Source organism: Protomyctophum parallelum, assembly GCF_964188405.1.
Source record: "Protomyctophum parallelum genome assembly, chromosome: 1".
Taxonomy (NCBI): domain Eukaryota; kingdom Metazoa; phylum Chordata; class Actinopteri; order Myctophiformes; family Myctophidae; genus Protomyctophum; species Protomyctophum parallelum.
The window spans coordinates 21,122,482-21,266,660 of record NC_139697.1 but is presented as its reverse complement, the minus strand read 5'-3'; the positions used below and the strand labels follow the sequence as shown (position 1 = coordinate 21,266,660).

Genomic DNA, 144,179 nt, shown 5'->3' with positions numbered 1-144,179 from the left:
GGGTTTCTTCGAGAGCATCTTCTCCGCGTGGCCCGTCTCCAAGCTCTTTGAGCTCAACGGAAGCATCCATGAGTGGTGGTTCAGATGGAAGCTGGACCGATTTGTAAGTGACAATGTGACACTTCAACCCATTTTGACCTGAGATCAGATTCTAAAAATGTCTTCTACATCCTGGGATACTGCCGAATGTGTATGGGATACAAAAATACAAAGAGGATCATATAAGTTTAGTTTACAACATTTTTAATTGAAGTCCTAGATTTGAATAATGGCAGAATTGTTTGACGCATTATTGTAATTGATTTTGCCGTGTGACTAGAATCCAGCCTTGTAGCTATGGCAGGCCCTGAAGCGTATATAAGTCATTACGATTGGAAACGATGGTGTCAGTGTTGATTTTGTCGACTGAAACTATGGCAAAACATTTTCAGCATCTTACAAAGTCTCAAATCAGCCTATTTGACGACGTCAAGACCCGGCAAAATACACTTTAGTCGACAAAATAGAAAGAAACTAGACTTAACACTAAAGCATTTCAGATGACTAAAATATGACAAGACTCTTAACTAAAACTAAATCAATCATGATAGTATAATTTGTCAGTGTTCCTTGTTCCTTGTATTTGTTTTTTACCTTGCTTTTATGGTTACATTTGGTAATGTGACATATGGCTGAAAAAAAACATTGATATTAAATATTGATGACGATAGTTAAATAGAATCGTTTAAATGTGATGCATATGTATAGTCCGACGGTACATTATTTTAGGAGATGTAGTTGGCCCTTGGGTGTTTTAATATTTTCTAATATGGCCCCCTTTAAAAAAAGTTTGGACACCCCTGAGCAACAGAAGCTCTATCATGAGTAAGCGATAAAGCGAAAGTGGAGCCTCCTCCCTACTTCCGTTTCGTCTTTACAGCCGCACACATTTATCCTAATATAAATAGAAATCATCTAACCATAATATAGCTTGTTGCAGTTACAGTTTGACGGCCGCTAATTGTTAACGGGTTCCACCGTGCGTAATATGACATTCCCGCCTTTTGTTTTATGTGTTTAATTCGCCGTATTTTAATAATTATTTGCCGCGGAGCTGGAGACGAGACCTTCACCTTATGATGACGAAACCGTAAATCAACACATGCTGTGGGCTGCCAGGGCTTCTGGGGTTTGCCTCTTAGAGGCGGATCTTGTGCCTCACCATCATGGCCGCTGGTGCCGATTATCATAACAAACGGACGGATCATTTTTCGCCGGATTTTCACGGATCAAAAGCCCAAATACTTCAGCATATGCTCTCTAAAGGTAATAAAATGCGGGTTACGCGTTTTATGGAGTTAAAATATGTTTTTGTGAACGGAAATGACAGATTGTGGAGATTGTGGAACAGTTCTAAGGTCTAAGAGGTCTAAGTGTGACTGTGATCCTGCTGTGGTTGCAGGCGGTGATCCACGGCATGCTGTTTGCCTTCATCTACCTGGTGCTTCAGAAATGCCAGGTGTTGTCGGAGAGCAAAGGAGAGAATCTGTTCTCCGCCAAGATCTCCAACTTGCTCCTATTCCTGTCCATCGTGTCCTTCATGGTAAGTTACGGGCTACATCAAGATACATGTTGGTCGGTATTCAAATCTGTGCGGCTTTGGACAAACTATTCTTTGTAACAGTGTTTTTTTATGATTAACCCATTTAGGCCTGAAAAAAATGTCTTCTAAATCCAGTTTTCTGAAATACCTATGTTTCTAGGCCTATATCACTCAATATTTCATGTCAAGGACCCCAAAAATGATCTGTAATTGGCCTCCGAGACACCCCCCATCTGAAAATATGTCGTTCCAGGGACCCCTCCCCAGAAGCAAAGATTTGAGTTAAAAACATTCATTCTGAAAAAAAGAAAATCCAAATTTGAGGCACATTTTCACGATTAAAAAAAAAATAGCAGACCTACAAGCTCGTAGCGCGCCACTCGGTGGCGCGCTATGAGCTTGTAGATCTGTTATTTTTCAATAGCTAAAGCATAACATGATGCTAACACCAAAAGGGGTTGATCCCGCCCAGAATGGGTTAATATTCTTTATTTTCAATCACACAGGGTACAGACATTTTTTTCCGCAACAGTGCGGAAACAGACAAAGCAGAAAAAAAAGAAAAACAGACTGCAAAAGTGAACAATAAAAAAACAAAAAAGAAGAAATAATAGGATTGTTTTCATGGATATTCAGGGAAATTCTGGTCAGTTTACAATTAGACCGTGCCTCCAGTGTGCGCCTGCTCCCACTTATCCCATTTCAACGGTTGTCGACTTTGTTAAGAAGTCTGAAAGACAGTTTTTCCAACGCTGCCACTTGACCAAGTTGATCTTTGTAACCGTGTTGATTTCATCGACTAATACTATGACAAAAGAAATGTCCGTCGACTAACTTTTTTTTCACTGTCGCAACGCGTTGTGAGCTTGTAGATCGGCTATTTTCAGCAAGTGTAAAATCAGTCATTACGATGGCATCGAGGCCCGCACAAACTAAAATCGCATGACATTTAGTGGACTAAAACTAGGCTAACACTAAAACATTTCAGATGACTAAAACTAGACTAACACTAAAACATTTCAGATGACTAAAACTAGACTAACACTAAAACATTTCAGATGACTAAAATATGACTTAACACTAAAACATTTCAGATGACTAAAACATGACTAAAGCTAAATGAAGTTTCATTCCAAAGACTATGGACTAAACAAAAATAGTTTTGTTGCCAAAAACAACACTTTTGTAAGATTAGTCTAAAGGTGAGCCTCATTTATTGGATAGTTAAGTGGAGAGGCCTTGAGCGGGATTCCAACTCGGGACCTAGTGAAATCCATGGATTACACACACTTAACTAAGCCTTAAGCCACCAGGGGTTAGACTTATTTTTGTTATAATTGTGATACATTTTCGCTTTTGTTTAACAACGTCTTAATAGTTGTGTTTATAACAGGCAAAAGAAAGCCCATATTTCTATTTAGTTTCACGGGCTTCTTTTGCTATGTTGACTAAAATATATATTTACTTACCATGCCAGTGCAATCATATTATCGTATAATAGTCACTGGCCATTTATAATAAATAAATAATAAAACAAAGCAACATATATTTTTCAATAAATAGCCAATTCATCAAGCCAGAAGATGCCCGTTTTCTCTGCTTGGGGAGATTGTACAAGTGTTGTATTGTTAAAGCGGTGTGTTTTTGAACCAATCAGAATGTGCGCGACGCGTGCGCTGAGTTTGTTTTTACAGAGACGGGCAGCAAAGCAAACCTATAATGTTGTCTCGGATACATATCTTAGCGTGCTGATTAAGTTTAAAACGAGTAACACTGGATGTCATCTTGAATGAGATTAAAAACGGAGTAGTTCTGTAATTAAAACCAGCTGATGACGTGCAGCAATGGGAATAAACCAGGTGAATGAAATCGAGATTCATTTTTATTCATGCAGGACTTGACATGTCATCACGCAGCGTTCAAAGGAAGTAATTAAAATTTGATTATTATGGACTATTGATATAGAAATACACACATTTTCTTTTGCTCTAAATGTGTGAAAAACGTATTTTTAATTTCCCTATGTCTTTAACATAGGTCTATGTCTTTAACACGAGTTGCTCGAGTTAATTAATTGTAGAACACTTTCCCTGCGATTCGCGAGTTGCCCCGAGTTATGTTTTCATTGTTTAATCCACGTTTTTAATCAGTTTTAAGTCATACGGGCAATCCACCGGACAGAACAAGTCCCCCAGTGCAACTCTCCAACGTTGAAGCGCTGGGCCCTAGTGGTAAGAGGTAGGACCGCAGGCGGACCCGTGGAGTTATGACCAGGAAACCCCGTGCAGCTGGGCTTTAACATTGAGCGCCTGTTTGCACTTCCGCAAATTTGGTGTCCAAAAGAACGCGGAAGTAGACACTTCTTCCAGGTGCTTCAAAACGCCACTGAGCGTTTTCAGCTCTGACACTTATTTCAGACATGCTCTAGTTTATGTGAAGAGTCTGCCTGTGCCATTAACTCATTTTGGGAAGAAAGAAAATTAGTTTTTCTCCTGTTTGCGGGATTGCAAGGTGACCTGCTTTCTGATCTCTCCTTCCTCGTCTCTGTAGACGTACTCGGTGTGGGCCAGCAGCTGTAAGAACAAAACGGAGTGCAACGAGATGCATCCCTACATCTCCGTGGTCCAGGTACGTTCTTAACCCATTCTGACCTGAGATCAGATTCTAAAAAATGTCTTCTACATCCTGACAGTTTTCTGGAAAAGCTATGTTTCTGTGTCAGTCGTTCTTCGATTTTTCAAAAAAATAGCAGACCTACAAGCTTGTAGATCTTCTATTTTTCAATAGCTAAAGCATAACATAATGCTAACACCAAAAGGGGTTCCCGCCCAAAATGGGTTCATTCATTTAGGACTGAGATTCTACAAAATGTCTTCTAAATCCTGACGGTATTCAAAAAAAAAAAAAAAACTGTTTCTATGTCAGTGGTGCTCAAACTATTTCACGTCAAGGACTCCCATATTTATCTGTATTTGGCCGCGGACCCCCCCATCTGAAAATATATTGTTCCAGGGACCCCCCCGCAGAAGCAAAGATTTTGACTTCAAAACATTCACTGTGAATGAATATATATATTCAAAGACATGCACACGTTTTTACGATAAAAGCTCGTAGCGCGTCATTTTTGGTGCCGCGCTATGAGCTGTAGATCTGCTATTTTTCAACAGCTAAAGTTTAAAATAATGATAGTATATTATTATTATCTGTCTGTCTCTTTCAATGTACTCTTATTACCACCAGTTTTATTGTAAACATTTACTGTGTGTGTGTGTGTGTGTGTGTGTGTGTGTGTGTGTGTGTGTGTGTGTTCATACGTTTATAATTCCCTGGTATTTATCTTAAGCTGTCATTATCCTAATTATAAGTTTGGTTGTAATAACAAGGGAGTTGCCCTCTTCCATGGCAGAAGATAATTACTATCTAGATTAAAGTCACCACGGTGGGGGAAACGGTTGTTGTTGAAGTAGTGCAATAACCCGGGAGCTTTTGGCAACGGGGCAGGCTGTGTTTCTCCTCCCATTGCTCACAACCAAACAAGTGCTGGTCCTTGTACTCAATTCATCTGATCCTAAAATGACTTGACGTCGTCCTAAAATGTCCAATGACTTGACATCGTATTGCAATATATATGTGATGATGTTGCTGGTAAATCAAATGTAAGAATACATGTGAACACCACTCGTTCCATCTATGGTTCATTGTTTTCCTCCGTGAAAATATTCGGAAAATGTAGGATAAAGTCTTAAGGATTGTTCTGAAATGCAGCTTGTTCTGTAAGCCTGATAATCTGCTAAAAGTATAAATACTGTCTACAAAGCTCTTTAAAGCATTTGCCCTATTATATATAATATATATTACAAAAATTGCAATCTCTTGCAAGACTGATGTTGCATTCCATCAGTACTGCAATCTCATTCCGTTTTGTCTGTTGTGTACTTGCTCTCTCCTCCTGCACAGATCTTGGCCTTCATTCTAATCAGGAACATTCCCGGCTATGCTCGCTCTGTGTATAGCACGTTCTTTGCCTGGTTTGGAAAGATCTCCTTGGAGGTAAGATGGTGCTGGTGCCTGGCAGCACAGGAACCAACATCTTCTCATAATAACTTTAAGCATTGATGATATTGGTCCCTATGTCAGCTATGTGGATGACGGGTGATGCACAATGTGTTAGATGCCTTGCATGCTTCAGTACACACACACACACACACACACACACACACACACACACACACACACACACACACACACACACACACACTGCTACTTAATCCCAGCACCCTGCATTTCTTGTCTATTCATTATCCAGTCTCCCTTTTATACCACAAATCTATTGCTGTGCAATAACCTCAAATCCACATCACTACAGTATTTATTTGGTATCTGAACATAAGTTGATAGCTTCTTCATACTGTCTGTGAACTTCATCACATAATTCAACGATGTTACCACCATGTCCTATTGTTCACAGAATGAGTTCAAAGGAGGTTTCCCTTGATTTTAGTATTTAGATACTGTACATTGATACTACTATATGTTAGTAAATACAAAGATGACAATTTGAACTCAAATCACCAATTAATTCACCAATTTTATAAATGTATGGAATTCACTATAAGTGGCCATTGGGTGCTTTTTAACTAAAGTAAAAGAAATAGCATTACGTTTGTGCCAGAGCAACACAACTTTCTGCCTACAAATACACCTTCAAGAATGTAATAATTTTACTTTACCAAATGGCACAATAATGCATTATAACAATTATGACATATTACTTTGCAAAAGAAGAAATGCCCAGCAATTATGAAATATTATAATTGTTTGACCGTATATAAGTCATTATAAAATGCAATATGTGTTTAGCCTGATTATGTGGCTGAAGCTAGAACTCCACTCAGTGAGGGAGTCTAGGGTTACGCCAGGTGTTATGATTATTGTTATAAAGCATTATAATTTATTCAACCTGATAAATGTAATTATACTGTTATAAGCAGATGCCTCATTAGTATGTTTATAATTCATTATGGGATGCATAGCAAGTATTGTCAACCACTATTGCAGGACTCGCATCCAGTGTCGATTTCGTCGACTAAAACTATGACGAAGGATGTCCATCGGCTAACTTTTCACTGACAAACTAAATGAAAACTAAGCTATGTTGACTAAAACTAAGACTAACTGTAGTCACAATTTCGTCAAAACAAATAAAAACTAGACTAAAATGTTAGGGACTAGTGGAGAAGAGATCCACTCAAAGTCATTTTACACTTGGTTGCGTCCTGCTGTAAATAGCAGATCTACAAGCTTGCGAAGCGTCGTGAGCTTGTAGATCTGCTATATTCATTATGTGTAAAAATCGGCCATTACGACGACGGCATCAAGGCCCGCCAAAATACATTTGTAGTCGACTAAATCAAATCGCACGATAGTTGGTCGACTAAAACTAGTCCCTCCCCCCCCCCCCCCCGCTCTCCCCCACCCAGAAAAATAGCAGATCTACAAGCTCATAGCGCGCCACCGAGTGGCGCGCTACGAGCTTGTAGGTCTGCTATTTTTGAAAAATCGTAAAAATGTGGCACAAATCTTTGAATATGTATTCTTTCAAAGTGTAAAATGTGTCAAATCGGCCATTACGACGGCATCAAGGCCCGCCAAAATACATTTTTAGTCGACTAAATCAAATCGCACGATAGTTAGTCGACTAAAACCAGCCCCCCCCTCTCTCTCCCCCCCCGCCCCCGCCCCCACCCAGCTGTTTATCTGCCAGTACCACATCTGGCTGGCGGCGGACACCAAGGGCATCCTGGTGCTCATCCCGGGGCACCCCTCCCTCAACATCCTGGTCAGCACCTTCATCTTCGTGTGTGTGGCCCACGAGATCTCGCTCATCACCAACGACCTGGCCCAGGTGGTCATCCCCAAGGACAACGCGGCCTTGCTCAAGCGCCTGGCGGCCATGGGCGTCCTCAGCCTGGCCGTCCTGCTGCTGACCAGAGGCGACCACCGGCCTACCGCTACGCCCGACGCCTGAATGGGGCAGGGAGGAGGAGGAGGAGGGCGCCCCCCCGCCGCCTGGGGAGTATAGAGCGAGCTGCCCGGCCAGACGTTTTTTTAGAAAGACGTACCAGGGGGTCCCAAGCCGGGAGGCGCGCAGGGCCTGGATTTTTTGGTAGGGGGGGGGGGGGGGGGGGGGGCGGCGTCGGTGGGAGTCCCACCAACGGTTATGTTTGGTGACAACATGGCAGGCCCCTCTCCCATTTTTCAAAAATAGCAGACCTACAAGCTCGTAGAGCTTGTAGATCTGCTATTTTTCAATTGCTAAAGCACGACATGATGGCATGTTGGCGCCCAGCTGCATCGACTCTGCAACCGATCGCTCGGTTTAGGAGGAAAGAAAAGTCGTACACTGAAGAAGAGGAGCCCGCTCCCCAGATGTTGGGGGAGGGCCTGTTCCTTTCGTTTCCTTTAGGAGAATAGTGTATAAAAACAGGGTGTAGGGAGGGGGGGGTCTCATACTCTTAGAGCAGCGGTCCTCAAACGTTTGTTTGGGCCGTGCACCCCCTGTTACCTCATGACCTATAAGCTGATGCACCCTCCCCCCACACAAACGCTCGGTCTCGTTCGTATTTGGCTGAAAATGATACATTTTTATACGGCAAATGATTATGGCAAATAATCACAGAATGTCACTGCACTGAGAGACGTGCAGCTGCTTTATACTCCCGCAGCTGCTCTATACATCTCCTTACAACAGTGGTTTACCGGATTTTCGCCGTTTGTGCTAAACGACACCATGAAACTGCCATTACCCTTTTTATGTCACGCACCCCCCACTAGAGGGCGTTCGTTCGTTCGTTCGCGCGCCACAAGGGGTGCACGGCGTCACAGTTTGGGAACCCCTGCTCTAGAGGATTACAAGTTAAGAAGGGGTTAGGGAGGGAGTGTGGATTTCTTTTTCTTTTTAAACGCAAAGGAAAAACTAAAAACGGAGGTCCTCATTTCACGTCGTCGGATGACCTCACAGCGCTTTGCCGTGTGAATTCTCTTTGCAGCACTGCTTTCTGCTTTTTGGCCACAGCCCCAAAATGATTCTGTTTCCTTTTCAAAGCCGTACTTCGTTGTTGTCGTCGTCGCGTCGTCACACACCACGTCGGTCTGTTAACACCCTCTGTCTGTATGAGGGGAGCGGTTAAAAGGTGTATTCCACTAATCCAGATTGTTGACTTTCTTATTTTATTTCATTGACCCTCAATTTTACACTCCCATCACAGTTTACGCACACGGGTGCTCAATCTACAGTTTACCTAATTCACGTTGTGTCGTCGTATTGCTGGATTTTTTTCCGTCACGCCACATACCAAATGTACAAATGCCACTTGATTTGCTCTTTACAGTATTTTTTTTTATAGTGTTAAAATATTTAAAATGTGGACCATCAAGTGTGGGTGATCAAAATACGTGGAGTGCAATTGATAAAATTATTGGAATATCCCATAACTGATTTTTTTTTCTCTTCTTCTTCCTATTTTTTGATTTTTAGAACAAAAGAACATTTGCCTTGTGCGAAAAGGTGCATTTGACCACCTATTGTAGCTCAGAAATTATGTGATATGTACAGTATTTAATGATTTAAATTAAGCTTATATATTTTATACAGATTTTGTTTTTCTTCTTTTTTTTTCTTTACTATTTTTCATACAGTATAGTACGCCAACAACTGCTGTTTGTGAAGGACATTAGTTAATATAGGTAGGAATTTCTGTATTCCCCAGCAACATTTTACATGACCTTTCTGGTAGACATCAAAGACTCTTTTCAGAGGCAGGTTTTTGCCTCCTGATGTCAGGCTATCCTACTCGGGATACTGTGTGTGTGTGTGTGTGTGTGTGTGTGTGTGTGTGTGTGTGTGTGTGTGTGTGTGTGTGTGTGTGTGTGTGTGTGTGTGTGTGTGTGTGTGTGTGTGTGTGTGTGTGTGTGTGTGTGTGTGTGTGTGTGTGTGTGTGTGTGTGTGTGTGTGTGTGTGTGTGTGTGTGTGTGTGTGTGTGTGTGTGTGTGTGTGTGTGTGTGTGTGTGTGTGTGTGTGTGTGTGTGTGTGTGTGTGTGTGTGAGAAAAGAGTGTAGCTAGTAATGTTTTATTTTGTATATTCTAGCAGTGTTCTTGTCCTCTTCTTTACGACCGGCCTCATGGAACTGGCAGAAAATGCACTGGTTTGTACATATTGTACAGTAGGACATCATGGCTAACTAATACATCATCGCGTCAGTCGGTATAGCCAAACCACCTTTTTAGTTTTTTTGTTGATGAGTGAATGAATGTCATGGTATTGATTAAGTGGACGTGCAATCTCTCAACCTGACTGAAAGACTTTTTGATCATGGACTTTTCTCAGTGGCTTTACATTTCCTTCTGGTCATCATGCACTCGGAAACATTATCATAATGTAATGTGGTAATTATGTCAACTCGCTGAGTACTGGACATGAGTACTCGGGTGACTCCTTTCTCATGAGAAATGTAAACCGATTTTTTTTTTTTTTTTTTGGCTTCTTGACAAAACATTTGATTTGAGGTGAGAGCTATAGCTCACAGAAAGATGTCAGTATTTCTTAAAGGACCACTTTTCAACCTATCTTCATATAATAGGTCCTCACTAATAATCGTGAAAAAATGGCGCATTTTAGGTCTGTCTCATAGGAGGGCTGTGGGAAGTTCAGAAACCGTCTTCCAGTGACATCATCGATGGGGAATACAAGCTAATAGAAACTGCAGGCTTTCTAGTCCTGAAAAGTTGCAATGCGAAAATGGAAGCCATCGTTCTCATGGTAATGAAAATCTAAACATTTTTGTAAAAAAATCTTGTTTAAAAAGAAATCTGCCTAATGATGATGTCACTGGAAGACGGTTTCTAAACTGCCCACAGCCCTCCTATGAGACACGGACTGAGTAGAAAAAAATCATGCCATTTTATCATGATTATTAGTGAGGACCTATTATATTATTATTATGAAGATGGGTTGAAAAGTGGTGAAGTGGTCCTTTAAGTCTGTCAAGTTAGCAAAAGTCGAATCAGTCGGCACTTGTATTTTCGACACAGAATTACATAATTGTAAAATACAATAGCAAAAATACTAATGGACTAACATTGCTGCAGTTTAAGTACTGTCTCAGCACATTTATAGTGTCAACCCAATGCTTTAGCTAGATGTCAAGAAAACTGCAGATGTAACAATATTCATACAAACAAAACTGTACAGTAAGTTAAAGGTTTTTTTTTATCACATGAGTTGTCTATTTCCTGTGCCATAAGGAAAGTTAACAGATTTGGGGTGAGGTTTCTTTCTACATGTTTATGTAGATATTATGGGTCCACAAGCCAGCTTTTTATCAGTTTTCCTACAGAGTGGAACAATTTGTCAAAATAATTTTAATGCTGGCAGTACTCTCCCTTGAGGCTCCCCAAGTTGAATAAAAGCCAATTTGAAATGTAACTTCAATCAACCAGCTTCACCTCATTGTACTGAAATTGGCAAGTCTAAGCTGCCATTTCCTTCTGATGTGAAAAGTTTACCGTTTTTCTCCCCTTGTCAATTATCAGAATTCTATACATTTGGTAATTATTTCAGGCATTGTGTTTTATTTTAGGTCGCAATGTAAAGAGAAAGCAACTATTATAACCCAGTCTCTTTGAAAGAAGTTTGTGTATATTTTATTATTTTGTGATGTCTTAAAAATAATGTGAAATGTATTCATTTTATTTATAAATGCCTTTATTCCGTTTTGCATTGTTAATAATACATACCTTCATAAAATCATGTTTTGACTTGTATTTGTGGACGAAAGAAAATCACACCCGTGTGAAGTGAGTGGTGCAACTCTATGTGGGGGTCCCCGGGGGGGGGGGGGGGGGTTCCAGACCCACAGGAACGCACCCAGGGGGCCGGGCCGGTTCCGGCGTTCTGCCCCGCATCCGAAACAGTTGAGAAATGACAGTTACCTTGTGGGGGTCCCTCTACTGTACTGGCACACCCAAATGCATCATATATACACAGTTAATACGTATGTGTTTGTGTGCGCGTTAGGTTGCCCACCGGTGGTGAAAAACAACCATGCTGTTTTCATTCTCAGACCCACCCAGCCAGCCACCCACCCACACAAACAGACACACACAGCTCCGTAAGGGAGTGGTTGCACCACTCAAAAAATATGGTTCAGGTGAGTTGATGGGACATAATTGGTTTCTTTGAATTCAATAAGACATGTACTTTTTGACTTTACTGTTATATGACATGGGTACACCAAACGTTCACGAGACAGTTAAAGCAGTGCCATGTCAAACTCTTACTGGCCTTCAAACGGAACCGTTGTGCAAGACCAGCCAAGTAAAATAATTACATCTTCAATTTTGGAATCATGCAGATTGGCACAAAATGTGATGGATAAAAAGCGATACAAAATGGGCACTCGAATCATCTCCCAACACTGGCGATTCTGGTCACAAGTTGAGCGCCTCGGCCACCTTTCTTTCCTCAGGAATACCATTTACCTAAAACAAATGTTAAATCAGAGTAAGAGTAAGTAAAATTAAAATCAGAGTAAGAAAACATTTGAATTGTTGCCGAGATTCTGGATGAACAGCAGGTTTTTTAATCCATTTAGGACTGAACAGATTCTACAAAGGTCTTCTAAATCAGTTTTCTGAAAAACCTATGTTTCTATATCATTGGAGCTCAAACTATTTCATGTCAAGGGCTCCAAAAATGATGTGATTGGCTGCCAACCCCCATCTGAAAATGTTATTCCAGATCTACAAGCTCGTAGATCTGCTATTTTTCAAAAGCTAAAGTATAAAATAATGTTTGAACACTAAAGCGACACGGATGCGTTCCCGTCCTAAATGGGTTAAATCCAGGACGTGCAGGAAAATGAGCCGGAAAAAAATGAAAGAGAGAAATCATAAATTGGAAAAATAATAATGGAAAAGAAATATATATATATATATATATTTTTTTAAATTAGGTTAAATTCCCTCTCCTGCTGTCCAATCATGGATGAGGTTGATGGGCAGGCTTATTCTTATATGCTTATATTGGTACACCTCTTTTGTAATAATCCACAATAAAATGAAAACGAGAAGCAGACTTAAAAATACCCACCTCCAATCTTCGAAATGTTGACATGACATAATTATCTCCTTTTTGTTCGCAGTGAATGGACAGAAACGATCAAGATTAATACTGGCATTCTCATGCAGTTCTACACCATGGACACTAGAGGGCACTTTAACACTAAAAGTGGCCCGAAAAGTGAAGAGCTCTCATGCTTTATCCTCTGTCTGGTGAATTAGTGGAATACTCAAAATATGGTTAGTTGCAGTTCCAGAAATGTCCAATTTCCAGTACTTTTACTTCTACTCCACTACATCTCGGAGCCTAAATTCGACTACTGCAACTAAGAATGGTTTCTCAGCTATAGATTGTTCAGAGTGCAGGCGCATGCATTTCAGCCAGATTCATGCTTTTAGTTAAACAAGTTGAATGAGGAAAGAGAGGAGAAACTCAGAACGCCGCACTATCCATTCTGTCACTAAGACATTTGCCAACATTAATTACATTCATTAATTACAATAATTACTCAGTGGTGGAAAGTACCTAAGCAGATTTACTTAAGTACAATTTTGAGGTATTTGTACTTTACTTGTATTTCCAATACTTGTCTACTCCACTACATCTCAGAGGCAAATATTGTACTTTTACTCCACTACATGAATTTGAAAACTTTAGTTATATTACAAAACATAGATTAACCACAGATCTACAAGTTCACAATGCATCCCAATGCGACACATCAGCTTGTAGATTTGAAATGATTTATTTTGTATACATTTTGAACTTGTGAAATGGGACATTCTGCACAGTGAGTACTTTTACTTTTGGTACTTTTTTGATATTTTCATGCCGTTACTTTTACTCAAGTAAATTTTGAATTCCGAACTTTTAAAGGGACACTTCACCCTTTTTGCTAAAGAATATATGTTAATGACGTTTAGAAGCTTTAGATCACTTTCCTTGGGGTATTTATGTGTGTAATATGTGGTTTTAGTTATTTTAGATTGTAGCAGTGAGCCTGTTGTCTCTGATGTCATGGACACTGGTCTCACTACCTTCCTGGACTACAATTCCCATAATTCTTTGGTGCACTGCTCCTCCTTGCGGATAGGGGGAGAGCTGTCTTACTGAGACAACATGTAGTCCAGGAAGTAAGTGAGCCCAGTGTCCATGACATCAGAGACAACAGGCTCACTGCTACAATCTAAAATATCTAAAACCACATATTACACACAAAAAGACCCCCAGGAAAGTGTTCTAAAGCTTCTAAACGTCATTAACATATATTGTTTTGCAAAAAGGGTGAAGTGTCCCTTTAAAGTATTTCAATATTGCAGTATTTGTACTTTTACTTAAGTAAAAAAAAGGTGAGTACTTTTTCCACCACTGGAATTACTTCCAGTCAGTCTTATCATGTATAGCTATAGCTGGCATTGCTGGTAATGCTCTTAAAGGGTTAGTTCAGAGTTTTGGACTTGTTAAAGCTGTATTATAGGAAATATAGTGCTTGCAAAGGTATTATTCGATTGCCTGAGTCCCGTGGTTAGAGTTCTGGTCTGGTTTAGGTGAATATTAAGTAGTTCCGGTCATAAGGTGGGGGTCAGAATTAAAAATAAATAAATCCACAATTCTAGCATAGTTTGTATTGTTCACCTATTTCTACCAATGTAGAGCAACGTAACATGTGACCCTCTGTCACATGGGGACTGCTCTGCCAATGTAGAGCAACGTACCATGTGACCCATGTGACCCTATGGTGTTGTGCTGCTGCTGGCGTAGTGATACTGGACACAAAAAAATAGTTCCATGTGACAGAGGGGTCAAAGTTGAACGAAAGTTGCTCTACTGTACAGTATATGGTAGAAATGGGTCAACAATACAAATGACCCTATATTTCTGTGGGTTAATTTATTTGTAATGCGTTGCCCCCAGACCCCCACGAAATGACCGGAACTATACTTAATATTCACCAAAACCAGACCAGTACTCCCATCACGGGACTCGGGCAATCAATGCATACATGTCCAACCACTATATTAATGGCAAATATTTCCTACAGCTTTAAAGTAAAAAAACCCTGAACTAACCCTTTAACTCCCCCCAAGTTCATATTGAAGTGAAAAGGCGGATACGCTTTTGCCCATCAAGTCTCATTAACTAAAACACGTTAATAATTAATTATGACCGTCCTACAACGTAGTTTTGTTTTACTTTCAACTTGCTCTTTTGTTTGATTTTGTATATGGGATATCATTTATATAAACACCCGAATGCACTTTCACCATTGCTTTCATTCTGTGGTTCAAATGTTGTCTATTTTACACAATGATAACTGAAATAGCATGCCTACATAGTACATACAGTACTTACACGACTGCATACTGTTAATACTTACAATGTATTAATTCACGCACAGTAAAGCAGATTAATGGTGTCAATATTATACGTAGGCTTTAGCCAACACTAACCTGATGGCTGTTGCTGTGGTATAGTAATCTGGTTTTGCAGGTTCCTGGAAAAGAAGAATATTAAGCTGTAGCTTAGGGCAGGGGTTCTCAACCTTTTCAACCCCTCACCCTGACAAGGAGTTGCTCAAGGCATTCAATTTGGTTTCAGTTTAGTTTACATTTAATTGTGATTTATTTTTTAAATAGCCAATCTACAAGCTCACAACGCAGCTGTGAGCTTGTAGACGGCTATTTTCGATTACTTTTTGACGCAGCAATGGCCTTTTTTCTTCTTTTTGTTTAGGCATTAAAAGTCCTTAAATTGTCACTCCACTGTCATCTGGGGACCCCCCTCAAAATCACGAGGGGACCCCTCTGGGGGTCCCGACCCACAGGTTAAGAACCTCTGGCTTAAGGCACACACACACACACACACACACACAAGGGGTCTGATATGATGTGAAAGTATATTGCACTTGGCATTAGCAAAATCAACAATATATTTTTCTGAGCTTCAAGCCCTTTACTAAACATCATGGGACAGCCCGAATCCCCCTAAGCCCCTAGCTCTTATTTGTAAATACTGCATTTGTGAGCCGCCTAATGAGGGCAGTGGTTTTCAACCAGTGGTCCTTGAGGGATTTCCAGGTGGTGCCCCTTTTGGTGTTTTAAACATGTTATAATTTAGCTATTGAAATAACAGCAGATCTACAAGCTCATAGCGCGCCACCGAGTGGCGCGCTACGAGCCTGTAGGTCTGCTATTTTTTTTTAATGGTGAAAATATTTATTTCAGAATACTGGAGGATTTAGGCCTGACTCACATCTTCGCAACAGATTGATGTATGCTTGTTGTATGAGATGTATATAGCTGATGCAAGCTCGCAATGCATTTCCAATTGGAGTCACATGGTTTGACACAACATTTGTGTTGTATGAGGGGGTGGGGGGCACTGGGCAGTCGAAACACAGCCAGAAAGCCGTACAACACAAATGTGTCAAAACCATGAGACTTCCATTGGAAATGCATTGGGGGCAAGATGTATGACACCCTTTGTATACAACTAGCATGCATCAATTATGTTGTATGCTAGATCGGAAGGTGTGAGTCGGGCCTTAGAAGATTTTTTTTTAATTTCGAGGTCAGGCCTAAATGGGTTGGAAACTTGGAGTAGTAGACCATCGACTCACGTCTGCGCCTGCATGAGGGGCATGCTGGTGGCCTCGTAACTGTCGGGGTGGATGGGCGGCACCACCTCGCCGCTGACGGGGTTGAAGATGGGCAGCGTGGAGAGGGGCCAGGAGATCTCGCGGTTCTTGGACATGCTCCTCAGCTCCTTGGTGGACTTCTGGATGGAGCTGTGGTGAACGAGCTGAATGCTGTCGTGGGATTAGAGAGAGCCCAAGTGAGTTGGAGACAGTGTTGTTTTTGGCAGCAAATTTCTATTATAGTATAGTAACTATTATAGTTTTAGTCATAGTCTCTTGAATAGTTTTCACTTAGTTTTAGTCACATTTTAGTCGCCTGGAATGTTCTAGTGTTTAGTCTAGTTTTAGTCGACTAAATGTCATACGATTTTAGTCGACTAAATCTACAGTTGATTTAGTCGACTAAAATGTGTTTTGACAGGCCTTGATGTCGTTGTAATGACATATTTTACAATTTGGTTGCATGCTGAAAATAGCAGATATACAATCTCACGTGAGATTGTATATCTGCTATTTTCAGCATGCAACCCAGCATAAAACTGGATCTCTTGTCCACTAGTCCCTTCCTAACATTTTAGTCTACGAAACATGTTGACGAAATTGTCAGTATATTTAGTCTTAGTTTTAGTCATCATAGATTCGTTTTTATTTAGTTTTAGTCAGTGAAAAAAGGTAGTCGACGAACATTCTTCGTCTTAGTTTTAGTCGACGAAAACAACACTGGTTGGAGATGACGTGCGTGTGAGAGACTTCTTTTCATTGCAGTTCTCTGTTGTTGGTTCCTTTTGAAATTAAGTATTTGTTTTTGGTATTTATTGAAACAACTCCGTCGTGGAGCATTTCAACATAAAAACTAACTGCTGTGGAGTTACGCTGCACATGCACACACGGTATAACTCATCCGTAAACAACAAATATATTAGTTATGCACTAAACAAACAAGCCTATACTTGTCACACTGATTTATTTGCGTATCTGCTTTACAGCGCACACTACAGTATGTATTGTATGTAGTGTATATATCAGCAATTCACCAGTGTAAGAAATAACAGTAATTACCTAATCTTATCCATCAACCTTTTTGAGCAGCTCATTGGATGGAGGAATGCCAGCACACACGTGAGTGTATATGAATGAATATGAGAATGTCGCCAATGATCACAAAGATGGAAAGAAACTGCAAATCAAAGAGAAGGGGCAAAAAAAAAAAAACTAAAACTGAAACTAAAGGAGTTATAGAACAAGAATAAACCAGAGAAGAAGAGAAAGGCAAAACACAGGAGAGGTAAAACACTTACTCTGGTGTTTGCATGTTTCTTTTTTCCCTAGGAACAAAACAAAATGGATGAATTAAAATTCTAATATTAATAGTCTGAGAGACATCCACACAGAAGTGAATGGAGTGTTGGAGGAGGGTGGTGGAAGTGGGAGGGAAGGGAGAGGTGGGGGCACAATCTCTCCCAGCCTGTATTATGAAGGAGAATAATGGTGGCCGATCGGGCAGTGAGTGAATGACCGTCGATGTCACAGCTATGTTTTTAGAAACATCAAGAGAGTGCATGAAAATGCAAAAAAACCAATAAAGTATATGGATAGTGTATGAATCATAATATTGCGGATGGTAAATGACAAGCTGCAATTCCAATTCAAAATATAATTAAACACGCATGATCTTACGCTTTTTCTCGGGAGAAAATATTTGCAACTGATGAAAGTGAGCTTGCGGCGTCGTCAGCAATAGCCCTGCGCTAGTTAGCACACGTTAAATGTCCTCTACTTATTCATGTCCAATACTTATTATACTACAATTAGCTTAATGCCTCCATTTACCCAAAATGAGGAAAAAAGTAATTTCACGTGTCCTGTGTTTACATTCTAGGTTTCCTCCATTTGTTTGTACTGCTTTGTTTGAAGTGCTTTGTACACGTGCACGCACACATAAAAATACAGACGGAGCCAGAACTTACACCCCTTCTCGACGGCAGCACATGGAGTATCCCAGGATGACGAAGAGGACCAGAGCCACCGCCGAGGGAACGGCCAGCGTCACCAGGAAATCGGAGAAGTAGTCCCTGCCTTTCAGAGACTCGGACGGGGGGTTGTACTCGCCGAAGTCCGGCAGGACCCCGGTGCCCGGGTCCGGCCTGTTGTTGTGTATCGTGACTACCTTGGTGATGTCGACCTGAAGAAATGAAAAGCATAATAAACCCTATTGATCAGTATCCAGATATGTGACTAAATTTGACTGAGAGGGACTGCCATAGGATTTATTAAAAAAAAATCGTTTAGGGAATCATAGCTTCAAATTGACATTGGTGGTTCAGTTTGACCTGTTTTCTCAACAGCGAGTTGAGAAAACAGGCTTGAAAGGTTCACTTCTGTGGACTCTAACATTACACCTATAGCTACATGTTTGGGCATTGGGAGAACATGCAAGCTTCACACAGAAAGACGGAGGAGAGAACGCGCCCACAGCGTCCTGAACCCAGGACCTTCTAGCTGTGAGGCGACTGCGCCACCGCGCGCCCCCGCTATCTAGAGACAACTTGTGACGCCGAATCCTCACCAGGGAGATCTTGCACCAGTCGATCTGGAACTGCGCTTTGAACTTCTTGTCGCAGCTGATGACGGGCTCCATCTCCTGGCTGCAGCGGAGCTGGTTGTGGGGACTCTCCACCTCGCGCAGGCACGACGAGAAGGGGACGTCGGCGCCCACCATCACATACACCCTATGGAGACAGGAGGAAGACCAGGGTATGATATTAAACTCATTTTGGGCCGGGAACAACCCCTTTTGGTGCTAGCCTTATCTTACGCTTTAGCTATTGAAAAATAGCAGATCTACAAGCTCGAAGAACGACTGACGTAGAAACGTAGCTTTTTCGGAAAACTGTCAGGATGTAGAAGACATTTTTTTTAATCTGATCTCGGGACAAAATGTGTTAAAGAGACACCACATAGGTCTGTACGGTATGTGGTCTCAATAAAACACCTCCTGTGCAAGAGTGGAACGCAATTCAAAATACAAGAAACTTATTTAATGTCAAGTACACAAAACACCATTATAATTACTAGAGCGGTGCCCGTTGGGCACTGGCCTACTTGGAAACGGCGCAAGAATTGGAAATGCATGCCCCACCCAGATATTATGTCTTGTTTCCATTTTATGCCCATATATGGAGTTATTTGTCAGGCGTGCCCACATAGGGAGTCTGTGCAGACGTCAGAATGATGTCAGAACAGGCCAGCTCCATACATGGACCCCGGGCAGGGGCCCTGCATGTCCAGAGCCCCGGGCCTGGAGGCCTTTTTGGGGAGGTTCTGGTCAACCGTAGGGCCCGACAGTCTCAACAGCGGGGCACCTGTAGTGGTGCGGAACGCGCGTGTCAAATTTGAAGTCGGTGGGGCGAACGGTTCTCGAGTTACATGGATTACAACAGACATTACACACACACACACACAGACAGAGAGACTTGGTGTTTAATTGGGTTTAACGTGGCACACCTGGCAACAACCAAACATCAAACAACAAATCCTCACCCTTCTTTGAGGTCGTTGATGGGCAGGGGCACGCGCCCGCCGCGGTCCAGCGCCGACGTGATGTTGATGGCGTTGAGGCGCTCCGGCTGCCACACGTTCTTCACGGCGCCCAGGAAGTCCCCCAGCACCTCACTGGCCAGCATCTCCTCCACATTCATGTTCCGGATGTAGAACTCCGCCTGGAAGGGCAGCGGGAACTCTGCGCGTGGAGGAGGTATAGGTATACGCATGGATTAACCCATTCTGACCTGAGATCAGATTCATACGAGGTTTCCACTGGACACACACTGGTCTGATGAACCCATTCTGACCTGAGATCAGATTCATACGAGGTTTCCACTGGACACACACTGGTCTGATGAACCCATTCTGACCTGAGATCAGATTCTAAAAATGTCAGTCGTTCTTCGATTTTTCAAAAATAGCAGACCTACAAGCTCATATGCTCTATGAGCTTGTAGATCTGCTATTTTTCAATAGCTAAAGCATAACATGATGCGAACACCAAAATGGGTTCCCGTTCAGAATGGGTTAACCCATTCAGGCCTGACATCGAAATTTATTCTGAAAACCTTGTCAGTGGTTCTCAATATTTCATGTCAAGGACCCCCAAAAATATATGTGACGATGCGTTGTTGTGAGCTTGTAGATCTGCTATTTTCGTAATCACGACTCTATAGCACAGCCTCTCCAGCGCCTAGAACAGTGGTTCCCGAACGTTTTCAGGTCAAGGACCCCCAAATTGACACTAAATATGCCTAGGATCACATTAGATAATTGACACGGGTGAAAGATGGGTTATAAAATCACGGGATACAAAAATATATTTAAAGGACCCCCCAGTTTGACATGCATATTATTCTACAGACCCCCATTTAATTTCTATCTCTGGGACCCCCATTTATATTGTATAATCAATGTTAATAAATGGACCATTTGTACACTCTCAAAGTTACAGACCCATAAGTCTTCATTTGGTTCCAAACTATCATTTATCTGGGGTACCCCCTTGGAACTCCCTCAAGGACCCCTGGGGGGTCTCCGGACCCCACTTTGGGAACCACTGGCCTAGAAGATGAAACCGGCTGTGTCTGTCTATACTGTACACTCTACTGTACACACACGCGCCGCCGCTGTTTACCACTTGGCCTCCTTTTCTCAGGGTGGACCAGATGGCTGATGACATCACAGCGCAGGCAGAGTGATGTATGTATACCGTAACTGGTGGACAGAACACAGTGCACAGTCATACATACAGATGGTCTATATGTAGCACTGTCTACGCTGTCTATGATAGGACACAGTGCACAGTCATACATACAGATGGTCTATATGTAGCACTGTCTACGCTGTCTATGATAGGACACAGTGCACAGTCATACAGACAGATGCTCTATATGTAGCACTGTCTACGCTGTCTATGATTGGCAGTGGTGTGTGCAGAAAGAGGTATGATGAGATTGGCTGCACCTGTGAGCTTGTGGCTCTTTTGACACATAATAAAAACGTGTGTGTGTGTGTGTGTGTGTGTGTATATATATATATATATATATATATGCAAATTAGGGATGTTAATAGACAATAGTTAATCGTTAATCGATTAATCGCTGTTAAGAAATTAAGAAATTAAACGTAACAGTTAATAATTTAATCCGAAATTCTGCAGTTCTGTCATTGGGTGGTTTTCTGTGAATATCAAGCTGTCTGCGCGCGTGCACGCAGCCGAGGAACGCACATGTGGTCCGGTAAAAAAGTTGTAGGTCTGCTATTTTTGAAAAATCGTTAAAATGTGCCTCAAATCTTTCCGAAAATTGTCATGATTTAGAAAACATTTTTTAGGCTGCATACAACACATCCAAGGCACCGGTGAGAGGTGCACCACATTGCTTCCCATACACACACGCATGCCTGCATTACTCATCACTCAGGTTGCAAATATCGTTATCTTCTTAGCAATTACCTTTTTCAATTTACTTTTTTACGATCGACTCACTGAAGCGATTACTCTATAATGCATAGCACTCTTTCATGTCCCACAAATGATCCCAAAAGCTTGTGCCGTGTTGCATCACGATACGTTGTGAGCTTGCAGATCTGCTATAATGATTTATTGATTGATTTTTTTTTTATAATGAATTAAATCGATTAGTTTGATTAACTGTTACTCATCATTCTCAAACAGCGACACCATCAATGCTATAGAATATACAATATATGTCAAACATTTATTTGTCAGGTGATACAGGACCGTATTTATTAGCGACCTAGTCATGATTGACTGCCCCCTAAGCCAATGGTATATAGTCTGAAACGCCGCCTAAGCCAATGGGAGGTCTGCACCACTCGTGTAGCCAATCACGTAGTAGTGACCTAGTCATGATTGAGCAACAAGGGCAACTACCAGAGGAGACTGTGAAGTGCCAACCAGACGTAGTGTGTTTGGTAAAACAGTCTTAAGAGAGTCCTCCAACTATTTGACCTTCAAATTCAACCCTGAAGAGGTGGCTAAAAACAAATCAAATCTGTAAATCATGAGTAATTATCAGCTCTCGGATCACTGGTGTCATTTCTCAATTCACATTTCTCACACACACTTTATTGGTCTTGTATTGTATTGTATTGTATTGTATTGTATTGTACTTATGTGTTTTTGTATGTATAGTTTCACTACCCTTTTTAAGAGCCTGCTCAGGGACTACAGATGTAAATTAGTTTATGGCTAAACTCTGCTCCATTTACATGGATGTGAAAACTGACATGTTGATTAATGAGCATTGTCCCTGTCAAATAAATAAATAAAAGAGCGAAAACAGCTCGAAGCAACAGCAGCTGCTAATGTTATGAGCTAACTGCATATGGACAGCTGGAAAGCCACAACAACTATTGTGTAACACTCTCATTCAACACTTCCTTTTACCAGGTTTGCACGCATCATTCACTTGCTTATCCTTAAGAAGGAAGAAGAGACATTATCCGGTTGCAAACATCGGATGCGTCCTGCAGATTTTAATCACATCGTTTTTAATCGCTGCTGATGTTCTGATCTCCGTTTGACCTAAAGCTCTTACCTTCGGTAGACATGATGTTTATGATCAAGTTGTTCTGCGCCGTCTCAAATGTGCGTCTGTTGTAGGCGGTAATCTGCAACACACGGGTGAAAGTTTAAGCCCTAGATCAGAGCAGCTTATACGGCAAAGGGCTCCCTGGACGAGGCTGAGATGGACACGGCCCATAGGCTCCGATCCTGACTGGGGTACCCAGGAGACTAGTGGAGCTGCACATGCTGGGAGAGCTTAAGCTTTTTGGGAGAATATTTTTTGCTACAGTAGCTTAAGGGGAGGGAAGAAGCTGGGAAAATGCATACTGGAATTCAGCCACTTAAACCCTATATACTTAGTTGACCAAAGTCCCTGAAGGGTCTATACTAGGTGCCGGCCTTTTTTATCTCCTCTACACCAAATATCTTGAGAAAAGACATTTGTGTTGTGTGCTCTCACAAAAAACATGCAGTAATCCTGGTCTCTAAACTGCCTCCCCCTGGCCAGCCGGGGCGCCTGATGGAGGGGAAAGGAACTGGTTGGAATAAAGTGTTCCTACGTCCAACCAGGGAAACTCCCCCCTGTCAGGTGTAAAGGAGCAACTTGGACACTCAGGCATGAAGGAAGCATGAGTTCAAGTCCGTTGCTCAGACTCACACACACACCTTTATGATGGTGGGCTTGGCTCAGTGCAGACTCACACACACACACACACCTTTATGACGGTGGGCTTGCCGATGTGCTCGGCCGTGGGGGAGCCATAGAGCACTCCGTCGCCGTGGGGGGTCCTCTGGATGTAGCGCAGCCACCCCGGCCGGTCGGGGAAGCCCATCAGGTTGGTGTTGAACGTGATGGGGTCCTTACTGGAGTCACCTATATACAGAGAGGACACTGGTTCTTAACCCATTCTGACCTGAGATCAGATTCTAAAAATGTCTTTTTACATCCTGACAGTTTCATTATTAACCCATTCTGACCTGAGATCAGATTCTAAAAAAATGTCTTCGATTTTTCAAAAATAGCAGACCTACAAGCTCGTAGCGCGCCACTCGGTGGCGCGCTATGAGCTCGTAGAACTGCTATTTTTCAATAGCTAAAGCACACCAAAAGGGGTTCCCGTACAGAATGGGTTTTAACCAGTGGTTCCTTGAGGGGATTCTATAGGTGGTCCCCAGCTACATGAATGATGGAGAGTTGCTATAGATCTTGCTCTCAAGAGTCAAATTATTGTTAAATATCTGCATTACTTCATTTACAAGACGTCTACACAGTTAGAGAATGTATAGAAGAATTGTTATTTTGATCAACGTTTGCCTGTTCTCTCTCCTAACGGTACCGACATCAAAAATCGCATTTAGCACATAGTTTGGGGTGTGAGAGGCTAAGGGCTGATTCATACTCCTATTTTAGAGCCGAATAAAAGTCGGTTCGGCGCTGTAGAGTCTACAATGTGACGTCATTTGAGGTTCGGGGGTTGGGTACCGTCCTAAAGTCGGCTCTTCGGTGCTACTGAAAATTTCTGAGGAGCCTAAATCATTTCGGCACTACAGCTCCGAAACAGCGGTAAAATAGGAGTATGAATCGGCCCAAAATCTCATCAAATGGTGGTCTGTGGCTCAAATGCCCGATAAATAATGGGCATTGATGTGAAAAAGGGTTGAAAACCACTGGGGTGCCCCAAGGACCCAAGTTTTCAGTCCGGTCCTCTTTACTTGCCCAAGCAGTGTGCGTGCGTGCGTGCTTTTGAGGCACGGTCTACAGCAATGTCACTTGCCTACCTGACTTTGGGTAGGCAGGGAACTCTCCTTTGAAGTGCTCCCTCTCCAGCACATGGACGAACAGAACGCCGGCAGAAGGGTAGACATTCCGCTCCGCATGCGACCTCGACAAGATGGTGACCACTGGAGCAGACAGGAGGACACGCGAGTCATTACTTCTTGGCGACTCGAGTAATTCTCCATTATTAATGACTTTGCTGCCAGCAAAACTGACTGGTAAGGGTTATAGAGGGGCAGCCAAACACACCTAACCCTCAGGTTTAATGGGACCAGCTAACCTGTTACACTTCTCAGGACTTATTTGTTGACTCAATCTAGCCTGCCTCCACAAGCGATCTTGTCCCGCAGCTATATGAAAAACTAAAAAAAAAAGCAAACGGCCGAGGCAAAGCCTCTATTTCCCAGTTATTAGCTTCTACAAAAACAACGATATGCTTTAGAGAAGCAGAGAACCACGGCCTATTTCAAATCACCTGAGGTGAGGAGAGCAACAGACAGTAGCACTAAACGTCGCTGATATTGTAGGGCTTCACTGAGGATATGATGGATATTTAACGTGATATCAGAATAATTATGATCCACACATCAATGTTTTTTATAGTGTATTTATGTACACATCTTTATTTACTGAAATTAGACTATAAATTAACGTACAGTAAGTAGGAGATGGGTGCAAAGGTGATTTTTGGCAGGCTGTCTCACCATTTGAAAGGCCTTCACATGTTTTAATTACACACTCATGCACGCACGCACGCACATATTAGACATAAGAGTATACTGTTTAGCACAGCAGTAGCTGAAACGTGTACCACAAACGACCGCTTGGCTTAGTGGGGTCCATTCATCTCTGTCTCCTACTACTCTATGCCTCCATTAAGCTTAGTCCCACTCCATTTCAAACACAAACACAAGTCTTTTTGTGTATATTGCTTGGCAAATGGCAGCCCCTTAACCGAGGTTTATGCAACAGAGAGCTGGAGGTGTTGTTGTGTGCCATTTATATTTGTCTCTCTCTTCTGCATCATGCATCTCCTCCGTCCTCTTTCGAGCCGTCTACATTTTTGTATACCATTTTTCCATACCATTTTTCCAGTTCTCGTTTATTTTTATATGTATATATTTTGTCTGTGTATCACAAGAGAAGTCGATAGGGGCGAGGGGAGAGCAAGCTTGAGAGCTGCAGTAAAACGTCAGAGAGAGAGAGAGAGAACGAGAGAGAGCTTTGGACTGTCATAGCCTGTGGAGTGTGGACACATTCTAGGTGCATTAAGCAGCTATAGAGAACAGCTTGAGAAAGCCGAGGGTGTGTGGGCACACCTCCCTACTGGCACACAATGTCTTCAATAGTTTTCTTCACTTTCCCTGTAATTCCTTCTCCTTCACCCGACAATATGCTCATGGTTTTCAACGGCCCCGACTGATCTATATGCATTACAGAGGGAAGTACTGTTGTTGATGTTTTTTAAGACCTACAAAAGGCCTTTAATACCACTGACCGTGGCATGTGAAAAATTTCACATCTGGTGTGACCGCAATAGACAGAGCAAGGTGTTTCCCCGCTATTCCAGCAACATCGTTAATTTTGTCGCATCTGGTGTCAATGCACCTTTATACTTTGATGAGCACCCAACCCTTGTCAGTTTTAACTATGTATTAATGTGTGTATGGAAAAGAGAACTCTTCTGATAAATGGCCTACAAAGGGTAGAGTTAGTTAAATTAAGCAACACGGTCAGATATAAATTAAGGAATAGCATCCTAATGGCTCTCAGTCTCTAGATTGCCAAATCCTAAATTCAATCTAGATGCAATATTGGTTGAAAACAGAAAATTATACAACGGTCCCAGATGCATGCTAAGCTGTGGCCTGGCCACTATCACACGTTATATTGACCACATGGACTTTGTTCCCAAGGGTTTGGTCACAGGCAGCTATACATGCAACCAATGGCATTTAGCAGTAGCTGTGTATGTATGTACTGTTGTTTCAAGAATGCTGAAGCTAAATCTGCCACGTTACTTTTGATAGCAGTGTTGTTGAAGCCAGGAGAGTGCAACTAATCTATGATTGCTGCTGTTGCTGCAACTATACGGCGCGACGAACATAATAGCGCGAGGGACATTCTGGGGCAGAGAAAAAAAACCTCATTCAATTTCATCACGTCGGCGTCGGCATCCATGATGGATTCAGTTGATCCGCAAATCCCGCTCTTAATGCACACAATCACACTCGCAGTGAGCCCAGATTCTATTAGTCGAGCCATAGGGGCCTCATCAATTCTTCAGCACACAAATGGTCACACACACACACACACACACACACACACACACACTCCTGGTCAAGGTCAAGCATTGGCCATTGTATACTCGGAGACCCCTTGATATGGTGTTAGCAATTACTGCCCATCCGCAGATGAGACAAGGCCAAGCAGCCCAGATGGCCTGGTCTCTGCCACTGGCGAGGAATGGGGAATTACCTACGGGAATTGAAATGTGTGATTCGGCCCTCAGCTGTCACCCCCTACCGCTGTACCCTTAAAGATTTACAAACACTTGGCTATGCACCGAAAACCCCCCCAGCATCCGTATTATGGCCTGGGGAAAGCTTTGCGGATCGACACGAAGCTCACAATGTGTGTCCCAGACTCCCAGTGCGACACGTGAGCTTATGTCGACTGGCAAATAGAAAACAGAAAAGACACTATTAGAACCCTGAGGCACTCTGCTCCTCAACCACATGGGATTTAAGTGGTTAAAATGCAGGTTACTGGTAACCTGAAGTATACTGTAGCAGCCATTAATCTTCTAATATTCCACGTTTGATTGCGTTTTATCCTCCTTTAGAAAACTAAAAAGAATCACACCCGTATGAAGTGAGGGGCGCTCTTATCATAGAACATTATCATCCCATTCCGGCCCAGTCACAATTTGCGTCTTCACCTTCATCATCGATGTTTGCAGTTACGCCATGTTTGTGTTGTACACCATGACGTAAGACTTGATGTAATTTGACTATGGCGTAAAATGTACACTAAGACGTACAATTCTCTCCGTTCATTGTCAACGGGAATTAACCGTTTGTGCGGGACATCTGTGGACACACACACACACACACACACTAAAAGATGGACACGAGGAGGGGCTATAGCGCCAACAGCCTCCGCATTGTGATTCCAGCCAAGGTATAATGTGAGAGGGAGGATGACTGATCACACCTGGCCTGAGTCAAACTAGAACTGGACTCAGGCCAGGTGTGACTGCTTAAATCAGTCATCCTCCCTCTCACAGTATACAATAAAGCAGCCTCGTTAAAGCTGTGACGAGGTCGTTAGCGCTAATGCCATGAGATCCGGTTAATCTTGGCTGCTTGTACACCTGGGCCAGGCCTTCTCAAGGTGATGAGACTGCGTGCCTCTTTAATCTAATACATCACCTATTACAGGTTAATGCTAAAACTGTTCACTGTGCAGACTAACCTGCGGGGTATCTAGCCACAGTGCAAATATGCACAGACAGATTCAATAATACATACTGTATATTTAACTATACAGTTGCCTGCGAAGCCGGTGCATAGTCTCTTTCACACACTGTATGTGCACATTCCTGCTGCCACACACACACACACACACACACACACACACACACACACACACACACCAGCGGCTACTTAATAATAACCACCCAACAGCTAGATATCTTTAGGAAGATTGTTTTTGTGTTTAAATCAGCTGTGTGTGTGTGTGTGTGTGTGTGTGTGTGTGTGTGTGTGTGTGTGTGTTATTCTGGTCAGGGGGGGACTGCATGTGCTTCTGTGGTTTTCAGTGACGGTTGACGGAACACTGACAACAAGGAATCCTACTGTTTGGACTGAGCCATGGCTTTAAGGCTATATAGTCGTTCTAAAGAGACAGACCTGGAAGCGAAAGTACTTTGTGTCTTGATATGCATGGGAAACTAATGGCTGAACAAAGAATACAGATGGTTCCACCCCTTTAGATCAGCTTGAATTGCAGATAGACTCTGTGACACAAAGGTACGTTAATCTACCTCACTAAGTAAGCAGACAATTTTAAAATATTACAATTGTCACAATGTTAGAATCAATATGTTGGTGAAGGAGAAGTCCGCTCTTCTATGCAGGGGGATGGACCAAATCTTTCTGTCACAGAGCTCTGCATAGGAAAGTGGGAGAAGTCATTCAGTGTGGTGTAAAAAGAAAGCTGATTCAATAATAATGATGTAAGCAGCAACGGGTTAGACTTGACTACAAATTACAATAATAAAGACAGTGTTACAGCAGCAACTATACCACATCTGTATAGTATAGGATAACAAAGAAGACAAAACGTGAATGGGAGAAACCACTTGCGAGCATGTCAGCTGTTATGACAAGGGAAGGGAACAGAGATGTTGATGTGCACCAGAGGCATTGAAGGAGAGTTATACCACATCTCCGTTCACTTCATGGGGCCAGTCCAATGGCGGCTCTTTTACATAGACTTCTATTGCCGTGTATAGAGAGTGACAAAGGAATGCATTGGAGTCTATGGGCTCGCGCGAGAGATAATTTACGAGTACATGAACCACGTGCCCCGGGCTGTTTTCTGCCCCCTCGTTGGCATAACTCTCCTTCAATGGCTCTGGTGTGCACCACACTGTGCGTGGGCAGTGGGCGCACACACACACACACACGTCACCCGACTCACCATCTCTGTGCAACGGCGTTCTCTGCTTCAGGCCCATGGAAAGCTCCACATGGCCATTGCTTTCATGTAAATCGTTGTGTTTGGCATCATCAAAGGCATGCACAATGTAAACTACTGGATCAATAAATGAAAACAAAAAGTATAGTAACAATTCATGCCATTCTGAAAAGAACACATAACCCTCCCTATAGCCATGCAATTATTGTAGATACAATATCTTACCTTTGGAGACTATTGTCTTTTAAAATGGAAAGAAATATGATTGATGACTTTTGTAAATGAATGTTTCACGTGTATGAGCTCAATGCTATCTCTTGGCAAGTTGCCGATTTTATTATTACTACTTTATTATTATTTTAGCAGATAAATCATTGCCCAAAGGTAGGCCTATAATAACATTCTTGACACACCAAGAGATGGTTTAGCATGATGTAGTGAAAACATAAATCTATATAAATATCTAATTAGCCGTTATTCCATGTAAAGAACGGCAAAATGCCTAGACTTTATATTCCATGCCTTCACTGCGCCCACTCCACCCAGATAACGGTATACTAGCTATTAGCCGTTTTTTCCACCACTCACCAACCCATTGGAAAAAATGAGCTGTGCAGCAAAATAGCACAGCAGGCTAACTATAGTTAGCCAGAAGAATGCCAACAAGACGGTAGGCTAACATCTCCTAAATGCTGTCGGTGTATCCGCATACCTACCCATAGACAGCCATAAGGCGAGAGAGGAAGCGTCCATGATGAATACGATGTCCCGTTAATCAAACATTGGAAAACGACGTTTCTCTAATCGCCTCTAGTTTGACAGCCATAACAAGCATCCCTTCACGCGCACAGCATTCCTTCCTCCGCCTCCTTTCTTCGCAGCACGCACGTTCAGGGAGCAGCGCCCCTTCTCATTGGCCGGGAGCTTTTGGTTCACATCTGGCAGGACAGAAAAGATGGTCATCATGGCGACGGCTTTTATTAATACAATACAAACGCTGCGATCGATGTGACATGATGATTCTTTAGTGGTTAGGCTACCTGTTTACTTACTGTTTATTTTATTTTATTTTATTTTTCAATTTACTTTTTATTGAATTTTAATCAGACAAACATGAAAACGAAACGACTGACAATTGACAATACAGACAATACAAAACAAGACAATATACATACAATACACACAAGGGGGAAAAACTGCCTCTCTTCTCTATTGATGATCATAAATACAATTAAGTACCTCAAACAGGTGTATCTGCTTCTACAGGTTAAACAAATCAGGTCTCATTGTGGAGATATGAGCAATCCATCTAAACCAGTTATCTGTGAAGACTTCAACCTGGCCTCTAAAGCTGAATGTAATTCTGTCCATAATAAATAAAAAATAATAATAAAAAATCAGTTTAGTTGCAACATGCTGTGCCAGTGTGCCTTGTCTGCCTGTCTGCCTGCCTGTCTGCCTGCCTGCCTGCCTGCCTGCCTGCCTGCCTGCCTGCCTGCCTGCCTGCCTGCCTGCCTGCCTGCCTGCCTGCCTGCCTGCCTGCCTTGTGCCTGCCTGCCTGCCTTGTGCCTGCCTGCCTTGTGCCTGCCTGCCTGCCTGCCTGCCTGCCTTGTGCCTGCCTGCCTGCCTGCCTGCCTTGTGCCTGCCTGCCTTGTGCCTGCCTGCCTGCCTTGTGCCTGCCTGCCTTGTGCCTGCCTGCCTGCCTGTCTGTCTGTCTGTTTCCATGTGTGCCCTTTTGTGATCTGAACAAGGCCTATATAATATGTTAAATGATGTATATTGCATTGTCATAAGGTTGCATGCATTCATGAACAGGCACTGTGGCACAGAACAACCTTGTCTCAACAACTCTCAAATAGTCAAGTCACCTTGTTTAGCAGATGTGTGCCCTCTTCTCTAAATAGATTTTGTACCTTTCTTTCTCATGGTCCCTCATTATTAAACCCCATGTCCCACACACACACCCTTGTCCAACACACACGCACGCACGCAAGCACGCACGCACGCACGCGCGCACACGCACACGCACACGCACACGCACACGCACACGCACACGCACACACACACACACACACACACACACACACACACACGCCCGACCTCATTTAAGCCCAGCTGTATAGACGGCAGTGTGACTGTGATGTATGAGTTTATGTGTCCATCCCCCAGCAGGCCCAGTCCTAGCAGACAGATGGTCAGGTTTGGTCCCCAGTGCCCCGAGGACTAGTCAGCACAGCTAAAGGGCCTCAAAGGACCTTAATTCCTCCCTCATGCCCCCTTTGGTATTAATTACAACTTAGCACCACACTTATAGGCCTACCTTAATATACTCTCTCATGCAAAAATGATGATCATTATTATTGATGATTATCCTTAATTGCAGTGATTATACTTTTTCAATTCATCAAATAATTGAGAAGTAAGATTTTTGGTGGTAATAAAACATTTTATTGAGTTGTTTCTCTCAACAAACATTCAGATTAAGCCAACAGTGTCACGCAAGAATCAAAACTCGTTGCCTTATTGAGATGAATTGAGCTTGTATGTAGGCTATAGATGTGCTATTTTCACAATTTTTGAAAATGGATTATTCTTCAAATAAATTACTGTACATTGATTTATTTGATTAACTGTTGCACCCCTATATTTTGGTCCTGTTTCTATAAACAGTATTGGCCACATCTGCCAAATTGATGTCTCACATAAGGGGTGACAGTACTGTACTGTCACTGTACTGTACTGTACTGTACTGGCACACCCGAAATCACCATATATACAGTTAATATGTGCGTGTGTTTGTGTGTGTTAGGTTGCGCACAGATGGTGAAAAACAACCATGCTGTTTCCGTGCTCAGACGCACCCACCCACACACATATAGTCACTTAAGGAAGTGGTTGCACCACTTAAAAACAGGACGCCATCCCATCCTCTTTGCTCTCTGCAGCAAGTGGCTCAACCTCACTTTCATCTTTAGATTATTTTTGAGGTTGCTTAGCAACATCTTCAGGTGGCTGGTGGTTTATGGTGTGGTATTAAGGGAATGAATCACCACTGCTACATTTGTATACGACTGACGAGGACTGGAATAAAAATAATAATAATATCATGGCGGCCCCCTATGGTCGCGGCCCACCGGGAATATGCCCGGTACGTCCTATGGCCAGTTCAGCCCTTTTCAGGGCCTCAAACCCCGTACAGCGCAGTCCAGTTTCCCTGAAGGGCCCCTGAGGGCCAAGGACCCCTGGGGTGCGGCCCCACCGTCCAAATGGCTAATTTGGCCCTGAGAGCAGGAGAGAAAAGAAATACACATAATAGAAACAGGTCAAATAATCAAAAAGATAGTCTACATAAACCAGGGGTACGGTAGTAACGGTATACCCAACCCATGCACGTATTTGACTCAAGATCTATACTTTTAGACTGACCACCTCAACAAGATCTATGTGCCCACCAAATAAAATTATTATGCCATTGCTGAAAATAGTTTAACATTAGAGGGGACTTTGAATTGGTAGGATTTTTTAATATATAACTTTAATGCTACTGACATGTGCGTTACACTGAACACACAGTATTGCTTTGTGGGTTGCTTTGTGGGTTTGAGCTAACAGGCAACATGTCAATCAATCAAGTAAAAATGCCAAAAAAGATTATTATTATTTTAATTATATATAGTTTTTAGAGGCATGTCATGTGGTCTATACCTGCACAGCCTTTGTGATATACTGATAGATCACAATCTACCTTTTGGGCAGCACTGATGTATACACTGACAGTGTAGACAAAAGTATTTGACAAAGAATACTACGTTAAATGTTATGAAGTGGCAGAGCCCTCATGGAAGTGGCCTTCACCCTCCATTTGTGGTCTTTGAATTGGTAGATCACGAATTTAAACTGTCTGTTATGTATTCTTGATCTTGACACAGCATCTTATGTTTTAAGAATCATTATGAAAGGCAAAATGCATGTGCTGTAAATGTTACACAGTGAAGGTTATAATACTAACAATGCACCTCATTGTTCATGAGTGTAGAACATAGACTGTAAAAAATATGGACAAAGCGTTCGCCGGGTCTAACATGGACGTAAAATGAAGCCTGTTATTCCTGCACTGTAAGTCGCCATCTTTCTAGATCCGTTTGGTACCAGCTGGCCATTGGCTGGCTCCGTTTTGGACCAGCTGGCCATTGGCGGCCCGACAACGAGGCGGGACTTCCCCCCTTCTTCTCCGTTGGTTTTTATTTTGACTCGAGTGGGAGGGGAATCCCGATCATAGACTGTAACGGTAGCCACGCCCCTCAGAACATACGCGATGTTTTTTTTTCTTTATGGTCATTTTTTTAATTAATGGGACCATAATTTTCCAAAAAGAATATTATGACATTAGAAATGAGACTTTAAACTAGTGACTGGAAGAAGAAAGTATTCATGACCATGTTTATTAAGGTAATACAGTCTAGGTGAAGTTGTGCCAAAATACATGGGCCTCTATGGAGCTATGGGGCTTTTTGGGTCCAGTCCAGCGCCACAACAGGCCATTATATGAACTACCGATTTCAAATGAGGCTTCACGAAATATCTGGCTGACTGCCCCCCTGGTGTAGAAGTGGGTTTTAAAATGTAAACTGGGGGATGTATACCCTGCAGTTCTCTCCCACATGCTGCCCAGTTCTCCCCAAAAAGAGTGCCCAATTCTGGTTGAAAATAGTGCCCAGTTCTCCCCAAAGCTTTTGTAGGCCTACAGTTTTCTTTCCCCCAAAAGCCCAGGTCTAATTCTTTCAAGTATACACACATTTTTCTGGGCGAGGGAGTGACACTAATAAGGCTCAGCTCCAGGGTGAATGGGGTGCAGTTGAAAATGGTGAGGGGGCACACATCATTTTTATATAGTAAAACAATCTGTACATGAAACTTAAACTGAGGGTGCAGAATTTGCAACTGCAGGTATAGCCAGGCCCCCTCTGGCACCCCCGTGGTGCCGGGCCTGCACTGTAATGAAGTTAAAATTGGTCTTCATTCTATTTGAGCAAGAACTCATTGTCCTCCACGCCATTGCTAAAAATAATGAGTTCTCAAATCAACTTCCTTATAAAAACACGGATGCGGGTCCACTTCTGTTGAAGAGGTCGACTGTTGAAATATTAAAAACAGTTACATAATAGGTAGGATTGGTATAGATATAATTATAACTCATATGACTATATCTATTCTGGACACGGGGTGAGGCATAATGAAAAACTAAACAAATTCAGAACTCTAGTCAGGAAAACAATGCCCTCTTTGTGATGTAGTCCTACAAGCACAGCAGACTGTAGCTGCTGCTTGCTGCCAGGGCCAAGTCACAGTTTCAACCCAGATAAACCTTTGATTCTCTAACAGTCCATGGAAAAACAGAATTTCTTGATTGGTGCGCATACATTAAAGCATGTTGTGCCACATTGACCACACCTTCATTTAATTATGTGCTGCTAGAACATCCCATATATAGGCCATGTGGTGTGTGTGTGTGTGTGTGTGTGTGTGTGTGTGTGTGTGTGTGTGCGTGTGTGTGTGCATGCGTGCGTGTGTGTGAGAGAGTTGTGTGGGTCAACCAGTCCAGCACAGTCAATTAAACAGTACAGTCCCCATTGATGTTTTCTCACCACACAGCGCGCTTCATCATTTTTTTATAGACCACACACAACACAATAACAGACCCATAGTGAAGTTATTGTGTGTTGGCAGTGGTGGTATGCATAGTTTACTTAGCCTAAGTAGGCCTATACTGTATTTAAGTACAATTCTGAGGTATTTGTACTTTACTTGAGTATTTCCAATTTCCAATACTTTTACTTCTACTCCACTACATCTCAGAGCCACATTTTTTACTTTTACTCCACTGCAATAATTTGAAAACTTTAGTTTTACTAGATATTTAAATTTTAATTGGATGACATACATTAACCACTTCGACCCTTAATTGGCCATTTGAAAATAGCAGATACAATTGTGAGCTTGTAGATCTGCTATTTTCAAAAGATTTTGTACACATTTTGAACTTTGAAATGGGACATTCTGCACTTTAAGTACATTTTGATGCCGATACGTTTGTGCTTTTACTCAAGTAGGCCTACATTTTGAATTTCGGACTTTTACTTGTTGTAACAAAGGATTATTGATACTTTTGAGTAGGCCTACTTACTTTTCCACCACTATGTGATTTGGTATTTATGCCAGACAGACTGCAGTTATAGTTAACCTACAGTAGACTATAGCTGCTGATGGAACCCCCGCCAAGCAGACCATTGGGCGAAACCATTGCAGAGAAAATATAATTAAGGTTTAAATTAAAAACACCTGTCGTACTATAACAAAAATAGTAGCCTATGCTTTCCTATACACTCGGTCAACTGTACTGAGCAACGCGTCACGTCGTGTGTGTGTGTGTGTGTGTGTGTGTGTGTGTGTGTGTGTGTGTGTGTGTGTGTGTTTGTGTGTGTGTGTCCTCCTTGTCACATAGGGAATCAGACCGTCATACGGGCGTCCGAAGCAGAGTCTAGCGACACCCCCATTGTGCAGGTTGGCTGGCACTGGCAGCATCACACAGCACAGCACTGCCTGCCCTGCAATGGCGTTGTAGACACCCGGCTTGTATGTCTGCCCTGGATACCACTCTCTGTGTGGGATGTTATATATATATATATATTCGAGTGGATTTACACAACGAATGCGCTTATTTCTCACGAGTTTATCGCCCGGGATATCGTTCCGTTCCTGCCATTCGTCAAACGAAGGCGAAGCAATGAATGTAAGTGACTCTTTTGTTTTGTAGACAGACACAGCAGTTGCAACATTGTTGCCATGTAGGCTGTACGGTTACACGGAACTTCTGCTTTTTTTTGTTTTTTTTCTCCCCCTTAAATATCAGGAAACGCTGAGCATTTATTTGCCGTTCAAAAACGTAAAGAGACACAACTATATTTTGTTGTGCGCTGTTTCACATGCGGGGGAAAATGGAGCTGTCATGTTTCTTTCTGCGGTGTGTGCGTTCATATGGATGTGCGGCGACAGGGTATATGGGGGGTCTGTTTGTCCGCTGGAGCTCCATATCGAACACACACACACACACACACACACACACACACACACACACACACACACACACACACACACACACACACACACACACAACATCACGGTTTAGTTTATAACACTAGTTTAATCCTCCTTGTGCTCTCGAAAATGACACCGGGCACAGGCCCGCCAGGCCGTTCTCAATAGCATTTGCAGTTTTTGCACGAAAACAGAATCTAGGTCCTGTACTGTAAGCCTACTGTATGTACCCACCCAGTGAGAGTGTCTGACTCCAGCCCAGGAGATCATCATGAGTTAAGCTAGGAGAGGAGGACGTGTGGTAGGTTTAACGATTGCTGATGCCTGATATGCATTGAGAGAATATAGCCTAGGTTTAACGAACTGACGTACCGCTGCTTTAACCCAGATGCTTTAATCGTATTTAATACTCTGCATGCATACTGTTACTGTAGAGCCTACTTTGCCTATTGAGATTTAATGTACAGTAGACAGACTATAAAATGACCTACTAAAATGTGTACAGGCTAGAAGTCCTTTCATAATGCTATATGGACCGCACACTATAGCACAGGCCTATCCATTCAGCCTTCCAGAGTTTAAAATTGACGTCGCGATATATATTGACCAAAGGCTCTGACTGTCTGCAACTGTCTGCAACTCATTTCACAATTCACGAAGTGTGTGACTGTGTGTGTGTGTGTGTGTGTTTTCGTGATGTCAACACAGATCTCTGCAGTGTTCAACAGCATTCCGTCTGTGCAATAGTAGACTACAGCTGGCTTGTTTGTGAGCCTGGTGAATGGTGATGCTTGGGTCTTACTAAAATCTCAGTCGTGGTGCAGAGCGCTGTGGGCAGGGGTGTTGGTGCTTATTGGTGGTGAAGGGTCAACGCACGCACGCACAGAAGAGGAAGAGACTGAATACTCAGTCGATCGCCAATGTTATTATTCAACTGAAAAGTGCACATTTCATAAGTGCCATTAAGACATTGTCATATTCGTAAATACGGGATAAGGTTTGCTTAAGCTCAGGATGCCTCACCAATCAATCAATCAATCAATCAATCAATCAATCAATCAATCAATCAAGTATACAGTATATTTACTCACTGGTATGCTATAGCCCAAATACACAGTGTAGCTCCCCACTGTGTAAAGCACAACATGCATGTTGTCGGCAGCTCGGCATATCATTGATGTATTGATTGTAGTTGGTAAACAACGGCCCACTAATGATGAATGGACGCCCCATCATCACCAGAGTGCTTTCAGAGTCCAATTGGCTTTTATAGTGCTTGCTTTTTCATATAGGAGCTTACAGTATACGTGAAACACCAGGCTGCGATTTGCCCTTCAAATCTCAGTGCTAGTGTGTGTTGTAGATTGAATGTGAAAAAGTATCTTTCTGCAAGCTCTGTAACTGTCACGCTGGGCTATAGTGGCTATATTAGTGGCACTTTCAGCCTGTGATTTCTGAGTTTGTTTTGGTAGCTACTGTTATGTTGTATGTCTGTCTGATATCTTTGTTTCTGCTCCTCACAGGTGTGAATGGACCAGAAAGGAAGTATAACAAAGCTGTGCTCAGATTAGACGCTGCTGCTGTGCTGTACAGTAGGTCAAACGAGACATCGCTTGCACACGCGAGCTGTAATGAAGCCAGGGCTATGCTGAGATCCCCTCAGACTCCAGAGACGCCATGCCCATGTTGAAGACGGAGAACTCCGGGGAGAGGACGACCCTCCGGAGTGCCTCCCCCCATCGAAATGCCTACCGGGCTGAGTTCCAAGCCCTCAAGAAGGCCTTCGACCAACCTCGGATCGATGGCGGTCACGGCGGCGACTCCAAGCCGGAGCGGGTTAAACAGCCGAGAGGGCGCCAGTACGGCGCCCACGTCAGTCGCATCAAAGACATGTTCATGCAAATGGAGACGGAGAAGGTGCCGGGGAAGACCAAGGCTCAGGAAGAAACCTCGCCGCAGAAAATGGTCAAGCCGACCAACTTCATCAACAAGGCGGACGGATCGGTGATCAAGCTCCAGCATTCTGCGTCGGCCGACCGAGTCGGAGCCGTCGGAGTAAAGTTTTCCGAAACCAGGAGACTGTTTGAACAGCAGTCACGTGACCAGTCACAATCGCCGGTCTACCCCTATGGACGAGACAAACGAGGGTCCCACGAGCACTTGGACGACTGGCGAGGTGCGAGGTCCAACCGCGGCAGCACGGACTCCTTAGACTCTCTTTGCTCCCGAACGGAAGCGTCCTCGCCCACCGTCAGTCAGCTCAGTGCCGTGTTTGAACACGCGGACCACCAGAACGCGGGGGCGCTCTACAAGGGGGTCAGCAGGCGGGCGCTTTACTCACCGGACGGATTTCACAGGGACCTGAGCGAGGACGACTCTCGCCAGTCCCCGGTTCGCGGCTCCTACCCGAACCGGACGGGCTGCAAGCTCCCCGTGTCCTCGTCTTCCGAGGACCTCCTGAGCCCCAGTCCTCTGGTGGAGACGACTGAGCTCTCTGAGGATAAAGCCCAGGCGAAAACGGACCAGACCGATGTAGGCAGGGGGCATTTCCCCCGTGCTACCACCAACGGGGGCCAGGTGAATGGATCCTGTGAAGACGACGACGAAGAAGACGAGGTGAAACTCTCGGGAATGAGAAACTCATTTGAGGACGTAGTGGTGTCCGGCGCGTCAAAAGCACGTACGGACGAGGCTGTTATCAGAGATAAAGTGTCCGACGACACCACGCCTGAGCCCCTACCGACTCCTGCCACGCCCGCTGGGGAAAGCCAGGAGGAAGAGAAGCCTTCTAACACCGCCAAAGACCAGGCAGAAGAACGGGATGAGGATTACGCGGGGAACGAGCGGGTGATTTTTAATGCAGACGGGGACGCGTGTTACCAGGGCTGGGGAGAAAGCTGCACGGATCCAGAGGATGACCTCTATGGCGACGACGAGGATGTTGTCTATGATCCGGGCTCAGAACTCACAGAGATTCCTGGCCTTCCGGAGGAAAACCCAGAGGAGATCCCTTCAAAGAGGAGGATTCACTTCAGCACTTCGCCCATGACGGTAAGTCTGGATTCATGTACTTGACACTTGAAGTGTCATGCACCGAAAATAGCAGATCTACAAGCTACACAACATATGGTGCAGGAATGGGTTGTGAGCTTGTAGATCAGCTATTTATGGTGAGCGACAGTGCCTGTATAAGTTTAGTAATTTACTAACCAATGTAGGAGGCTAAACAGTAACAGTGTACACACACACACACACACACACACACACACACACACACACACACACACACACACACACACTATGTCAGCACACCAACATAAAGGCCTGCTGCTCTAACTACAAGCAGGCTGGAGCCACAAATTAGCTTTTGTGTCTTTTTCATGTACCACCAGTCACTGACACTGTTGAACTGATTGTTAAAATTAGCTGTTTAATGTGATCATACTGTGGTAAATTAAATCAACTTTACTATTTCTCAGGGACATTGTGAAACATTAACCACTCCCTTACAGAGCTACTGTATGTGTGTGGGTGGCTGGCTGGGTGGGTGTCTGGGTATGAGCACGAAAACAGCATGGTTGTTTTTCACCACCTGTGCGCAACCTAACGCACACACAAACACACACGCACGTATTAACTGTATATATGATGCCTTCGGGTGTGCCAGTACAGTACAGTACAGTATAGGGACCACCACACGTCGGTAACTCTGTCATTTCTCAACCGCTTCGGACGCGGGGCGTCTCGACGGAACTGGCCCGCCCCCCTGGGCACGTTCCTGGGGGTCTGGAACTTCCCCCCCCGGGAACCCCCACACAGAGTTTTACTAGGCTATTCATACATTTATAAACACAATGAAGATCTCTTGATGATAATCTACACAGTAGATTCCATCGCAATCCTTTTTATATAAAACAGCTTCTCTGTCTATTTTGCGATGTAGAGCTTAAAGGTCAGATAAATTCCCTCTGGGTAACTGACTGCATGTGCTTGAGGAGAACATCTGTGCATGTGTTAGTCACACTCGTTGTGCGCGCCGCCCACACAGTTTTCACGCCACCAGAGAGATACCTTGATTGTTTTCCAGAATTTCCACCAGTACCTTCTCTGCTCATTCACCTCTCTGTCTTTCATATCGTCAAAGTATTTGAGAGCAAGGATGTTTTGATAGCTACAACGTGTATTGGTAACATTACAGTATTCTTTGAAGGTCAGTGAATCCGGTGTATCGGTGCAGTGTCCGTAGAACGACATGGCTTTTGGCAGTGGAACCCTATTATATGAAAGTGGCCGTTTTCTGTTGTTGAGGGAAAGCCTTACTCCATCACATGGCATAATGCAGAGATTAAAATATGGTGAATTTTGCATCCCAAAACGCAGTTTATAGTTAAGGGACGCAATAAAACAACGACCTCTGCATCCACAGGATGCACTACTGTACTACTGTACTGTTTTATGCTAGTTTATTTTGCTAGCTTTAGTTATAATAATAATTTCTTCTCCTGTTTTCGACATCAATATAACCACATTATAATGTGCAATTTGTAAAAACGGTAAAATATGACTCCCAATAAAGTCGTTGAAGTGGGACTCATAAAATGTCCCTGGGACTCCTAAAAGACCATCCCTGCATCCCGGGACTCATTACATTGAAAACCTATTTACATCACTGGGTGTACTGTATATTAGGATAAAATGGCGGAAAACCTCCTGTGGTTATGGATCTTTATGCATCATGTGTCATGTCATTTGAAGGCATCTGTAGAGGACGGAGATGTGAGGATTACAACACGATGAGGATTCTCATTCATGAAATAGCCATGATGCCCACTCAATTCTCACGGGACACGTATCTTGTAACAAGTCAGTCCTTCTTAGCGTATTGAATTGTGCACAGAAATGTGACTGTCTTGGGAATAATATTGTCTTATTGCAACCATAGGTCACATTTTAACTTGTGTCACATTTGCCATTGACAATGAAAGCAGAATTTACATCATATATGTCTGAACAAATCGGCTTTTTGTGGCAACGCAAACAGGAGAATTTACGTCATTATGTGGACGAGCAAATTGGGTAATTTGTCCTAACGCATAAATTCACCATGATCTTAATAATGATCATGGTGAAAAGATTTTTATTTTATTTTTTTATTATGAAAACCTGCATCTCCCGTCTGTCTGTCGGTCCGTCAGTTAGTCACCCCACACCTCCATATATGGTCACGCCTCTTTACATCACTCCTCCATAATATGGTCACACCTCGTGACATCATGCCTCGTGACACGTCGTCACGCCACCATTTATGGCCATCTCCATATGTGAAGATCACAACACTGACCTCATCTAACTCTGGATACCCATACATGGAGAAGACTGGGTCATCATCTAGATCTGCATATATGGAGCCGGCCAGCAACTCTACAACTGACCTCAAACATCAAACCCTTAGATTTCCATATTGGAGCTGACCTGTTCTGACATTCCATAAGTTGATCCATTCCCCACCTGTTCTGACATTTCATATATTGATCTGACCTCATCAAACCCTATACACTCGAGATACGCTCCATATATGACCAGCACAGAATTAATTCCATATGTTGATCTGACCCATCATGCCAAAGCGCCAGTGCTCGCCCAGCAGTCTGACGTCTGCCGTTGAGGTAGCTTCTCGCCCTCAGGGCGTCTTACTGGTTATTACAAGACAGTATACTAAGTTAAAGGGATTGTGACATTAAAAAAAAGGTTTTGGAATTGTTCTTATTTCTTTTAGGTTTTCTAATCTCAATTGCACCCAAAAAACATGAACTTTTAACATTCAGTAGATTTTCTGTGATCTGGGGTTTTCTGGCTCAAACAGGTGCTCTGATTTGCTGGCAGATTGTGATGTAAGATCCTGCAAATCCATATGTCAATGGGATTTGCCAGCAGATGTCACTGTTTTCACTGTGTTGCCTGTTTTCATTGTAGCTCAAAAGGCTTCCAACCCCCAAAGAAAACTTCAGACCACAGAAAATCCACTGAATGTTCAAAGTTCAGGTTTTTTGGGTGTAATTGAGGTCATAAAACCTAAAAGAAAAAAGAAAAATAAATGAAAATGAATGTCATAAAACCTTTAATATAAAAATGCCAAATGGATTGGATATTTTGAGTAAATATTCTTCTAGTCTTTATTTTAGTCTTAAGAAGCTTAGCATATTTGTAGTATCATTATGTCATCAGTACTCTAAGCTGCTGTGTATTATTCAGACTGCAAGTCGGTTGGAAAACACATCTCGAATCTCGTGTGTGTGTGTGTGTGTGTGTGTGTGTGTGTGTGTGTGTGTGTGTGTGTGTGTGTGTGTGTGCTTGTGCGTTCCTTAAGTCAGGTGTATGTGTGTATGCATGTGTTTTAGCCTAATGCACACATTGCACAGGTTGACGATCCTATTATCATGCTAATATAGTGCAGCAAAACAATTAGCCTAGTTATTCCCCAGGAGAAAATGTGACGTTGGTTGACTAATCTGCCTTTACACTCATGCACTGAAATATTATGCACATGTGAGTGTCTCCCTCTCTCCTGTAGCGTCCATAGTCCACTTTGGTATGTCTTTGTATCTCTCTCATACAAGATTGTCTGTACAGCGTGCACACACACACACACACACACACACACACACACACACACACACACACACACACACACACACACGCGCGCACACGCACTTAGCACATTTCCCTCTACTCTAGCCTATTGTAAGGACAAGAAGCTCTCCAAATTAAAAGGCTGCTTTTTGTGTTATCGTCAGGTTCATCGTAATTCTTAGAATTGGATGATGACGAAGCAATCATTATCGTCCTCCTCTGTGCTATGACCATCTTTAATTCTCAAGATTATCTGGCTATGTTTAAAACGTGATATGGCTTCATTACTGTTGCTCCACTGTGTGCTCTCCAGAATCAAGGGCGACGGAGTAAGACCTTGTTTTGACAATATGAAAAATGGCCTTCCTTCACAACAATTCTTTACACAGGTGTCTCATTAAGTCATTATGCAATGAATATAAAATGGCAAAGAGCATAGAGCCCGTCTTCCTGTTTATAGGTCAAACAGGCAGGGAACACACCTCATTTTTATGTGGGCGTATAATTATCAAATAAATACGAAGTGCTCTAGGCTTTTGTTTTGAAAGGAATCTATGCTCTTTAATCATATCATACACACACACACACACACACACACACACACACACACACACACACACACACACACACACACACACACACTACGCTCACACAAACACATGAAGCCTGGCATCCCACCAGAACTCAAACCAGAAGCCCCTCCTCTCTCCGCCACACGAGGAACAAACAGGGTTCTGTCTTTTGTTCCTTTTTTTTAAAAGCAGAGACAAAGCTATAGTCTCAGCCCTTGGCCCCCTCTGGCCCGCTAGCCCTGCACGAGACTGCTCTGACCCCACGTGGGGGGAGACGGCAAGGAAGACATTGCTTAGGAGGGAGGGAAAAAAAGTCATGTGTATTGTGTGTAGCTCAACCCTCCCACCCACTTCATGTGCTATTTCTACTGCCCTTTAATCCATTTAGGCCTGACCTTGACATTTAAAAATAAATATTTTTTAAAATGTATTTCTTTCTGAAAAACCTCATGTTTCTATATCAGTGGTTCTCAATATTTCATGTCAAGAACCCCCAAAAATATATGAAATTGGCCGCTGACCCCCCCCATCTGAAAATGTGTTGTTTCAGGGACCACCTCCCGGAAGCGAAGATTTTAGTTAAAAACGTTCGCTCTGAAAGAGTATATATTCAAAGCTTTGCACCACATGTTCATGATTTTGCAAAAATAGCAGACCTACAAGCCACTCGGTGGCGCGCTATGAGCTTGTAGATCTGCTATTTTTCAATAGCTAAAGCATAACTTAATGCTGACACCAAAAGGGGTTCCTGCCCAGAATGGATTAAAGCGGATGGATCATTTCAACATCCCGGCTCGGAAACATTAATATATTTTTTTAAATACAGCCACTGGGGGAGATTTTGCACATGGTCAGCAATTTTGACACACCACGTAAAACACGCTTCCTGATATCTTGAAAAGCTGAAGATGAAACTGAAGATGATGAATTGTGAATGCCTTGTCTTAGTACCACATAACATTAGAATGTGATGTTTTCCGGTGATGCGCATGTGATGATGATGAGCATTTACCAAAAGTATTTATTTTATTACTTATTTTAACCCATTTTGGGTGGGAACCCCTTTTGGTGTTTCAAGCAGATCTACAAGATCTACAAGTAGATCTGCTTGTAGATCTACAAGCAGCTCATAGCGCGCCACCGAGTGGCGCACTATGAACTTGTAGGTCTGCTATTTCTTTTTTATCGTAAAAAATGCGGCACAAATCTTTGAATTAGGTATATATTCTTTCAGAGCGAACGTTTTTTTAAATTTAATTTCGACATCAGGCCTAAATGGGTTAATATCATTTAGCATCTAACATAATCCCATAATAAAATGAAATCAACAAATCAATTGATTGGGGAAAATACTTCCAGCCCTATAACCTAGTGGTATAATTTATTTTTTATCTAGAATATACTGTATATGCTGCCAGCCATAGTGCATATACTCCACCGAGGTATAGACAGTTCTGTGGCCCAGTGAGTTTCGCTAACCCTAAGGCTAAGGCAGAGCTCTCTCTGTGTGGAAGCATTGACCTATAGAGGATAATCATAACACGTTTCCATGTTCATTTAGCCTACATTTCATCCTCTCTCTCGTCCATGTTCCTTCTGTCCTGAGTGGTCTTCTGGTGTTCACATAGGAGTTAAAAGTTATAGGGCTCCATTTCCGTCACCGCTAAACCCCTTATCCCTAAAATTCTTTGCCTTCTTTTTTTTTTTACTATTTAAAAAAACATTTTTGAATAGTTCAACTAGCCAATCTACATTGACACGTTGTGAGCTTGTAGACTGGCCATTTTAACTATTCAAAAATGTTTAGCAAAATAGTTTAAAAAAAAAGGCAAATAAGTTTAGGGATAAGGGGTTTAGTGTCTTGCTCTGATCTCAACCCAGCTCATGTAAGCTCCCAAAGTTCATGACAACTGACTTTTATATAGACAACCAATCTTGTGATCCGACCCCCAAAACCTTTGCAGCGCCTCACGCTTGGCGGCATGCCTGCAGTGTTGTTACTACTATAGGGTTACTAGTACTGCCTTTGCAGATCCCAAAGACATCAGATCTTCCCCATCTCAAACTCTTTTATGGTGGCAATGCTTTGGCACTGCCTGTATAGTGTTGAGTTTCTCATGTTGCGGAACGCCCCTCTCAGATGTTGATGACATAATACAAATCGTACCTGTCTGAAGTGAGTGGGGCTGTACTGTATTGGAACTAGTACTGTACTGTAGGCCTACCTGCACAAGCCCTCCTCCCTGGCGTACACGTGTGGGATGCTGCAGTGCCATCCAGTGGTGAGGTGTTTCCTCACCTGCGCAATGGAGTGTGGTTGCACCACTCAAAAACATTGCCTCTCGCTATGCAGTGAGCTGTGTCCCTCTCCTCTAATCTCTCCTCCCCCACCCCCCTCCTTCCCTCAGAGAAATTGTGTTTTCCTCAACCGAGACATTTACGATCTTACTATCTTAATGGAATTAAGCATAGTGTGTGTGTGTGTGTGTGTGTGTGTGTGTGTGTGTGTGTGTGTGTGGAGTGGAAGACTGAATTTCTGTCTGTCAGTGTATACGACGGATACCGTCTGATCCATTACATCATGGGTGGGCAACTTTGATGATGTAGAGGGCCACTATATTTCCACACTCACTCCAGAGGGCCACTATATTTCCACACTCACTCCAGAGGGCCACTATATTTCCACACTCACTCCAGAGGGCCACTATAGTTCCACACTCACTCCAGAGGGCCACTATAGTTCCACACTCACTCCAGAGGGCCACTATAGTTCCACACTCACTCCAGAGGGCCACTATAGTTCCACACTCACTCCAGAGGGCCACTATAGTTCCACACTCACTCCAGAGGGCCACTATATTTCCACACTCACTCCAGAGGGCCACTATAGTTCCACACTCACTCCAGAGGGCCACTGTATTTCCACACTCACTCCAGAGGGCCACTATAGTTCCACACTCACTCCAGAGGGCCACTAGTGGGCCACTATATTTCCACATTCACTCCAGAGGGCCACTATAGTTCCACACTCACTCCAGAGGGCCACTGTATTTCCACACTCAATCCAGAGGGCCACTGTATTTCCACACTCACTCCAGAGGGCCACTATATTTCCACATTCACTCCAGAGGGCCACTATATTTCCACACTCACTCCAGAGGGCCACTATATTTTCACACTCACTCCAGAGGGCCGCTATATTTCCACACTCACTCCGGAGGGCCACTATATTTCCACACTCACTCCAGAGGGCCACTATATTTCCACATTCACAGTACTCCAGAGGGGCACTATATTTCCACACTCACTCCAGAGGGCCACACATTTCTGTCGTAGCAAAAATAGCCGATCTACACGCTCAAAATGCGTCGCACTGCGATGCGTTTTGAGCTTGTAGATCAGCTATCAATAATATATCGGTATTACGATATTAACCTGCGGGCCACATTGAGTGAAGGTGGGGGCCGCATGTGGCCCCCGGGCCGGCCAGTTGCCCATGTATGCATTAGAATGGTAGATTGGTGGAATGCTGAGTATAGGACCAGACCTGTGGGATATAATTGTTAATCGCGTGGCACACTTTGGTGATAGTTTTTGTTGCCCCAAATAAAACATTGCAAATAGTTGACTAACCTTTTGACTGTCGTGTACTGTGTAGTATTGATAAGAAACATACAGTGTAGCCTACTGTTTGACTGGAGACGAGGCAGCTCTCAAGGCTGTCTTGAATTTGCGTTTGGTGTCTGTGCTTCCAGTGTTAAATATAACTGACAGATTCATGTTTTTATTATTGCAGTTGTAAAATAGAGTAGTGCAAACAACACAGGCATTGAGGTCGTGACTATACAGTGATATATCTTCTCTGTCCTTGCGCAAGCCTATATGCTACTATAACTAGAAGTATCATCAGTGCAGGGACACACAACATGAATGATAATGGAATGGCCAAATATTAGTTTTTCAAGCTCCCGACTCCAGAGTCACAGAAAGGAGCCAAAAAATAAGTCTAATAATATACAACATAATCTATTATTTATTGTTGTATGAATTAGGCCTTTACAGTATCATGCTTATGTGATACTTTGAATCCAAGAACCTCGATATTGATTGTGGTCTGACTCTACACGGAGCAACCTTCAGCATCTATACAACTCAAATCACACTAATCGGGACTGTCGCCTAACATTGCGGCTGACTGTGTTAGGCTAAACGAAATGGCCCCTAGCCACTGACGGTGGCGCTTTCCAAACGTTTCAGATGGAGAGGATTTGGGCCGATTCATACTCATACGGAAATTTTCAGTGGCACCGAAGAGCCGACTTTAGGACGGTACACGCCTCAGATTAGCCTTTTTCCACACTGTAGTTCTGCAACTTAGAATGTATTTTGAAATTCAGCACCCCATTTATCACAAATATTATACAACAAACCAATCAATATTCCAAAGATAACTACATTGTCACACTGAAGACTACATTGCGACACTGTAACTCCCCTATATACCTTTAGGGGAAGTTCTCGATAAGCCCTTATTTTGGCTTCTAACTTCTCCTGCACAATATTAACATGTAGGCTACAGTATATGTATCTTTCTTCTGTTATCTTACGTGCTAATAAATACAACCTAAAAATCTAAAACTAAAACCATACAGCACAGCACATTGATATGCTTAATTTAGGCACTGCGCAACATCACTGTCTGTTGCTAACTTCCTTCCCCCCTCTTGTTATCCACCCTTCCCTCACTTCACTGTTTTGCTTCTCTGTGTGCTCAGTGAAGCCGCCATGGGGCCCGGAGGCTGTGTCTGGACGTAATGGGACAGAACAGGGTTTGATGGGAGAGAGTTTAATGGCGAAGCGTTACAGTACAATGGAGGCTGAACCATCAGAAATCCAGAACTTTGTACTGGACAAAAATGATTCTAGTGGAGGATGCGTGGAGACTCTATACTCCAGGGGGTTTTCTGAAAGAAATATTTTCACGATTAAAAGAAAATAGCAGATCTACAAGCTCGTAGCGCGCCACTCGGTGGCGCGCTATGAGCTTGTAGATCTGCTATTTTTCAATAGCTAAATTACAACATAATTTAAAACACAAGCCAAAATGGGTTAAGGTGACTTGATTGATTGACATCAAAAAGAGCTCAAACACACAATGCAATCATTAGCTTTCAATAGTTTGCATACAATAAAACATAGCATTACAAAGTCACATAAAAATTACTACGAATTCCATTTTCCGCTCTCTTATTTCCCATTCCAAGTGTGTCGTCTTATAGTATGTGAGGCCAGTGCTGCTATTTTCAGCAATGGGATAATACTTTTTTGGGGTGTGTACTGTATAGATCTTGTTGAGCTGGTCATTTCGAAAGTAGCTCTCAAGTAAAAAAACGTGTGGGCACCACTGCTATACTCCAACCATGATGCAGAATGTTGTAATACTGTACACACTGTGAGGGGAATATAATTATAGGGATTTGTCCTTTTCCCTCCTGTCTTGGAAAAGGGACCATTACTCCAAATTGCAACGTCAAACTCGCAAGTGTGTATAATGTCGGCGTGCACGCTGTATAGTGTACAGTATCATGGTCGCTCCATTATTAATGCTGTGGTGTTTTTGTTTTCCTTGTTTTGGTGACACCTGATCCTCCCGGGGTGATGCATTTTTAATGATCCAGGAAAAGCGAGACGGGCCCTGCGGTTTTGTGGGATCAGTCGGTAGTAGTCACACACACGGTGAACAATGTCGTCAGTCATCATTCAACGCCTCCCAAAACAGGTCCCCTATACTGAATCCAATGACATCATCGGTGTGCCTTGTTGATGTGTGTTATTTAGTTTACTTTTCAAAGTATATATTTTTTCATCATATGACTTTGGGAATAAACCTTTCTTTTGATGAAGAGTACACTAAGATGCAGCAAGATATACAGTATTTGACTATATATGACTTCATTCAATACTTTCCAAGATGAACTATTTTATCTGACTTGCAGTACAATAGGTAGTAGCTATAGTACACGCTTATCTGCTGTCACTGTAGTCCGGCAGCCGGTTGTGTGGAGTGGGAAATTTGGTATAGTTGTTGGTTTTTTTGCCTAAAATATTGTCTACTCTATACATTCATGAATCCTGCACCTGCTGTCAGCAGTGAGCACATTTGTGACATTTACACCTGTAATCAATGTAGGCAGCTACAGTTTCAACATAAATAAATGTTCAAAAAAATAAATAAATAATAGTTTTTTGAGGCACGGCAATTTGTATAGCACATTTCAGCCACAAGGCAATTGCTTTACACAGAAGGAAACGCACATTTAGGAGGCATAAAACAAAACAAGTAAACATAACAAATTCAATTACAGTGCAGAAGATAACGAAAAAAGAAATTCACTAAGTAATTAAATCAGAGGCATAGGCAAACAAATGTTTTTATTTTTTAAAGTTAGTTAGTTTTAGTTTAGTTTTAAAAGAGATAAGAATGTAATAATGGTAGCAGACCTGCCGTTTTTTGGGGAGATTCTTCCAGATATGTGGATTAAACTAAATGCTGCTTCTTGTATTTGGTTTCAGGGACAGAAAGCAGACCTTTCGCAGTTTCCCAGATGACCTGACAGGTCTGGAATGGTTCATGATTGATATCGCACAGGATCCTAAACTATTCTAGACCAATAGTAGTATTTTGAAATGATTTCTTGGACACACAGTCTAAGGGTTCACCATTGTATTATTTTTGAGCAGTGCACACCGCTCCAATGACTGGCCACGTGTGTATGTCTGTTTGGAGTAAGAACAGCTGCAATTCCGCTGGCTGACCTACCCTGTTGAGCTTCACAGTTCACACTATGCACTATAACTATTACAATATAACAGTACAGTACAGAGTAGTACAGTACTCCAGTACAGAACAGTACAGTACAGCTGTTGAGCTTCACACTGAGCACTATAACTAACTAACTAACTATAGTACAGTACAGAGTAAGTAGTACAGTGCAGAGTACATTACGGAGTACTGTGCAGAGTAGTACAGTACAGTACAAGTAGTATGAGTAATACAATACAGTACGAGGAGTACAGTACTGTACAGTACGAGTAATGCAGTACAGTACCTCTGCATAGTACAGCACAGTATGCATAGTACAGTACAGGATACATGTAAAAAGTATAGAACAGTCCAGAGTAAAGTATAGTACAGTACACTACAGTACAGAGCACCTTACGGTACAGAGATAATTGTACTGTGATAGTTACTGTACTGCATACAGTAACTATCACAGTACAATTATAGTTGTATAGCGCTCAGGTCACACGGGTGGGATGTTATAGTTGGTGTGAGCTAGGCATGTAACGACTCACTCAACTCACGATACGATTTTTCACAATATTAAAAAATATATATATTTTAAAGAAAAATGTTTTATTTTATTACATTGCAAATGAAGTAGCATTACTTTTGACAGTGCAGAAACATAATTGCCTTCCTTGATGAGCATCAACGACCATCATCACCTGGGCACAGTCACAGACACACACAGCTCCCCTCTACAGTCACAGACACACACAGCTCCCCTCTACAGTGCTCTACTACTGAAAGTGACTTTCATTTCTCTCCAAAAGCACTTGAATATGATGTAATATGAGACATAGAAGTTTAACATGTTACTTTTTAGGTGATAGTAGGCTGACTTGGTGATTGTGTTAATGTGGCAGACCTGGCTTCTGCACTCACTATGTCCTTGTTTTGTAGACTTAAATAGCCATATCAATCCAGTTCACTTGCAGACAAGTCTAGAGGAGAGTTTAACTGAATATGAATGACAGTGAAATTAAAACTTAAACAGTGATAATGAGCGAGTGGATTAGGGTTTTTTGCCATATTATATCCTTGTCAAGAGAATCTAGTCTCTTTACATAACTAGACACCAACTCCCTCACATTTGTGTGGTATTCGTGTTCCATATGCACAGCACATGCTGGGCATTTAAATGGCCTGCATAAATACCTGAATGATTGAAATAAATAGAAATAATCAAAAATGGTCTCAAACTGCCAAGTCATTGTAGCAGGCTAATCACATACAACAACAACAACAACAACAAGGACAACGATTACCATATCATGTGGGCGTACATGAAAGAGCCACGTGTGTTTGTGTGCAGTAACTAACTAACAATACGTTCTTGTCAGCATTGCCAATGTTATTCCCACATCTCTGATCGCACCCTCCCACTTATAATTAATGACCAAGACACAACATAAAGGAAGCTATTGTTGGCTATTTAGAAGTGTATATTTGTACGTCTCTAAATGTATGCGTGTGTGTGAAGTGGCCACAATGAGAACCAATCCTGCCGTGTAGGAGAACAGACTCTACCATTGCGTAGAAGAAGCCGAGTTTGATTTGACCGGGAAGATTGGAGTTCCATAATTATGCTATATTATTTGGAGACGGAATTACTGCATCTCAGCCATGTCTCTCTGTAAGACTAATCTAGTTCTGTCTGCTCTGTATGTTTGTCAGTCTGCTGTCTTATCCATCTTCTTCTCTCACTATTTCCCTCTCAGTCTCTCCTGTCTCGCTTGATGTCTTTTTGTAAAACAAGAGCTTATCCCTAGCATCAGCACCTTTCTCGTCTCTTCTATTCAGCATCCAGACACTAAGTTCTGTGTGTGTGTGTGTGTGTGTGCGTGTGTGCGTGTGCGTGTATGCGTGTGTGTGTGCACGTGTATGCGTGTGTGTGTGTGTGTGTGTGTGTGCGCGCGTGTATGCGTGTGTGTGTGTGTGTGTGTGTGTGTGTGTGTGTGTGTGTGTGTGTGTGTGTGTGCGCGTGTATGCGTGTGTGTGTGTGTGTGTGTGTGTGTGTGCGCGTGTATGCGTGTGTGTGTGTGTGTGAGTGTGTGTGTGTGTGCGTGTATGCGTGTGTGTGTGTGTGTGTGTGTATGTGTGTGTGTGTGTGTGTGTGTGTGTGTGTGTGTGTGTGTGTGTGTGTGTGTGTGTGTGTGTGTGCGCGTGTATGCGTGTGTGCGCATGTGGTTTAACTACCTAGTACCTATTATGTAATAACGCAGTGAAAGGAGTTTTGGATAGCAGCAGCATAGGTTGCCGTGACAACGGATACAAAAACAATACCACGTGCAGTGAGATAACATACTACCACAGCAGCAGCAGCATTTCCTCAAACCCACATGGTCTGTTTTGCAAAAAATAAATTGTAGTTTTATTTTTAAAAATAAAACTACATTACACCCACGGTCAGCACCTCCCCACTATTGGTGTGCACTCCTAGGTCGGAGTCTCCTACCTCTTTGTTTGTTTTGGCATGGTAAAATACCACCACTTTTCCCCCCTACTCGGTCTGTGACCGAGTGTCTCATAGCCTCCTATGAGAACTGCTGTGAGCAGTTCAGAAACCCGTCTTCCAGTGACATCCAATTGGCAGATTTTTCTTTCCCATGGTGGCACTATCCACTGTGCTGTGGAGTATGACGCAAAGGGGGGTCCAGGCCACAGGCACTGGCATGCCCAAGGCTCCCTTCGATAAATAGCTTCAGTGACACCCACCCAGCTGGACATGCGGGCAAGTATCTTGGGGTGGTGAATCAAAAAATGCCTAGTGAATGGAGAAGAAAGATAATAGATTAGATCCTCTCCTCCTAACACCACCTCACTGCACTTTATTTTATGCCCAAGCCCCATCCCCCTCCCCTCTTTCTTGCTGTCTCATTGCCTGTGTGCACTTTTCAATAGTGCCACTGTCTGCAGCCTGTAGCCTGTGAACCATGTGAGTGCGAGTGACTCTCTCTCGCTCTCCCCCCTCTCGCCAGGGCCTCTGTTCCATTTTCCTCTTTTCCTCTCCACTCTTAGAGATTACTGCACCCTGCTCTCCTCTTCTCCCCTCCCTCCCTCCCTCCACCCCAGGTGACCTACCATACCATTACAAACATCCATCACAGTACAGTAGAGGCAGAAACTTAAGTTAGCTGGAGAGACGGAACGAATAAACAGACTGTTTGCAAGACAAACAGAGAGACAGACAAAAAAAATATTTAACTCGGTATAACGTAGCCGATGACATGAATACTGATTCTCTAACGTCTAACGTACCGCTCCCAGCTTGCCCTATACACAGGCTTACCCAGGGCCCAGGTTTATCATTTTGTGTACCTGTATGGTACTTGTACTGTACTGTATGTACAAATACAGCTATATGCCTAGCCTACACACGCATGTTGTGAACACAAAACAACACGGTGAGCAAGAGAGGGAGACATAACGTCTGATTAAATTCAGAGTGAGAATCGAGGCTCCGTTTTTATTCGAGGGATTGGTCCCTCATCCAGATGTCTGCATCCATGGATTAAGAGTATAAGACGGATATTTCAGGTGCAAAGTGTTTCTTATGTTGTTAAGCTGGCCATGAACTCCTTATACTCTCTGCCATGCTGGGAAGAACGTGATTCCCGAGATCTGGACCACAACCACTAAAAATAGCCAGCGCTCTACAATCTGCACGTCGCATCAGGGCATCAGTATCTACCTACTTTAGAAAGAAGAGTGTGTGTACTGTGTGTGTGTGTGTGTGTGTGTGTGTGTCCTCCATGGATGAGCGAGGGAAACGGGGGTGGATGAAGAGGAGGAGGGAGTATAGAAGCTGGGCTTAGCGATGTTGATTCTCCAGCACACATACTGTAGGGTTCTCTTTGTGGCTGTAGGCTACATCAGATCTACATCAGATCTCGGTGAATGACGTGTGTGCACACGTTTGTCCATGCATTAGTGTGTTGAATGATGCATGCATGTGTGTGTGAGCTATTTTTGCCTCCGGAACCTTGTTGTATGATTTCAGAGATGTCTGTGGAAAATTTCCCCTCCTGAATTTCTTGAATAGGTATGACTTTGTTTTTCGGAGAAACAAGCCTTTTTCATGTTACGCTTCAGAGTTATTCCCGAAAACTTCTAGTGCGAACGAATATTTTTAAATGTAAATGGTTTTGCTTAATCCCGCCCCACACACGCACGCACACGCACGCACACACACACACACACACACACACACACACACACTCACGCATATTTTAAAACACCATTTCAGTTCAGCCCCAGAGGGCAGACGAAATTGGAAAAAGAGCATAACAGCCAGTGTCTTTTTTCCAATTTCGTTTTGAATGGTGGTGTGTGTCGTTGTGCATTGCTTCTTCCGTAAAAACACATGAAATTACAATAATTGTGGGTAGTACGGTTCATATAGAAACATGTCTTTCAAATGGTTATCGATGCGCTCCCCGGGGGAGTAACACAAACGTGAGAGAAGAGCTCTTTGGCTCTTCTCAAACTCTGGACCAAATTGACATGTGTCTGTTGATGTTATCTCCAGGGTCAGTAGTAAAGTACTGTATGTCTTTACTCAAATCAAACTTCTGAACAAGCTTTGATTGAATTAACTCTAGAATTAATCAAGAAATCCTGAAGCACCAGTAGTGTACTAGTGCAGGCAGGGGTTCTCAGCCTGGGGGGTCGCCAAATCCTTTTGGGGAGGGTCCCCAGATTATACAAAAACTGAATGGCTGGAAAATGGAAATTAAGAGTTTACATATAGTACATGCATAAACTTTCCTTAAACATGGATTGCCGTGATTGTCATGTGTTTCTGAGGTGACAGTACTTCATTAGACCCCTTGGTGTAGTTGTTATGTGCAATGATGTCTTCCCTATATGTATTTAGGGTTTCTTCCTGGAGGCTGAAACCTTGACAGTCAAACGCAAACAAACAAGCCCTAATACCACCACTTTTACAGAACAACATGAATGATACAAACCAACAACCCTTTGTTGCTCTCACAAGAATGCTGGCAAAAGGATTCAAGATAGAAGAGGGTTTATTTGTCACTCACTGCTACAAGTACAGTGAAATTATCATGATGGCACTGGCAGAATGGCAGCATGCCCGGACCTTTCCTGGTGGCCTGCCGCCTATTGGCCTGCCTGCCTGTCTAAAAAAAAAGAAAAAAAAAAAGAATATGCCAGGTACTGTACGTCCTGTGGCCAGTCCAGCACTGAACAGCGCGCTGTGTATTTTGGGCCTTGTGGCCTTAACTATATTCCACCTATGTAGCTCACGAAGTAGAGTTATTAATAAATCAATCAAACTGGACCAGGTCTCCCGTGAACTGACTTGTCGGTTTGTCTCTGGTTTTGTTTCTACCCGCGGGCCACAGGTGCCCGCCAACGCCTACTTTATGGTGCGTCAGTCAATCTCTGAACCCGTCAATCAAACCGTCACATCAAATCACGAACACGGATTCATTCAAACCCCCCCTTCAGACGATAACAAAATCAAAACATATATATCACAAAAGATAGGACCTCACCCTTAACCCATTCTGACCTGAGATCAGATTCTAAAAATGTCTTCTACATCCTGACAGTTTTCTGAAAAAGCTATGTTTCTATGTCAGTCGTTCTTTGATTTTTCAAAAAATAGCAGACCTACAAGCTCGTAGCGCGCCACTCGGTGGCGCGCTATGAGCTTGTAGATCTGCTATTTTTCAATAGCAAACAAAAGGGGTACCCGCCCAAAATGGATGGCGTTAATGAAGGACTATTATTAAATATTAGACATACACTTTTAAATGCCGTATTAAAACGGATCCTTTTTTTTAACCGTTTTGTGGCAGCGCTACAAGTTTGTATTGTTAACTTTGGAATATTCTTTTCTCCACATGAAAGGTGGCATTTGAAATGGCAACACAACAGTAACGGTGCGTTTTTAAGAGCATGGCGACAGCTGTCAATCTTGCTTTTGGGGCCCCCGGGGGACTGTTCCCACCACCACTGAAAAGAGGGCTTGGAGAACAGTTGGGGACAGGGATGACTGACTAATCCCAAGTGTAGAGGGCATTGCAGTAGTTTAACCCATTTTTGACCTGAGATCAGATTCTAAAAAACGTCTTCTACATCCTGACAGTTTTCTGAAAAAGCCTATGTTTCTATGTCAGTCGTTCTTTGATAAAAAAAAAAAAAAAGGCAGACCTACAAGCTCGTAGCGCGCCACTCTGTGGCGCGCTATGAGCTTGTACGTAGATCTGCTATTTTTCAATAGCTAAAGCATAACATAATGCTAACTGGGCTAACTGGGATGATATCGGTGTGTGGATGACAATTTCAAGTTCGTGTGTGTGGAGAGAGATGGTTTGATGTTGGAGATGGAGCGGAGGTGAAAGAAACTGGGATTTGACTATTGCATTGCTTTGTTTATCACATTTTAACCCATTTAAGGCCTGACGTCGAAATTACAAAAATGTCTTTTTAAAATGTATTTTTTTCTGAAAAAACCTCATGTTTCAGTGGTTCTCAATATTTCATGTCAAGGACCCCACAAATTATGAAAAATATGCCGCCGACCCCCATCTGAAAATATGTTGTTCCTGCAGGGACCTCCCCCCAGAAGCAAAGATTTGAGTTAAAAAACTGAAACTCTGAAAGAATATATATTCCAAGATTTGAGGCACATTTTCACAATTTTTCAAAAAATAGCAGACCTACAAGCTTGTAGCGCGCCACCGATCTGCTATTTTGCAATAGCTAAATTATAACATAATGTTTAAAACACCAAGTAAAAAATTTCTCCCAGATTTTTGGCATGAGGTTTGAACCATAGACTGTAAAAAATATGGACAAAGCGTTCGCCGGGTCTAACATGGACGTAAAATGAAGCCTGTTATTCCTGCACTGTAAGTCGCCATCTTTCTAGATCCGTTTGGTACCAGCTGGCCATTGGCTGGCTCCGTTTTGGACCAGCTGGCCATTGGCTGCCCAGACAACGAGGCGGGACTTCCCCCCTTCTTCTCCGTTGGTTTTTATTTTGACTCGAGTGGGAGGGGAATCCCGATCATAGACTGTAACGGTAGCCACGCCCCTCAGAACATACGCGATGTTTTTTTTTCTTTATGGTCATTTTTTTAATTAATGGGACCATAATTTTCCAAAAAGAATATTATGACATTAGAAATGAGACTTTAAACTAGTGACTGGAAGAAGAAAGTATTCATGACCATGTTTATTAAGGTAATACAGTCTAGGTGAAGTTGGGCCAAAATACATGGGCCTCTATGGAGCTATGGGGCTTTTTGGGTCCAGTCCAGCGCCACAACAGGCCATTATTATGAACTACCGATTTCAAATGAGGCTTCACGAAATATCTGGCTGACTGCCCCCCTGGTTTGAACAGAGGTGGAGAGGGTGCCGAGATTGTTTTGGATTTGTGTAGTGGAATCAAGTGGACCAAAATAGTACGACCTCAAATGTACTGTCATTTAGTTGGAGATACTGTAGTTGGAGATGCGCTGTGGTCCAACAGCAGTAGGACAGATACTGTAGTTGGAGATGCGCTGTGGTCCAACAGCAGTGGGACAGATACTGTAGTTGGAGATGCGCTGTGGTCCAACAGCAGTAGGACAGATACTGTAGTTGGAGATGCGCTGTGGTCCAACAGCAGTGGGACAGATACTGTAGTTGGAGATGCGCTGTGGTCCAACAGCAGTAGGACAGATACTGTAGTTGGAGATGCGCTGTGGTCCAACAGCAGTGGGACAGATACTGTAGTTGGAGATGCGCTGTGGTCCAACAGCAGTAGGACAGATACTGTAGTTGGAGATGCGCTGTGGTCCAACAGCAGTGGGACAGATACTGTAGTTGGAGATGCGCTGTGGTCCAACAGCAGTGGGACAGATACTGTAGTTGGAGATGCGCTGTGGTCCAACAGCAGTAGGACAGATACTGTAGTTGGAGATGCGCTGTGGTCCAACAGCAGTGGGACAGATACTGTAGTTGGAGATGCGCTGTGGTCCAACAGCAGTGGGACAGATACTGTAGTTGGAGATGCGCTGTGGTCCAACAGCAGTGGGACAGATACTGTAGTTGGAGATGCGCTGTGGTCCAACAGCAGTGGGACAGATACTGTAGTTGGAGATGCGCTGTGGTCCAACAGCAGTGGGACAGATACTGTAGTTGGAGATGCGCTGTGGTCCAACAGCAGTAGGACAGATACTGTAGTTGGAGATGCGCTGTGGTCCAACAGCAGTGGGACAGATACTGTAGTTGGAGATGCGCTGTGGTCCAACAGCAGTGGGACAGATACTGTAGTTGGAGATGCGCTGTGGTCCAACAGCAGTGGGACAGATACTGTAGTTGGAGATGCGCTGTGGTCCAACAGCAGTGGGACAGATACTGTAGTTGGAGATGCGCTGTGGTCCAACAGCAGTGGGACAGATACTGTAGTTGGAGATGCGCTGTGGTCCAACAGCAGTGGGACAGATACTGTAGTTGGAGATGCGCTGTGGTCCAACAGCAGTGGGACAGATACTGTAGTTGGAGATGCGCTGTGGTCCAACAGCAGTGGGACAGTCCCCAGTGTCAACGGAGAGGATTAGGTCACTGACTCACTGTGGACCTTCAGAAGAGCGGATTCTGTGCTGTGGTGGGTTTTAAAGCCTGACTGAAAAAACTTCCATGATATTGTTTTGATGAAGATATGCCATTGCCATTAACTGAGTGAGAATTGCTTTTTCGAGTATTTTGGACATGAATGGTCATTTGGAAATGGGTCTGGAATATTGGCCAGGGAGGGGTGTGATTTGGGTTTTGTCAGGAGTGGTTGAACTATTGCGTGCTTAAAGAAAACCGGGACTGTGCCATGGTGACCAGGGAGCTATTAATTATTGCGAGGATACCGGGACCAGCGGTCTCAGCGAGCTCTTTCAGGAGGGCAGAGGGGACAACGTCTATAGTCGGCAGGTGGCAGCCGGTTTCATGGTGGAAATTATCTTGATGATGGTGGGGAGTGTGATGGGAAGGAAGCTGTGTAATGTGGAGGTATACCGATGGGGCCAATAGGTCAGATGTGGGTGGGGGTATATTCTGTCTAACGTTATTGACTTTGGAGATGAAAAATTGAAGAAACTCATTGCATTTTGCAGTGGAGAGGTCCATGTTAGTAAGAGTACTTAGTTACTTTCCACCCTCTGCCTGTTTCTCTCTCTCGCTATCTTTCTCTCTGTCTCTCTCTCTGTCTGTCTCTCTATCTCTCCCACCCTCTGCCTGTTTCTCTCTCTCCCCCTCTCTCTTGTTCTCTCTCTCTCTCTCCCCCCTCTCTCTCTCGTTCTCTCCCTCTGTCTATCTCTCCCACCCTCTGCCTGTTTCTCTGTCTCCACCTCTCTCCCTCTCTTGTTCTCTCTCTCTGTCCATCTCTCCAACCCTCTGCCTGTTTCTCTGCATGTCTCCCTCTCTCTCTGTCCCTCCCTCCATCCCTCTCTGTCTCTGTCTCTCTCTCTACACCCTGCCCCTGGCTGTGAGCTAATGTACAGATGTACAGAGTACTGAACGACCGCTGAGAGGAGACTGACTTTAAGTGGTGGTGTGTCCGCCAATATTATAACATCCAGGACAGGGCGAGAGCTTGGGGATGAGCAAATCCGGGGTTGGCACACTCACTCGTCAGCACTGTCACTGTGTGTGTGAGGGTGAATGCAAGGGTAATGTCCTGTACTTTGCACGCTCATGTGTGTGAGGGTGTGTGGGCGGGTGTGTGTGCGATATGTGTACTGCTGCATTTATGACAATACAGCAGTACAGATAACCAAATGAGATGGGGAAGATGAGGAAAAAAAGATGAGTTCAGTTGGTGGCCCTCACTTTTGCAAGTGGGCTGTTTTAGGCTTAAAGGGACACTTTACCCTTTTTGCAAAATAATAGATGTTAACGACGTTTAGAAGATTTAGAACACTTTCCTGGGGGTCTTCTTGTGTGTAATATGTGGTTTTAGATATTTTAGATTTTTAGCAGTGAGCCCAGTGTCTCTGATGTCATGGACACTGGGATCACTTACTTCCTGGACTACATGTTGTCTCAGTAAGACAGCCCTCCCCCTATCCACAAGGAGGAGCAGTGCACCAAATCATTATGGGAATTGTAGTCCGGGAAGTAAGTGAGCCCAGTGTCGATGACATCAGAGACACTGGGCTCACTGCTAGAATCTAAAATATCTAAAACCACATAATATTACACACATAAAGACCCGCAGGAAAGTGTTCTAAATCTTCTAAACGTCATTAACATGTTATTTTTTTGCAAAAAAAAGTGCCCCTTTAACACATTGAGTACGCCGACTGCCTTCAAAATATAGGCTATAGAATACCGGAGGTGTCTGATCGCTTTTACTTTGAAAGCCATGAACCGGAAACACTTTCCTAAAAAAGTTGACTTTACAAAGTGACCTCAACATCCCCGATCATCTTAATATATTGTTTTACGCTCCAAAAAGCGTTCATATTTTGCGGGAGAGACGGATGAGGAGCAGAAAATAAGCGCCAGCATATCGCTCTATTCATCACCACGGAGAGCGCCCTGGATTAGGAGCTACGAGTCATTCTTTCCGTCTCGCTAACATGGGAGTCAATAATAAGCTAATAGTTGCACTGAGCGTTAGCATACGGCAAGCGAAAAGCGAAATGCCAAAAAAATAAATAGGAAAAATTCTGAATATTAATATCTCGCCCGCATCGCTGGGATGTCGCTAGGACGTCCTCAGACGTCCTTAGAACTCTACGTTCGGTATCCTATGACGTTCTCAGGCGTCCTACGTGCTGTAAGTGTTAAAGGTTTCATTGACATTCGTTTCCATTTCAGTTTGTCTTTTAGGTTTTATGACCTCAATTACGCCCCAAACCAACAACCTGAACATGGAACATTCAATGGATTTTCTGTGGTCTGGGATTTTCTGTTTCTCTGTTCACACTCTCAATTCAAAGGGCCTTTATTGACATGAGAAAACATTGTTTACATTGTCAAAGCAAAAGTGGAACAATACAATACAAAAATTGTAGGCCTATATGTATGTGAAATTAAAAGGGAATAAAAAATAATGTGTACAGAGCTTTGTTACATTGCCACTGAGAGAAATGTATCTTATAATACTCTCTCACTTGCAGTCTTGCATGCACGCACGCACGCACGCACGCACGCACGCACGCACGCACGCACGCTCGCTCTCTGTTTCCGACTCCTGACTTGACATTAAGTCTAAGTCTGGTTAGTCATCATGTAGTATCTTTGGGGAATGGTGTTAGTCATGTTGCGGTGGTGGTTAAGGTTAGACGTTATTATGCAACGAGCATACAGTCAATGGAAATCAGTCGCACTTCCTCAGAAGTACAATAGAGCAGCACTGGGAGAGGTGTGCATGCGTGCGTGTGTGCATGTGTGTGCCTGCCTTAATAATGCAGGGCTGTTGATCACACTAAATGATGGATGACGGGGAGGTCACGGATAGAAGTGAAACACAACGAGAGGAGAGCGCTCCCCCGGTTTAGCGTCACATGCTATAGCTTCGGTGTATCCACACGCTGGCGTGAACAGCATCACCTAATGCGCCTTAACAGAGCACCAATCTACAATCCACCCTTTGGCTCCGATCTGCACAACCTTTGATCAGTCAAACGCCATCAGGCCACATCAAAGTGTCCTTGGTCCTTATTTTTCTAGCGTGCTATTTGGGATATGTAAAGAACAAATTCATCCACTTTAACCCATTTTGACCTGAGGACGATTCTACAAAATGCCTTCTAAATTCCTGACTGTTTTCTGAAAAAAAAAACCCATGTTTCTGTGTCAGTCGTTTTCAATGTCAAAGACCCCCAAAACTAGATGTATTTGGCCGTCGACCCCCATCTGGAAATATGTTGTTCCAGAGACCCCTCAGAAGCAAAGATTTGAGTTAAAAACTCGCTCTGAAAGAACATATATTCAATGATTTCAGGCACATTTTCATGACTTTTCAAAAATAGCAGACCTGCAAGCTCATAGCGCGCCACTCGGTGGCGCGCTATGAGCTTGTAGATCTGCTATTTTTCAATAGCTGAAGCATAGCATAATGCTTAAAACACCCAACAGGGGGTTCTCGCCCAAAATGGGTTAACCCACTTATGCTTTATTAGATGAGACGGAGGAGATTAGATTGCATCGCAGGACCTGAGCCAGCCGGGGCTTCATTCATGTAGTCGGGGTTACTCAATCGACAGAGCCGCCGCCACCAATGCAGAGGGCTGAGACTGGACTCTCTTTCAGTGCACCAAACAGAACTCAAATATTGATCAAGTTATTGACAAACGAGAAGCAACTTCCCTCATTGTTCAGATGTATACTATCTAGCCTTCCGGGCACTCTGCCCTCTTTCAGTCTCTGCACACACACGGCTAATAGATTTTGTGAGCCTGCTGCTGTGTTGGGGCGGGGCGCTACGCTGTCTAACCTAGATCCAGCCTTATATACTGGACACACAAGACCCAGATCATGTTTTTTTTTATACACACGCGGTTCACGTTCACACACGGCCAGATCGCTTCTAGAGAGCAGTGGTTTTCAGCCAGTGGGTTTTCAACCCTTTTCATATCGAGGCCCAGTGGCGTGCACAGATAGACACTAGGGGGTGCTATAGAGCACCACCTGCCCTTGCCCTCTGGACAGCAATGTGCCCTTTTTGAAGAAAAAAGAATAACATTTTATTTTCCTTTTTTTTGTACAGTGGACCATGGTGACATTGATCAATTCTTGATTAAAAAAAAAAGCTTCTAATATATTATTTATGCCCCAACATCTATAAATGTAACACTATTAAGGCAACCGGCCGGTTCCACGCACTGCACAAGGTGCCCTTTTTTCACTTGAGCACCTGCCCCTCTAAATGTCTGTGCACGCCACTGTCAAGGCCCATTATTTATTCTGTATTTGAGCCATGATGTGACCACCATTTGACGACATTTAGCCTCTCAGACCCAAAGCTTACGATATTAGATACATAGATAGATAGATAGATAGATAGATACTTTATTTGTCCTTTCGGAAATGTGCAGTCATCAGGATATACAGTATCATCAGGATATACATAAAACATATGCAAACAAACAGATCACACAGAACATAGACAATAATTGTGTTGTCGTTGGATAATATTTTGTCCACAAATTCCATGCTGTATTGATGTTGGTATACCATTAGGAGAGATAACAGGCAAACGTTGATCAAAAAGAACAATTCTATATCTATCGAAGTCTCTGTCTGTACGTACGACGTGGTAACTCCCATTTCTCTACCATGTCGGGACCTGGGGGTGGCTCGCCGGAACCGGGCCGGCACCCTGACCGCGTTCTTGTGGGTCTGGAACTTCCGGGGACCCCCACACAAATTTAACTTTTGAGAGTGTAACAGGTATGGTTTCATTTTACGCTCTCAAGAGTATACTGTGTATACTATGGTCCATTTGGTTACCAACTCTCCATCATTTAGCTGGGGACCACCTGGAACCCCCTCAAGGACCAGTGGTGGTCCCCACTAGACCACTGGCTGAAAACCACTGGTCTGTATTGTATTGTTATTTTTGAGTGGTGCAACCACTCCTACAACCAGCAAAGTCCGTGCCTATGTGGCTACCTATGTGGCCATGAGCACGAGTATATGACTTATTTGTACCAGTAGGGGGCGCCAGAAACGGAGAGAGGGATAGTGCTGCTCTGTTGCCTGCTAATGAGAGAGAGGTGGGGGGGGGTTGCACCACTCAGTTCACACAGGTGTGATTTTTTTACTTTGCTGTTCATTTTGCTAATGTGTCACAGGTGCCGCACAAAAAGTGCTGTTCGTCTTGTTATTGGCGTGTGTGGGCGTTGTGTGAATGATATCGGTGTGTGAACGTGTGACTCTCTTGTCAATCAGAGCCTATACGGTTAACACGAGACGCGATGTGTGAATGCTGCCGTTTGGCAAATGTCACTTGTTCGTTCCTGACTCGGATATATACGATGGTTAATACATAGCAGCAGCTGCAGTCAGTCAGGCGGAAGCCGGAAGGGGTTGCAGGTGTTTGTGTCCATCCATGTTTGCGAGAGCCAGGGATAACACTTTGAGTGTCTGTGAGGTCATTCTTCTGAGTGTCTGTGAGATCATTCTTCTGACCCAGTGTCTGTGAGGTCATTCTTCTGACCCAGTGTCTGTGAGGTCATTCTTCTGAGTGTCTGTGAGGTCATTCTTCTGAGTGTCTGTGAGATCATTCTTCTGAGTGTCTGTGAGATCATTCTTCTGACCCGTTTAGAGATTTTGAAGAAGGTTCCATGACTTTTCCTATAAATATTCGATTCAAATCATCTCCGTTTTTTTTCCATCTGAAACAATTTCTAAATTATGAATTTAGGCACTTATACCATCTCTGCCTATTTGCTTTCCCTGTAACCCTTCCTGGACTTCACGCCTCCATTGTTCGCTGCCGAGATTGTTTTATTACCTTTGCAGCATACGCCGAAGTATTTACGCTTTTGATCCGTGAAAACCGCTAGTAAACACTACCAGCATTGGTTATTGAGCCGACAGAAAAGCCACTTCCTTGATCCGGGTCACAGTCAGACAAAGAGCAAAGCGAGCCAAGATTGTCTATATACCCCCTCGTTCACTTGCATTGGGCTCAATTTCCCAGAAGCCCTAGCAGCCCAGAGCACGGGTTGTTGTCCGGTTTCGTCGTCATAACGTGACGGCCTCGTCACCAGGTCCGCGACAAAGTCGGAGTTTCTTTTTAATTTACGTTTGTTTTGACACAGTTTGTTTTACATCACCTAATCATAATAGCAACATGAGTTAGACTTTAAAATAATAGCGCCCCTCACTTCACACGGGTGTGATTTTTTTCCTCTCCATCGGAGCCAGAGTGTTACTAGGCGCTAGCAGAATGGAGTTGTGAAAACCGTAATCGATATGTGTTAAAAGAAAAGTGAACGTCGACGTACACACATGGGTCATAATTTTTCTGCAGAGGTCTGCAGTACCGATTGACAAGAGCGTGCACTTTTGAACCAGCTCATGCACACACACACACACACCCGCCCAGCCCTCTCTCTCTCTCTCTCTCTCTCTCTCTCTCTCTCTCTCTCTCTCTCTCTCTCTCTCTGTCTCTCTCTCTCTCTCTCTCTCTCTCTCTCTCTCTCTCTCTCTCTCTTACCACTCCAGTGCAGTGAGTGTGAGTGTGTGGTGGGCGGCCTGAGCACTGAGGCTGTGATGAGATTGGAAGTGACGGCAGACTGTTGTTGTGGAAGAGAGGCTCCCGCGAGAAGAAATGGCCAGTGCAGTCACATCAGACAAGGCTTTAACCACTTAAAGCCCTATACTGGCTATACTTAAATATCACCAATACCCGTAGTAGGCCCCATTTAGACACGTCAAGTCAAATCCCATTCAAATCTAGTTTTTTTTTCTTCTCAAATCCGGTCTTTTGGCCCGACCTTTCACACTGCCGTTTTGCAAGTGTTACCAGGACCCCATCTGTGTGTTCAAGACTGGCAGCGAAATCCAGTCTGAATCAGATCTGTGCCACATCCAGATTGGAATCTGATTTGTCTAAACGCAAACAAGTCACGTACAAGTCACATGGAATCTGATTTAGATCAGGTTGTTGCATTTCAGACATTTGAGACAGATCTCTTGGAATCAGATTTGAAACCACCTCTGAATGTGGCTCAAGTCACATTGGAAAAAAATCCGATTCCATGTGACTTGTATGTGACCTGTCTGCATTTAGACTTATTTAAACAAATTGGATAAATGTTTTGGTCAGTCGTTCTTCGATTTTTCAAAAATAGCAGACCTACAAGTTCGTAGCACGCCACTCTTTGGCGCGCTATGAGCTTGTAGATCTGCTATTTTTCGGACGTGCCGCAGGTTCGACTCCCGAGCCTGACGGCCTTTGCCGCATGTCACTCGCCATCTCTCTCCCCCTTTCCTGTCTTGTCTACTGTCACTATCAATAAAGGCATAAAAAGCCCCAAAACAAATCTTAAAAAAAAAACAAAAAAAAACGGTTATTGTTGAAGAAGAATGCTATAGATTGCATAGGTTCATTGTTGAACTGGTCTTCAGGTTTATTCGAGGCACTGCTTTGCTCTCCCTGCACTCTTATTTACACGACTGTTTATTTACCTTGTTGTTTATCCATCTATAAGCTCATGCTTACTCTGCTTCTTCTGACTTTGCACTTAGAGTAACACTTGTACGGCAAGTTGCTCTGGATAAGAGGGAAAGTTGCTCTGGATAAGAGGGAAAGTGAAGTGTAATTCAGCAACTCAAACATCCACATGGAACCACAGAAAACTCCTGTCTGTTTGTTGGCGTAACTCCTTGTGCCCAGGCACGTGCACGTATAGACATCAAAGGGGGCTTCAGCCCCTGCCCTTTTACCAGTCTGTAAAACACACTGCCCTCTCCAGACGGTAACAACTCACCCCCGTTTCTGTTTTCCTCCCAGAATCTTCCCCAGTGAGGGGTGGGAGAGGCTGGACAGCAGACGGCTGGACTTTGAATTTCTCTAACTATAAACTTTCATGACAGCAGAACAGCCTAAGTACAAATATAATTTATGAAAAGCTACTACAGTGAAGTCTGTTCACAGAAGTTGTTGTAGGATATGTGGGGATTATCTGACGAGGTAGGCCTACCATTTGAGTGGGCAAAACCTTACATATACTAAATAATACTAAATTGTTTATAGGGTCAATATAAGTAAAATAATATAGCCTTTCCACAGGAGTATCTTTTTATATTTTTCCAAAAAGAATACAAACAGCCAATAGCATATTACAAAGTTATCCCCATCACTGGTGAAAATTCCGGGAGGAAAAACGGGCAAGCACTGGGGTGAGTTGTCCAGACCATGAATGCAGCATTTGCTACGGTGAAAGACATGAAAATACCACTCCTCTCCTTTCCATGCCATACCCAAGAATTGCTTTTCTGAGGGGCGCTAGCCCATCCTATATACAGCTTTTGTCCCCACAAAATGTCTGCAACACAAACATTAAATGCCGTTGACAATGAAGGGAAAATGTACGTCATCTTGTTCCCAACACGTCTCATATTTGCCATTGACAATGAAAGGAGAAATTAGGTAAAATGTCCACCAATTATGACGTGGCAACAGGCAACAGGCATATTGATTGGCCAGTATATGAGATGATGCATGATTATGTACGATGATACGTAAGAGTGCCCCTCAGTCACTTCACATGGGTGTGATTAAAAAAAAAAAAAAACTCTACTTGATCTTGAACGCAGCATTTTGCATTGAAATAATTTCTTTAGGATTCCATGTCATCACCGCATCTCCAGTATGGCCAACGAGTGCGGGCCACGCCAGGGAAAAATAGCTTATAGTTTCTTCCAAAAAATAGCAGATCTACAGGCTCACAATGCGTCGTTCTGTGACCTGTCGAGAGCTTGTTGATCCGCTATTTTAGTCCCAACGAGTGCCCTTTTTATGGAATTTCAGCCCCTGCTGCCTCCTCTGTATCACTCTCTGCACCTCACTGATTGTGCCCCCCCCCCCCCCCCCCCGCCCCCCGCCCCCATTCCCGCCCCCAGGTGTTCCACACGTACTCCAACGAGGACTACGACCGACGCAACGAGGAAGTGGACCCTGTGGCGTCGTCGGCTGAGTACGAGCTGGAGAAACGGGTGGAGAAGCTGGAGCTCTTCCCTGTGGAGCTGGAGAAAGGTGAGATGCAGTGAGACTCTTCCCTGTGGAAGCTGGAGAAAAGTGAGATGCAGTGAGACTCTTCACTGTGGAAGCTGGAGAAAGGTGAGATGCAGTGAGACTCTTCACTGTGGAGTTGGAGAAAGGTGAGATGCAGTGAGACTCTTCCCTGTGGAGCTGGAGAAAGGTGAGATGCAGTGAGACTCTTCCCTGTGGAAGCTGGAGAAAGGTGAGATGCAGTGAGACTCTTCACTGTGGAGCTGGAGAAAGGTGAGATGCAGTGAGACTCTTCACTGTGGAGCTGGAGAAAGGTGAGATGCAGTGAGACTCTTCCCTGTGGAAGCTGGAGAAAGGTGAGATGCAGTGAGACTCTTCACTGTGGAGCTGGAGAAAGGTGAGATGCAGTGAGACTCTTCCCTGTGGAGCTGGAGAAAGGTGAGATGCAGTGAGACTCTTCCCTGTGGAAGCTGGAGAAAGGTGAGATGCAGTGAGACTCTTCACTGTGGAAGCTGGAGAAAAGTGAGATGCAGTGAGACTCTTCACTGTGGAGTTGGAGAAAGGTGAGATGCAGTGAGACTCTTCCCTGTGGAGCTGGAGAAAGGTGAGATGCAGTGAGACTCTTCCCTGTGGAAGCTGGAGAAAGGTGAGATGCAGTGAGACTCTTCACTGTGGAAGCTGGAGAAAGGTGAGATGCAGTGAGACTCTTCCCTCTGGAAGCTGGAGAAAGGTGAGATGCAGTGAGACTCTTCCCTGTGGAAGCTGGAGAAAGGTGAGATGCAGTTAGATTGGGTTTGGTTTGATAATTCCTTTTGTTTTGACTATACTGTACTGTTCTGCGTGCGTTTGTGCGTGCGTGCGTGTGACTGTGACACAATGGCTGCAAAAAAACTCAGCTTCCCAGCATGCACCTGTGCACAGTGTGAAGCTCAACAGCACCACTTTGTCACCTGTTGGTACTACAGACAGAAATAGGGACCCTAAACATAGGGACACACTTTGCTGTGCATTGGAGTGGCTGCACCACTCAAAAAATTGTTGTTAGGCTTTTAGGCTAAGCTGTTTTTTTTACTTCTTTTTTTTCTCCAAAACTTTATTATTATTTTTTTACAATAGAAACGGTGGCACCTGGTCTGTAATGTATTGGCATGGATTGTGTTTTAATAGAATTTATAGATTTAATAGAATCATTCTATTCTAACGGAGTGTTTGCTCTGCTGTCCTCTTTCTCTGTGGACTCCAAGGAATTGAAAATGGAAGGAAATGAAACCTCCTTCCCTTATTCTGTGTGTTTGCCCGAGGGTTATTCGACTCAGGGATTCAGTATTTTCCACGCACCTGAAATAGAACGACGACTACAGTAGCATACAATTTCGGATTCCTCCACATCCACTCTGGTGTTGTTATATAATACGGTACAGACCGGCTTGTGAATCATTAATACAGGATATGGTACAGAGAGAAGCGGTTGGATTTCCTCAGTGAGGGGAGTTTCCCCCAGAGTAATCTAGTAAGAGAGTGGCCACACGCTTTGATCTCACCGCAACGTGGGTGCCTATGGGCTATAGTTCCAAACATTGGAACTATCCCATTGAGATAGAATGAGACACTTCCGCATTCCATTGTCACAATGGGAGTCGACGCTAGTGTCGCCACTCTCTTACTAGATTACTCTGGTTTCCCCTACGCTGCACGTTTCCCCTTTCCTGCGAAGCCCCCTGCGAAGCTGTGTGTTCAGGAAATCACCCTCTGCCCCCCTCTCCATTTATAAATCAAAGATTCTGGTCTGGTATCCATTTGTCTGAGCATATTCATCCATCCATCCATCTGTCCATCCATTCTTGCTGCGTTCCGTCCAAATATACATTGTTACTTTTGACCTGAAAAAAAGTATGTTCCACTAAATCCATAAAGGAAAACTTTTAATACATGATGTAGGAGGGTATTGGGACCAATACAAAAATCACATTACTATTGCAATTTCTTTTGGGTCACACCCCCTTTTAGCTTAGATTGACTGGCCCATGATGCACACAGAGTGGTGTACCCGCACTCACACACATCCAGTTAGTTGCCAGTATTAATTTAACCACGGTAACTTTGGCATCCCTATGTTTGGGAAAAATCGTCCGAAATGTTCACATTTTCATGATCCTTTCCTCTCCGGAATGGGCATAGCTGTGGATCGTTTTCACCCCTCTGTTGGCTTTATATGTCCGTGAGCAGCTAATCTCTGGCACCACTGGACTGATTGCCCATGAAACGTTGCACGCGCGCACGCACAAAAATAGACCTAATTCTTTCCGATTTGTCCTTTTTTGTCCGATTTGTGTGTTTGCAGACGAAGACGGCCTGGGCATCAGTATCATCGGGATGGGCGTCGGGGCCGACGCTGGCCTCGAGAAGCTGGGCATCTTCGTCAAGACCGTGATCGAGGGCGGAGCCGCAGAGAGGGACGACAGGTGAGGAGAGCAGTGTTGAGTTTCACAGCACATTTTGGTTTTGGTTTTAGTCGTAGTCTCTTTGAATAGTTTTCATTTAGTCTTTGTCACCTTTTATTTTGGTCACCTGGATTGTTTTAGTGTCGGTCTAGTTTTTTTTTCCCGACTAAATATCGTAAGATTTTAGTCGACTGAAGCGTTATTCACACTCGCCACCGCTCAGCGTTATTTCACCTCCGGTGGTCACCTCACCACCGAAAATCCAGACTATGAATGAGCCCTTGAATCTACAGTTGATTTAGTCGACTAAAATGTGTTTTGATGGGCCTGGTGATGCCGTCGTAATGACAGATTTTACACAGATTTTTTTTGGACAAAATCTACAAGCGCAACGTGTTGTGAGCAACGAGTGGCGCGCTACGAGCTTGTAGGTCTGCTATTTTTGAAAAATCGAAGAACGACTGACACAGAAAAACAAAACTGTCAGGATGTAGAAGACATTTTTAGAATCTGATCTCAGGTCAAAAGCATGAGTTCAGAATGGGATCGAGAGGGAGCGGTATACATCCTCAAACATAAAAGAGAGACACTGGCTACGTTTACATGAGCAGTTAAATCCCCTTTTCATTCCGAATAGAAGTTCAATCCTATTAAACGTTGTTATGTAAACACCTACAAAAACTTACATCCGAATGAAAACGCTCGATGCGATCTAAAAACCATTCCGATGTCACTGGCCGGATTACTCCGATGTTCAATGCGATTGAAAGAAAATTGGACTCATGTATACACTGCTTCGGATGTAAATTCATTCTGGTCTTTCTGAGCATGCTCATTTCCATTGCGCTCCAACTCCAAGGCGCTCATAAGCCTCATATCCAAGGCGCGCCGAGGAGTTTGCACATAGAGCGCGTTATTTCGTGCATTTTGTGTGTGTGTGTGTGTGTGTGTTCGGTCTCTCTCTCACACTCTCTCTCTCTCAAAAATAACGAGCGACCCGATACAATAATAATCAGTGTGTTGCGTGCCCTGGCCGTGCTGTAGATAATAAAGTAGGCTACACATAAAAACGAGATGATCACCTTCCCAGCGGAGAAGGGGAGCCGCAGCAGGTGGGGAAAAAAAGACGGTAAACATAATATGTCCGTCCCTATCCAAGCAGCAGCCTCAAAACTACTGCGGAATGAAATTATGGGATTTCAAAGTGTCGTCTTTCGTCTGAAAGTCACAATGAATGAACTGCCTATATTTTATGTGTCCAACAGATGGCGTAGTTTCACGTGAATTAACATGTATCATGTCTTCTATCACTTCTCCATATAAACACTCATTCGGAATGACCATTTCCCATGTAAACTCGCGGCAAAAAACATTACATCGGATGTATTTTATTCGGAAGTATTTATTTGGAACGATCACCCTTCATGTAAACGTAGCCATTGTCAGACGCCATGCCGAATGTTTGTCCCCGTTTTGCGCCTTGTGGGTAAAAAGAGAGAGAGAGAGAGAGCAGGCTATGGATTTGCACTCCCGTGTGCCGCTGCGCTGCACATTCATGCTGGTTTGTTTATATAGTCGACCGCGAACAACACTCTGAGCACTCACGCTGGGGTCATATGGAAGTGATGACGGCTCCCTATAGCAGGCCATTTTGGGTTGGCTTCCTCCGCTCCAAACTATCTCTCTCTCTCTCTCTCTCTCTCTCTCTCTCTCTCTCTCTCTCTCTCAGGTTTCACACAGATTAAATAGGCTATATAAGTAACTCGGTGCAATTATGACACCTGTGTTGCTCTGTGTATGCATGAGGAACCATAATGTACTGGAGTCGTTTCCTATGGGAATGTTTCAGTCACAATAATGGTGTGTGGAGATCGGTATTGTCGTGTATTGAGTACCAGTAGACCTCACGAAGAATTTCCTGTTTTCTATAACATTTAAGAGAAAACTATTTCCCCCCGCAAGTATAGGCGTACAGTACAACACACTCTCTCGTACACACACCACAATGGCACAAAACCAGACCACAATGCAACAAAACAACACAACATACTGTAACCAGTTAGGGCCCAGGTAGGGCCCGGGCCTTAATTTCCCTCCCCCCCCCCCCCCCCCGCCACCTCTCTCCCTCTCTCCCTCTCTCTCTCTCTCTCTACATCAGTCAGAGTGTCAGCAGCAGATTAAGATACAGCCGGAGTCATGCTCCTGTGAAGGTCACCATGTGATTGAGTTTGCAGCTGATTGGCAGCCACCCCTCTCTCTCTCTCTCTCTCTCTCTCTCTCTCCTTCCGTCCACCTGTCAGTCTGACACATCTGTGTACATTCACATGACAGCCCGTCGTGCCTGATGTTGTTTCCAACGCCACGGGCAGATTTGAAGCACACACACACTGACACACACACACGTGCTGCATGCTGGGAGCTAGCGTGTCGAGTCCAAAGCGAAGGGCGGCTGTCTGTCTGCAGATGTGCCCCGATTTGCACGCCCTGTGCATGTGTGTATGGAACAACAGTTCATGGACAGGAAGACACCTGCACTTCGCCCAGTCGCCATGGCAACGTGCCGCTGAGCAAGGCAGCATACGCAGTGCACAAGTGCTCAAAATGTTGTGGGTGTGGCTTGTGTTTACTTTAACCCATTTTGACCTGAGATCAGATTCTAAAAATGTCTTCTACATCCTGACAGTTTTCTGAAAAAGCTACGTTTCTATGTCAGTCGTTCTTCGGTTTTTCAAAAAGTAGCAGACCTACAAGCCCGTAGCGCGCCACTCGGTGGCGCGCTACGGGCTTGTAGGTCATAGACAAGCATGACAAGCATGACATAATGCTAACAGTTTCTACTTTCTCCTTGATCAGCCTTGCTTGTTACTTCAACAAGACGTGTAAGAAATACAAAGTGATTGATTGATTGATTGAACAGTTGATTGATTGAACCATTGGTTGTCTATTTATTGATTAATTGGCTCATTATGTTTAAAATCACATTGATTCAGACTTCAGAGCCTTAATTGCAATAGATTCTGCCGGCTGCCTGCTGCCAGCACTGCAGCAAGAGGGGGGAGTTGAGATTGAACTGTCCTATACACAGCATACAAAGTTTAACTCAAACATGTCACAATACATTGTGGTCTATTTTAATTATGGTCAGATTACCTGGACATTAATATTAAACATTAGCATGAATACATGAATATTATGTCCTCTGCAGAGCAGACCTAAGATGACTGGCCTGAGGCAATTTGCTACACAGTAAAATGTTACTGTTACGTTAATTATTCATCCACCAGTAAATCTGAGTGTGTACAAATGTATCCAACTTTGATTGATTGATTGAATAGTTTATTGAACATAAATGTAAAATCAGCAACAGAGTACAGTCAAACACGTCTTGTTTCCATTTAGGCCCTATGCAATCATTCAATTCATAGACATGACATGAACAATAACAACAAGATTCAATATCATCAATAACAACAAAAGGGTAAAAAGAAATACGTGGGGAAAGGAAGGGGAGCGAGGTGATCACCTGTTTAACCCATTTTGACCTGAGATCAGATTCAAAAAACGTGTTCTACATCCGGACAGTTTTCTTCGATTTTTCAAAAATAGCAGACCTACAAGCTCGTAGCTTGTAGATCTGTTATTTTTGAGTGGTGCAACCACTCCAAGGAACAGCAATGTCCGGGCATTCCACGCCTGGGTGGCCTTGTAGTAGAAGGAGAATTGACCCTATATTTGTTTTGAGGTTGGGGTTGGGTGGTACCAGATTGTTGTTCAACGCTCCCTCTAGTATTGCGGCCGTGGGGTTTAGAGGTAGTTAGTCCGGTATGCAACGGACCCGTAATGCGCAGCAGGATCTTAACAGTATATGCTCAGACTTCATGGCTCCATGTCGTTATTAGCCCTCCTAAAGGCCCTTTGAGCCTTGCTTTCTTTTGTCTGTATAGGGAAGGCAACACTGGAATAATGGAATGTTTCGCATGACGCTCAGCTCATTTGTTTGCGCATACTTTCTTGCAGTGGTTTTCCCCCCGAATCGTTCTGAAAAAGCCCGAAGCGTATAAGCGTATTCCATTTCTTGCTATAATTTTGTTATTTTGGCAGTATCATATGATCACATTTCCATTGTCACTGCAGGTTGATACAGTAGCACAGTATTGATATTGTGTATCTTATCTAAAAATGTATCTTTTTTTTTTTTTTTTTTAAGATATTTTTATGCGGCTTACACCTTTTATAGTTTTTATTTTTGAAGGGACAGACAGTAGGCTGACAGGAAACGGGAGAGAGATGGGGGGAAGACATGCAGTAAAGGCCGTGTCGGGCCCGGGTAGTCGAACCCGCGGCACACTGCGACTGGATTACCAGTCGCAGTGCAATGTCTCTTTTGTCTGGGTCCATATATGGAGCTGGCCTGTTCTGGTATCACAACACTCCATATTTGGGCATGGCTGACACAGAACTCCATATATAGGAATAAAGGAACACGGAGAGACAGATGCAGAAATCTCCATATATGGACATAGAAGGGCACTGAAGTGCATAAAGTAACAAACTCTTAACTCTTGGAGAGAATATATCAATGGAAAATTGTAAGCAGACTCCATTATTGACTGGTAGAGCAGCAATTCTGGAATAATGTTTCTAATGACATTAACAATGTCAAGAAATTACTTATTTGTTGAGGCTACAACATGAGCAATTTATTCATATTTATTATATATAAATAAATAAAATAAAATAAATACAATTCATTCATTCATTAAGAAATGGACGCCCTTCGCACGCATTGAAATGTAACATTACCAAGATGTATTTCTACAAAGAGATTGTGAATGTTTAATGTGATATGATTGTACAATATGTGGGTAGATTGCGCACTGTGACAGTATTTATAAAAAATATGTATGGTACGTTCTGTAACTCGCATATACTATTTATCATTCTCTCTGATTGACGGACCCCCCCCCCCCTTCCCCTCTTTCTTTTTTTTTCTTTCTTTTTTTTTCTTTGTCTTTCATGTCCGTTGACTGAACTACTCGATCAGAATTGTCTTTCATGTTTACATTTCTTCACTTTATTATTATTGTTAGTATTATTATTTATGATTATTATTATGTTTTTTTCAAATGTGTTACTTTTAATGTTGCTGCTGTCTCCTTGGGGAGACGATGTGAATGTTGTACTGAGAACCGAACGACGCTATGCTGCGCTTGTATATAAAATGTATTGTCTACCCCGGCAATGACAATAAAAACAATAAGTTGGGAAAAAAAAAGAAGGGACACAGACAGATGGGTGGAACGGGTACTCAGACACGGGTACAACGGGTATCGCATAGCCGGGTGGAGCATGAATCTGGAGCTTCCATCATTAATACAGACTCTGTGCTCTGCAGCCGGGCACCGAGCTTAGGAATGACGGCTGTCCTTTTGTGTGTTTGCATGTCAGGATCAAAGTCAACGACCAGATTGTGGAGGTTGACGGGACCAGTCTGGTGGGAGTCACACAGAGCTTTGCTGCCTCTGTCCTCCGAAACACAGCAGGAGTAGTCCGGTAAGGTTGCACGCACGCACGCACTCAGACGCATGGACGCACGCACGCACTCAGACGAATGGACGCACGCACGCACGCATGCACGCACGCACACACGCACGCACACACGCACGCACTCAGTGACGCATGCACGCACGCATGCAAGCACGCACGCACGCACGCACGCACGCACTCAGACACATGGATGCACGCACGCACGCACGCACACATTTTTAACCCATGTAGGCCTGACGTCGAAATTTTTAAAAAAATTCTTTTTTTTTTCTTTTTTCTGAAAAACCTCATGTTTCTATATCAGTGGTACTCAATATTTCATGTCAAGGACCCCCAAAAATATGTGAAATTGGCCGCTGACCCCCCCATCTGAAAATGTGTTGTTTCAGGGACCACCTCCCAGAAGCAATGATTTGAGTTAAAAATGTTTGCTCTGAAAGAATATATTCAAAGATTTGCGCCACATTTTCACGGTTTTTCAAAAATAGCAAACCTATAAGCTTGTAGGTTTGCTATTTTTCAATAGCTAAAGCATAACATAATGCTAACACCAAAAGGTTTTTTTTTTGTGGCTTTCGCCTTTATTTTATATCTTTCATAATTAGTTTTTGTTTTTTTTACTGTAAAATTGTACATGGCATTCATACTGTATGAGCTACAGCGTGAAAAAAAGCCGGATTAAGAAGCTGTGCCCTCTCCTGTCGCAGAGTGCCAATGAGAACTTGGCATCTCAATAACTGAAATGAGTTGAAGTTATGGTAAAGAGAGAGGCCATTCATGAATAAAGACTCCTGTGTTTTTTTTAGAAGAGCATAGTCTAGTGTTTGGCAGCCAAAAACAGCAGAGAGCCAGACAATAGACACAGAGCATGGCAGGAAGCCTTTGATTTTGGGGAAGCCAGTTCTTGGCCGCATATGACCGTGAAGACTCATTCTTTTGAGTTATCAATATACTTGTTTTCCTGTTTTAGCATAGCAAATGGAGTCGTGTATTCTTCTCGATTTCTTTCTTTGACAGCACATTTTTGTCTTAGTCTTGTGTCGTGAATAGTTTTCATTTCCGTTTTTTTGTTTAGTTTAGTCACCTGGAAAGTTTTAGTGTTAAGTCGACTAAAATGTCTTTTGGCGTGCCTTGATTTTACACTTGCTGAAAATAGCCGATCTACAAGCTTGTAGACATGTTGTTTTCAGCATGCAACCAAGTGTAAAATGTGTCTTTTACTTATACTGGATCTCTTGTCCACTAGTCCGGGTAGTCCCTTCCTAATATTGTAGTCTAGTTTTTATTGGTTGACACAGTTGTCAATATATTTAGTCTTAGACACTTTTCTCCACCCATTTCAACCTGCTTGCACTCGTTTCTTCACCTCTTTTCCACACTCGATTGATCTGAAATGTTCACCCTAAGTACCATTTTGACCTGAGATCCGATTCTAAAAATGTCTTCTACATCCTGACAGTTCTCTGAAAAAGCTATGTTTCTATGTCAGTCGTTCTTCGATTTTTTTCAAAAAATAGCAGACCTACAAGCTCGTAGCTATGAGCGTGTAGATCAGATAGATGGTACCAACATCAATACAGCATGGAAATGTAGACCAAATTTATTTATTTATTATGAATTCATTTATTTAACAGCAAAATATTGTAAGTTTTGGCTCTGAGAGGTTAAATATCGTCAAGTGGTGGTCCGTGGCTCCACTCATTTAGCTGGGGACCACCTGGAACCCCCTCAAGGACCACTGGTTGAAAACCACTGGCTAATGGCTAGCCTGGGCAGCATTCCTTTTCGGGTCTATGATCCGGTCCGGAGTGGATGATATCGCTACGTCATGTTGTAGTCATTGTTTTGTATAGTCAACCTCAATCTGGAACTTCCTTTCCAGAAAGTTCCAGATTGAGGGTTCCGGCCTAATATAATGACTACAAAACAATGACTACAACATGACGTGTAACGATATCATCCGCTCCCGACCGGATATCACACGGCCATGTTGTCACACAGAGCAGTCTTTCCTCCTCGGTGGAGAGCCTGGTGGTGACCAGGTGAGGTTAGGTAAATGGCAGAGCAGTCGTGTGCATGCTAACCGGGCCCAGCTACCACTCACAGCAAGAGTAATAGTTCTTCTGCTTGAAGGTATTATTATCAAACCCTGCTCACTCACTGCCTCTTTTCTCACTTAACATCCACTTGCCTCTTACTCTATCCTCTCTTACTCTCATACGCTGCTGCTCCATTCTTCCTTCCTTCCCTCCTTCCCTCCTTCCCTCCTTCCTCCCTTCCTTCCGCTCACTGATCACTGGAGGATTTATGGCCCACTGTCCTAGTTCTGCAGTTTCAACTAGATTTAACCCCGACTTCCAAGCGAATCAATCTAGAAGTCTGTGTTCAGTCCCTCGCAGAGACGACCCCCTTCCCCCACAGCCTCGATCTGTTGTGAAAACTCACTTTTTAAAAGGTCCTCCTGGCATACAGAGGGAACATAATGTCATATCTTTGAGGAACAATGTAAATAAAAACAAAAGCTTGATGTATCGAAGGTATACAAATACGGTACACTTATTTATAGAAATGCACATAAAGATTTATAGACGGTATATACTGTACATCTATACATCAAGTACACTTACGTCGTATGTAATTAGGCATTATTCCACCTTCTATGCACCACCGTCCCTCTTCACCTCTACATTGTGCATCTTCCCTTTCAGTGCGACGCGTTCTGAGCTTGTAGATCGGCTATTTTCAGCGTGTAAAATGACTTGCACTGGATATCTTGTCCGCTATAGTTCCTTCCTAACATTTTAGTCTAGTTTATATTTGTCAACGAAACTGTCAATATATATTAGTCCTAGTTTTAGTCATAATAGCTTAGTTTTCATTTGGTTTCCATTTAGTTTGTCAGTGAAAAAAAAGGATGTCGACATTTTTCACCATAGTATTCGTCGACGAATGCCTGGCACGGCCAGATTGGTCTGGTTTCCAGGCTATAAGGGGCGTGGCAGGGCCAGATTGGTCTGGTTTCCAGGCTATAAGGGGCGTGGCACGGCCAGATTGGTCTGGTTTCCAGGCTATAAGGGGCGTGGCACGGCCAGATTGGTCTGGTTTCCAGGCTATAAGGGGCGTGGCACGGCCAGTTTGTTCTGGTTTCCAGGCTATAAGGGGCGTGGCAGGGCCAGATTGGTCTGGTTTCCAGGCTATAAGGGGCGTGGCACGGCCAGATTGGTCTGGTTTCCAGGCTATAAGGGGCGTGGCACGGCCAGATTGGTCTGGTTTCCAGGCTATAAGGGGCGTGGCAGGGCCAGATTGGTCTGGTTTCCAGGCTATAAGGGGCGTGGCAGGGCCAGATTGGTCTGGTTTCCAGGCTATAAGGGGCGTGGCAGGGCCAGATTGGTCTGGTTTCCAGGCTATAAGGGGCGTGGCAGGGCCAGATTGGTCTGGTTTCCAGGCTATAAGGGGCGTGGCACGGCCAGATTGGTCTGGTTTCCAGGCTATAAGGGGCGTGGCACGGCCAGATTGGTCTGGTTTCCAGGCTATAAGGGGCGTGGCACGGCCAGATTGGTCTGGTTTCCAGGCTATAAGGGGCGTGGCAGGGCCAGATTGGTCTGGTTTCCAGGCTATAAGGGGCGTGGCAGGGCCAGATTGGTCTGGTTTCCAGGCTATAAGGGGCGTGGCAGGGCCAGATTGGTCTGGTTTCCAGGCTATAAGGGGCGTGGCAGGGCCAGATTGGTCTGGTTTCCAGGCTACAAGAGGAAGTGAGAGCAGAGCAGAGGAACGGATCCCAGGATGTTGCTGTTACTGTACATTAGCTGGTTTATTTGCCATGCCGTCACTGTGCACTTTCTTTCAGTAGAATCACTCAAACAGATTTGATTTGAGGGCCTTTGAAGCCTTACAGATCGCCCCATCATAGATCATGAGGGCCTTTGAAGCCTTACAGATCGCCCCATCATAGATCGCACAAGTTTGATTAACTCTCAGTGGATGTGGAAATGGGTCCACTTTTTTTACACTCTCAGAGTTAACAGTGTTGACTGTGCACTTTTTATGAATTGAATAAGAAAAAGGGTTTGTGAGCAAAGCCGTGTGTGTGTGTGTGTGTGTGTGTGTGTGTGTGTGTGTGTGTGTGTGTGTGTGTGTGTGTGTGTGTGTGTGTGTGTGTGTGTGTGTGTGTGTGTGTGTGTGTGTGTGTGTGTGTGTGTGTGTGTGTGTGTGTGTGTGTGTGTGTGTGTGTGTGTGTGTGTGTGTGTGTGTGTGTGTGTGTGTGTGTGTGTGTGTGTGTGTGTGTGGCAGTCTCAGCACAGTGGGAGGCAGGGAAGAGACTGTATGAGGCTAAATGGCTGTTTCCAGGCTAGCTGCTTCTCAGACCCCCGCTGTACTATTCCCATGAGGAGCCATCACTAGCTAGTTGGTAAAAAGGGGGTCAGGATTCACTCTCAGTCACTCTCTCTCTCTCTCTCTCTCTCTCTCTCTCTCTCTCTCTCTCTGTCATTTTCGGTAAACTCTCTCTAGCATACTTGCTTGTTATTTGACATGTAGTTCAAAGGGAGCTCTTCCACTGGAGCGGAAGGCATTTCCACAACAGCCATTATAATTATCTGGAGCAGCATTTCAGAGCTGAATTCAGTTGATTGGATCGTGTGTGTTCTCTCTCTCTCTCTCTCTCTCTCTCTCTCTGCCCCTCTTTCCCTCTCTGTGTCACAAATACTCCATGAAAGACACACACACACACACACACACACACACACACACACACACACACACACACACACACACACACACACACACACACACCCCTCAGCACACTTACAGAACCCCTGCTGTGTTGAGGAAAGTGCTCCTGAAATAACGGAGAAAGAAAATCAATGGTCCCTTATTATTGTATGAGGTTATGAGAGACACCTCTGTCTCCATTCAACCACTTAAGCCCCATTTTGACCTGAAAAATAGCAGATCTACAAGCTCATAGCGCGCCACCGAGTGGCGCGCCAGGGCTGAGCACCGAAGTCTGACATCACTTTCAGTAGAGGGCGCCAGTACACAGGTTCATGTATTTTTTTTAGTTGCATTGAAATCCCCATAGGGGGGTTTTAGATCGCTTCATATAAGAACTGTGTTTGAAAAATAAACCGACCACCCTGGCCTTTCTGTCAGGGGCGTGGCTGTGTGTCGTTAATGATGTCCATTAATATTTGATACAGCCAGTTTCTGGAGAAAATGGAATAAATGTGGCCGCAAAAGCCTTGAAACTACATATGAAGGCAATGTCGCTGCTAATATACGTCACGCCCAGCTGTCAACACATTGCGTTCCTGAGATTCATAGTTGACGTAAGCTCAGCTGGTGGTGACTCGACTCGTACTAACCACGAAACATTAAATATCAATAAAATAAAAATAAATGTAATTAACATTCAGTTTCTGTTGTGCGACGGGCAGCTGCAGCCACCCCGCCTACCCGGAAATGTAGTCTCTGGGTTGTTTGACTCATTTCTAACGCTTATTTTGTTACTCTTTGGGTATATTTGTACATTTCCACCTTCAGTCGATGCTTCATATCCATATGAGTAAAAAGGCCGGGGTGATCGGTTTATTTTTCAAACGCAGTTCTTTTATGAAGAGATCCAAAATCCCCCTATGGGGATTTCAATGCAAACTAGAAAAAGTGCCCTTCCGGGCACAGGTCTCCACCAGGTTATCCACAGATCCGTGCAGTTAGAGGTAAAAACACTTTTCGGCCAGTTATAGCGCCACCTTGAGGCTGAGTTGAAATTGTTCATGTGGCATTTTGTCCTCGGCCTAGTGGGAATGTGGGTGCACAATTTCACGGAAATCACGCGATGTGTTCATGATTTGCAGCATTTTGTTTGAAACTGAGCACTCCTGTGAACTTTGGAAGCCAATCTTAACCAATCAGGATGGAGTGTGATAAATCTGAAAGACCCGTTTCGTTGAATGGCTCTAGAGAGACTGTGTACCAATTTGCGTGATGTTTGGACAAAATCTGTAGGTGTACTGTGCAAAAACTTGTTTTGCACAAAGCGGCCTCCTGGTGGCGCTATAACAGGCCGTTCTGGAAAGTTTGGGGCAGAGGTTGATGGTTGGCATCCAGGGAGTGTGTGTGCAAAATATGGCATCGAAAAACTTGTTTTGCACAAAGCGGCCTCCTGGTGGCGCTATAACAGGCCGTTCTGGAAAGTTTGGGGCAGAGGTTCATGGTTGGCATCCAGGGAGTGTGTGTGCAAAATATGGCATCGACCGGGTTAACGGTGGCCGAGATTAGCTGTTCACGGACACACGGACACACGGACGGACACACGGACGGACACGCGGACGGACGGAGTGCAAAACATACTCTCCCCACATGCCTTCGGCCTGGTGGAGACAATAACAAATACATGAACCTGGGGACTGACTCCCTCTACCGCCAGTGACGTCAGGACTTCGGTGCTCTATAGTGTCAACATTTATTCCTCTACATGTGTTCAGATAGTTATAATACTGATTGAATAATAATGGATATGCTGTTTTTTGTTTGTTCATGTAACTGCCCATATAGCCTACAGTTTATAAAAGTAATGCAACTGTTACTTTATTTTGAATAAGCCATAACATGAGCACAATGTACAAGTGTGCTCGTCATAATGTTGCTCAGCAGTTGTTCAATTTGCGCTCAGAAGGTTGGAGCGTTTGAGCCGGAACATTAGATACGATACGATTCAATGCTTTGAAATTGATACAGTAACTATTTAGCAAATACATTAAATATGTGTGTGAAAGTTGTGGATAGTGCAGGTTCCATGAGGGAAAGATGTATTATTAATATGGATATAAATAAGTAAACACAGTGATTCTCTGGCCAATAGATGGACATTGTATTTGAACACATAATGGACAAACCCGTACCTTGACATGAACACAGAGAATACACACATTTCTCGATAAACCAAGTGTAGCTATATGGAATTGAAAAGTAATTAATATTTTTCTTTTTTTCTTCTCAAAATGGCTAAATACAATGCACAAGTACCACTTAGTGTTGATTAAATTGATTATTTACATTGCAAAAACAATTCCATTTCAAGATGGCCGTATGTATCTCTAGCAACAAGTATGTATGCTCGTATATGCTGATTGTCCAGCTGTGTGTGTGTGTGTGTGTCTGTGTGTGCGTTGCAGGTTTATGATTGGCCGAGAGCGTCCGGGCCAGCAGAGCGAGGTGGCCACTCTGATCCAGCAGACGTTGGAACAGGAGAGGAGGCAGCGGGAGCTGCTGGAGCAGCAATACGCCCAGTACGACGCTGACGACGACGAGGTAAGACCAGGAACCACATGGGGGAAGGCTAGGGGGGGGTGTGTGTGTGTGTGCGATACCCCTCAAGGCTGTGTCCTTAGTCCCGTCCTTTTCACTCTTTACAATTCAATTCAAAGGAGCTTTATTGGCATGAGAAAACATACGTTTACATTGCCACAAAGCAAAAAGTGGAACAATACAATCAAAAGTCAGAATCTCCAATAAATCCATTTCTATGTCACCGAGATCACTCGGATCATGCAGATGGTGGAGGAATTCACGCAGTGTCTTTAGGGTGGTTGTGTTCCATTCGATATCCTTCTCTCATCACAGCGGCTCACGGATCATGCTGCTGTGTTTGTTGTACTTTACAAAAGTGACCTAGGCCTACTTTAGCTTCTCTAATGATGACACTGCCATTCTATAATTACTCTACAGAAGTATAGCTTAGAAAAACTACATTTTCCCCACTAAACACAATGGACCATGACAAGTGACAACTACCTAAACGTATAGCTGAACGTGGACAAAACAAACAACTGGGTATTAACTATCCATTGTCCAAACTGGACCGAAGCCCATCCATGGAACGACAGAACAGTTTGATAATTTCATATATCTTGGACTCACCAGTAAAACCAGTATCGTTCAACACATTAGTTCTATCCAAACTCAATCCCAGCAAAGACTCCATGTTTATCCGTAATCTCTTGCCCCCCACCCCACCTCTTTGTTTGTTCTTTTTGCTCCACAAAAGCATAATTCAAACCATCCTGTACTGTTCCCCATAGTTTTTCATTATACATACCATGTCCAACAAAAACAATCTTACCGGCATCTTATGCTGCCTCCAAAATCATTGACCTTTCCACATCCAAGCCTATAGCATTGGAAGTAGCAAATGACCCTGACCATCCCCTCAATCGTCACTTCACAATAATGCCATCTGGACGGAGATTGAACTTTGAGTTGGGAAAAACATCGCCTTAGTAGGAGTTTTGACCACTCTGTCAATGCAGCCTTAAACGTGTGTGTGTGTGTGTGTGTGTGTGTGTGTGTGTGTGTGTGTGTGTGTGTGTGTGTGTGTGTGTGTGTGTGTGTGTGTGTGTGTGTGTGTGTGTGTGTGTGTGTGTGTGTGTGTGTGTGTGTGTGTGTGTGTGTGTGTGTGTGTGTGTGTGTGTGTGCAAGCTCATACGAGCTTGTAGGTCTGCTATTTTTGAAAAATCGAAGAACGACTGACATAGAAACATAGCTTTTTCAGAAAACCGTCAGGATGCAGAAGACATTTTTAGAATCTGATCTCAGGTCCTAAATGGGTTAAACAGCTTCCTCCCGCTGGCTGCTAGGCTGCTGTGCTGACTCTGCTGCATGTCCTATTATCTCTGTACCTGTACTCCACACTTTTATCTATTTTTACACATCTTTTAGCCACTTAAACCCTAGATACTACATGGGCAACTGCTGGCCCGGGGGCCACATGCAGCCCTCACCTTCACTTAATGATAATGGTCACATATTATGCCAATTATGAAAATTGCTCAACATAATATGCAAGTTATCATCTGGCAGTTTCTACATGCTGGGGACCCAATTTCTAACATAAAACTTTCAAATCCAGTATCATATTTAGAGAAGAATCTCAAGAAAATTGCCCCGTGTTTCTGAATCTATCCCCTCCCTGTGTCCACGGAAAGGCAATCCAAGTTTAGACAATAGCCTAATAATATCAACAACTTTGGACAGATACAACCTGTTCTTCTCTACAGTAGCTTTGTGACTTTCTGAAAGTTTAGCTGCAATAGAGCCTGAAGAGTGAAGATGCACTCTTTTTTAAAGTGATCCCATTTAATCATGCAACTCTTATGGGCATCGGATATGGCATGTTTGTCCAGTTTCGTCTACTCCAGGCACTCACGCCGGTATTACGAAATTAGTCCATGTTGCTGTCATTCTGGAAGTGTCGGCAGGCAAAACAAAACACTGCATCCTTTAAAACGGAATATTCCATCCACACATGCTTCTCGTAATAGAAGGTGGAAAATGAACGTTTGTTTTTTGGAGGTGGGGGGCCAAACTGCCCGGACACGGTGGTTGTGACTGCTCTGCTGGGGCAGGCGGGGCGATAAAATAATGTGACATGATGACTACTATAAAATGAATGTATTGTAAAACAAAACATAATAGAATTCAGATTTGTTTCTCACAATTATTATAATTTTATTAAAATAAAAATAATCTTGTTTTAAGAAGAAAAAAAAAAGCAATTTCACCCCTGGCCACCAGGGGGTGCAATGCACTGTCCGGGAGTCGAACCCGCGGCACACTGCGACTGGATTACCAGTCCGGTGCCCAGACCGTTACGCTACGGCCTGGGCCAAGAATGACACCATATTTGGACAAGGCTTCAGCCCTATCTCTGACTGCCATTGACCTACACATAAATTCAAGTTTTTTTTTTTTTAAATCATGCAAAAAATAAAATAAAAACTCTCCCCCTGCCCCTCTGCCTTCTAGTGGAGATAATGAGTGACAACAGGGTCCAACACAGTGCATTGAGAGCTTTCCTGCAGATTGGTTCTCGTTTTCCATTCCATTAGTGTCCAGATAGCCATACTGGCATTCTATTTTGACAGGTAGTTCATGTTCATTCCTTCACCTTGTGTCCCAGGCCTGAAGTTAATTAGGCATTTTGATTAGACTGAAAAGCAGGAGCATACTTCTTCTGGGTCACTGGGACTGGAGTCTTAATAGTGAGAGACACTTCAGCTTCACAAACAACTTTATACACCAGCGACACCACATTATTATTATTATTATTATTATTATTATTATATTCCCTGTTTAAGTGCCGAACAGAATTTCATGAAACAACCATGACATTTAGATTTGTTTTTCCTCAGGTTTTGGAGGGGAAAAATCCTCTTCTGTATTCTTAAACTAGCCTATTAGCCATATTATCTTTCCGTAGGTAAATAAACAGAAAACAAGGCTTAGTTCATGTATTTAACCCATTTTGGGGCGGGAACCCCTTTTGGTGTTAGCATTATGTTATGCTTTAGCTATTGAAAAATAGCAGATCTACAAGCTCATAGCGCGCCACCGAGTGGCGCGCTACGAGCTTGTAGGTCTGCTATTTTTTTTTAAATCGAAGAACGACTGACATAGAAACATAGCTTTTTCAGAAAACTGTCAGGATGTAGAAGACATTTTTAGAATCTGATCTGAGGGTCAAAATGGGTTAACAAATCCCACCCGAGGCACACTTAACCTTGGCCACCGTGTAGAGCAATCGCATTCCAAGTCATGTTCATGCCAATTCATGTACCTCATAAGACGTGGCATGGATCTCAAAATAGTGGAATGGTAATGAACAGTTGGACCCAGTGACCAGTTGGAACCATATCCACTGCCCATTTACCATCCAACAGCAACAGAACTGTGACAGCTACACCTTCTTCCATCTGCCATTAAAGGACCACTTCACCACTTTTCAACCTATCTTCATATAATAGGTCCTCACTCCTCACTAATAATCATGATAAAATGGCACGATTGTGTCTCATAGGAGGGCTGTGGGGCCGTTTAGAAACCGTCTTCCAGTGACATCATCATTAGGCAGATTATTTTTTAAACAAGAATGTTTAGATTTTCATTATAGTGAGAACGATGGCTTGCAACTTTTCAGGACTAGAAAGCCTGCACTTTTTATTAGCTTGTGTATTCCCCATCGATGATGTCACTGGAAGACGGTTTATGAACTGCCCACAGCCCTCCTATGAGTCTTATGAGACACAGAAAAAAACTGCGCCATTTTTTTCATGATTATTAGTGAGGACCTATTATATGAATATAGGTTGAAAAGTGGTGATGTGGTCCTTTAACCCATTTTAGTCGGGCACCCATTTTGGTGTTAGCATCATGTCGTGCTTTAGCTATTGAAAAATAGCAGATCTACAAGCTCATAGCGCGCCACCGAGTGGCGCGCTAAGAGCTTGTAGGTCTGCTATTTTTTTATCTGATCTCAGGTCAGAATGGGTTGATCAGACCAGTGTGTGTCCAGTGGAAACCTCGTATGAATCTGATCTCAGGTCAGAATGGGTTAATAATGTGCTTTTAGTTTATTCAAATAACCTGTTTCTGGATAGCAGCTTCCACCAAAAGGTATTCCTCCCCCTGCATGACACCAGTGTTGATGTGGTCGACTAAAACTATGACAAAAAAATGTTTGTCGACTATACCTTTTTTCAATGACGAAAACTACATGGAAACTAAATGAAAACTAAGCTATGATGACTAAAACTAAGACTAAACATAATTGACAATTTCTTTTTTTTTTTAAGATATTTTTTTGCGGCTTACGCCTTTTATTGATTTTTGAAGGGACAGACAGTAGGCTGACAGGAAACGGGAGAGAGATGGGGGGATGACATGCAGTAAAGGCCGTGTCGGGTCCGGGAGTCGAACCCGCGGCACACTGCGACTGGATTACCAGTCCGGTGCCCAGACCGTTACGCTACGGCCTGGGCCATAATTGACAATTTCATCTAAAATAAAAACTAGATAAGGGACTAGTGGACAAAAGATCCAGTATAAGTAATTTTACACTGCTGCATTTTACACTGAAAAAAGCAGATCTACAAGCTCACATATTGCTTAAAACACCAAAAGGGGATCCCGTCCTGAATGGGTTATTATTCAAATCATAACACACACAAAAGAAAAAAAAATGTTTTTTTTAAATATACAATGTTGATTTACACATTCAGGTGAACCCTATGAATAATGGATTCGTTTTTTTCACAATAACTAGCTTTGTTCATGAATCAAATCACTCGCAACAGTTGAAGCGAATGAACAGTATCTTGCACAAAGACTTGTGCAGAGAAGTGATTCTTTTTTTCTTTTTTTTTTAAGATATTTTTTTTGCGGCTTACGCCTTTTATTGATTTTTTTTTGAAGGGACAGACAGTAGGCTGACAGGAAACGGGAGAGAGATGGGGGGATGACATGCAGTAAAGGCCGTGTCGGGTCCGGGAGTCGAACCCGCGGCACACTGCGACTGGATCACCAGTCCGGTGCCCAGACCGTTACGCTACGGCCTGGGCCTAGAGAAGTGATTCTAACTGGGGGGGGGGGGAGGGGGACATAAGGAATCTGCTCTTCCTCAAACACCAAAGTGTCCATAACATCCTTATACAACCCGTCCACTGGGTAAACAATTATGAAGCTGTTGGAGTGATCTATGGGCCAATAATGAGAACTCATCAATATTAATATTTCTATAAATACGTATTAGAAGAAGCTCTCACCACAGGGGGGGGGGGAGGATTCGTTGTTATCCTATCGAGCAGACACCTTGTATCTCCACATATATATATTTTTTCTTTATTATTATTCTTTACTTTGTTAAAGATGGAGTACCGTGATTTTCAGTTCATTCACCTGAACTGAAGCCTCACCCACAGCTGTTGTTGTATGACAAAGGAGGAGGGGTTAGGGGTTCCGAGTTATGGAGCTGGTGGTGACGGAGGCGTTGCATATAGAGCGTCTGCTAAATGCCTAAATTGTAATTGTATAGCAACCGGACCAATGTTAAAAGCTGCTTAGGGGCTTCATATAGTATACGGGGCGGGGGGGGGGTTCCTGGCTGATAACGTCCCATAGCTGAGGGGTACGAATATATTCGTACTTCACAATGTCACAATGTGAAGTGTTGTGATTATGTAGATCTGCATGTATTCTTTTTTTTTTTTAATATATTGAACCAATGAAAAGTAGGCCATTAACAAAAGCATGTGACTACATAATAACTACATTCGATATATTCGAACACGTTTTTTTTTTTTTCATTTCCTAAAATATATCAGTTTTGGACATACAAGGTTTCTGCCCGACAGCAGCATCTATCTATGCATGGAAGACTGGTGTTGGGAATTGGGTCTCAAGAGAACATATATAGCTCTAGAGGTGAGCAATAGTACTGCATTATCACATGCACCATTCATTATACATGGCGTCTTGGACATGCTCGTGTATGCACAGCTGCTAGCTAGTACCCACTTATACTGTACATGGACTCGTACACCAAACACCATGCAAGAACCATGTGTGCATGTTTGTGTGTATTGTGTAAGCATGCCCATAACAAAGCACACAGACACAAATGTACCCATTTGCTAGAATACATACAGTATGTGCTCACACAGACAGAAGCAGATTTTATGTGTGCAGCCAAGCAAGCAGTCATATGGGGAGACTGCACGCACGCACGCACGTACGCACACACCTCCCACTCTCTCTCCTCTCTCTTCCTAGAAGACTATCACATTCCTATCACATCCTCCCATCTACAAATCAGTGTGAACCATTATATCATATCCCATATTACATATTCATAGTTCACATCATCAACCTCCCCAGACAGCCACGGTGAGCATCCCCCTGCTTAACCCATTTTGGGGGCGGGAACCCCTTTTGGGGTGTATTAAGCATTATGTTATGCTTTAGCTGTTGAGGAAAAATAGCAGATCTACAAGTTCATAGCGCGGCACCGAGTGCCGCACTATGAACTTGTAGGTCGGCTATTTTTGAAAAAAATCGTGTCAATGTGGCGCAAATCTTTGAATATATATTTTTTCTGAGCAAACGTTTTTAACTCAAATCTTTGCTTCTGGGGGGGTCCCTAGAAAAAAACACATTTTCAGATGGGGGTTGGCGGCCAATTATTTTTCGGGGTCCTCGACGTGAAACAGTTTGAGAACCGCTGACATAGAAACATGTTTTTTTTTCCAGAAAACTGTCAGGATTTAGAAGACATTTTGTAGAATGGTCATCGGGTCTAAATGGGTTAAACCCATTGCGTTCCTCCTCCCCGCCATGCGTGTACTAGCTGGCAATAAGTGATGCATGTATTACATGCAAATTGTCCCCTTTTTATAGCCCACCCCTCCACGATCGCTGACCCCGCCTCCTCTAAATGGGGCCCGTCGTGGAGCGTATAGAATGCTGTTGCCCAGGCAACAGGGAAGCCAATGATGGAGATGCGATTCTCTGATGAGTGTCCAGACAAACACAAACGTATATAGTGACGTTAATAAGCTCAACGTGTCAAGACACTGTCGTTTTCTTTTTGTACTCCACCATTGAACAAATAATTTCACAAGGTTCAGTGATCCAATCAGACCAATCAATTTAGTCATTTTACAAAATCAATCTATTAAAATATATTCGTGTGAGATGTAAGACCTAATACAGTATAGTATTTTCTGTTAATTGCCCAGCTCTTGAAAGGATGGTACCACCGAGGGGCTAATCATGACGATGTGGGTTTGAATCAATCTTGTGTCACTTCCCGCCTATTATTCACTTTACTAATACGATCTAATGTAGAAACAAAGAAAGGGAGACTTGAGACCGATACACTCCTCTGCCTCTCCTGTCCTACTTTCTGACCACTAAAAGAAATTGCACCTGCTGAGTTTTTCCTCCACAAAACTAGGTCATATGCCAAGTCATCTGTGGAATCTTACATATTTATTTTTGTATTACAAGAGTAAATGGTAAATGGTGCATTTATATAGCGCCTTTATCCAAGGCGCTTTACATATATTGTGCATTACATTCACCCATTCACACACACATTCATACACCGATTGCGGCAGAAGCCATGCAAGGTACCAACCAGCACATCGGGAGCAATTTGGGGTTCAGGGTCTTGCCCAAGTGGACAGGAGGAGCCGGGATTCGAACCGCCGACCCATGGATCATTGGACGACCTGCTCTACCTCCTGAGCCACAGTCGCCTGAGTAAGACGGCATTAGGCGTACCTCGGTCTAGCAGTGAGATCAATCGATCTTTATTTCAGACCACATGGGCCGTAACAATCAACAATACAGGGGACAATACAACAGAAATAAATAAAAAACAGCAACAAAAACATAAAAAAAAACAAATCTAAAAAACATACAGGCACTCTTGTGTTTCCAGAAACAGGAAGAGTACCTGATGATGCTCTTCTGGGCGGAACCCCTTTTGGTGTTGGCATTATGTTATGCTTTAGCTATTGAAAAATAGCAGATCTACAAGCTCATAGTGCACCACCGAGTGGCGCGCTACGAGCTTGTAGGTCTGATTTTTTGAAAAATCGAAGAACGACGACTGACACAGAAACATAGCTTTTTCAGAAAACTGTCAGGATTTAAAAGACATTTTTAGAATCTGATCTCAGGTCAAAATGGGTTTTAAGCATGGTCAAAGTCATTATGATTCCATCATCATAAAACTGTACGTTAGATTCATGAGAACAGCGTCCAGAGTAGGAACACCACTGTTTACAAACACCTGTCCACCTCGGGAGCCTCAGCAGGATTCTGAGAGCATCATTATATAATATATGCCACCCGCAGCTTATTATATTTACCTTTTACTGTAGCCGCACCACAAGTGGGCAGTATACAGTGGTGTACAGTAAGCTTTAACCCATTTTGGACTGAGGTCGATTAAAAAAAGGCTTAAAAATCCTAACATCTTTCGGAAAAACCCATGTTTCTATGTCAGTGGTGCTCAACCTTTTTCATGTCAAGGACCCCCAGAATTATCTCTATTGGGCCACGGACCCCCATCTCAAAATATGTAGTTCCAGGGACCCCCCCAGAAGCCAATATTTTAGTTAAGAATGTTCGCTCTGAAATATATATTCAAAGATTTGTGACACATTTTCATGACTTTTCAAAAATAGCAGACCTACAAGCTCATAGTGCGCCACTCGGTGGCGCGCTATGAGCTTGTAGATCTGCTATTTTTCAATAGCTTAAAACACCAAAAGGGGTTCCCGCCCAAAATGGGTTTTAAAAAGGCGAGAGAATCGCAGACACTGACTAGTTAAGACGGCAGATACATTTCATGTAAAGGAATATAAATGGATAATGTGGATGGATGGCTGGCTGGAGGGTTCTGTTCTGTTCCGTTTGCAGTTCATTAAACAGCCTACTAACCCACTAATTAAGCATCATTGCTGGCAGCCAATACAAAATGGCACGCTTGCTGCTGCAGTGACCAGCATACCCTACTGACACACACATACAATACTGTAATGGAATATTATTATGAACAAGAAACACAATCTGAATAAAGAGCTCTTTCAAATTGTGTAACAACTATTCTACTACTACTGCTACTGCTACTGACTGCTACTGCTACTGACTGCTACTGCTACTGCTACTACTACTGACTGCTACTGCTACTGACTGCTACTGCTACTGCTACTACTACTGACTGCTACTGCTACTACTACTGACTGCTACTGCTACTGCTACTGACTGCTACTGCTACTGCTACTACTACTGACTGCTACTGCTACTGCTACTGCTACTACTACTGACTGCTACTGCTACTACTACTGACTGCTACTGCTACTACTACTGACTGCTACTGCTACTGACTGCTACTGCTACTACTACTACTACTGACTGCTACTGCTACTGACTGCTACTGCTACTGACTGCTACTGCTACTGCTACTGACTGCTACTGCTACTGACTGCTACTGCTACTGCTACTACTACTGACTGCTACTGCTACTGCTACTACTACTGACTGCTACTGCTACTACTACTGACTGCTACTGCTACTACTACTGACTGCTACTGCTACTACTACTGACTGCTACTGCTACTGACTGCTACTGCTACTGCTACTACTACTACTACTGACTGCTACTGACTGCTACTGCTACTGCTACTACTAGTGCTACTACTACTATTACTACTACTACTGCTACTATTCAACTATTCCGTCTATTGTGACAATAGAAGGAGCTCACATGCAAGTACCTTTAGGGATAATTAACCTATTTTTACCTCGAAATTTAAAAAACATCTTCTAAATCCTTTTTCTGAAATAAATATTTTCACAAATAGCTGCTATTTAGAGTATAAATAGAGTATTTATGCAGTTTTGAGACCAGGATTACTGCATGTTTTTTGTGAGGGTACCTTATACCTTAGGGGACACGGGGAGAACATGCAAACTCTGCACAGAAAAGGCCCTTTCGCCAACCCCCCCGCCTCGGGTATAATTATGGACACTGATGACGCGGGGGAGGAAACACGCCACCATGCAGCACCCACAGCGTCCCAAGCGGGAATCGAACCCAGGACCCAGTAACCTTGTGACGGCCAGAGTCACAAGTGACTCTTAATTGAATAATTAACAGGCCATCACCAGGTAACGATGATTGACACCTGGCAATCTCCCTACTCAGGATATAGTTGCCACAGGTGTGTCACTCTGGGTGTGAGAAAACAGTTTGTGTGCTGGCAGCAGCTCTCAAGGACAGTGCCCAGCACTCTGCACTCTTCTCTATCTGTTTGTTTATTTTTACCTTCTGAGTAGCTCGAGTTAGAGCATGTTTAGAAACGTATGCACAATGTTTTACGGGTCCATTTGTACGCTATTTGAGTTAACGCTGAGGATTTGACTGTGTACTCATGTGCTCCTTCAAAGCAGACAGGGGAGTACGCCACGGACGAGGAGGACGGGGGATCGGCGGTGCCGGGGGACGACGGGGAGAAGAACATCGAGGTGTTTGATCTCCCAGAGACGGAGGACATCTTGTCCCCCTCGGACCTGGACGCCACTAAACTCTACCAGAAGTTCAGAGAGGTAAACCGTGATCCGTTTCTCACATCTACATGTGATTCAGTCTCTTTACATAAAGGTACCGTATAATGCAATACAGTGAATCCAACAGAATATTGTATCTTGTCACATACTTATATCTTGGGCCATAGGCACGTGCAAACATAGGCATCAAAGGGCCCCTGCCCTTCTAAGTAAGTAAGTAAGTAGCCTTGCCGAGCCATGAGGCCCATAGGGGCCGGGCAGGAGCCTATCTCCTGTTTCTGTAGCGTGAGGCAGCTTGATGTACAAGTACACCCCCTGGACATAACGCTAGTATGTCGCAATTTACAATTTACAATTTAGGCATTTAGCAGACGCTCTTAATCCAGAGCGACTTACAATAAGCAAGAACAAAAGCATGGGAATACATCACAAAAAAGCATTTATCATAAAACATGCGTAAGCTAAGAAAGTAACAGTGGAATATCTATATTATGAGACTATACATATAAACTATATATATATACTAGTACTACTATGCTATACATATGTACTATGGCGTGCTATGACTATATACAATGCAATTATAGTGCCGTCTACATAACATGCTATAAGTCTGTATCAGATGCTATCTAAGTCAACAGAAATGCTATCTAAGGGGGTAGGGCAGGGGTCGGCAACCCAAGATGTTGAATGAGCCATTTTCGACCAAAATAATTAATTCAAAATCTATCTGGAGCCGCAAAAAAAATGTAAGCCTTAAAATGCTTATATAATGAAGACAACAGGGCTGCAAGTGGATATTAGCCTATCTATCAAAATAAAAAGTGCGCTATGGTTCAAGCCCGTTCGGAAATAGCGCACTGTGCAATGCAAACTAATAGGCGAGTGCGCTCCCGGTGCGCATTTCCGAACGCAGTCAACGCACCCTCCATTATTATGCCATGTTTTTTGCATTGTGTTCTTACCCGTTTAATGTGATTTCTGTGTGTGGACATCGCTGGAGAGCTTCTCAACATTGGGCATGTAAAATGTCACTTTAATCTTCACACACGACTGCAAGCTCTCATCGGTGAGGCGTGTGCGGTATTTGGATTTAATGTAGTTCATGTTTGAGAATATCTGCTCACAAAAGTACGTTGATCCAAAGATGGATAATACTCCAAATGCGAGTTTCTTCATGTTCACATAATTGTCTGGAAGAGCATTCCATGTTTTCCACACAAGTGTGTGGGAAAGCAGAAGGGAGCAAACTTTTAAGAAGTGGATTGCAGCTAATTAAACTCCACCACTGCTGGCTGCTGCTTTGCTGTTTCGTTGCAACCCGGGAGATAATAAAACGTCTATATGACTCCTTCATATAGTCACCGTCTGTGAATGGCTTGCCACGTTTTATTTATTGTTTGATAGTTTGTCACTGCAGATTTAGCCATGGTGCGTCATGGCAACTGCAGCCTGTTTTACGCAATTGCTACATTTACATTGTAAACGTGTACATAAACATTCAGATTCCAAATATAAAGTCCTCGCCACATGTGCCACGGGTGTTAGAATGTTGCTGGTACAGCGATTAGCATTGCTGCATCCCGCGTTGTTTAATAAAAAGCATTTTTATCCGAGCAGTTATTTGCTGGCCATTGGCTTTCAACTACGCGCCCCCACCCGGTGTGCAACTGTTTCCCAACCCCGTTTGAGAAAAGGGGCGCTCGGATAAAAATGCTTTTTATTAAACAACGCGGGATGCAGCAATGCTAATCGCTGTACCAGCACATTTCTAACTCCCGTGGCACATGTGGCGAGGACTTTATATTTTAAATCGGAATGTTTATATACACGTTTGGACTGCGATTGCGTAAAACAGGCTGCTGTTGCGTCATGACTGACAGTCATGTTTCAGGGCTATACTGCAGATTAAGCATACAGGCAATCCATCATAATATTTATTCTACACACTTTTTACAAAATTGGGAAACTTAAGAATGTTTCTGTCACGTTTGGCCTCCTACAGAAACCATAAATGAAAAATAAAAATGTGAAAAAATAAACATTATACATTTTCATAGATTCTTTTGTAATGCTACAGGGAGCCACTAGGGGAGTGCTCAAGAGCCGCAAGCGGCTCTTGAGCCGCCGGTTGCCGACCCCTGGGGTAGGGTAAGTGCTATGGGCCATGATGGAGTCTGAAAAGGTGGGTTTTCAGACTACGGCGGAAGATTGGGAGTGATGCTGCAGTTTTGACTGCAATGGGAAGTGCATTCCACAGTTTTGGAGCCAGAAGGGAGAAGAGTTTGGGACGTGTGGAGCGTTGTCCCGGCGTTTTAGTGAGGGTACTTCCAGCTTCCCTGCGTTGGCTGATCTGAGTGCGCGGGAGGGTTTGTAGGGTTCAATCATACTTGCAAGATATGCCCCCAAAAAATGCCAAAAATTATATGAAAAAAAAGCATAAGATGGGGCCCAGTGTTTCAACCTGTATTTTGACCCCTTGCTTACTATAGCCTTCCTCGCACACAAAAAAAACAACCTTTTGTCAGCCTTATACAACATCACCTCGGAGCATTTCATTCTTTTGACAGTAGACTCATTTTTTGCACTTTAGGCAATGGAGGCAGCTGGTCATATTGATTGAACACGCCACGGCTACTTTTGGCACTGTACCGTTTCCTGTCTCTCTCTACCCCCAACTGCCACTATGGCTACGTGTGATACATTTAATTAATGGGCCGCACGCTGCTGGGGATATCAAGTGGAGACGACAATGTTAATCCCTCTGTCCCAATCCCTCACCAATCATTTTGCTCTCTCTCTCTCTCTCTCTCGTTTTCCCGTTCTTCGTTACCCTGTTCTTCGTTATGTCCCTCTCCCACCGCATTGCGTATATCATCACTTTTTTTATGTAAACACACTTTCGATGTGTGCATCATTCAAGTACTCGTGCGCACAGTTTCTGTTTCCTGATGGGTTTGTTTGTTTGTTTTTTGGTTTGTTTTTTCACTCTTGAGCCGCTGTCCTATAGCGCTTTATTTTTATCAAGAAAACATTGGAACAAATATGGATTGGTCGGTCGTGTTGTATCGTTATGTTATGTCTTCATTTGATCATATCAAAAGTCGAAATCGAATATATGCCAAGAGATGCTGAATAAGCCACCATTGGCACTCGGCAGTGTGCTCGTCAATATCCAACCAAAAGGACTATTGTCTGTCTATCTATCTCTGGGCTTCCTCTGCTTGCGTGCGTGCGTGTTGGTGCGTGTGCGTGGTGTGTGCGCCGCGGTGCTGACTGTCATGGAGGACAGGGTCGGCTGCCTCCATCCATCACACTAGTGTGTATGGGCAGCGATGACTCCAATGAGCCTGTGCAGCCATGCGTCTGATCATCTGACCGCCTTGCCTTCTTCTCTCACTCTGTGTGTGTCTCTCTCTCTCCCTCTCTTATCTCCACTTTGCCTCGATCTCCCAACCCACAGCTGCAGATCAAACACACCGTCACAGAGGCCGAGATCCAGAAGCTAAAAAGCAAGGTAAGCCGCCTTGGTGTGTATTAACATGAGTGCTGGGTTGTGTTTACATTTTGATTGGCTAAGCTGTCACGTCAGCTGACGGTTGACAGATGCGTGGTGGGTGCATTAACTGGCCGCTGGGAAAATCAGACGCCACTAATTGCATCAGGAAGTGGGCCGGATTAGAACGTCGGAGTTTGGTTCAGGCTGGTTGGCCATGAAGTTCTGTGAAGAGATGTTGATGATGACAGCCGGGCTTATATCCTATTCAGACTGTGGCCATACTAACTTGATTATAATAACGTGTAGCATTATCATGAATGGACTTTGCTGTCATTATCGTCATAGCTTGAAGATGCCATTATTAAAATAAGTGTTTAATAGAACTATGTTCTGATAGTACGCAGTGCTATTGAGTTTGTTTGGTAAACAGAAAGTGCATTTGCTGGTCAGGATGGCACTATTATTGGAATGGGAGAGAGAACTCGTACAAAATTCAAGGATAAACGAGTGGAATTGGAAGTGATTACACAAAGAAATGAGCACACACAAAGTTACAACTCTATATGCATTTTAAGCTCCTGAATGCAGGGTACCGGTACTCGTTCCTGATTGGATTAAATTGGCAACCCACCTGGCTGAAACTTTATTTCCTGTTAAAGCTGGAGAGCTCTGTAATGTTTAGAGCTTGTTTGTTTTAACCAAATTATCGCTTACCCTACCTTTTTTAAATATCTGTGAAAAATACAAGATTGAACCATCAGAAGTCAGCCATTTCAGATGTATCGTTGAAACATATATATATTTTAGGAGTAGTTCCTTTTCTTGGCTCTCAGTTTCACCCAGTCTTCTCGGGGGAGGAAATAGAGGGAACAGCGTGCATCTTCGCACGAGAGTTGAAGTTGTCATACTCTCTCTGCATTTTGAAATCGAGCTGTGAGCGTGCATGTGTGCAATCTAGTGTAGTATGCATGTGGGTGTATGTGCACAGCCAAAGAATGTCCTGACTTGATAAATTTCCAGCAGAATTGGGCTGTACTGTAAGTTTATATATTGTAAAATGCAATAGAAGAGAAGCTGTTAGGTCCACGGTTATGAGTCTAAACACAGACACCTTAAATTATAAATGGTGCCTTTATCCGAGGCACTTTGCATAGATATTGTGCATTACATTCACGCATTCACACACCGATGGCGGAGGAAACCATGCAAGGCACCAACCTGCACATCGGGAGCAGTTAGGGGTTCAGTGTCTTGCTCAAGGACACTTTGACACTAACTCTGGGGGAGCCCACAGGGATCGAACTGGGAACCTCACGGTTCCCATCCAGCTGTTCTACCGGACACTCTACCCCTGAGCCACTGCCGCTGTTCAGGTTATCATAATACTATAACACTTACACCTGCAATACATCAATAACAAAAATGTTATTTTGCCCAATCTGTATGGTAGAGACTAGAGTATACAGTAACTAACACAACTGCAGTGGTTGTAGTCGGTCTATCCGCTCTTCTATTGAGATCTTTTGATCTCGTGGATCGCTACAGGTTGACAAGGCATCGTATGAAAGACACAATGTGTCCTCTGTCCAAAATAAATGGTCTTTCTGTTATGGCAAGTAGTAGACATTTTGGCACTCACGCACAAGACCCGGGTTTGTGTTAGCCGTATTGGACGCAAAAGTTACTGAAGTACTTTATATTTATTACAACTGATAACACTTTATTGTGGCGCATATATGGGCATAAAATCACCCCCGTGTGAAGTGAGGGGTGCTCTTATCATCATACGTCATCATACATCATCACAGGAGGGTCTAGTGCCCCTCAAAAATGACACAGACCGAACAGACACAACAGGTACTCTGATAATGGGTACAGCGGGCCTCGCATAACTGGGTGTGGGCATGCATTCCCAGCTTTACGTACGTCTTTCTCGATTTTTGCATATAGTTTGTCTAGTATAGTAATAATTATCATTATCACAATAACCGTTGGTGTTAATTAGTTCACATAGACAACACCTCTGCTTTTGTATTTAGTGAGAGTCGTGAGACTGAGATGATAAGTAGTAGGGCTTCAAGTACTCCCGTTTTGGAGGCGGTTATTCCAAAACAACTGATGGAGTTTATGAGTAGCAATGCACAGAGACTGTGCTACTTTAAGACATTACTTATCAGTTACACCCCATGAAGCCTTGAAGTCATGGAGGTTTCTTTGTTTTCTTAATTTGATGAGCAGCAAATGCAAGGCTTCATAGGGTTTGTAATTAAACAAGAGGTTTACGCGCCTCCGCCGCACTCACATCTAGCTTTAAATAAATTACAAATAAAATTGTCTTCCCATCATGCACCTGTAACCCACGGGAGTCCATTTGGTTCCATTTGTACGTACGCTCTCAGAGTTAAATTAGCATTTGATTTTACAATATAAATCGGGGGTCCCAGAGATAGAAATGCCATTAAATGAGGGTCCGTAGACTAATGCATGTCAAACTGGGGGTCCTTGAAATTAAACCGGCTGAGAATCACTGCTAGAGCCGTATAAATCTTCTCTTATGGCATATCTTTTCAAATGGGGGGTTCCGCGGGGCTAATTAGTGTCAATTTGGGGGTCCTTGACATGAAAGAGTTTGGGAACCAAAATATGAATATAACCTCAAAAAGATCCCACAGTAAAGTGGCAGGGAGGGTGAGAGAAAGAGGTAAAAAGGACACGTACTCCGTTTAATGTCATATTATACCATATTTTAACCTGAGGTCATGTGACCTCAATATGACATGGCTATGGAATATATATAGAGCAAACCCTAGGTTAAAATGTACAACAACGCTTGAGTCTTATAAGGGCCGAACTACTGAGCACTATATCGAGCCACGCCGGAACGTATTCCTACTGTTTAAGACTGACCGTTTTAAAAGGTGCCCACGTGAGGGAACAGCCACAACGCTCTGTATAACTTTGAAAGGGGAGCGTTTGGAAGCCATTTCCCAACATGTCACCTACAGAGCGGAGGAGATGTTGGCTACGTGAAGCGATCTGCCGCAGAGCCGTGAGATGCGTCATCTGTGCCGTCTGGTCGACGCTTCCGACCGCGGCCGCGTTCGTGGCGCTCTGCAGGTTCAGCGTGCTCCGTCCCGTCGCCTGGCTGACCGACAGTCGCCTGACGGACGCCGTCTGTCACTGCGCTCTGATGTTCGCCGGGTTCCTCCTGGCCATCGGAGTGGCCGACTTCCTCCTGGAAGTCTGTTCAAAGGTGGATCTTTTCGATCGGCCGCTTGCTGACTTCCTCCCGGGCCGCTTATCCGCAGTTTGGTCGCGGCGGCAACAGCTCCACCAGAGAGCTCCGGACATCCCCCGTCGGACCGTCGTCCGCTGCGTAATCTGCGCCGTCTTGTCGACGCTTCCGGCCGCGGCCGCGTTCGTGGCGCTCGGCCGGTTCGGCCTGGACACCGCCGTCTTTCCCTGCGTCCTGACGTTCGCCGGGGTCCTCCTGGCCGTCGGAGCGGCCGACTTCCTCCTGGGATATCACGCGGTGGTCCCGTCTATCGCCCGTTCGAAGATGGATCTCTTTGACCGGCTGCTTCACCCTCGCCAGACGGTCCGCTCTCTCTTGCATTGCGTCATGGGAGTCCTGGTGGCCTGGTGTTGCGCCGTAGCCGTCGGCGGAAGATACGGGGCGCTCGGCTACCCGTGCACGACACGCCACGACGCCGGCGGCGCCGCTCCGCTGTGTCTGAACGAGCACTCCCTCGTCCTGCTGTTAGCGGGGGCCTTTTTCGGCCTCAGTCACAGCCTGCTGGGCGTGGTCCACAACATGAACTACGTGGCCTTCCCCGCTGTTCAGCAAAGCAAGTTCGCTCGCTTCATGGGCGCCTTTCCTTCGGTGGTCAGACGCAGCACCGCCCAGAGCGCGTGTCTCGTCCGCGACTACCTCGCCGTGTATTACTTCCTGGGATACGTCCCCAGAAAGTGGATCTGTGAAACGCTGAATCTTCAGCTGGACGGCTCCGTCTACCCTCTGGATTCCATGGTGGGGATGCTGGACGTCCCTCTGGTGTACCACCTCTGGCTCAGTGGCGCCTTCCTCCTGTTCCAGTCGTACGTCGTCGTGCTGATCGTCAGGATCTTCGCGACGGACGCGCTCAGTTTCCCCGTCCAGTCGTCGTCGTCTTCCGTCGAGGACGAGCGTCACTGTCTCGCCGCGGTCATCGCCGCCTGCGAGCAGCAGCCGACGATCATGAAGTTTTTAGCTCTGCGGGACTTGGCGTCGCTGTCCCGGCACTCTCCTTCGCGACGTCTCGAGGTCTTCAGTCTGAGTCCGCCGGAGGCGGGTGGCCGTCCCCATAACTGGAACGCCATCAGCGAGGGGTGTCTGTCTCTGCTGTCCGACCTGACCCGTAGGCTCGTCGCTCACCGTGACACTGTAGTCGCCGCTGACGGCAGGGCCGAGTCCCCCCGGTCTACCGGCGGCATCCAGACGTCTGCGCAGTCGCACGGCTCCGCGTGCTCGCCGGACCTGGACAGTCTTCCTTTGTCCCACCCGGCCATGCGGCGCCTTGAACAACCCTCGGCCTGTTACGGCTCTGAGCAGAGCCCGCACATTACGAGGAGGGGCCCAAAACTCTGGTCCACCCCCGCGTGCTCACAGGCAGATGATGGCGGTTGCCCATCAGCCCCAGACCCGTTCTTCCAGAACAGACGAAGAGAACAGGTCAGTCCTTTGACCTCCCCTGCCCCGAGGCACCACCTCACCGATCCCCTGGAGCCCTCCTCGCCTCGGTACGGCTCTGTGCAGAGCCCACGCGTTACGAGGAGGGGCCCAAAACTCTGGTCCACCCCCCCCACATGCTCACAGGCCTACGGCGGTTGCCCATCGACCCCTGACCCGGCGGTGCCCATCCCAACCATGGCGGTCTCCGAACCCAGTCTCCCGGCTCGGTTCTTCCAGAACGTACAAGAAAGGGTTAGTTCTTTGACTGCCCCGCGGCGCCTCACCGATCCCCCCCCGGAGCCCTCCTCACCTTGGTATGGCTCTGTGCAGAGCCCCCCCATTGTGAAGACGGGCCCCCAATTCTGGCCCACATGCTCACGGGCCTGCTACTGTGGCAGCTGTCCAGCACCCCTAGCACCAGCACTCAGCCCAACAACAACGGCAGGCCCCGTACCCAGTCTCCTAACTCGAGTCCTCAAGAACGGACAGGAACACGTTAGAAATGTCTTAAACGGCTTGGCAAAGTGGGGTCTGGTCTCGGAAATGTGTAACAAGTTCCCGGAGGTGTATGACGAGCTCCCGGAAGCCTCCGCTCAAGCTCTCTTCGCCGACGGCCAGGCCCACATCTGGGCCCTGGAGGGGCTCTCTCACCTGGTAGCGGCCTCCTTCCGCGAAGACCGGTTTGGCGTCGTGCAGACTACGCTACCCAGCATTCTCAGCTGCATGCTGGTCCTCCAGGAGGCGGTGGATATGCACTTCAAGCTGCCCCAGCATGTCTCCTCCAGCGGGCCCCATGCGAGGTCGTTCTACGGCGTGGGAGACGACCCCGCGTACAAAACGCTGCGCGTCACGCTCCGATCCACCCTCAGGGACGCCATCGACAGGATAACGTCCACCTTCGGCGAGCACACGCACGCTATACGGCTGCCGGCGGAGCACCGGAAGAGATTGCTGGAGATCCTGGAGCACAACGAGAAACGCCGCCGCACCTTGACCTTGACCGAGCCTTTGAATCCTTAACCCCGTTCTGACCCGAGATCAGATTCTAAAAAAAAATCTGTTTTGAAAATGACAGTTTTCTGAAAAAAGCTATGTTTCTATGTCAGTCGTTCTTCATTTAGGCCTGACGTCAAAATTAAAAAAATGTCTTCAAAAATCATGACACTTTTCTGAAATACCGATGTTTCTTACCTATGTTTCCAAATCTGCGCCATGATTAAAAAAAAATAGCAGACCTACAAGCTCGTAGCGCGCCACTCGGTGGCGCGCTATGAGCTTGTAGATCTGCTGTTTTTCGATAGCTAAAGCATAGCATAATGCCAACACCAAAAGGGGTTCCTGCGCAAAATGGGTTAAACTCCACGCACATTCTATTCATAGAGCACAATGTACATGACCGAGATAATAGAGGTGCTGTACAGGTTAAAACAAAACAAAAATAATGCAATATAAACAGATATTGGCATTAAAATGGATACAAAACAAAACATTCGTGCCAGTGGTGGAAAATGGGTGTCGGGCCAGGCTAAAAGGCCAGGGAGAAGAGAAATGAGTCTTATTTATTAAAGATTAAAGAAAACTCATCGGCTTCATTCGAGTGGAGTGAATCGAACAGAATCAGGATCTTATGAAAGTGCCTCATTTTGTGTCGTTTATATGTTCGTTGCTTGTGTAATTTAAAGTCCTATATACAAACGTACATGGCCATTACTCATGTTAAATCCTCATAACAGGTACAATGTGTACAAGACTGGGGGAATACTTTCTTCAATGCCTCTGCACAAGAGCATTAACTTTATATGGCCATACAATAAATAAAAAACTAGAATAGCAAGAAGTAACTTCACCGACCTGATCAGATCTCGCTCGGAAATGTTTACGTTGAAATGTGTCTGACCCCGACAAAGTGTTAAGTCAATAGCAGCATACAATGTACAGTACACTATAGTACGGTCGCTATATAAATAAAATAGCAGTGTATAATGTAAACTATAGTGATATAAATCGCAATACACAATGTATACTAGTATAGGCCGTCGACTAAGAGAATGTAGTTATGATTAGCCACTGCAGCCTAAAGTGTACGTTGTATATTACTATTTATGCTGCTGGGTTTTACAATAATATTACAGAAATGCACGGAATGTACAGTAAGTACCCACCGTATGTATACGTGCAGCAGGGCTACTCGACTTAAGATGGCTCAGGGGATACTCGGAAAAATACCAAGAGTCCAAGGGCCGCAAGCCCAAACAATGTTGGTCCTATTGGATGTTTACTCAGTGATTTTCTATAAGTGGTCAAAACAATGAGGAAACACACATAGAATGGCCTATAATTCCATCTATATAAGGGTCTAAAAGATGAAGAAACACACAAAGAATGGACTATAATTCCATCTATATAAGGGTCTAAAAGATGAAGAAACACACATAGAATGGCCTATAATTCCATCTATTCCATCTATTGAACAAAACATATTCATATTCATGAATATCAATGGGATATTAATGATGAAATGAAGTGAGGCTTCATAGAATGTGAAGAGAACATGAACAGGATTACTGTTGCAAATAAATCAAATATCAGACGTAGGTAAGAGGCCAAAAATATAGTTTTGGAAACTGTAAAAAAAAATATATATATATATATATATAATATATATATATATATATGAATGAATGAATTGGTTCTCGAGTTACGTGCCGTACAGCCGTACCCACACTATTTACATACAGACAGACAGAGACATGGTGTATTGATAGATAGATAGATACAGGTAGATACTGTATATTTCCCACGGGTCCTCTGCGATACAAGTTCGAAGTTGATCAGTCGGACGGTTCTCGAGATATGTATTTGGGGGGGGAGGGGGGGGGATTCCGTGCATTTGTAGGTGGATTAAGATATTAAAAGATCAGCGTGCTCCAGTGTCTTGCTCTGGGTTAATCCTTATACTGCCTGATTTATTATTTACTTTGTTGCACGTCCCTGTCGCTCACCGAAGATTGCACATCTACAAGCTCACAATGTGTGCAAGTAGACCATATCCGTTCAGGTACAACGTTTCGACCCTTTACGGGGGGTCTTCGTCAGGCATACCTGACGAAGACCCCCCGGTAAGGGTCGAAACGTACCTAAATAAATCAAAATGTCCTGGGAGCAGAACGGCAGAGACGCAGAGTGCGGACATCCCCTCCTTTTCATTGTACGTCTATTTTTGTGGAATTTCCGGAGATGTGCGTGCTTCCTTTTGGGATCCTATCAGTAGCTACTATAGGCAATTCACTCAACTCACCATACCATTCACGTATCACCATATGAGGTTCACCATAAGATTTTTCACCATATTAAAAATTATATATATTTTAAAGAAAGAATACAGTTTTTTTCATTTTATAATTATAGGCTAATTTATCTTCCCTCCTGAGATTTAACTACATTGCAAAATAAGTAGCATTACTTTTGACAGTGCAGAAACATAATTGCCTTCCTTGATGAGCATCAACGACCATCATCACCTGGGCACAGTCACAGACACACACAGCTCCCCTCTACAGTGCTCTACTACTGAAAGTGACTATCATTTCTCTCCAAAAGCACTTCACATCACATTTCACATAACACACTAGCCACCATAAAATAAAATAAATATATATATATTTTTTTTATTTCAATGAATCGATTCATATCGTCAGGATTAATATCGATATATATATATTGTTTGGTCGAAACTCAGAAGTGGAGAGTTTGCTAGGCATCTTCCAACATCACACTCTGGTAACTACATCTCCCAGAGTGCACCAGCAAGATGGCTGCTCGTTTGGCTGAGCTGGAACACCTGAAAAGGCTGGAGGGAGCATTCAAACAAACTATACTATACGATATACGATATATCGTTACATGCCTAGTAGCTACTATAACCACCTTTGCCCCCCCCCCCCCCCTCCCTCACTAGCTAGCGTCAGTGGAGAGGGAGAAGCAGCGCTGGGAGAAGGAGAAGAGCCAGCTGAAGGCCAGCATCGAGGAGAACAAGGAGAGGATGCTGAAGCTGGAGAGCTACTGGATCGAGGCCCAGACCCTCTGCCACACGGTCAACGAGCACCTGAAGGAGGCCCAGGCCCAGTACCAGACCCTGGAGAAGAAGTACAACAAGGCCAAGAAGCTCATCAAGGACTTCCAGCTGAAGTGAGTTAAGGCTAGTGAGATATGAATGAGGCTTATAACCCATTTAGGCCTGAATTCTAGACAGTTTTCTGACATATTTCTGTATTAGTGGTGCTCACTTTTTCAATAAATAGCAGACCTACAAGCTCGTGGCGCGCTATGAGCTTGTAGATCTGCTATTTTTCAATAGCTAAATTATAACATAAAAAATCTTGAATTCTAGACAGTTTTCTGACATGTTTCTGTATTAGTGGTGCTCAATTTAAAAAAAAATAGCAGACCTACAAGCTCGTAGCGCGCCAAAAAACCCATGTTTCTATGTCAGTGGTTCTCAAACATTTTCATGTCTAGGACCCCCGAATATATATGACATTGGCCGCTGATCCCCATCTGAAAATATGCTGTTCCAGGGATCCTCCCAGAAGCAAAGATTTGAGTTAAAAACGTTCGCTCTGAAAGAATATAATATCATTCCGAAGATTTGCGACACATTCTCACGATTTTCCAAAAATAGCAGATCTACAAGCTCATAGCTATGTTTCAATAGCTGAAGTAGAATATAATGCTTAAAACACCGAAAGGGGTTTCCGCACAAAATGGGTTAACACAATATTTGCCTAATGGACGATGTTAGTGGTGGTAGTGGTTAGGCCTAACAAAATAATAGTTTGGTCTCCGGTTGGCTGTCATTTTTGGGCTGAATCGGTAGGGAATTTATTTTATTATATTTATTTATTTTTCGCGGGTAGGATGGGTAGCAAGGATTTTCTTTTTGATTTCTTTCAAATTGCGGCGCCGAGTCTGACTTAGATCCGATTATTTCCGACATTCCGAGAGACCCGACCCAGCCAGCCAGGCAGACATACATACTGTACATGTGGACTATATAGAAATAATAACGTATTGACCAATTACCATTTTATGATTAAAGCGCGAGAAAGAGAGAGAGAAACAGACAGACGGAGAGAGAACCTCCCTGCAGGCTGCGCGCCGCAGTAGAGTGTGAGAGAGAGAAAGGAAAAAGTCTTGTCTCTTCTCGTCTCCTCAGCGTGCGTGCATTTAAAATGAACCAAACGGAACATTTGTTTTTTTTACACACAATCATCCGAGTTTTAGCAGAAGCAGAAGCATGTATACCGGTCGACTGAATGGAATATTAAGGCGAGCTTTGCACTCAATGCAAGATGGTTTCTTTAAACCTTCTTATATTAATTTGATTTGAGCTTTGCTAGTTTGCTTTCACCTCGTTGAGGTCAACACTTGTTGTCGGTGTAATCTAAGGAGCTCTCCGTGGGTTTTGACCAGATGGATACAGTATACTAAGCTCTCTTCATTTCTGACTTCAACATGCCCTCTCATTCAAAATATGAAAGCGAGCGATCATCAGCGACTTATATCGCAATCTTAGCGAGGTATAAGCAAGCAAAGATATGTCTCCCGGCTTTACAGAGTAAAAGTGGCCATATCTTCCCGGGCACCCCGAGCTTCTATTTTGAAAGAAATCCTGGTTGTGTTAATGAACGCTGAGGATTTCACTGTGTGAAAAAGACACCGTACAGAGATCACGGGTTATAGTCAGAGCATCTCTTTCATGATGCGAGGCCTTGTCTCTTTTGATTCCAGTCGAACACAGAGGTCCCATTCTCACGCAGGGCAACCATCCTCTGCTGTTCGGCTGCACTAATCACTTTGGTCAGTCCATCACAGCCCCCTCTCCCTCCCCTCTGCTCTGACTGCCTATAATTGGCTCTGAACCTCCAGGCCAATGATCTTCAGCTAAACGGCAAAACATCCCGGAACTCCAAGGTTACATGTTGCGCAGTCCTATACGCCTTTTATTCTCTTCTCTCTCTCTCTCTCTCTCTCTCTCTCGTGTGTGTGTGTGTGTGTCTCTCTCTCTCTCTCTCTCTCTCTCTCTCTCTCTCTCTCTCTCTCTCTCTCTCTCTCTCTCTCTCTCTCTCTCTCTCCCCCCTCTCTCAGTATAAGCACCAGGGTGAAAGTGAAGTGAGTAACATTGACAGTCTGAAACTGCCCTGGTTCCTTGGATGAGAGAGACAGGCAGATCTTTTTCTGAGTGTCTGTCTCACACACACAGACACACAGACACACACCCACAACTTCCCTCCCAATAACGAGATACACAAGTTATGTTTTCATTGTTTAATTCACGTTTTTAATATGTTTTAAGACTACACACAGGTGTAGTACACAATATGTACTAGACTAGTACAGGGTTTCCGTCAGACAGAGTGGGATAGGTGACGCGTTTTGATGACGTCGTCGCAAAAAACATCCGTGGCATGCAAAGGGTTCTGGGAAATTGAGGCCCATTGCAATGGTGGCGGTGGCTGTGGTTGTTGATCGCCACTTTGGGATATTTTTCAACACTACAACAAAGGACCACACCATTTTAAACAACAAAGGACCACACCATTTTAAACAACAAAGGACCACACCATTTTAAACAACAAAGGACCACACCATTTTAAACAACAAAGGACCACACCATTTTAAACAACAAAGGACCACACCATTTTAAACAACAAAGGACCACACCATTTAAAGTAGATTTTCATGAAAAGCAACGATCAAGTTGGCACGAAGCAACGATCAAGTTCAAAAGAGCCACTAGGTAGGGGGAGATCTGGACCACGATTATTTAATCTCCGCAGTCATTGTGTTAATGTCTCCCCCCCCCCCCTCCCCTTCCGCTGTTTCAGAGAAGTGGAGTTTGTCCAAAAGGAGGACGCAGAGAGGAGGAGGCTGGAGGACGCTGAGAAGGCTCACCTGGCTGAAATCCAGGGTCTGCAAATCAGGGTAAACCTGAGCTCTGTCCTTACCATTGTCACCACCTGTCAGAGTGTGTGTGTGTGTGTGTGTGTGTGTGTGTGTGTGTGTGTGTGTGTGTGTGTGTGTGTGTGTGTGTGTGTGTGTGTGTGTGTGTGTGTGTGTGTGTGTGTGTGTGTGTGTGTGTGTGTGTGTGTGTGTGTGTGTACTTTGTTTAGTGCACTTAACCAATTTTTGACCTGAGAACAGATTCTACAAATGTCTTCTAAATCATGACATTTCTCTGAAAAAATGTTTCGGTGGTGCTCAACCTTTTTCATGTCAAGGACCCCAAAAATCATATGTAATTGGCTGCCGACCCACATCTGAAAATATGTTGTTCCAGGGACCTCCCCCCCCCCCCCCCCAGAAGCAAAGATTTGAGTTTATAACGTTCGCTCTGAAAGAATATATATTAAAAAAGAAATTAAGAGCAGATCTACAGATCTCGTCGCGTGGCACTCGGTGCTGCACCTACGATTATTTATTAGGACGCAGAGTGAGAAACCAACGTATACCCTGAAATGCCTTCTTCAGGGTATATGATATACCCTGAAATGCCTTCTTCAGGGTATATGACATATCCTGAAGAAGGCAGTTGCATCTGCCGAAAAGTTGGACCTTGTTGCACTTATGACCTTGTATTTAGCAGATGCTCTTAATCCAGTGCGATGCGATGTGTGCACCACACACACACACACACACACACACACACACACACACACACACACACAGAGAGAGAGAGATAAAAACCAGCTCAAAGGCTTTTGTGAAGAGAAGCGTGTTAAGCCTGCTTTTAATAGAGGTCAGAGTTGATTCACATGTCCTGTCATCTGGCAGCCTATTCCAAACCAAGCAGTCCTTTAAAAAAACAGCTAAACTCTATATACTTAGTTGACGGAAGTCTCTCATTTTTCCTTCTACACAGTAATATCAATTTTTGTTTTACAAAAGTTGGCCTCCTAGGTGGCGCCTGGTGGCCGTTCTGGAAAATTTGGGGAAAAGGTTAATCGTTGGCATCCCGGCAGTGTGATTGCAAAAATGTGGCATGGACCGGGTTTTAACGGTGCCGGAGATTAGCTGTACACAGACGGACAGACGGACACACAGACGGACACACACACACACACACACACACACACACACACACACGGACGGAGTGCAAAACACACTCTCCCCTCGTGCCTTCGGCCTGGTGGAGACAACGAAAACTATTCAAAGAGACTACGACCACGACTAAAACACTGCTATGTGCAGTGTTGGGTATAACGGCGTTTAAACAAACGGCGCTACCTAACGTCGTTATTTTTTTCAGTAACGGGTAATCTAATTAATTACAATTGTCATTGTTACAACGCAGTTACCGTTACTGACAATGAAATGTGCTCCGTTATTATGTTGTAGCGTCCCCAAGCTTTCTGTTACCACGGGCCGGCTGACAGTGTGTGTGTGTGTGTCTGTGACTCTGTGTGTGTGTGTGTGTGTGCGTGTGTGCAATGGGACTGCTGCTGCTGTTTCTCCTCCTGCTGCTGCACACATGAAGCCCAACACACACCGGCTCCGTCCGTCGCGCCGCGTCGCCTGGTGCGCCGATAGAATCAGTTCTATCTATCTCCGCGTCGGACGGAGCCGGTGTGTGTTGGGATTCACACACGGTTAGAATAAAACAAACATAGCAGTCAGTTGTGAAAGCTTGATGCTACACAGACCATGCTAATGCTAAAGCTAATGTTGACAGCCTGACTGCATGCGTGCTTGAGAGAGAGAGAGAGAGAGAGAGAGAGAGAGAGATGCAGGGGAGGGCCTCTCGTGTGTGTGTGTGTGTGTGTGTGTGTGTGTGTGTGTGTGTGTGTGTGACTGACCACTGACCAGTTCTGAGCCAATTTGTGTCTTTAATTAGACAGTATTGTCTACCAGTTGTCTTGTCTGAAGTTGTTGGACTTTTGAGGTCCAAAAAGTTTGAGAGCCACTGGTGTAGGCAATTACACCTGGTTTACTGTTGAGGTTCAATAAATATTATATTGAAGTGCAATACATATATTGAAGTTGAAATTTATTTCTCCCTCATGGCAAAAGGTTATTATGTCTTATGTGTAAGTTGTAACTTGTAAGTACCTGTCTATGCTGTTCTACTCTATGCATCTTGTGAAACCTGCTCCCAAAAACAATCCAAATTCTTAGACATATTACAACTTTTTTTACGCAAATAGTTACTTTTCCTAGTAACTAGTTACTTTTACAATAGAGTAATTCAGTTACTAACTCAGTTACTTTTTTGGAGAAGTAACTAGTAACTATAACTAATTACTTTTTTAAAGTAACGCGCCCAACACTGGCTATGTGACATCCGGATTCTTCCAAACCAGGTTCACACGCCCCCCAACAACAACTCCACCCCCTCTCGTGTGACTTTGGATTGATTCATAGGAACCTGCGTTGTGTGTGTGTGTGTGTGTGTGTGTGTGTGTGTGTGTATGTCAACCCCTCCCCTTCTGCTGTCTCCTCTCTCTCTGAACCGAGCAGATCGCAGCGTTGGAGTCTGAGCTGATGCAGTTGATGAAGCAGAACGGTATCCAGGTCAACAACAACAACAACAGCAACAACAGCGGCGGCGGCGCCACTCAACACTGCAGCCCCTCCCCCAGGGCCGCCGCTGCAGCCCCGCCCACATCGTCCTTATTAAGCGGTGAGATTATAGTTGTACCGCACGCAGCCCACTGTATGGACAGTATTCTCTTTTTTTTTTTTATTGTGTTTTTTTCCACTTCAACCCATTTTGGGTGCGGAACCCCTTTTGGTGTTAGCATTATGTTATGCTTTAGCTATTGAAAAATAGCCGATCTACAAGCTCATAGTGCGCCACCGAGTGGCGCGCTACGAGCTTGTAGGTCTGCTATTTTTGAAAAATGAACGACTGACCTCGTTCCCAGGTCAGAATGGGTCAAAATACAGAACATACAAAGACAGAAAAGCAAAACAATACAAAACATGAAATAAAACCAAACACAGATCCACCCCTCCCCTCCCACCCACCCACCCTGAGGGGAGAATTATAGAGTTACGCATAATTAAATGTGTCTAGCAACGGTAATAATAATAATGGTAATTACAATTTTAAAGTAAGAAGAATATATATAGATGGAGAAAAAAAGAGGGGGAAAAAACGAATTAATAAAAATAAATCAATCAAGGAATGGGCCCCAGGTTCTGTGGAACTGGAAACCATTCAAGGAGCCTCTGACTGCACAGTTTTATTTTCTCTAAATGAAGGAATGACGACGGGTCTTTTAACCGTACTGTATGTACAGTATCCACAGTATTGTCCTGTGTAACACCCGGGATTCAAACTTGGGTGAATGTGTCCAATATCTTAAACCACTACACCAAAGGGACATCCGGGAGGCCATCAGGCTGAGGCTCTGAGCCACTCTGCTATGATGCAGTGCTGTAAAGTCTCCAAGTACATTTACTTAAGTACTGTACTTAAGTACAATGTTGAGGTATTTGTACTTTACTTGAGAATGTCAAATGTCCAGTACTTTTACTTCTACTCCGCTGCATTTCAGGGACAAATATTGTACTTTTACTCCACTACATTTATTTAAAAGCTTTAGTTACTAGTTACTTTGATAGAGTTTGATTATTAGTACAAAACGCACATTAACCACTTCAGCACTATATGCATTGTCGGGAGATTTAAGGATTGTCTCATTTCATACGGCAAACATCAGCTTTTAGAGTAGACACACAGGCACTCTCTCTCTCTCTTTCTCTCTCACACACACACACACACACACACACACACACACACACACACACACACTGAGAGACCCTCTCCTTGGATTAAGAATGGCTCGCATTATAACTCCTCTTGACAAATCCTCTTGTCTTCCCTGTTACTGCTTTACGATCCCCCCAAACATACTTCCACCCTTCACCTCTGCAACCCAGACAAGTAATCTGTTTACAACACGTCCGTCTGCCTTTTGTTCTTTTCAAGGTCCCCTGGCTTCATTGTCATGTTCTGCGTGTCAGATGTGAAAGGCCACATTATAGCAGCAATTTGATCTAAATGATGATGGGAGTTATTGACCACATGAATTCAAGCAGCCCTAGTGTTTTAGTTTAAAGTGGAAAATTGGGTGTATAGTTTATTTTTTTAGTAATAGTTTTGTAGTTTAATAGTTTTGTTTCATTAGCGCGATCGTGATGAAATAGTCTGCAGCTGAGCACACACACCACATACAGTATATGAACGGGTGAAGATCAAAGGAGGAGAAGAGTCAACTTTTCACCACTGATTTTCCAAACGGTTTCACGGTTTCTAGTAATTACATTTTTGGGCAGGCAAGATGCAGGCAAGACGGGGAAACTTGTGATTTCCTTCTCCTTCCGCGGACCGGTGGTTGGGAACCTAGAGTACTGGGGCACTCTGATCTGCTGTAATAATAAAAGCTTAATAAGTCACTTTAAAATGAAGGTAGAGGCCACTTTAATAAATAATAACTGATATATTTGTCCTCTCTCCAAACTGAATCGTCATTGTTTGTCATGTTGTTTCGCAGATTTGAGGGAGAGCTCTTCTCTGTCACCCAGTAAAAATATCCACAAAGCCATGGTCAGAGACAGCGTCAGTTCTGCAGAGGGAGAGGTTTGTATATAAAAAGGCATTTCTCTGGCTCTTTTTAACACTTCATTCCATTCAGGACGGGAACCCCTTTTGGTGTTTTAAGCATTATGTTATATTTTAGCTATTCATAGATTGTGAAAATGTGGCGCAAATCTTTGAATATATCTTTGTTCAGAGCGAACATTTTTTAACTCAAATCTTTGCTTCTGGGGGGGGGGGGGGGGGGGTCAATGGAACAACATGTTTTCATATGGGGGTCTGCTGCCAAATGCGGATTTTAGAAGACATTTTTTACCAGCTGCTATACAAGCGTGCGTGCGTGTGTCTCATGCCCGGATGTGTCATTGTGGGCGTTCCTGTCCATATCCGTGTGTGTGTATAGTCATGTGATCAGCACGGATCCTGTTCCATTTCTCATATCATTCCATCCTAATTGGCTAACATTGGCTTCCAATGTTTGCAGGATTGGCCCACCATGTCCGCAGTACGAGTGCAATTTATGTGACATTGTGCAAGCACACTCACACTAGGCTGAGAGCAAAATGCCACTTGAACATTTTCAAATCGGCCACATGAGTTAGGTCTGAACTCAGCAGAAATAGAAATAGCCTACACTGTGCGTGCGTGCGTGCGTGCGTGACTGTGTTCTGCAGCACTAATGAATGAATTGTTGGCACCGTCTGAACCCACAGTCTCTCCCGGTGTGATAATAATAGCCTCTGAACAAAATGCTCTTGTCTACTTCCATTACTTCCTATTTTGATTGGCTGGGTGGAAAGTTACGAAGCCTTAAGCACTGCACTGGAAAAGAGTGGAGACCTGAGAGACCTTGGAGAATGGAGCTAGTGTGTACTGCTCTTAAGTGATTTTCTTTGGTTAAAATAAGCTAAATATGGTTAAAAAACTCTATATTATGTTTGTTCAGTAAAGGGAGTCTCCGTTTCTCTCCGGCTTATTTATTAAACAGAAAATGCATTTTCAGAAATCGAAACTCAAACTGGGATTCCAATGTTCTCCAATCAGGATTGAGAACGCAGTCAGGATACAGATTAAAACCTTGTGGAATTGTAAGTGACGACACAGAGAAATGAGCAGACACAATTGGAACTGGAACAGTATCAACATTTTGCTCATAAATAGCTACTCTCTCCTGAAATTTGTCACAGGTGAAAATTCATTTTCTGTTTATTAAAGAGCTGGAGAGACGGGGAGACCTCTGTTACTGAACAAACACTCTATAGCAATGATTACTATCAGAACCTTTTAACAAAAAACATTTTGTTTAACTCTCCTCTCCTCTCCTCTCCTCTCCTCTCCTCTCCTCTCCTCTCCTCTCCTCTCCTCTCCTCTCCTCTCCTCTCCTCTCCTCTCCTCTCCTCTCCTCTCCTCTCGTCTCGTCTCGTCTCGTCTCGTCTCGTCTCCTCTCCTCTCGTCTCCTCTCCTCTGCTCTCAGGTGTCAGAGGGCCATGGAAGTCCAGCCCACAGTCGGAGTGGCTCAGTGCGTAGCACAGCCTCATGTGAAGGCGGAGCATCAGCCCTCAGGGCCCCAGGCAGTGCTGAGGGTTCCCCCAGACGCACACTGCTTCCACAAGCTGCAGGAGCCCACCATGATGGTCAGTACAACCCCCCACCCCACCTTCTCACTCACTATGACAATGTTCTCTCTAAAGGTACACATTCAAACCTGCGTTAAATGAACACAAAAGTGTTTCTGAATACTGTGTTAAATTGTTTGCGGGTATACTTATTTCCAATTGAAACTAAAGTACATTTTCCAATAATGACGTGTCCACAGGGTCTCAGTCTCCGGTGGTGTCCAGCCCCTCTCTCAGCCTAGAAGAGAACAGACACGCCTTGGACACTGGGTAAGAGAAGCTTGTAGCGCATATTTTATTGTGTGGTAATACGTTAAGGTACTTGCATACTTGCATAATCCAGAGAAGGACCAATTAGGAAGAGGAAATAGTTAAAGGTATATTCAGTGATTTCACTTAATTCAAATATCACTTATTTTTTTGTTTTGTTGTGATAATCCTCTCTACTATAGAGTGTGCTGACCATATAAGGAGTTCCTCCCTGTCCCCAGTTAACCCCTGGGGGTCAAAAAACCTTAGGTTTCGTTTTTGGCTCTCTATCCTGATTGGATGAAAGGCTTAGGTCCCAGCCAAAAACGAAACCTAAGGTTTTTTTTGAGTGAAATCACTGAATATACCTTTAAAGATGGAGTGCCACGATTTTTTTCCACCCTAAAACATGATCATTGGGTATTATTATAATAAAAAGTGTACAGTATTTGTTGAAATCATGCTTTTATGTGGACACGCCCACCAGTTCATTAAGTATGCCTGGTTTGCCTGGTGGGTGGTGATGGGTGGTGGTCCAGCTGAACTGAAGCCACACCCACAGCTGTAGTTGTATGATAAAGGGGGAGGGGCTGATAGTGTGATGTCACTATATTACTGTTTATTTCATTGGCCCGTTTGACTGTCAAGTGTTCAGCCTCCAGGAAGAAATCCTAAAAATACAAAGTTAATACACCATTGCACATAAAAACGACTCCAGGGTGACTCCAAGCTCGTAGCGCGCCACCGAGTGGCGCGCTACGAGCTTGTAGATCTGCTATTTTTGAAAAATCGTAAAAATGTGTCGCAAATCTTTGAATATATATTCTTTCAAAGTTAATGTTTTTAACTGTCTTTAATAGCAGACCCCTAGCATTTCTCCCAGGAGGAATGTGTTGTTGTGCTGTGATTTCTGCAACACACCAGCTGCTTGGTTTAGCAGTGCCCTTCATGGAAAATGTACATGAAGTACAAGTAGACTATTTGGATTAAACGGTATCAAACATTGTTTTGTCACCTTTACCTCTGTTCCATTCAGGTTCTCCCTCAGGAAAAGCAAGATGAAGGACAGAGACCCCCGGGCCTCCCCTGGAAATAGGTAATCAAATAGTCCTTTTTATCAGATTAGATTATGTCATGCTTTCAAGTGACTCACAAGTGTCTCTTGTGCTACAAGCGGGGACTTAAACTCAACTGTGTGTGTGTGTGTGTGTGTGTGTGTGTGTGTGTGTGTGTGTGTGTGTGTGTGTGTGTGTGTGTGTGTGTGTGTGTGTGTGTGTGTGTGTGTGTGTGTGTGTGTGTGTGTGTGTGTGTGTGTGTGTGGTTAGAAAGGGGAAGGTCTCGCACCAAGTGAACTGAAATATAGTTCTTACATCCATGTTTCATCCATGCTCAATTAGCCCTTCGCTCCACCCCAAAAAGCGATTGTCCAATGCCAATCCAAATAGTTTAGCAACTCTATAGTTGCTATTTAGCAATAGTTATGCAGGTCAAGCTTTTGCCACCTCATAGCTGTCGATGTTATTTTGCATGGCTGTTTTGTTGAACATATAGACGGCTTAACGTCGGGAAAGTTACACGACTGACTCACCCAGGTGACGGCAATAATACTTATACTAATGACCGTAGTCTTACTGTGCAACATGAAAACCAGAGTGGTCGTTAAAAGTTGTAATTTCCTCGTATTTCTAGTTTATTTTATATAGTGTCATGCAAATTTGTATGCAGGCCTCGTTGACTAGATTTAGAAGACATTTTGATGCTCTTTCCACTGAAATGATTTATATGGAGAAATCCCGTCATTCAATTAACATGCATCTCAATGGGAGAGAAGGACGGCGTGCCCTGTCTCCTCGCTGCTAGACGTGCCTATTGGACGAGGACAGGTTGGGGGGGGAGGGACTTGGAGAAGGGCTAATTTCAGCAGAGGGAATGATGTGCAGCATTAGCTGTGTTCATCGCAGACACTGTCCCAGATGGGGCTCTGTATAGTGACATTCAAGGGTCACTAATCTCCCTCTCTCTCTCTCTCTCTCTCTCTCTCTCTCTCTCTCTCTCTCTCTCTCTCTCTCTCTCTCTCTCTCTCTCTCTCTCACACTCACACTCACACTCACAAACACACACACGACAGACTGAAGAGCAGAAACACAAGCACACGCATACACATTAGTGCTTCAGGGTGCACATAATATTATTCACCAGTGCGTACACTAATCACATGATAATGGAATGTGTATCACTGTGTTGTCCATGTCTAGACACTGTGAAACTGTGATAATACGATCCACTAATCTCTGTTTCATCCTCTCTCTCTCTGTCTCTCCCTCCCTCCCTCCCTCCCTCCCTCCCCCGCTCAATTCACAATTCATATCTTCCATACTCTTTCTCCCTCTCGCATGACTCTCTCCCCTCTTTGAATATCCCCCCCCCCTCTCTCTCTCTCTCTCTCTCTCCCTCCCATCTCCCCCTCTTTCTCCCCTGTGTCTCTCCCTCCCCTGCATCTCTTCTCTTTCATATTTCTATCTGCCTCCTTCCCCCTCTCTTTCCTTCTCTCATCTATCATTCTCTATCCCTATCAGTTCCACAGAGCCCTCGCTAGAGGACAGCCCGGAGAGACTCAAGGCCAAGGTATGTACAGTTACTAAAGTATATGTGAGGCCATTAGCGTAATTATGACCGATGATTTACCGGCCACTTCCACTTCACAGCCCATGAGGAGCACTTGTTATTTGTCTCGTTGCCAAAGCAGACATCTCCCTAGGTCCCCATGGCGTCCCTCATATGTGAACTTGTAGATCAGCTATTTCTGAGGGGTCGCCAGCCCCCGCCTCCTATATGCCCAGCTTTGTCTGTTTGTATGTAGACACGATGATTTGATTGGCCGTTCACCCCATAGTGATGGATTTGATTGGCTGAGCGACGTACATTATTGAGAGTAAAAGTGAGGGCAGAAAGTGAAGACGCCAAAAGTGACTTGCCCATTGGTTGGCTTTGGGCACATCTTTTCTTTAAATAAACTGATCTATGCCAGTTGTTCCCAAACTTTTTCATGTCAAGGACCCCCAAATTGACACTCATTAGCCCACAGACCCCCATTACAAAATATATACTAAGGGCCCACATAAGATAACATTTTTACAGCTCTAGCAGTGATTTTCAACCATTTTAATTTCAAGGACCCCCAGTTTGACCTGAATTAGGCTACGGTCCCCCATTTTTCGTCGACAAAATCAACATTGCAACCTCTGCTATAACGGCTATTCATTATCTACATAGGTGTGATACGTGATCATTGATTATGTTCTGTTGTCGTCTTCAATGTTTTTTGACTTGCCCGCTGGTTTCTGTTTGAACAGAATCCTCTTACATGGCCACACTTCTTCTCCTATTCATATTATTTGGTATTGTATTCCTTATTTTGTGAAAAATCATAATGTACCTTCAGTGGTTTTCAACCAGCGGTCCGGGGACCACCAGTGGACCTTCAGGGGGTTCCAGGAGGTCCCCAGCTAAATGATGGAGAGTTTGTAACCAAATGGACCCTTGACCCATTTAGGCCTGACCTCAACATTTAAAAAAGAATCTTCTAAATCCTCCAGTTTTCTGAAATAAATATTTTCACGATCTTTTAAAAATAGCAGACCTACAAGCTCGTAGCGCGCGCTATGAGCTTGTAGATTTGCTATTTTTCAATAGCTAAAGCATAACATAATGCTAACACCAAAATGGGTTAAAGATCTTCAACTCTTGAGAGCGTGACATGAAACCAAATGGACCCGTACGGGGACATTTGGTTTCATTTAGTTAAACATCAGCATTAATTTATTTAGAAGAAGTCTACACAACTAGAGAATGTAGAAGAATTGTTATTCTGATCAACGTTTGCCCGTTATCTCTCTTAATGGTACGACATCAATACAGCATGGAATTGTGGATAAATATCTTCTTAACCACAACAACAAAACATTTGATGTTTTTGGGGTCCGAGAGGCAAAATCTCATCAAACGGTGGTCCCTGACTCGAATGCTGAATACATAATGGGCCTTGACATGAAAAGGGTTGAAAACCACTTAATGTGCCTCGATTCACTGAAAGGCAAATTGCTATTGTAAAAGAGGTCAATGAGAGTTTCGTGAAAATGTAACAAGCGTGATGATCAAAATGCATAATTGCATCCTTCAATTGGACAGATAATTTATAAATTGACTCAGTGAGGGTGGTTTGATTTTAAAAACCCATTTTGACCTGAGATCAGATTCTAAAAAAATGTCTTCTACATCCTGACAGTTTTCTGAAAAAGCCTATGTTTCTATGTCAGTCGTTCTTCGATTTTTCAAAAATAGCAGACCTACAAGCTCATAGCGCGCCACTCGGTGGCGCGCTATGAGCTTGTAGATCTGCTATTTTTCAATAGCTAAAGCATAACATAATGCTAACACCAAAGATGGGTTAAATGAGTGCATCATCTGAATTGTCCGTAACCCTGACTAACCTTTTCCTCTCATGTCACCATTATCTTCACCCTCTGGTTGTCTTCGGCGTGACAAATGCGATTTTATTTCATTTTTTTTCTACCCCTCGTCCTCTCTCCACTCTCCCCTGAATTTGAGATGAAAGTATTTCAGAACGTATACTGTCGGCTACATTGATTTAAAATGTATGCACTTTTACTTTAGTCTTCTGTTGTTGAAGTGGATAGACCTCAAAGAAAACCCACGAAATGATAAGCTCTCATGGTGAAAGTGATAGAAGGCAGAAGTGGATGAGTCAGGTTTAGACGAGACAAGAATACAAGGTAACACTTTAACACGGGGGGGGGGGGAGATGAGGTCGCCCCTGCAGTCCATAGCAGAGTAAAGAAGGATAGAGATCAGATTCTATAAATGTCTTCTACATCCTGACAGTTTTCTGAAAAAGCTATGTTTCTATGTCGGTCGTTCTTCGATTTTTCTAAAATAGCAGACCTACAAGTTCGTATCGCGCCACCAGCTTGTAGATCTGCTATTTTTCAATAGCTAAAGCATAACATAATGCTAACGCCAAAAGGGGTTCTCGCCCAAAATGGGTTAAAGTTCTTGAACAAAGCATGATTTGTGTTTACTTTGAATGCACATTTCTGTTTTTATTTGGAGGCTAATCAGTTTCCTTTCATGATCCTGAAAGCTTGAATTCTCTTCATTTCTCTCCAGAAACAAAATAATTTAAAAATCAGTTATGACTGTCTTGGGATCTTAACAGTTTCCGTGCCGGGAATGGATTACTCCAGGTTAATGTCGCTGCCATATCGGACATACCCGCCTTTTGTTTTATGTGTTTAATCCGCCGTAATGTAATCAATAAAAAGAAAATCCGTCTTCGCCGCGGAGATAGAGACTAGATGCATTTGTTATGATGACGAAACCGGAAATCGTCACATGCTGTGGGCTGCTAGGGCATCTGGGAAATTGAGGCCAATGCAAACGAATGGGGTTCAACGCCTCATGGAGGAGGCTCCTGTGCTGCGGCTTCCGGGTGTAGCAAGATGGCGGGTGGTGTGATCGTTCATAACAAACGGAGGAAACTTTTTTCGCTCGATTTTCGCGGATTAAAAGCCCAAATAATTCAGCGTATGCTCTAAAGGTAATACAACAATCTCGGCAGTGAAGGGGGGTTGATTAAAATGCGGGTTAATCGTAAAAAACAGTCAAACTGTTAATAAACAATCAATTATGCCGGCACATCCCTAATGCCTCATGGATGTTTTATGTCTATCATAATTTATTTTACAAGAGATACATTAAAAGTAAAACTTTATAGAATATATACAAAGCACACACCAATTAATGACTTACTAATTTAGAGGCATAACTTCTTCAAATTATTATTATTTGTAGCTGAGAATACTCGGCTTACTCTCACTCTTGCCAAAATGGTTCTGTATACTATTTAGCCTATAACATAGTTTTAACCCATTCAGGCCTGACGTCGATTATTGTTTTTTTTTTTTTTAAATCATGACAATTTTAGGAAAGATTTGAGGCACATTTTAACGATTTTTCAAAAATAGCAGACCTACAAGTTCATACTCAGTGGCGCGCTATGAGCTTGTAGATCTGCTATTTTTCAATAGCTAAATGATAACATAATGTTTAAAACGCCCAAAATGGGTTTTAATTGGATTTGTTTTTCTGATAGCGTCTTAGTAGAAAGTAGATTATATAATGCTCCATATCCAGTATAGGACCAATGAACCGACCAATCCATCTTTTCTTCTCAGTTATACTGTACACGCAGATGTCCAATAGCTAGGATAGTGGTTTTCAACCAGTGATCCCGGGACCACCAGTGGTCCTTGAAGGGGCTCCAGGTGGTCCCCAGTTAAACTATGGAAGGGTTGATAACCAAATGAACCCTTATAGATCTTTTAACTCCTCGAGAGCTTCAAATGAAACCTAAATGGATCCGTCGTCATTTTACGCTCTCAATATTTAGATTATTGTTTAAACATCTGCATTGCTTCAGTTACAATCCTTGAAATGAAAAGGGTTGAAAACCACTGAGCTATAGGACATAATGGAGGCCTCGCTCCGCCTCTCAACAATAGTCCCTTTTCTATAGCGTTGTTGTGTTTGTTCTCGTTCAGGGTCCTACCGCGAACCACGACGTGAGCGCCAGCAGCACCAGCTCGGTGGAGATAAGTGGACTGCTGAACGAGGCCAAGAGGTCCGGACACTCTCACACTCATCCGGTGCTCTCCTCGGACGAGGTACGTGCTTTAGAACCCATTTAAGACCTGATTTAAAAACATTCACTTTGAAAGAACATATATATTGAAAGATTTGCGCCACATTTTTGACGATTTTTCAAAAATAGCAGACCTACAAGCTCGTAACGCGCCACTCGGTGGCGCGCTATGAGCTTGTAGATCTGCTATTTTTCAATAGCTAAAGCATAACATAATGCTAACACCAAAAGGGGTTAGCCTGCAGCTGAGACCAAGCATTTTAGCCGACGAGATGGAAAATCTTAAAGCGTGAATAACTCTTGATCTAAATCATTCCAATTCCAAGAAAAGTTGATGTGTTAGACGGCCCACCGCGGCCCCGTCGCGATAGAATGAATCATACCTCCCGTTGTTGTCGATCGCCTCAAGAGAGTTTTGGCTACATCTAGCTGCTTCAGCCACATGCGGGATAACATCCGGTCCGTCGCGAAATGTGCTCCGCTGCTATAAATCGCTGGGCGCTCTGATTTAATGGATTAAATAAACCAAGGCGTTCGGGGGTGTTAAACAAGAGCTCATGCCTAAATAACACATTTTCCAGTGGAACACAGTATTTACATTATTATTATATAATTGTTTTTCTCCTGAAAAGTAATGGTTTGGACATCGTAAGAGGTTAATGCGGCCCGACGTGGATGATAAATATGCTAGTTTTGAAACTTGTAAAGATGTGATGCATGCTAATCTTCTTCTGTTGTCCTCTCTGCTGCCGTGCTAAGAGTCTGGACATGATTGACGATGAGGTGAGACTGACCTGAGATCAGATTCAAAAAATGTCTTCCACATCTTCTGACAGTTTTCTGAAAAAGCTATGTTTCTATGTCAGTCGTTCCTCGATTTTTTTTAAATAGCAGACCTACAAGCTCGTAGCGCGAGCTATGAGCTTGTAGATCTGATATTTTTCAATAGCTAAAGCATAACATAGTGCTAACACCAAAAGGGGTTCCCGGAGCTGTGTTGTTTGCACTCTGCATGCTTGTTTCTTAGGCCCCCCTGGTGCCCCCCCACCCCCCCTCCCCTCCAAACAAGCCAAATTGACTGACCTCTATGTAAACCAAGATGCATTAGCCCCATTTGAACATAGCCGATCTACAAGCTCACAATGCGTCGCATCGCGAGCTTGTAGATCTGCTATTTCATAAAGATTTCTTATACATTTTGTTCTTGTGAAATGGGAATTCTGCATAATGTGATTGTGTACAAAGGTTTCATGACATTCATTTTCATTTATTTGTATGTTTAATTTTAGGTTTTATGACCTCAATGTCACCCAAACAACCTGCCCTTTGAACATTCAGTGGGTTTTCTGTGGTCTGAGATTGTCTCTGTCTGTGAGCTGCAATGAAAAAAACAGGCAAAACCGTGAAAACAGTGCCATCTGCTGGCAAATCCCATTGTCATATATGGGATTTGCTGGCCATTACATCACACAGGAAAATCAGAGCACTTGTTTGAGCCAGAAAATCTACTGTTGTTGTGCAACCAGGTGCAATTTCAATCACATGTACAAATCCTTGTTACAAATACATTTTCTTTTCACATTTGTTTCTCACACGTTTCATGTCACTGTTGTTAGCGGACTTTGACCCATTGTTTTTGTGCATACATACAGACAACTATACATCCAGGTGCAATTGAGCTCAGAAAACCTAAGAAACAAACAAATGTTATGTCACAACGATACCAATTGATTGATATTGATACCAATACTTGCATTTTTGATTACCATACTTTCACTTGTACCGGAGTAGTTCTACAGTACATTGCAGTATTGATACTTTCACTTAAGTAACAAACGTGAGTCCTTTTTCCACCACTGTGTGTGTGTGTGTGTGTGTGTGTGTGTGCGCGTGTGTGCGTGTGTGCGTGCGTGCATGTGCGCAGATCTTAGACGAGGCGCCGTTCCCTAAGCAGCACCGCAGCGTGTCCGAGTGGACCTCCCAGCAGGTGACCCGCTGGCTCACGGGCCTCAGCCTGGAACACCATATCCCAGAATTCACTGCCAGAAATGTGGACGGAGAGAGGCTGCTGCAGCTGGAGAGCGCCGAGCTGAAGGTCAGTCAGGGGGATGTACAGTATACTACAGCAGTGGTGTTCAAACCAGTGGTCCTTGAGGGGTTTCCAGGTGGTCCCCAGCCCATTCTGGGCGGGCCGGGAACCCCTTTTGGTGTTTTAAACATTATGTTATAATTGAAAAATAGCAGATCTACAAGCTCATAGCGCGCCACCGAGTGGCGCACTATGAGCTTGTAGGTCTGCTATTTTTCAAACATCGTGACAATGTGGCTCAAATCTTTGAATGTATACTCTTTCAGAGTGAATGTTTTTAACTCAAATCTTTGCTTCTGAGGGGTTCCCGGCTGGAACAACATATTTTCAGATGGGGGGGTTGGCGGCCAATTACATATCATTTTTGGAGTCCTTGACATGAAATATTGAGCACCACTGATACAGAAACATGAGGTATTTCAGAAAACTGTCAAATGAAACTAAATCGTGAGACATGGCCAAAGCATTTCTCAATTTCAAAACATTGAGATCCCCTGCATTAAGCCACGGACCCCCATTTGATACAATTCTTTTTTTTTTCGTCTCTGAAAGCCCAATCTACACGGTAAAATCATCAGCGTTTATTTAACTCTGAGAGTGTACACACATGGAACAGAGATGTGTCCACTCTCAGAGTTACAGACCTATGAGGTGCCATTCGGACCCCTTGGTTGGTCCTTGACCTCGGACTTGACATTTAGAAGCGTGTGCGTGTGCATGCGTGTGTGTGTGTCATCACCTTTATACTCGGGAGTACAATTGAGGGCAAGCCCTCATTTTCAATGTATAGCCGAGGTTACAATACAATACAAATCTAAATGCATCCATTACGAATCAGGGTAAATTACGTACAAAGGAACTTCACGCGGAGCAATCGACAACTCAATTGAAATCACGGTTAAAAATGTTTCGGAGTTCATTCCAAGATGTTGGGCCACTGACTTGTGTGTGTGTGTGTGTGTGCGTGTGTGTGTGCGCGTGTGTGTGTGTGTGTGTGTGTGTGTGTGTGTGTGTGCGCGTGTTCGTGTGCGTGCGTGCAGGCCCTCGGCGTGACCTCCCAGGACCGAGCCCTGCTCAAGAAGAAGATCAAGGACCTCCGAGTGCTCACGGAGAAGGCCAAGAGGAACCGCGACAAGATGGAGAAGCAGCGCGAGAAGCTACGGCGGAGAGAGACGACGGAGACGCAGAAACAACAGGCCGGCAAGGAAGACGAGGACGCGGCAGAGTGAGACAAATCTAATAGAGACCCCCCCCTCCCTCCCTCCCTCCCCCTCTTTACTGTAAGCACCACTACCGTACAGTAAAGTAGCGTCTCTAGGAAGAGACCTCTCGGTGGTGGGGACACCGAAATGGGGGATGTCTACTCAATTTATTGTTCAGTATAGCTCAGTGGTGGAGCCCTTTTGCCTCGACTGTTTGCAGAGGGGGCCCGGGGCTGACTTTATTACCAAGCAAACCTAAACCAAAACGAGTGTACAGTTGAATGCTGCCCACCTCTAATCCCAACCCCACGCCACAACCACACCTCATCTTACATCCATACTGCGTTTTCGGGTCTTAGTTAAGACCCTATACTCGCGGTATACTATTTATTTTGCTGTTTAAATGCTGTAAATTGGGTTTATTTATTCTTATATATAGTATGTTTTAGAAACATACATACCGTACATAAAAAATAAAGAATCACCTCATTCCCTTTCCTGAACATATCGGCTTTAGAGCAAATCCGTGTTAATCCGTTTGGGACGTGTATCAAAGCACCTTTTAGACATAATGTACATATGCAGCGATTAAAGATATGACGATCTGTCTTACTGTGCCATTTTTTGATAGAAGGAACTATCTATAATCCTGTTTCCGATTACATGGATATATGGACTCTCGTAGCTCTGACAAAGCACACTGTACACAGGGACAGTGGCGAATATATACAGTATATATATATACAGTATATGTGATATATACGGGGAAATTCTCACATGTCACCGCAAGGTGTCTCCATGCTGCTCACCTGCACTGCTGAACGAACGCGACACTGGAACTTATCCTTTTGTGGCGAGAGCGAGATTACGGTATAGGAATGGAGTTTTTATTGAGAGAAATGAGTTTCTCTTTCTCTCCCCACCTTTCAAGAAACACTGGAAGACGAGTCGACAACACTGGATATATTTCAAACCACTGCAGCGGGTTTGTTCACTCTGCTCCTCGCAGTATGTCTGTACCATGCGGAACGCATTCCCCCAAATTATGAAGGATATTACAAAATAAGACTTTGGTACTGACTTGGTACCGTTTGAAGATTGCGGGTGTACAACGTAAACTTGGACTTTGTAACATACTTAACCTGTACACTACAAACAAAAAAACGAAATGGAAAAACAGGTTGATGAAAACCTCCCGCATAATGCATAACATGCTTTGACTCCTCCTATAACCTGCTTTTTGGACATCTTTATCTTTTTCTATTCTCTTAATAACAAAGTAATACCCAACCGCTGCCTTTAGAAAAATCTAGAGTCTAGAATTCTTCCTTTTCTTTTTCTTTTCTTTTTTTGGTCTGCAACAATGTCTGCTTCTTGTGTGTGTGTGTGTGTGTGTGTGTGTGTGTGTGTGTGTGTGTGTGTGTGTGTGTGTGTGTGTGTGTGTGTTGGGATACAATACACTGACCGGTCCAGACCGGTCCAGACCGGTCCAGTCACCTGGTGATGGTTTTGACTCTGTTTTATTACTTTTGTTTTGAAAGGTAGGCCATCCTTCATCATGAAAGGCTGGCCATGTCAACCCTTTCACTTTGATTTGACTTAGCACTTTTTATCTCTGGAAACATTTTGTTGAAGAAAAGTATTTATATATCTATGGTCATTGTTGTTAGAATGGTATAAGGACGCAGTATCGTGGCGGTGCGAGGTGCCGTCGATTCAAAACATTGCAGATAAAAGAAAACATGTAATGTACCTACTGTATGTCACTTGATTTCCTTGTGAGACTGCGGAGGCTCAAAGCATTTTTATTTTGTACCGGCCATTTAAAATACAAATCACTGCGGAGAGATATTTTTGTCAGTTTATTATGCAAATACTGTATAATTGTTCTTTTTGATTACAAAGCTCGCCTGAAGCAGCCGCTGCCTGTAAATCCTCCTCACGCCCTGCAGGAATCATTCCATGCGTTTACATGTTTTAATGTCCTGACAGCAGTACAGTGTCACTATGAAGCTACTGGAGGCAGCTTTGGTCACAGTTCCCGTTTTTGTCTCATGTCTTAAATGAACCGCCTGGTGTTTCTGTCAGAGGGTTATAAGAGCCAGGACAGACCAACTTGTGAAGTGATATACCTTAACTCTGGCGTCATTAATATGTTATTTATTAATTTACGTATTTAATGAAGCATCTAGCACTATTGTTTATGATAACTTATGCAAGAGTAGAGTATTAACACCTGATTATAATTTATCCAGAATTGTATAATTACTACCTTTTGCAAAAAAAAAAGAAATTAAAACTGTTCCTGAAAAAAATGATTTTTTTTAGATTCTAATGATTTGTATGTCGACCCGTTTTTAATTGCGTAATGACGACAGCGAAAGACCAACCTTCTCCACTGAGCTGGTTGTTAACTAGGGTTGTCCCCGATCCAATCACGTGATCGAAAATCACGTGATTTTCAAATGATCGGAATCGGATCGGGAGCAAAACGTGATCGGGACATCCTCTAGTATCAATATTATGATCCTTTTCACGATATTAGACTGGATAATGTCCGTGATTTTGGATATTGTATTATTGTTATATGGCATAAGTGTTCTATTAAAAATATACATTTCGGATCGGGGAAAAATCGGTATCGGCAGTTACTAAAAAATCTAATGATCGGAATTGGATCGGGAGCAAAAAGAAAGGTGATCGGGACATCCCTATTGTTTAACCTATCCTCTCTATACTGCTTATAAAGTACTGATTTATACCTGGCCATAATGTAACCTTAAAAACTGTTTTGTAACACTTCCGCCATTGTGTGAGTACCCCCCCCCCCCCACTGACTTCCCCATCAGTCTGTCGAGGGACGGCACTCTTGTGACTTTAATTGTATTTATTTACAGAAATATGCTCAAAGCAATACTCTCCATTAGCCCTTGAAAGAGCCTTGTTTCATATATCAATGAAACCACCCTGAGAGTTGGGCTGCTGGGGGTCGATTAAACCATTTTGTGCGGGAACCCCTTTTGGGGTGTTTTAAACATTATGTTATAATTTAGCTGTTGAAAAACATCAGATCTACAAGCTCATAGCTCAGAGCTTGTAGGTCTGCTATTTTTGAAAAATCGTGAAAATATTTATTTCAGAAAACTGGGTTTTGAGGATATTTTGAGGTCAGGCCTAAATGGGTTAAAGTCACACGCAGTTGATCAAGCTCGACTGGTCAGATGAAACCAGCGTATTGATGGAACCATGTTATGTTATGGTCTCCCAGCAGACAAGGGGACGTTTAGAAATAAACAGATATTGTTTTAAGTATACAGTTGTATCCTTGTCTGCAAGGTTTTTATGCGATGTTTAGCTTTCCCCGTGCATATAGGAAAGTGTAGAGAGCTAAAGATAATCACCACAAACAGAGGCTTTCACTGTTTAAAAAAGCTACACTTATACTCCTCTCATATATTTTTTCTTTTCCCTTGCTCTCTCTCTCTCTCTTTTTTTTTTTGCATTTTGAAAAGATGAAAGGGCAGCTACCTGTCACACTGAATAAAAGGTGCTGTTACTATCAGCCGATTTGCTTTGGTTTCTTCTGTTCACTATTTTGTCATAGTCCTCCACGGTGTCGTTTCTTCTGTTCACTATTTTGTCAGTCCTCCACAGTGTCGCTTACTTCTGTTCACTATTTTGTCATAGCCCTCCACGGTGTCGTTTCTTCTGTTCACTATTTTGTCATAGTCCTCCACGGTGTCGTTTCTTCTGTTCACTATTTTGTCATAGCCCTCCACTGTGTCGTTTCTTCTGTTCACTATTTTGTCATAACCCTCCACTGTGTCGTTTCTTCTGTTCACTATTTTGTCATAACCCTCCACAGTGTCGTTTCTTCTGTTCACTATTTTGTCATAGCCCTCCACAGTGTCGTTTCTTCTGTTCACTATTTTGTCATAGCCCTCCACAGTGTCGTTTTGTCATAGCCCTCCACAGTGTCGTTTTGTCATAGCCCTCCACAGTGTCGTTTCTTCTGTTCACTATTTTGTCATAACCCTCCACAGTGTCGTTTTGTCATAGCCCCACAAAAGCACAATTTCCAAGCAATATACAGTGCTTCCCAATGTGTACTAAATAACTTAACAGTCAGCATAAGTTATTTTACTTTTCGTACCTTAAGTACATTTTGATGTCAGTACTTTTACTCAAGGTACATTTTGAATTCTGGACTTTTACTTCTAGTACTTTTAGTTCTATCTATATAAATGCACCATTTATTTAGCAGTATGAGTACTTTTTCCACCACTGCAATACACAGAGGCAAATATACAGTATTTACATGTAAATGTAGTCCTTTTAAGTCCATAGTGCTCCATAAAAATGTAAAGGCAAGCTTTTGTCATGGAAAGCCCTGCCATGCCCTCTTGTGTCCACATAGGGTCTATATCTATATTCCTCATGATATCATAAGAACTACAGTAGCCTATGTTAGATGACTGTGTGAGGTAGAGGTACAGTATACTTTCGACGGTCTAGCTTCGACCAAACTCACTTTTAGCTCTCTAATCCCTCCCTCCCCTCCGTTCTATTTATATCCAGCCTAATTCTGTTTTAGGGCCACTGCCACTGTCTCTCCTTTCACTTCACTCTCAACCTCGTCTTTATTTTTTATTTATTTAATTCTTTATTCGTATTCCCTTCTATCACTCTAGACTTCACCCCTTCACTCATATGAGACTATGATGAGGCATGCTTTCCACCACAATCTTCACTGCCTCAGCTGCCTGTGAGTCCCATTGCACATTTTCTCCATGGCGTGTTGTTGAGAGCATTATACTGCCGGTGTCGGCCAGGGTGCGGGCAGAGCCACATAGGCCCCGTCCGCTGGACATTCATTCATATTCCATCCATGGAAGAAGAGCCGAGCGCCCCACAGCAGGCCCTCGGGGAGCTGAAGGCACGCTTCCTGAAGGCCTTGCTGCGGAACGACGCCCGGGAGGTGCAGGCCATCGTCCTCCAGACCGGCCTGGACATTGACACGGTGCTCGAGGTGGAGGACTCAGACATGGTCTTGGCTTCATACATGAAAGGTAAAAAGGGCACTGGTTCTCAACCAGTGCTCCGGCCATCGGGGATCACCAGAGGTCCTTGAGGGGGTTCCAGCTGGTCCGCAGTTAGAGTATATGATGGAGAGTTTTTAAAAAGAAAAATTGACCCTCCGTTTGCACTATTGCAGTATTACTGTAAAGTCTTTGGTTGGTGGGTTATAAATTAGGACCATTTCAAGGACTGATTCATGTTAATTACTCATTTGGAGTGTTCTAGTATTTATTTTTGTCGAGCCCAGATAATTATATAATTCCATCATACACAGACGTAAGAGCACTAATTCATACAGATGTTTAGAACCTAGTATAGCACGTGACGTAACAATAATAATTATAGTGGTTAGTATAAAAGTTGCTTATTTGAGCATTTCAATGCCAACATAACTTCTAGAGTTTAGCGGCCACTAGGTGGCAGTAACTCCCCACTGGAGACAGTATACCACACAGGTCCTGAGCTGAACTGTACTGTATTGTCATAGTATTGTTGAGGGACGCTAGCCCTTAGAATACATATATTAATATATACTCTACTAGCCCCTCCTAAGTCCCGCTTTGTGTTTGTCTAAACACAAACATTGAAGACAAATTTAGGACAGAAAAGTGAAGACGCAAATTGCGATTGGGTGGGAGCTCGGTGTTGATTTTGTCGACTAATACCACACTACCATACTATACTATCAAGGCCCGCCAAAAAGACATTTTAGTCGACTAAATCAACTGTAGATCTAGTCGACTAAAATCGTAAGACATTTAGTTGACTAAAACTAAACACTAAAACATTCCAGGTGACCAAAATGTGACTAAATGAACTAACTAAATGAAATTAAAACTATTCAAGAGACTATGACTAAAACTAAAAATCTAAATTTGCTGTCAAAATCAACACTGCATCGCATGATTGTGACACCTGTTGTATATAAGTGGCTGGTTAGTAGAGATAAGTTCAGATAACATGCACTATGCCCATCTTTCCGGGTTCGCGTAAACTCAAAAATAAGATAAAAGTGAAGACGGAATAGTGAGGACGCAAATTGTGATTGGCCGGAATGAGATGATGTTATGATGATGTATTACGATGATAAGAGCGCCCCTCACTTCACACAGGTGTGATTTTATTGTGGTCATGGATGCGGCAAACCATTTTGACCTGTATAAACGCCAAGTCAAAAATCTATTCTCCTTAAACACATCACTGCTAGTTAAACATTCTTGTTTTCCTCCTTATACTATATAGGCCTTCTGGATAATAAGGGGTTAACCTCAAACAAATTGCAACAGAAACTCTCAACTTTTTTTGTTTAAAAAATAACAACAAGAAATCGCCGTAGGTGAACATACTGTAATTCTGACTAGATCGAGTAGCATACTGTATGTGACGTTTCAAACTATGGGTATTCATTATTCATCATTCCAAGCATTCTTTTTGCACGAAAAACACTCCTTGGGCTAAAAACAGCCATAGCAACTTACCAATTTGTGATAACCATCACATTTTGTGACGCTTATGGACATTATGGACGCTTTTAGCCCAATGAGTGTTTTTTTGTGTAAAACTAATGCTTGGAATGGATTCAGAATGATGAAAAAGTTTGACACGTCACATATGCTACTCAAGTTAGAATTAAATATTGGGAATTTGGCCATATATTAAGGGTATACCATCACCTATTTTAGTATTTTTCAATATGTTCCCCTACCGGAATTTCTTAGGACTTTTGATATGTTGTTATAGTAGCCTATTTATGAAACAAAAACATATAGTATAGATATTCTGTTGCAATTTGTTTGAGTTTAACCCCTATACCCATTTTGGGTGGGAACCCCTTTTGGTGTTAGCATTATGTTATGCTTTAGCTATTGAAAAATAGCAGATCTACAAGCTCATAGCGCACCACCGAGTGGCGCGCTATGACCTTGTAGATCTGCTATTTTTGAAAAATCGAAGAACGACTGACATAGAAACATAGCTTTTTCAGAAAACTGTCAGGACGTAGAAGACATTTTTTTAGAATCTGATCTCAGGTCAGAATGGATCAAACGGCTACATACTATTATCCGTACAGGTAACTGGTTGCCAGACTACAAACTGGAGAAGTCCTGGGCCATGGGTCTCCACGTGTGCATGAAGCACAACGCCCTGGAGTCGGCGCTGGTCCTCCTGGTGAACGGCGCGGCCGTCGACGGCGTGCCCAACGGGAAGACGCCGCTGCACGTCGCCTGCTCGCTCTCCCACGGCGACTGCGTGGCTCTGCTGCTGGCCCACGCCGCCGGGGTCGACCGCCTGTCGCTGAGCGGACACGCCGCCCTCCACTACTGCACCACCAGGGAGTCTGTGGGCTGCGCCGAGCAGGTCATCCTCAAAGGTATACAGAATACCTTGGTCGTGGTTGGATGGACAGATTCTAAAAATGTCTTCTACATCCTGACAGTTTTCTGAAAAAGCTATGTTTCTGTGTTCAGTCGTTTCAAAAATAGCAGACCTACAAGCTCTTAGCGCGCCACTCGGTGGTGCGCTATGAGCTTGTAGATCTGCTATTTATCAATAGCTATAAAGTATAACATAATGCTAACACCAAAAGGGGTTCTCGCCCAGAATGAGTCTCTTCTCTCTTGAATATTTTTCATTCGGTTTGAGTCACATTTTAGACACCTGTTTTAGTGTTTTAGTCTAGTTTTAGTCGACGTCGTATTATAAGATTTTAGTCGACTAAATCTACAGTTGATTTAGGGCCTTGGTGCCGTCATATAGACTGACACGACAACGCGTATTCAGGGCGGAGTCACCACCCCCAGGGTAAGTTGTGATTCGCTCTCGTTCACTGCAATGCAATTTGCGGCATTTCCAAAACAATATTGCGCAGCCGCAGAGTAGCGATTATCAAACGTATTTGCAATGCCATACGTTGGAAGATCTGTTGCCCGTGGACAAGGCACGTTACCTCCGCAAGTTAGATATTATCGGCATAGATGTTTGTCCGTATGTGATTAAGGTTTGGAAAAAGTTGCATTGGCAGCCATAGAAAATTCTGCCCAGGGTAAAAAAACCCGGATGTGACGTTTTTGGGCGTTCCTGTCTTGCTCTGTGTCAGTGTATAAATGTCTGATTTAACACTTGTTGAAAAAAGCCGATCTACAAGCTCATCGAAGTTTTCAACCCTTTTCATATCATGGCCCATTTATTTATTTGGCATTTGAGCCACAGACCACCATTTGATGACATTTTAGCCTCTCGGACCCAAAACTAAAGAATATTTTGTTATCGTTCCATGCTGAGAGATAACAGGCAGATGTTGATCAAAATTACAATTCTTCAGCATTCTCTAATTGTGTAGACCTCTAGAATTAATATAATTAATATAATTAAGTAATGTAGATGTTTAACAATAATTGTAACTCTAGAGAACCAAATGTCCCCATACGCTCTCAAGAGTCAAAGATCTATAATTATCAACTCTCCATCATTTAGCTGGGGACCACCTGGAACCTCCTCAACCGTGCACTGGGACTAATGCTGTAGAAGGACACTCACAGCACAACTGACAGTTATTGCTATTTTATTATTATTTTTAAATCCCTCTGTGAGAGGGAGGATGACTGATTTAATCAGTCACACCTGGCCTGAGTCAAACTAGGACTGGACTCAGAGCTGGGTGTGGCTGCGCACCTGTTGTGCATCATGGACTTGATTAAGGCACAACAGGACAAATCAGTCACCTCCCTCTCACACCCTCATAGGTGGGAACGTGAACATGCCCAGTCAGAACAGAGAAGAGGACACGCCGCTCCACGTGGCGGCCCGTTTCGGCGTCCCGGAGCTGGCGGCTCTCTACCTGGCCCGCGGCGCGGCCGTGGACGCCGTGAACGCCCGCCTGGAGACGGCGCTTTACACGGCCGTCTACTGGGCCTTCGACATCCGGGAGCAGACGTACAGCCAGAACCACCAGCTGGTCTGCCGCATTCTGCTGGACCACAAAGCAGGTGAGAGCAATAACAATAATTGGGCCTTTTCTCTGCGGCCCCACCCCGCCGCTCCCATTGTTTACATTGGCCCCTTTTCCACCGGTTGGTTCCCAGTGGGAACCGGTTCAGTTCTTTTTGGTTTTTAGTCCATGAGCCAGAGTTCCAAAATGTAAACGTTAATTATGAATTGAGTGGGCTAAACAATACCTATATTAAATTGTTATCACCATGAAACTTCCCCAATTGAGTACTTACACGAAGACAATGATTTATTCTATTACAAATTTTACATTTTTAAATATGCAAATGAGGCATTATGTAGGAAACTATGCAAAATAATCGAAAATATGAAAAAGCTACTACTGTGGAAGGGTTATCATGCATTCATTTACTTGTATTGATCATATAAACATTTTAACATTTAATATAGGTCTAGTTTTTCCCACCAATTTTGGAGCTCAGCTGGCTCATGGACTAAAAACCAAAAAGAACTGAACCGGTTCCATTGGAACCGGTGGAAAAGGCGTCATTGTGTTTAGGAACCAAGATGGCCGGAGCATCAGGGGGGGGGGGGGGGGTGATGGCAGAGGGGAGGGGAGCGGGCGGGGTCGACATATTATATGCCCTTACTGGGCTGCGTTCACACATTCAAGACACGACCGGTCTTGTGTTTTGTCTGTGTTTAATGGCCACACACTTTTTTTTTTGCTATTTTTGAATTGGAATCCTGAAAAGTAAAATGTGTGTTTAATTTCAAATGCTACTTGTGTTTACCTTTTGTGAACTTAAATATAAATACATTGGACAGAAAAAGAGACAATACATTTTTAATACTATATAGTCAAACTACTAATAGGCCTATAGACTTAAAGCGGGTCATGTTTGGAATTGTAACAGTTGAAATCAATAATATATCCGTATTCCGATATTAACCTGTGGGCCGCAGTGAAGGTGGGGGCCCGCCTGTATGTGTGAGACGAAGTGGGCTTGACTCATACTATCATCATTCTCTCCACTCACTAGAGAAGCCCTCTCTTCCTTAGACCCCAACCTCAAAGAGGTGGACCTCAAGACCGCCCTTCACAAGGCGGCCTGGAGCTTCGACCACGTCCTCATCCAGATGCTGCTGGAGGCCGGAGCGGACACGCACGTCATGGACATGAACGGCTGTGGCGTCGTCCATTACTTCCTCAAGGTGATCGACGTGAGGCCCATGGCCGTCCACGAGCTCTGCTTCCAGCTGATACTCAACCACACCAACGCACGCTTCTACCCGCCCCAGTTCCACAAGGTACGGTATAGGCCTATGCAGGTTGAGGTGGATGCAGATGGGACTCCAGTCCCGGGGTACAGCAGTTATCTTTGAACCGGAGCGGGTGGCTCCTCTTGGTATCCATTTTGAAGTGTCCTTATGGCTTGATCAAGACATTATTGAATTGTTCTCGATGAGCAGGTTGGTGCATGGCCTGCATGGCTGCCTCTGCCATCGGTGTATGGGTGAATGTAATGCATCATTTGTTTCACCCAGTTTGGACTGAGGTCGATTTAAAAAAAAAAAGGCTTCTAAATCCTAATTCTTTTCTGAAAAACCTGTGTCTATGTCAGTGGTGTTCAACCTTTTTCATGTCAAGGACCCCAGAATTATCTCTATTGGGCCACGGACCCCCACCTCAAAATATGTAGTTCCAGGGACACCCCCAGAAGCCAATATTTTAGCTCTGAAATATATATTCGAAGATTTGCGCCACATTTTAACGACTTTTCAAAAATAGCAGAACTACAAGCTCGTAGCGCGCCACTCGGCGGCGCGCTATGAGCTTGTAGATCTGCTATTTTTCAATAGCCAAATTATAACAATGCTTAAAACACCAACATGGGTTCCCGCCCAAAATGGGTTAAAAAGCACCATGGATAAAGGCGCGCCGCTATAGAAAAGTATATGTCCTTCAAGCTCTGGTGTTACTGTCTTTCAGGCAGTACGTGGCCTCTGGTGTTACTCTTTTAAATCTCTTGAGGAGAACGTATTGTTGGGGACATGGCTCAAGTAAGCAATATTACACAAGAGGGTGTTCTTTATCGTCATTAGAGCACACCCTCGAGTGTAATATTGCAATTATACAACAGTTACCCTTAAAACTAATAAAAATCATACATTTTTTAACGACCGATTAATGTCCCAAGAAACTCGCTAGCCTCGCCACCGAGTCTGCTGCGCTCTGGGAGAACAGAGCAGGTGATTTCTTTGTTTTGATGAGGTGTTCCTATACTGTCGTTTAAGGCACGGCTTAGAATGCTGTTTGTATAATGGTCAGTCAAAAGGTGACATTTCGTTAATATCCCAGGTGTTGCAGGCGTGTCATGACTACCCCGGAGTGATAGAAATCATGGTCAACACATTTGAACACTTGAAACCAACCAGGAAGTGGAGAGCTGCCATTCCAGATGAATGCTACCAGGTGAGAGTCTGTCATGAGACATAATGATAAATGCACCATTTACCATATTATGTCTCATGTTGTCCCTGTTTGTTTTGGCCTCTCCCCTGCAGCGTCATGAAGGATTCTATGAGTCTCTCTTCGCCGTGTGCAGCAACACTCCTCGCACCCTCCTCCACCTGGCCAGGTGTGCCGCATACTGTTGATTTTGTCCACTAATACTATGACGAATAATGGTCGTCGACTAGACCTTTTTTCACTGACGAAAACTAAAGGGAAACTAAATGAAAACTAAGCTATGATGACTAAAACTAAGACTAAATATATTGACCATTCCGTCAACAAATAAAAACGACACTAAAATGTTAGGAAGGGACTAGTGCACAACAGGAGGCGGTCTTTTTTCCGACACCCAATATTTGGTGTCGGAAAAAAGACACCCATCCAGTGTAAGTACACTTGGTTGCATGCTGAAAATTATTTTCAGCAAGTGTAAAATCAGCCATTACGACGGCATCAAGGCCCGCCATAATGCATGTAGTCGACTAAATCAACTGTAGATTTAGTCGACTAAATTCTTGTGCTATTTAGTCGACTAAAACTAGACCAACACTAAAACATTCACAGGTGACTAAAATGTGACTAGAACTGTATGAAAACTATTCAAAAGACTGACCGAAAACTAAAAATCTAAATTTGCTGTCAAAATCAACACAGGTGTGCCGTCCGCGCCCAGCTGCGTGGGCACTGTGACACGGGCGTTGGACAGCTGCCTCTGCCGCCCTCCGTCAAGAGATATTTACTCCTGGAACCCGAAGGGATTCTGTATTAGAGACATTAGAGACAAAAACATTTCAATGGAACTTTTCCAGTCTTGTTGGAAGATTATATGTCGACAGATTCTCATTGTCGATGCAGTGTTGGTTGTGTCTCGATCATAACATTGACTGCTGAAGAAGAGGGAGTTCAACAAGCCACGTGCAACCCCAGATTCGGCTCAAACGAGGGATTCAATTAATTTCGCTTCTATGCCACTAAAATGTGGAATGCCCTATACCAACAGCCATTTAGATATGTGAACCCCTAGACTCCTTCAAAAAACCGCTCTCAAAGAGCACCTACAGACTACAGACGACTGCAATTTGAAATCCCCCACACCCATGCATACTGTACATGTTTTCCCCCTTTTTTCACTTTCTTTATATGATGATTTCCTGTTTTTGTCTTCAATTGTTATGATGAATTGAAAGTCGTGGCCCCTGGTGTAACCGAGTCTTGTGCTTTCCATGGTTTCGTCCACAAAGTACCAGTTTTTGTATTGACTTGTGCTTGCGTTCGAAATGTGCCCATTCTACATACTGTGAAATAAAAATGTAAATCAATCAATCACTCAATCAATCAATCAAGCTCTTTGCACACAGCGGTGTGAAGAGATTCCAACATGACAAGAGTGAGGATTTAAGAAATTGCATGTATCCTCTTGCTTTGCATAGCATTCAGAATGGTGAAGACAGAGTGGGTGTGGACTAGAGGAAAGCGCAACAACGCCTCTTTTTTCTCTGAATACTGAAGAAAGCTGGCATGGCTCCCAATGAGCTTTCTACTACAGGCACCACCAGTGAGTGACAGAGAGCATCCTGACTGGCTGCTTCAAGGCCTGGTATGCAGGGCAGCTGCACCGACCTCGACCACAAGGCAATAATGCAGAGGGTTGTGCGGACAGCCGAACGAAAAGACTGGCTTTTGGGAAGCCACAGTATAGTGTGGTTGTTCATTTATGTTCTGGGACCCGTATTATGGCAACATGGTCACTGAATAATGTGAATGATTTTGTGAAAGTTTGTCTCTGTTTATGGAAGACACAGTGCTGTCCTGTCCCCTTTTAAATCATATCTACATTTTTTGTGTACAATTGAGAAATAGAAATAAATCACAGCAATAACAATATCGGCAATATAACAAACAAGTCAATGCTGAATAAGCAAGTAACAGTTGGTGTACGAGCTCGCACACGAGTGAAAGGTCAATCACCATTGTCGTGGAATTACATGTGAAGACAAGATACAGTATCCCCTCTTTATAGTGGATCACAGGTTATCAAAGGTCAAACATGGATCGCTGCAGCGCAGCCTGCGCTGATGAATGATTCACACGCAGCTGAAGTTTGCACTGTTAGTATACCGACCAAATCTGGATCTGAAGGAACCTCTGGCCTTGCTTGTTGCCATCGTTCTGACTGTTTATCACATGAGGCGCTGATCCTCTCTTTTCATCGCACGCTCCTCCTTCTCTCTTGAAGTCTCTCTCATCCATTCCTTGTAGGGACATCCCTAGTATCGATATCATATTCATATCATGATATTAGACTGGATATTGTCTGTGATTTTGGATATTGTACTATTGTGATATGGCATAAACGTTATATATATATATATACAAATTTCAATATCGGTCCAGGAAAAATCGGTATCGGCTGATACTCAAAATCAAATGATCGGAATCGGATCGGGAGCAAAATAATAAAACGTGATCGGGACATCCATAATTCCTTGTATTTATTTGTCTATTCTTTTTCTAGGCCTCAGCATTTTCACTTCTCACTCCTTCCATTTTGTTCCCCACACATTAAAGCCTGTGAGCGTTAAATGAACATGATCAGTGTGCACTGATCCTTTCCCTCTATTTGCCTTCCTGTCCTTTCCCACTCCTCTGTGACTCATCATTTCTCTCTCTCTCTCTCTCTCTCTCTCTCTCTCTCTCTCTCTCTCTCTCTCTCAAACTTCCCTGGCAACCAGCCGTCGACCTGCTAATTGTCAAACATCATGCTCTGATACTCAGAGCATGAGCAAACACTTGACAAGATACTCCACAGCGAGTGCTTTTTTCCTTTTCTTCCACACATAGCTTTGTCCATGTTTGACATTTTACATACTGTGCTACACACGGCTCCATCTGATGGTCTTGGTCCCAGTGAAAGTGACTTAATGAGTCTCGATCCTATTCTTACAAAGGGCTGTATATGTAGTGTTTATTTTTTAATAGCAGATCTACAAGCTCACAATGCACTGTGAGCTTGTCAAATGACCAAAATGTATAGGGCTGAATTTGGTAAGGTATTTCTTTCCCTAAAAAATATTGGAAATTTGAAATACTCAAGTAAAGTACAAATACCTCAAAATTCTACTTAAGTACAGTCATAGGAGGCCTTAAGTATGTTTCACCAGTTTCAATTGAAACGGGCCTCCACCCTCAGGGGGGCCTCAACAAAATATTAATAATGATGTCATAGGTATGTGGGGGCCTCATATTTGGTCTTGAAACGGGCCTCCAGATTCCTAAGCCGTCCCTGAGAACACACAAACACACCAAGCTGCCCATAGGGGGCGCTAGCTCCCCTCAAAGAGCCAGAATGCAAAATGCTTGTCATTCAGCCTCACTTCGAGTTGCTCAGTGGACTGTCTGTACTAATTGGCGTCGTTAAGGCATGCATGGCAACAGTTTGTGTCGCATGTGATTTCACACCAGAAGATATAAGATGATGCACCGTGTTGAAAATTACCGTAGACGTCGAGAGAGAAGAGAGAGACAGTCAGACAGATAGACAGACAGACAGACAGAGTGATGTTGTCTTGGACCGTTTCCAAAGCAGGAGGACCAAAGCGAGCATATCATGCTGCTGTAACAGTGAGGAACAATCTGTATTCCTTTGGAGGTGACTGTGATGGAGGGACCTTCAACAACATGGGACAGATGGATGTCCATGTCTTCAACACAGTGTCTTTATGCTGGAAGAAGTTACCTCCAGTGGAACCAGGAAGAGGAGACGGTCACCTTGAGGTTCCATCCAAGCTCTGCGGCCACACAGCTGTGTTGGTTGAAGATACAGTCTACATCTGGGGAGGGTACTGGGAAGTGTGGAAGCACTACAATGTGCTTTATGCATTTGATGTTGACGCCCACAGATGGTTCCAACCCAGGGTTTCTGGGACTGTTCCAGAGGCGAGGAGCTTCCACTCAGCCTGTGTGTTGGAGAAGGTCATGTTTATCCATGGAGGATGCAAGCTGACTGCATACACTAATGACATGTACAAGTTGTTCACCAGCACACTGGTCTGGTCTTTAATTAACACCGGAGGAACTCCACCTCCTGCTACACACCTTCACTCTGCTACCATCATTGGTACCAAGATGTACAGATTTGCTGGCTACAACAGCATCAGAGTGTTTGACACAGAGACAAACGCCTGGCTGGACACACCTTCTGTTCAACTTCTACCAGAAGGACGCTGTTTTCATTCAGCATTTACCTACAATGGAGAGTTGTACATATTTGGTGGCTGCAACGGTAACCAGAACTTCAATGATGTGTGGAAATTCAGTCCAGAGACCTTCTCCTGGAAGAAGGTTGAGCCCAAGGGGAAAGGACCATTTCCAATGTGTGGTATGTGCTGTTGCATTGTGGGAGATCGTATCATCCTCTTTGGAGGATACAAATCTCAGCTCATCTCTGATGAGCTGTTCATCTTAGACTTGAGTCCTCGTCTTAAGACGTTGTGTAAGCTAGAAGTTATTCAGTACACTCTGGACCAATCAGAACTCCCACACAACATCAGGTGGGAACTGGCAGCCATGGCAACCAACAGACGACAACAACATTCCAGACGAAGGAACAGCAGAAAGATCAAGAAATGATGGATCAACATCTCATCCCACCTGATGGTGAGCCACCTCTCAGCATCTCTTACTGAGATTCAAACCTCAGGAGACTCCTTCTCTCCAGACAGGCTCTCTAACCATTCAGCTAGGCATCAAACAATGACAATTGTTCCGTCCAACACAATGCGGTGGAAACACAAACCTGTGTCTGTATGTTCCAAACTGAACACGTTGGAACTCTCTTTATTGTATATTTATTTCTATGATCTTTTTTTATTTAAAGGACCAAGCTGTCCTGAAATGACTTAGTCTGCTATTGTTAGTTAGTTTTTTTTTTCCTTCTCCTTCTGCCAAAAAAATAATAATCGCGAAACTCGGCCTACAGAAAAAACAAAAGTCTTAAGGGCGACTGTGGCTCAGGAGGTAGAGCAGGTCGTCCAATAATCCATGGGTCGGTGGTTCGAATCCCGGCTCCTCCTCCTCCTGTCTACATGTCGAAGTGTCCTTGGGCAAGACACTAAACCCCAAATTGCTCCCGATGTGCTGGTTGGTACCTTGCATGGCTTCCGCCGCAATCGGTGTATGAATGTGTGTGTGAATGGGTGAATGTAATGCACAATCTATGTAAAGCACTTTGGATAAAGGCGCTATATAAATGCACCATTTACCATTTTATCTGGTACACAGAAAGCTAAAAGGAATCAACACACCAGCACGCCAGAGACCAGAATACTTCAAACCCAAACAAATAGTTAAAAATAGAACTACAAACTACAAACGCATGTTGGAGATTAAACAACAAATAACAGCCAGCACCAGCAACTGTGTTTATTTAATCACATGTGAAAAATGTGGCTTACAATATGTCGGAGAAACAAGTAAAACAATAGCTGCGTGTGATATTGAACAGTCAAACTATTCGTATCAATATATACGGATGTATCAACAAAATAATGATGTCATAGGTATATGGGGGCCTCATATTTGGTCTTGAAACGGGCCTCCAGATTCCTAAGGCCGCCCCTGAGTACAGTACTTGATTATTTCTACCTATTTGAAACCTTTATTTCAGGGGAATCCATTGAGACCAAGGTCTCTTTTTCAATGGTGCCGTCTGTACAAAAAAGTACATTTACAACAAACACGTGACATGGACAGATATAGTTTACTTTACTCCACTGCCGTGTCTGACTTAAGTTCTTTCACAAGCAATTTGATAGTCTATTATTATTCTATAGGCTACTGGATGCATATATAGAATGCCTCATCAAAGATGGAATATTTAATATTCCATCTTTTTGGTTGCATTTTCTATATATTCAAGAGGTTTTTAATAGGCAATAGAAGCTTATACATCCTGTAGCCTACATTGATACTAATTAGTGACTCTGTTTGATGTGAATGTAACAGAGACAACATTGATAGCTTACAGGATGTACGTAACATTACCCTCATATTCAATCAATATTGTTGCAAACTTGCAATGAAAAAGATGGGCTATGTAGCCTATGTTGCTTAAGGACTTATGGATTTGTTCATCACTGCATGTGTGTGATCCAGCCAGGTCCTAAAAGGTCCAAGGTACATATTTGCACTATAATCTGACCCATCCTACGACAAAGAGGGGAAATGATAAACGGAACAACCCAGCATAAGGATGATGGCTCCAAAGGAGAGGACGGGAGATGAACCACCATCAATTTCTAGTGAGAGTTGCACACTCTCCTCCCCAAACACCAAGGCCTTCTTTAATTCACCCATTTCCTCAGCGAGAATCTAATTGTGTACTCACCGTTCACTGTGTACTTAAGAGAGCTAGTGATATCTTCATGTGATACAATATAAATACATTGTCAGATGGTGTTATGTGCATGTAGACCTACTTTATAGGTGAAACTATAGTACTTCATAGTATATGATTGTGTTGCTGAAATGTCTTCTTAAATCATACCTTCTTGAAAAAAGTACAAGAGAAATTTAGAAACAGTTTTCTTTTTTTTTTTTTCATCAAAGATTAATTCTTATTTTCTTTCTTAATTTTAAAATCAACTAACACTTATTTTTGTAATCAACTAACACTTCATTGTAATGCAATTTTGTCCAGTAAAACAATATAACTTATATACAACTTGGGTGGTTGTATTTAGCTCCCTGCTCTTCTATGAGACAATTAGACACAGGAGTCAGAAGTTTGACCTGATGG

At 43.5% G+C, this 144,179-nt stretch overlaps 4 protein-coding genes across 7 annotated transcripts in view; 3 read left to right on the top strand and 1 right to left on the bottom strand.

Annotated features, from left to right (window-relative positions):
• The window catches only part of casd1 (CAS1 domain containing 1), a 27,166-nt gene extending 19,429 nt beyond the window's left edge, over nt 1-7,737 (top strand). Inside the window, exons 14-18 of the mRNA XM_083765835.1 lie at nt 2-103; nt 1,442-1,582; nt 4,133-4,210; nt 5,540-5,632; nt 7,332-7,737. Of these exons, the coding sequence (XP_083621961.1) occupies nt 2-103; nt 1,442-1,582; nt 4,133-4,210; nt 5,540-5,632; nt 7,332-7,610 (693 nt within the window). The 3' untranslated portion in view covers nt 7,611-7,737. The remainder of the gene's footprint in view (nt 1; nt 104-1,441; nt 1,583-4,132; nt 4,211-5,539; nt 5,633-7,331) is intronic.
• A 1,885-nt stretch (nt 7,738-9,622) lies between these two features.
• Nucleotides 9,623-30,255, bottom strand: sgce (sarcoglycan, epsilon). Of its 3 annotated transcripts, XM_083785680.1 has the most exons (12): nt 30,114-30,255; nt 29,401-29,514; nt 24,696-24,818; nt 23,633-23,790; nt 22,948-23,020; nt 19,880-20,078; nt 18,906-19,068; nt 18,307-18,521; nt 17,638-17,664; nt 16,322-16,510; nt 15,153-15,196; nt 9,623-12,122 (listed from the first exon to the last, which is right to left on the bottom strand). In XM_083785680.1, the coding sequence occupies exons 1-12, from the start codon at nt 30,148-30,150 to the stop codon at nt 12,106-12,108; spliced, it is 1,359 nt and encodes a 452-aa protein (XP_083641806.1). In that variant the 5' UTR covers nt 30,151-30,255; the 3' UTR covers nt 9,623-12,105. The 3 variants fall into 3 exon arrangements, with proteins under 3 accessions (XP_083641806.1, XP_083641807.1, XP_083641808.1); XM_083785681.1 differs by lacking the exon at nt 17,638-17,664; XM_083785682.1 differs by lacking the exon at nt 29,401-29,514.
• Nucleotides 30,256-36,015: 5,760 nt separating this feature from the next.
• On the top strand, nt 36,016-126,093 carry ppp1r9a (protein phosphatase 1, regulatory subunit 9A). Of its 2 annotated transcripts, XM_083787135.1 has the most exons (20): nt 36,016-36,187; nt 38,016-39,543; nt 68,140-68,272; nt 70,590-70,710; nt 76,138-76,242; nt 83,412-83,547; nt 94,030-94,188; nt 97,613-97,666; nt 106,318-106,547; nt 109,247-109,343; nt 111,876-112,038; nt 113,918-114,003; nt 115,436-115,595; nt 115,778-115,847; nt 116,863-116,922; nt 118,403-118,451; nt 122,447-122,569; nt 123,307-123,330; nt 124,472-124,642; nt 125,677-126,093. In XM_083787135.1, exons 2-20 carry the CDS (start codon nt 38,170-38,172, stop codon nt 125,863-125,865), a joined length of 3,504 nt encoding a protein of 1,167 aa, XP_083643261.1. In that variant the 5' UTR covers nt 36,016-36,187; nt 38,016-38,169; the 3' UTR covers nt 125,866-126,093. The 2 variants fall into 2 exon arrangements, with proteins under 2 accessions (XP_083643261.1, XP_083643262.1); XM_083787136.1 differs by lacking the exon at nt 123,307-123,330.
• A 4,436-nt stretch (nt 126,094-130,529) lies between these two features.
• asb4 (ankyrin repeat and SOCS box containing 4) lies at nt 130,530-138,981 on the top strand. The gene is made up of 7 exons (XM_083774963.1): nt 130,530-130,907; nt 132,989-133,288; nt 134,661-134,903; nt 135,929-136,176; nt 137,228-137,341; nt 137,434-137,507; nt 138,038-138,981. Exons 1-7 carry the CDS (start codon nt 130,727-130,729, stop codon nt 138,150-138,152), a joined length of 1,275 nt encoding a protein of 424 aa, XP_083631089.1. The 5' UTR covers nt 130,530-130,726; the 3' UTR covers nt 138,153-138,981.
• Nucleotides 138,982-144,179: the final 5,198 nt, after the last annotated feature.

Coding starts and splice junctions, on each gene's coding strand:
- asb4 (XM_083774963.1), top strand. CDS start 130,727: ATGGAAGAAGAGCCGAGCGCCCCACAGCAGGCCCTCGGGGAGCTGAAG. Junction 133,289..134,660: donor CGAGCAGGTCATCCTCAAAG/GTATACAGAATA, acceptor ACACCCTCATAG/GTGGGAACGTGAACATGCCC. Junction 137,342..137,433: donor TTCCAGATGAATGCTACCAG/GTGAGAGTCTGT, acceptor TCTCCCCTGCAG/CGTCATGAAGGATTCTATGA.
- sgce (XM_083785680.1), bottom strand. CDS start 30,150: ATGGACGCTTCCTCTCTCGCCTTATGGCTGTCTATGG. Junction 29,515..30,113: donor CGCCTTATGGCTGTCTATGG/GTAGGTATGCGG, acceptor TTATTGATCCAG/TAGTTTACATTGTGCATGCC. Junction 23,021..23,632: donor GCAAGCCCACCGTCATAAAG/GTGTGTGTGTGT, acceptor CGTGTGTTGCAG/ATTACCGCCTACAACAGACG.
- ppp1r9a (XM_083787135.1), top strand. CDS start 38,170: ATGCCCATGTTGAAGACGGAGAACTCCGGGGAGAGGACGACCCTCCGG. Junction 106,548..109,246: donor ATCAAGGACTTCCAGCTGAA/GTGAGTTAAGGC, acceptor CCGCTGTTTCAG/AGAAGTGGAGTTTGTCCAAA. Junction 124,643..125,676: donor TGGAGAGCGCCGAGCTGAAG/GTCAGTCAGGGG, acceptor GCGTGCGTGCAG/GCCCTCGGCGTGACCTCCCA.